The sequence below is a fragment of the Ambystoma mexicanum genome, chromosome 1q (assembly GCF_040938575.1).
Source record: "Ambystoma mexicanum isolate Mex_15411 chromosome 1q, UKY_AmexF1_1, whole genome shotgun sequence".
Taxonomy (NCBI): Eukaryota; Metazoa; Chordata; class Amphibia; order Caudata; family Ambystomatidae; genus Ambystoma; species Ambystoma mexicanum.
In genome coordinates, this window is record NC_090922.1 from 1,170,476,776 (window position 1) to 1,170,620,954 (window position 144,179).

Sequence of the window (144,179 nt, forward strand, 5' to 3'; positions counted from 1 at the left end):
AGCGCTCATATAGTGTTCACATGTAGTGACTTTCAAATAACCAAATAGTCTTACCATCAGACCTTGGTTCATATAGTGTGGACGCTAAATCCATTAACATCCTTCCACCAGTGGACAGACACCGTAATCTCATGTTTTTTTAATGTGCTGGAGCACAGGCAGCAGTCATCTTAGGTGTGGAAACCACTAGACAATTCATTCTAATGTGCCATCTGACTAATGCAGCACAGTACTTCAGACTAATTAATCATTGGAAATGAGCAATCGGACACAGATATAGTACCATTGCATTAATTAAAATAAATGAGCCCAAAGGTTGCATATGAGGAAGTAAATATATTATAATCCTGAAGATTCTCAATGACGGAAGCCCTACACTAAACCAATTGAAACGCTTTCCTGATTTGAAGCAAAGCATTATGCAGTGTTTAAAGATGAATACACCCAAACATTGAGAATGAAACTTTGTAACAGGCATCAAAATGCTAAGAAGGCAAACAATACTTATCTGAATTAAAGAGCATCACTTGAATGCTAACCAAACCATTGTAAAAACTAAAACATGTCAATTCTTAAACACAGTATATTCTTGAATTTGTGCTGTAAGTTTACTTTATAAAAATCATTCCAGTTTATCTTTAAGACCAGCAATATGATTCTTTGTTCCTGTTTTTTACAATACTGACTCTGCTTCTGCACTGTCTTGAATAATCTTCCGGACAGTTTAAACATATTTTCATTGTGTTCCAAGTCAAATTTGAGGACATCAAGAGACACATCTTTGTTTTTAGTTGATGATCTGGATCTGCAGATCTAGAATGAAATTCAAGGAAAGTTTTGAGTGGTTGAGAATTTTTATAATGATTTGTATCATGAGAAAGTATTGGTTGAAATGCGAATGGAAGAATTGTTGAGGTAAGTATATAATGCTTAGTTTTTGGATTAACAGAATTACTTACATACTGAAGTCTTCTACTATGGTCCTATGGTAGAGCCTAACAAGCTGTTCAATTTGTGTGCAGGTTTAAAAAACAATAGGTGAGGATGGCTTGTTACAAAATTCTGTGTACGCTTTTGACCAGTACTACAGTTAAATAGGAAAGCGTGTTTTCAAGGACTACAAATATTGGCCATTTTCCTTAAAATTTGTGGCATGGGGTCATAACCATATAGGAAGTGTGCTAACAGGAGTTCTTTCTATTTTTCTTTGTTTAGTAAGTGCTTCCATGTTAGGTGAGAAATTCCCCTGTGATGTTTGTTTGCACCCCCACCCTCCCTCGTCCCCCGTGATGTCTGTGATCCTCCACCCTCCTTCATCCCCTCTGATGTCAGTTGCTCCCCCCCCACCCTCCCTCATCCCCCTTGATGTCTGTTTGCACCTGTCAATCCTCCCCCCTCCGTTCTGCCACCTCATGATGGCACTCCCCTCTCTCCCAGCTTCCTGCTTCCCCCCTTTTTCACTCCTCATCCCTGCTGCAGGGATTGCCTTGATTCACCATTGGTTCCGCCTTCACCGAACTTTGCAAATGTTTGGATTTGTCTGTAGACACTTGTCTCTTGTGCCTCACCTTCCAAATCGTACGCATGGCGACCTTGCTTATTGACTTCTGGACACTCTGACCCCTGTGCATTGCCTTCTGAACTAGTATGCATGGTGGCCCAGTTTCATGCTATGCTTCTTTGCCATCTTGAATCCTTGCTTACATTTCTTTCTCTGTAACATTGTGTCTTACTGACTTCTGCAACTGTTGTCTCTCTCACTCTGCTCTCCCCTCACTGTTTTTATTTTACTCTCTGCTCCACCCCCCTCTTTTTTCTATGCACTTATGTTTCAGATTTGTCCCTGGACCTAGTATGATAATAACAACTGTCTGTCTCCTCCACCTTCCCTTACTCATTTCCACCCCCCGCCCCCAGCACTATCTTAAATGTCATCAGGCCTAGTACGATAGTTGCTTGTTTTTGTACCTCTCCCCCTTCAGTCCCCCTCCCGTCATTTATTTTACGGCTCTATCAGAAATGTTGTCAGGCCTAGTACGGTAGTTGCCTGTCTGTTTCCTTTTCCCCCTCCCTACTCCATTCCCTCCTTACCTGTCTTAGCACTTGCACTATCTGAAATGTTACGAGGCTGAGTATGATAGTTAATTTCACAATCTTGTTGTTCATGGCCATGTTAGAATGTAATTGTATTTTTTCCCTTGTTCCCTCCCTTGCTGTGAATCGCTTAGAAACACATTGTGTATAGGTGCTATATAAATAAACTATCATATCATATCATAATTTGAATCCTTTAACTTTGTTCAATACACATTATATAAATTGTACACCAATATGTTGGCTGAAAGGTTACAGGATTGAAGTGGGAGAATGGAAGACCAGGCTCCCGTCCTTCACCTCTCGCGCTTGGCCTAGAGGGTCATGGCCCAGACACCCGCCGCGGGAAGAGTTTGTTCATTTACCAGACGACCAGGTACCCTGGTACAGGAACATACGGATGTGTCCACCTGCCTGCCCAGCAGCCCGCACTGGCCATGCCGGCACCTGCGGCTCGGATCAGCTAGACTAAAAACCACACGTCGTTAGAGATGCCATGACGACCTAGACAACGGGAAGCACATCTGTACAAGTATACACACTTAACATTTCCACACCAATTTACACGAAGAACATACTCAGTGCTCTGACGTAGGCGACAGGCATATTCACGGACGTGCATCTTTATTATTTTTACATAGGCTTTCAGAATGCAGAAACGCAAGATGCATCATGAGCTCATCTATAACGCTTGCTCACGCTTCCCTTGAAACCCGTTACCACCATGAGAGGTATAATGGAAACACGATACTTGTCATGGAAATGTATGCTACTATAATCTAAAGCACCTATGCACCAAACAGACTACTTAAGCACCAGGCCCGAGTAGGCCTCAAACAAGAGCTCCCGTGGACATTAACAAAGCAAGAGTCAGGTTGCTGATCCTGCAGAAAGAACCCGATGGAGCAACCAGCCAAGGTCGCAATGTTGCAAGCCCACATCCAAGAACAAATCATCAAAGGCACGATGTTGCAACCTCGTACTCCACGTACCAACGTTAAAGTCATATCTACAAATTAAACCAGACACACAGTGGAAAAGCAATATTAATTGTGCAGAATTCTGCCTCAAACACGGTCCCGCCTCACGTGACCAAGCCGAATCTGACGAGATGCCAAAACCCAGGAGAGAAAAGGCGTCTGGGTCCCTCACTATGAGACACAGGCCGAGACACTTGAAAGGCTCAATGGACACCTGCTACAGTGGGAGCGGTCAGCGGGAGCGATCAGCCTTCCACCTATGAATAAATCCTCACATTGTCTGCACGTACCCATATTGAAACATTGTTGCAAACACAGGTACACCGAGAGCTGGGAATAACGGTGGTCCCAGGCTGGGGAGCTCACGGATGCACCAATCAGAACATGGGGCTCTTATCTCAGACGTCAGTAACATTAGCCAATCCTCAGGAGCCTTCATGTAACAATTCTTATGTATCTAATTGTAGGGACAACCCAGATATACCACCTGACTACACCTTGTCCACTAATATCATTCTCTATATGTGTACTATACTAACCCTACCACTCGAGCAACCAATTAAGAGTGGCGATAGGTTTTTTGTTAACTTTCTGAAGTGACGCAAGTAGCGCGTCATAATGCAGTAAAAAGGGCCTGCGAGCCCCACGATTATGTGTGTGTCAGGACGGACGCGTACGCTCCTTGACCCATCCCTGCCGTTTTGTATAAATAAACAGCAGAGTCGCCTTGCTCCTTGTGTGCGTCTCATACTCTATCTCATCTGGGATATACGGGAGGAGTTGGGGCCTCCCTGCCCGGAGGTCTGCGGACGGCCCGGCCGACCCCGGCAGAATTTCCCCCCCGACAAGTTGGAGGCACTGCTGAGATCTGTTTAAGATCAACTTTTATTTTTAGTTTTTCCAGGCACTCCCGTTGCGAGGAGGCCCGGCGGCGCGGCCCCCTCTGCCGTTGCCCCCTTCTGAGGACTACAGGACCATCGCGGAGCCGCGAGAAGACCGGACAGCGCAATCCGGATATTGGCCCTCGGGAGCCGGTTGAGAAGTATCCCGCCCGCGGTCGGCGAGTGTCCAGACGTGGTCCAGACGAGGGGAGGTGGCGAGCCGCTTGGAGGGTGCACGCAGTCGAGCGGCCCTGCATCGAGAGAACTTGGTGAGCATGACACGCACAACAAGCAATGCGAAATTGTGAGGGAGGGGGAGGAAGTAAATAAGGGAGGGGGGAGGTATTGTAGAGATGTGCGGCGAAGGTTTAACTGAGTGTTGCTAATGGAATGAATGATAGGAAAACGAGTGCGAGAACAGTCGGCTAACGTTACGCGAAAGAGGGGGGCGGGGCACGAAAACATCACGTGCAGCCGCTCGTAACAGTCAGCTAACGTTACGCGAAAGAGGGGGGCGGGGCACGAAAACATCACGTGCAGCCGCTCGTAAGACCCTGATGGTCTAAATTGCGACTAAGTGTGAGGGTGGGTGTGTGTGGTTTCCTACGACTTGACATTTATTGATCAATGAGTAGATGAGGTTCCCTATTGTTCGAGCAAGAAACTCGATAGGTAGATGACGTTTCCCTGTGGGCGGTAGCTAGTTACATAGTTGCCCAAAACGGAAGATAATTGGCTGGTTAAGCCCTCCTGTTAAGGGGCGTATCACACGCGAGGCGACGCAGCGTGCGCAGTCCGGTTATATTATTGATGAGATTACCTTGTTCCAGGAGAGACAGGAAGACAGCTGTAGGGTTAGCGGGGTAGATTGCAAGTGTATTTTGAACTTAAAAAAACATAACAAGAATATACCAGTAGCTCGAAGAAATCGGTGACGTCACCAGTAGGGATTTAATAGGATATCGCGAGCACAAGGAATTTTGGGTTTGAGAGTGGTGGGGAAGAGAAGCATGATAAAGGAGCTGGTACGGAGATAAACTATAAACCAGTGGATCGAAAACAAGGGGAAAGGGGCGTGGCTGCGCACGGAGAACGCCGGCCATGGCAAGTGTAAATGGGGGAGGAGAACGGAGAAACAGGACGACTGTATAAGATCATCGTAAGGGGTACGCAGCCGCAGGGGGCTGCGTGCGCTTCGGCCGCAGGGGGCCGTAGGGGAAGGAATATAATATAACATCATATTTATTATTATTGCATAATTTGTCAAAAGGATTGTCGAAAGTCCCCACATTTGCGGGGCGAGGTAAGCAATACAAGGTTGTATATCGTAAACTGCTAGTAAGGGGAAGGGTAAAAAGGGGAGTGAATTTATGTCATACGAGAGAGGGTCGGGAGGGTGGGGGAACACCCTCACTACCCCACTACAGCACATATGCACCACACTGCCACCACATAGGGAGAAGTTAATTAAGTACAGCATAGAGTGGACCCAGGGGACAGATAACAAAATGTTAACACCATGGCCGCCTAATGGTAGTTTCGATCCATATGCCCAACATTCACTACTGAACCATCTGCACAATACATACAAGGGGAAGACGTTGGCAAACCATGTGGAGGTGTTTAACTTATGGAGGATGTTCCAGGGGTCTCGACCAGGACCAAATGGAATGTTCACTATGGGGGAAACACCGGAAGAAAAGGAGATTAAGAAAGAAGGAACGGGTGGGGAAAAGGAGTGCGAAAGCACAAAGAATACGGGGAACGAAAGACAGGGAGGAGAAAAGATTGATAAATCAGACGACATAAAAAAGGAACCGAGCAATGGGATACCCATAACACCGGGAGTGAAAACAGAGGGAGGAGGGTTGTACCCTTTAAGAGAATTAGGAGAAATAGCAGGACAGTTAAGGGCGGCTGAAGGATACTCAAACCCGGCATACAGCCCTCCACCATATGTGGCTCATGGGAAGATACCAATGGGGGACAGGAGGATTAGAGAAGAGCAGACTGTAGAGATAGGAAACGATGAGTGGATAGCTGCACAGATATTGTTGAAATTACGAGGCTCACTAACTGGAGAAGAAAGGGAGGCGGTAAGGAGAACAAACGAGGATAGTGCCAGAGAGAGTGAAATGAGGGGAGAGGAGCTACTACGGCAGAAGGAAGAGATTTTGGAGGAAAGATTAGCAGAACTAAGGGATGAGCAGAATGAACTGATCAAACAACTTGAGCGGGAGGAAAGAGAGAGAGTGAGGAAAAGGAAAGAAGGTAAGGACGAATTGGAAAAATTAAGGGAACGAAGTGAGGAACAAAAGAGAGAAGCTGAAAGGGTAAAAGGAGCAGCAGATAGGGTATCAAGAGTAGTGCTGAGAGAGAAGAAGAAGGAAGAAGAAGAAAAGGAAAAAGAAATGGAAATATGGAGGAGGAGGATAATATCAGAGGCAACTAAGAAATATGAAGAGGGGAAGGTAATAGAGAGTATAGTAGAAAGAGAAAGGGTGAAATGGGAAAGGAAGAAAGAGGATGAAAGGATATTGGAACAGATGAGCAACGAAGTAATGGAGGAGTTGAAAAGGAAAAGGGAGGAAAATAGTAGGGAAATGGAGGAGAGGAGTGAAGGAGGAAGAGAAGAGAGGGGTTGGGAGAGTGAAAGATGGGGAGATGTATATAAAAGTAGAGAGGTAGCAACAACATCAGCACAAAGGGGAACAGTTGGTAACAACGGAAAGGGAGAAAGAGACCTAATAGACTTAAAAACAGTAACAATAAAAGGAAAAAAGGCAGAGTGGGGGGTGCCATTTATGAATGATTTTTGTAGTGAGGAGGAAGGAGGAGTGGAGAAGGATGGAAGGAAGAGTGAAAGGGAAAGCTTAGATAAACTATACCTTACTAGAACAAACATAGATTCGCCCTGGATGAGTAGAAGATGGGAGGAGCTGGAGAGAAGTAAGGAGGAAGTGAAAAGAATAGGGGAAACACAAACCAATGAAACCACGCCACCCACATCACCATCGCACCCTCCCACGTCACGCCCTACATGTTCAACTACCGCGCGCTCTCTGCACAGAATAAAGCTCGCGCCCTTCATGAATGAACTTACACCGTATGCATGTCGGCTTAGGGACCTCCCTAGTCGCAGGCAAGACAGACAAATAAACATACCCATATTGAACACAGGAAATGATGAAAAAAGGGGAAAGGAAGAAGAGGGAGGTAGGAGCAGAGGTAGTAAGGAAGAATTTGGAGTAGTAAAAGAAATGGGGGAAGAGGAGGGGTGTGAAGACTCAACATTATGGAGCGTAAAGGGTGACACAAGACAGAATTTAATGCCACTGCTGGAGAGAGGAGGGGTTAGACCACAGTATGTACCTTGGAAACATACGGATAAGGAAAATATAAAATGTAGGCTCCCATCACTAAGTGGAGGTGTGGGTAAGTGGATATATGAAATGGAAAAACACACCGCAGGACAGAAACTAGCAGTAGGAGATGTGAAGGGCCTGTTAATATCAATATTAGGGGATAGAGCGGATGACATTTGGAAAAGAGCGGGATTCCATGGGGTAACAATAACGAACACATCGCATGATGGGGCACCATTTGCAAACTGCAGACATGCGCTATGGCAGGCACTGAGAGTGCAGTACCCAGACACATCAGACATAGGAGCCATTACTTCCCGTAAGATGGGTGAAAATGAGGATCCTGTTGATTATATCCAGGATGTTCAAGAGAAGTGGCGCATGGAAACTAGAGAACAATGGGACAAAACACCAGCCATATTTTATCATATACTAGTACAAGGGCTCCCAGAAGGAGTTCAAAAACAACTAAAGAAAGTAGTGGGGATGGAAGCAAAACCATGGCCAGAAATACAACTGACTATAGTACATCACTGCAGAACATGGCAAGGAAAAATGAAACAAAAGGAAGAGGATAGGAAAACAGAAGAGGCCAAATTAGTACAGAAAAAACTTACTAAATACACAATGGAAGGGGCACTAATAACTACGCCCACACCAATGGCCCAAAGCCCAACGCAAGTAGTGGCTGCACAAGATCCCGCACAAATAACGCCTCCACAAGGTGTAATACAGCAAGTTCCGCCTCTGCAATTACACGCACCAAACATGGGAGGAGGGTACCCAATGCAAGGAACTGGGTATTATAGTTATAACCGAGGGAGAGGAGGGTTTATGAGGGGGAGAGGATATGGATATAATACCCAACAACAGGCTGGGGGACTAAGAAATAACTACCCCACAGGGCAACCCGTATACCAGGACAACACAGGGAGCTTCCCATGGCAAAACAGGGAACCACCCGTGTGTTGGAGCTGCGGACTATTGGGACACATGTCACGTACATGTAGGGTCAGGCCAGGAACACCAGCATGGAATGAACAAGCACAACCCAGGACATTACAAGAACAGCAGGGCATACAACAACAGCAGACGTCACAAAAGGGGAGTGACCCACAACAACAAACAACACAACAGCCACAAACCTATTCACTGCCACAACAACAAATAACACAGTACCTGCCACCGCCACAACAACAAGTAGCGTTAATACAACCACCACCCCAAAATGAACGAACACAATTGGGTGGGGTGACGGTGTTGGGACACAACCCTTACACAGGGAATGGCCAATCATTGTACCCCCAATAGGCCAGCCCACAGACGGCCTTGGTGTGTCCCATCCTGTCAGTAACACCTAATAGTGCGGAGGAACCACGCATAGAGGTAACGATAGGTGACAAAAAATTATCATTTCTTGTTGACACCGGGGCAACCCGGTCTTGCATAAGGGAAGGTAAATTTAAGATGTCAGGCGAAGCCATGAACACCCAAGGATTTTCTGGGGCTAAAGGGTTGGTTCCATTTACTGATAATGTTCCCTTATCTATTGGAGATTATGATCTGTCAGTTCCACTCTTGTATTATAGTGCCTCACCAGTAAATATACTGGGGAGGGACATAATGAACAGGTTGAACATGACGATCTCCTTTACAGAGGATGGCATAATTTGCTCTACTCCAGGGATTAACATGCTCGCAGCACGACAGATTTTGCAAGCATACTGTGGACAGACAGCGATTAGGGCGGAGCCAGTAGATGGCGAGATATTCCAATATGGCACTGACATGGCATTTGCATGGATGCCAGGGATAGAAGGGAAAATATGGAGGAGACCAGCAGCCTATCTATTCTGACCAGAAACACCAGGTAATGAACTAGAAGGGAAGGTGTTTGTAGTGGACATTGAGAGCATTATTGCAACAGCTGATTATGTTGCTGTGCACGCCCAAGATAAAGAAGGGAGAGCATGGAGGGCGGTGATAGCACTAGCAGAAGGATGTAGGCTGACCCAGGTGTCAGATGAAGAGCTGTTCTCAGAAGAAAAGGAAGAAAATGAAATGGTGTTCATGATGAGTGTAGAAATATGGCTAAGAGTGGCTCACAAACAAGTAGCACAGAAAATTGCAATGGCACTTGAGGCACCCGCAGGCACCCCAGTCCCATTTTTTAAGGAGGATATGTCAAAGGTGCCCAAATCATTATGGACTATTAGCCCTTATGACGTGGGATGCATAAAAAGCATAGGGGGTGTAAGGATAAAATTGAAAAAAGGTGCGATACTACCGAGAGTTAAACAGTACCCATTGTCAAAAGAGGCAGATGAGGGCATATTTGAAACCATAACGGCCCTTATAAACAATGGCATATTGGTCCCCTCAGAATCACCATGTAACACAGCTGTGTACCCGGTGCGCAAGGCTAAAGGGGGGTCTTGGCGCTTCATACAGGACCTCAGACCCTTGAACAACATAGTAGAAGCAGAGTATCCAGTAACAGCAAACCCGGCCACAATATTGTGTGGCATTCCAGCAGAAGCATCACGATTTACAGTGATTGACCTTAAAAATGCTTTCTTCTCAATACCATTACACCCAGACTCACAAGATTTGACAAGCTTCACTTACCGAAATACAAAGTGGAAACATACCAGATTACCACAGGGGTATTGTGAATCACCCTCAATTTTCAATAGAGTAATACAGATGGATTTGGGTAACGTTGAGGTGGAAAGCACAGTGTTACAGTATGTGGATGACATAATAATTTGCAGTACAAACGAAAGTAAATGTAGAGAGGACTCCTTAAAAATGTTGACGATATTGGCAGAAAAGGGGTACAAGGTAGACATGGAAAAGATACAATACTGTCAGGAACAGGTACTTTACATTGGTCAACTGATATCCCAACATGGAAGAAGGATTGCACCACAAAGAGCACAGGCCATCTCAAGCACTCCCGTGCCACAGACTGTGAGAGAACTGCAGCAATTTCTGGGGCTGTGCAACTACTGTAGAGCATGGGTATTTGATTACAGCTCATACATAGGACCCCTGCTTGAGGGTTTGAAGGAAGCAAATAAAGGGGAGAAAAAGTTGGGATGGACTATGGAAATGAGGGAGGCATTTGACGAACTAAAAGACGCGATATCAACTGCTCCAGTACTTGCATCCCCAGACTATGAGCGGCGCTTCTTTATATTTTCACATTGCGACTCAGCAGTGATGAAAGCAGTATTGGCCCAAAAAACTAGCATGGGCTATAAACCAGTAGCATTTTACAGCGGTCACTTAGACCCTATAATGTTAGGCCACTTCTCTTGCGAACAAGGTCTTGCTGCAGCTGCTTTTGCAGTAGAAAAAGCATCAGCAATAACTATGGGGTGTCCAACTACACTATTTGTGGAACATGCACTATTTGCGATATTGAATAAACCTAAGTCCACGTTAACGACACAGAGGGCATCAGGTTATGAGATTATTTTGTCTAAAGCTGAACTGGCAATTGTTAGATGTAGCACGGTTAACCCTGCAAGGTTCCTAGCAGAAGTAATTGAAGAGGGAGATTACGCCCACGACTGCACCCAAGTAACTGAAATATACTCATGTACTAGGAAAGTTGAAGAAAACACACTAGAGGGAGGTGAGCTTTTGTTTATTGATGGGTCATCAACTATTGATCAAGGAGATGGGATACGAAGGACTGGGGCAGCAGTAGTAAAAATGATGGAGGCGCCGGTGTGTGTGGCTATGAAGTGTGTACAATTACCACAGCACTACTCTGCTCAAGCGGCGGAACTCGTTGCACTAATATTGGCATTAAAGGAAAGTTTTAATAAAAGAGTAACTATATATTCCGACAGTGCATATGTTACATCCACTGTCCACTCAGGGCTATCAAAATGGAGAAGGAGAGGGTTTAGGAGAGCTGATGGCACTCCAGTACAACATGCCCTCTTGTTGGCTGAACTAATTGAAGTAATAAACGACCCCCAAGAACTAGCCCTAGTAAAATGCACCGCACACACCAATGGAGAAGACTACGTTTCAAAAGGAAATGCAGCAGCAGACGCACATGCGAAATATGCTGCATATTTTGGTGAGATATGGAACCCCACCGACTCACAGAGAGGGAGAGGGAGGGGAATAGCGAGGGAAATGTTAATAAGAGAAGGGTACACCCATCTCCCAGCAACACAGATTATGGAGCTACAAGCGGCTGCACCAATGGCCGAAAAAGAAGTATGGGTGAAAAGAGGATGCACAATGTCACCAACCGACGCACTATGGCGCCAGGGTGGCACTGGGAAAGTTGTAATACCGTTGGCACTGTTAAATACCGCCTTGAGCCAATTACATCACCCTGCCCATACAGGCAAGGAAATAATTGCAGCACGAATTAGAGAAGATTGGTTTTGTCCCGAGTTAACCTCCCATGTGTCAAATTTTATCAGCAATTGCCTCACATGTCAACAGTTTACGGCCGGTCATACTCTAAAAGTGATAAGAGGTACAATACCCCGGCCAGAAGGACCTTTTCGGCACCTTCACATTGACTATGTTGATATGATCAACATCTGTCAAGGCAATAGGTATATGATTGTAGTAGTATGTCCATTTTCTAGGTGGATTGAAGCAGGGCCCTGTTCACACCCTGATGCGTTTAGAGCAGCCAAATTCATAGTAAGGGAGGTCTTCCCCAGGTGGGGAGTGTGCGAAGTGTTAAGATCAGACAACGGCCCCCATTTCGCAAATGAAATGTTCCAGCATATTACATCCCTGCTGAACATTAAATACAAATTTGCATGTGCATACCACCCACAGGCTAATGGTGTATGTGAACGCCTGAATGGCCTGTTGAAGGAGGCAATTGCTAAAATACAACAAACAACAAAGAAAAGTTGGTTGTATTGCCTTCCGTTAGCATTGTTTGAACTTAGAAACAGGCCAGGGTCCGACCACCACCTCACCCCTCACGAAGTGGTTACTGGACGTCAAATGCGCCTTCCCCTAACACCAACGTCAAGGGCATTCACCGATAACGAAAGTTCAGCGAATGTGTTAGGAGATGAAATGTATCAATATGTGTCTTCTTTGATTACTAGTGTCGTGTTTGTGTCTCAACAGCTCGAGCGCACACGGGGCGGGTCTACCAGCAATCAAGAAAAAGACGAAAGTACGGAATTGGGAAAGGAGAACTCGTGCAAACTTGCCAAAGGTGACCACGTACTACTTCGCAATTTCAATAGAAGGTGGCACGAGAAGAGGTTCACTGGCCCCCATCTGGTAGAGGACGTATCAACAAGAGCAGTAAAACTAAAGGATAAGCGTGCCTGGAACCACCTACATGACGTAAAGATCTACAAACTGCAGACCCGCCCCAGCGCCGACGACAGGTCCGTTGGACGAACAGCAACAACATCGCCGACAGCGGAAGAAAGTTCCACCACAGACAACGACCCAATTGTTCCCTCGGAGACGATAACTGACGAAGAAAGGGGTGATCCCCATACTGCCCACCCCATGGTCACGCGCTCAAAGAGTAAAAATACTTCCGCCATCTGAGCGCAAACCCCCCCCCCATTGACTCCTAAGTACAGTTGTAACTAAAACTAAAGGACATTGCTTGCACCAATACACATGTAAACACGCGAATGTTCTCTTTTTCTCTCGCACATACAGGAACTGCGTAATATTGTATTGTTAAGAAAAGCTAATTAACAAGCTCAGTGTACAGGCGTAGATGGTGCTGCCAGACGATAACTACCCAGAAGAATTGTCACACCAATTTGTATACGAAATAAAGAGGCCAACATACCTAAAAAGGAGAAGGGTACGTGTGTACTACACAGCCTTCCTCCTGGCCATAGAATATTACATGCCCCACCTCCGCCCATACTTGCCGGTCCTAAGAGACCCATCACTTAGAGTAGCGTGGGAGCAGCTCTTCGCCTGGGCACTGAATGACCACTTGATAGGGAGAGCTTAAAGGAAACAAAACTAACATTTAATAACGAGCACTTTTGAGAATTTTTAGGCGGGCAACTGTAACGTCGCAAGAATAAGCTGCCAGGACCGCAGCAAGGTAAGAGCAAAATGCCGGTGAAATTAGCATATGTAATAAAAATAATAGGGATTTTTATGATCACCGGGTTCTTGGCTGCCTCTGTCTGGCAGTACAGCTATGCTATTGATTTTATTGCTGCACCCAAACTTAATATACCCCCGTCCCCTGCTGCAACAGGTGTTACGTCAGGTGGTAATCGTAATTTTGCACCCAAGCAAAATAGAGTTAAACGCAGCACGTACTCAGACAATAAAGGTATTGATAATTATGTACAAGATTCAGCACACGTCACAAACAACATATGGTACCAACACATGACCCGCATTGGTAAGCAGACAACTGAGGATAGCTGTTACGTTTGCTCATTAATACCATACGCCATGAGCGCTTCACGAACATTTGTTGCCACAGAAATAGATGAAAAAACAGCACAGTGCATAATATATTTGGCCCTGTTCCAAACGAAAGGAAGATTTCAAGGAACAGTAGTGCACATGACATGGAAAACACGAGACTCATACCCATATGAAAACAACTTCCTCAAGACCTATCCGAGTTATCACAAGACCAGTTTACATGCTGAAGCATTCAGGTACATAACAAGTGGCCCTGCAAAAGGAGAAACAAAGAAGGTAACACTGCAGTACCTACCATGTGATTGGTACGCAACTGAAGTTCTGGGTAAACAAGGATGCTGGGAGAGGCCGCTACTGACGATAACAGGAAAGGTGTTCCTGGGCAACAGCTGGGAGATAGGAGTGATTGGCAGCAACATGGTAACAAAAGAAACTATCTCAACTATCGAGACACACAATCATCGATGTTGGACGACGTGGATCAAGTATGTACCAATGCTCACGTGGGTAGAAGAAGATGAAGACCCGATAACTATACTACCATTGACTGCGCCTAAAGTATGCTACCAGCATAAAGGAGAGGTGGACGTAGGATATAACACCAATTGTGCAAGCGTGATGGAGTTGCCTGAGGGGGGAGCGGGAACAGCAGTAATAATGGACCATTATTGGGCCTGTGGGGAAAAGGCATATCATACACTGCCTCCCCTGTGGAATGGTGTGTGCACAATGGTACACGTCAATGTACCATCACTAGTGGTACCTAAGAAGCATGTCGATGTGGCGAAATTTCCTAAAATGGATGAAGGGGATAAGAGAAGAAAGAGATCTGCACCACTTCAGAAGGAGCAAGGAAACAGGACCAACAGCAATGATACTGTCCTAAACAGGAGAAAAAAACAAGGAGAGCCATTGACAGGAAATTACCTGTGGGGAAGGTCGGAAACGGAACTAACATCAATACCGCCAGAACATAGACTATTCAGCAGAGCAGCAATGTTCTTCTCCTCAATAATACATCCGGGACTGCAGGCATACGCAAACGCAAAATGGCTCCAAATAACAAGGTGGGAACTAATGATGACCATCAATTCAACAGTAAATGGGTTCAACGCAATTAAAGAGGAGCTGCGAGCTGTAAGGATGGTTGCACTCCAGAACAGATATGTATTGGACCTTCTCACAGCAATGGAAGGAGGAGTCTGTGCAAAAATAGGACAATCTTGCTGCACGTTCATACCTGCCAACGATGCTGACAATGGTACACTGACAGAAGCAGTTTCACAATTGGCCCAGATGCACTCCAAAATGATGGACGAAAGTAACGGTGTAAACAAGGATAAGAGCTGGTTTTCACTATTATGGTCATGGATGCCATCTTGGCTGTCAGATGGACTGAAAATAATAGTGGGATGTGCTATTTTGGCTGGAGCTACCCTGATCATAATTAGATTTTGGAAGGCCCGGAAAGCACGCACGACTGACGAGTTGCTGGAAATGGTGGGAATGCACCCCTTAATGCCAGCAGATGACGGCCAGCATACAGGTGTGATAATACAAGAAAGGGAGAACTTGCGCACCCAAATCATCACCAATCATCTAGACCCACCATCAGTGAAGATTGAGAACCCAAGGAACCCCAGGAGCTACATAGGAAGATGGGTATACTGTACTCCTGGAGGAACATGTGAATACATGTATTGGTCATTTGAAGATCATGTAAACCATTATGGACATCTCGGAGGGATAACTAAGATATGGAGGGTAAGAGGAGATAACGAGAAGGATATGTTTGTGGTCGACAAGTCGACCAGAGGGGGGACTGAAGTGGGAGAATGGAAGACCAGGCTCCCGTCCTTCACCTCTCGCGCTTGGCCTAGAGGGTCACGGCCCAGACACCCGCCGCGGGAAGAGTTTGTTCATTTACCAGACGACCAGGTACCCTGGTACAGGAACATACGGATGTGTCCACCTGCCTGCCCAGCAGCCCGCACTGGCCATGCCGGCACCTGCGGCTCGGATCAGCTAGACTAAAAACCACACGTCGTTAGAGATGCCATGACGACCTAGACAACGGGAAGCACATCTGTACAAGTATACACACTTAACATTTCCACACCAATTTACACGAAGAACATACTCAGTGCTCTGACGTAGGCGACAGGCATATTCACGGACGTGCATCTTTATTATTTTTACATAGGCTTTCAGAATGCAGAAACGCAAGATGCATCATGAGCTCATCTATAACGCTTGCTCACGCTTCCCTTGAAACCCGTTACCACCATGAGAGGTATAATGGAAACACGATACTTGTCATGGAAATGTATGCTACTATAATCTAAAGCACCTATGCACCAAACAGACTACTTAAGCACCAGGCCCGAGTAGGCCTCAAACAAGAGCTCCCGTGGACATTAACAAAGCAAGAGTCAGGTTGCTGATCCTGCAGAAAGAACCCGATGGAGCAACCAGCCAAGGTCGCAATGTTGCAAGCCCACATCCAAGAACAAATCATCAAAGGCACGATGTTGCAACCTCGTACTCCACGTACCAACGTTAAAGTCATATCTACAAATTAAACCAGACACACAGTGGAAAAGCAATATTAATTGTGCAGAATTCTGCCTCAAACACGGTCCCGCCTCACGTGACCAAGCCGAATCTGACGAGATGCCAAAACCCAGGAGAGAAAAGGCGTCTGGGTCCCTCACTACGAGACACAGGCCGAGACACTTGAAAGGCTCAATGGACACCTGCTACAGTGGGAGCGGTCAGCGGGAGCGATCAGCCTTCCACCTATGAATAAATCCTCACATTGTCTGCACGTACCCATATTGAAACATTGTTGCAAACACAGGTACACCGAGAGCTGGGAATAACGGTGGTCCCAGGCTGGGGAGCTCACGGATGCACCAATCAGAACATGGGGCTCTTATCTCAGACGTCAGTAACATTAGCCAATCCTCAGGAGCCTTCATGTAACAATTCTTATGTATCTAATTGTAGGGACAACCCAGATATACCACCTGACTACACCTTGTCCACTAATATCATTCTCTATATGTGTACTATACTATCCCTACCACTCGAGCAACCAATTAAGAGTGGCAATAGGTTTTTTGTTAACTTTCTGAAGTGACGCAAGTAGCGCGTCATAATGCAGTAAAAAGGGCCTGCGAGCCCCACGATTATGTGTGTGTCAGGACGGACGCGTACGCTCCTTGACCCATCCCTGCCGTTTTGTATAAATAAACAGCAGAGTCGCCTTGCTCCTTGTGTGCGTCTCATACTCTATCTCATCTGGGATATACGGGAGGAGTTGGGGCCTCCCTGCCCGGAGGTCTGCGGACGGCCCGGCCGACCCCGGCAGAATTTCCCCCCCGACAGGATGTAATGTCAAGTATAATTTATCTGGACACAGTCTTTGACATGCCATGGAGAACATTAAGGAAGAAAAAGATGAGAGTTTTAATTTTAGCTAGGGGTGCTATTTGTTAACGAAGCATGAAGTTTCCCATTGAATGTTGATTTTGAAAATGTTAATCATGTATTATTAATGTTAGACTATATAGGAATACAGAAGATGTTCATAGAATTGTATTACTAAAAAGTATATATGATCAAATCTTTTATCTGTTCTTTAGAATGTTGACGTGAACTGATCACAGAACATGGACATTCTGAAGCATTGCTGATTTCTGGAAGCACAAAACAAGTACACAGTGGGGGTCATTACGACCTGGGCGCAAAGGGATAACGGGCACTGGTAAGGACACCAGTGCCGGTAATCCCTTTGCGCCCTATTCCGAGGTCCCTTTGCGGGTCCTTCCCTTAACGCCTGGTTTTAGCAGGCGTTAAGGACGGGACCCGCAAAGGGATACCGGGGTCAATAACGGTACCATAATTTACGGTACCATTATTGCTGCCTTCCCCCTTCCCATTGAGCCCTATGGAGGCTCAAATGTGAATGGGGATTGACATTTTCAATGGGGACTTACCGGTCCCCCAAAGGTCGGACTAGACCCGTAAATCACCATTGAACCAGGGCAGACACGGTACTGTAATTGTGCTAGTCATGGCGCTAACAGCGCCATGACTAGCACCAACCTCGGAATGAGGCCCAGTGTGTATATGGACAATTTGAATCCCTTTTGCAGGACGAAATATGTTACTAGAAAGAGTATTATGATGCAGAAAGAAATGTTATGAAATGTTCTTCTCAGGATGGCTGCAAAACTGAAAAACATAAGGATGTATGTGGCATTAAATTTAAGAAATATATGGGAAATGTATGAAGAGCAGATCATTTGTTTTAATATTGTTTTTTTGTGATTCATTCACATTTGTTTTACTGCCACGGATATTATTTTGGGGATGTACTGAGAACTTTGAAAATGTAGCAAGTTAAGTTATTGAATCCTATGTGTTTAAACATTTCACAATTATATGCCTTAGTGAATACTGTGTTGTAAGGAATTGCATGCGTTATATTGATGTTTATATTTACTTGTCAATGTTTTAAGATAGTTTTTTCTTTTCTACTTTATAGTGCCAGTATGATCCTTATGTGAAATATGTTACAAATGGAAGTTGAAAGTTGATGGGTAGCTCTCTTCCTTCCCACTTTACGAGAGCATCACCAAGAACTGTGTTGGCAAACTGTACAATAATATTATCATTAAGAAGAACAACGTTTAGAAGGTTACTTGCAAAGCATGCATCCTGTCCACAGGAAGGGTGTGATGAAGAGTGTTAGGCAGAATCATATGCAGTACCCTTTGGGAACACCACACACAATTAAGACTACAAATGACAGTACAAATTCACCTTTGGTACAAGCATGTACTACACAGTAAAGTGGTAGCAATGGCTGAGCAGCCAGACATAACTCAAGGGTAAAGTGACCAGTATCAATAGTTACACAAAGGACAGCAATTACTATGGTTCAAACAAACACTAACTCAAGCTTTCTGAGTAAAAGAATATACATTTATTTACACATCAGTTGTAAAACAATTCACCAAAGTAAAGCAGTAGAAAAATCACAATTTTAATACACTACACCACACCCAACAGATTCTGTACAAGTTAAGCTTAAAATGAAGTGTGAGCAAAATGGTACTCCAGCAATTTAAAAGGGAGGGAAAGACAAGGTTAGACAAAAGTTGAGCAGCACCAACAAGTAAGTAAGCAGGGCAATCTACAAAAAGTGACTACAGTGAGGAAATCAAATCAAGAGGCCTGGGCCAAAGTCAATGGACCAGAGTCTTTGCAGAGGATCACACAGTTCAGAGTAGTTCACGGTTAAGTCTTTGCCAAGAGTTCAGAATGAAGTTGATCAGACGAAAAGTTACTTTAAAGAATAGAAAAGGATAAGCCCTCGGATTGCCGAACGATTTCAAACACTTTCACCGTGGTCGGGCAGAACGAACAACCATGTTTGAACAGTACCTTAAATTAAGAAGAAGGATGTAGCTGAGGCAGACCTTCCTGGCAGTTCCTGCAGGCTCATGGTTCCTGAAGCGACTGTCAGACTGACATGAAGTAGGAAGACTGGATGGTCCTGCACTGCCCAGTGAAGAAATCAGAAGCAGAGCAAAGCAACAAATAAAAGGTGTGCTCCTTAAAACCCAAGCAGGGTCCGGTCCTTCTGGCTATCCGCTTCACTGTAGCTGTGCACAGCAAATTCGACCAGACGAGGGAGGCCTGGCTTGCAGTTTGGTGAACTGGTTGGTCCCACCAGCTCAAGGGGAGAAGATTCCTTGCAGATCTTCCCTGTCGTCGAAGTTTGGAGATTCAGACCTGCAGCAGGGCTTCACCGGGTGGTTCAGTCGTGGTAGAGGTCCTCTTCTGTCAGCTTCTCTTCGGTTCTCTCGATCCAGTAGCGACACTGCCGTCTCAGTCCCAGAGACCTGCTTTTTATGCAGTTTTCTCCATTAACACAGCCTGGCTGTCAATTACACAGCAAGGTACCTGTCCCGGCGGGACAGTCACCATAGCCAATCACACAGAGTGCGACATGGGTCTCCAAGGAGACCCTGTGCAGGGAGTCTCAAGCCCCTCCCTCACATCCTGTCCCCCTCAGACATTAAGGCACCTAAGGAGGGCTTCTATGCAGAAGCCCGCCAAAGGACGGTCGAACAAAGCTGGTTTGGCACGCAGAGTAAAACAGGAGTAAGACCTTTACAAAAAGAAATGACGAATAAACCCAGCTGGAACCAAATAAAAGTAAATGGGGTCCAGCAGGTTTAAATTTGAGGCTATTAACTTAGCCTAAAACAGTACCAATGCTATTTAAATACACTGCTGTAGGAAAAATAGGACAGATGCCGCTGCCAACAGCCAAATCTTAAAGAAAGGGGAACGAAATAATGTTCCACGAGAAACAGACAAAAAGGGATAACTATTAACCCTTTCCAGAACTTTATGTAAGATAGTTTGTACTGGGTCTGTGAATTTAAAAAGACTAATAAAGTCAACAGCAACTTTACATGTTCTGGGAGACAGTAGCTAGTCCCAGAAAATGGAGTTTAAAGTGGGAAGTCTGAAAAAGACAACCCTGTGTCACTGCACCAAAGGTGCTGTGTAACACACAGTAAAATGATGGTGCTTATGGAGTAGGTGAATCTCCACAGTCTATGAACACAAACATGTTAAACACACACAACAAAACACATTTAAGAGTGGGAGAAAAGGGCTCACACTTTTACCAGGTGAAAAAAATAAACCCTTGAAATCCAGCAAACCTGCTGAGGGACTCAGTAGGTAAGGGAAATTAGACATTCTGGAGAATGAGGGATTGGTGATCCTCATGTTGTGGGATTGTTCATTTGCGAAGGTGGTTTAGATAGAAGCCTGTGTTTACCAACATAAACATTTTGGCTTATGGAAACTGAAAAACGGTTTTGTAATCTGCAATCTGCATGAATAGTCTTCACCAAAAGAAATACAGATTATGATATGAATGTGTTAAAATGAGAATTTGGAAAGCATTGAGTCTTCTCATATATCCCAACGTGTTACAGTCAACAAGAGAAGTGTGGAAGGTAGAAAAAGCTGGAATGCAAACTATGTTACTACAGATGTGAAGCTGCATGATTGCTCATGGTTAAGAACTAAATGGAAAATGAAAATTGTATGATAATGTGTATACTGTATGGTTGTATATTTTGGATGTACAGCTGTTATATGAAATAACCAGAATGTAAAATTGGAGTAAAGACTTTGAAGGAACCACTTTAACCACTTACATAGACCAGATCATGATGTATTTTCCCAGGTGAAGGATGCCATGCCTCAATTTACAGTCATCAGAGGGATAACACGTATAATTGCAGTATTGTGTTCCTGATGGGTCATGATGAAGATGCAGTGGTCTTATACATGGAGATGTAATGTGCTTTTTAAAAGGTAATTTTAGTTAAAGACTGAGATAGTTGTTTGATTTAGAGCATATTTATTGTTTAAGATGCCTTTTAATTTAGTTTTAAGTCAATGCTGTATATAAAGGTTTATGTTGAACCTTCTATTCAATAACACACAGACCAATACAATAGCTTGAATTCTTGAATTCCTCTGCTACATTATTATATAGTAATTCATACATAACATGATTCAAACATATATGATATCTAGTAGTTATTTTATGTAGTGAGATAACAAATACATCCTAAATTAAATATCAGCCCTAAACAAAGATGGTTCCTATCTTCTCATTTCTTTTCTATATACACAACCAACACAAGTCCTGCTGTAACACAGCCATACACCGAACTAGGTAGAGTATTAAAATGTCCATGAGATTGCAACAGTTTTCAAAATACAGATACCATTAAGTCTTCATTGACACACACTTAAACAAAAGATGCCAAACTGTTGCAATCCCGTCTGTTTCTCTACAAATGTCACAAATCCATTCCGTAAAGGGTGCTTTCTGCCATCAACAGATCACCTCATAGGTCTCAAATTGATTGTTTCCAAGTTTAAAATATAGTGATCTAATTTGGTTTGAGGAAAATATGTAGTATGAGCCTAGTTTTGATTCATAAAAGAATGCTTTGAAATATGATTGATACCTGTTTTTGTTTTGTACTTTCTCATGGTTTGTTTTTATATGTCTTCACTCTCACAGGATGCTGTATTTCATTTGTATAACTACAATGATGGAATTCATCCAGTGTGAGGGTATTTTTTAACTGGAGGCTACCTACCAGATAGTTCATGGCATTTAGGTTTGCTTGTGTCAGCAGCCTCCTAAGCCTCAACCTTCAGCATATCAAGCCAACTCATGTGTGGCAGCTTAACCCTTGGTAAAAAATAAGAAAGATACCTACTTCTGGCTTGCACCATCATGGAAAAGAAGGTCCAACTCTAGTGCATACCTTTGGTGAAGCGTAAGGTTCATCTCCAGATATTAACCTCATGTCTTTACAGCAAGCTTGTATAATTCAGGGGACACTATTCCACCCCCCATACCAAAAAGTATGAACCAGTGTTGTTTTGTGTGATTGAATTATTGGTTTCGCTGTTAACCCCTTTAACTTTTGTCAAACTTGATAATAAATGTTAAAAATTGGTGAACCTTGCCCATTTTTTGGGCCTTATGATTTTCCCACTTCAGATCATCGTGCATAGTTTACCCATTCATTTGAATTTTCAACTGCTTCAAGTTTGAAATGAATCAAATACAAATTGAATTTGGTACTTAGATTCATCAGCCACACAGAGAAAAAATAATATTCAGGTGTTTACGCATTTTTGTTTGAATTCTCTACTGCTTGGGATTTCTCCAGTGACTCTACCCTACCTATTGAACATGACTAAAATGGTTTTCTAAGGAGATCAACTATCAAATATCATAAATATTCTCCAATGCCATAGTTTCTCGCATTGATTTATCCTGTTCATTGTAGAAAAAGTGGCAGTGCAATCAAGGGTGTCTACAAACCCAGGCTGCAGTGTGGGAAGCACAGCTTTGATATGACTGTCACTGTCAATGTATTGGTTCTGGTATCATGCCCCTGCCTTAATCCTGTTTGGCAACGTGGAAAGCATGCCCCCCCACCCTTTCCCAGGCCACAGTTAACCATGTTCTGACAATCCTGAAGGTGCCTTCTTTGGCTCAGTGAAAATGTACCTACATGGTTCCTACTCACTTGTTTTATATTTGTTGTGAAATGAATGACCTGCAAGTACCAGAATTTCTGTAACTAATGTCCCCTTAACAAAAGCATCAACTACACTGTACAAATCAATTGTCAGCTCAGGTCTCTAAAACCGATTAACTGAGCAGACAACTTTGGTATGTCACCTCATCCTAACGGTTCCTCTTGTACATATTTCTCCAGAATGGCTAATTTCCCTTACCTGTTGAGTCCCTCAGCAGCTTTGCTGGATTTCTAGGATTTTTCTTTAGTAAGGCACACTTGGTAAGAGTGTGAGCTTTTTTCCCACTCTTACATGTGTTTTGCTGTGTGCTGTACATTTTGTGCTCATGGACTATGGAGTCTCACCTACTCCATAGGCATCATCTTTTTACTTTGTGTCACACAGCACCCTTAGTGCAGTGATACAGGGTTGTCTTTTTAGACTTCCCACTTCAAACTCCATTTTATGTGATTGACTACTGTCTCCCAGAACATGTAAAGTTGCCATTGACTTTACTAGTCTTTTTAAACTTACAGACCCAGTACAAACTATCTTCCCATAGAGTACTGGAAGCGTTAATAGTTATCCCTTTTTGCCTGGTGCTCATGGAACATTATTTTGTTCCCCTTTCTGTAAGATTTGGCTCTTGGCAGCGGTATCTACCATTTTTTTTGTACCGTGAGCTATGAAAATAGCCTCTAACGTTAGAGGCTATGGTGGTAGCCTCAAACTCTTATCCGCTGGACTGCTTTTAATTTTATTTGTTTCCGGTCGGGTTTATTCACCATTTCTTTTTGTAAAGGTCTTTCTCATGTTTTACTCTGTGGGCCAAACCCGGTTTGGTTCCTTTGTTCGCCGTCCTTTGACGGGCTTCTGCACCAAAGGCCTCCTTAGGCGCTGCGTGTCTGGGTGCACAGGAGGTGAGGGAGGGGGTTGAATCCCCTGCACAGGGTCTCCTTGGAGAACCAAGTCGCACTCTAGTTTGATTGGCTAGGTGGCTGTCCTGCCAGGACAGCCATCCTGCTGTGTGATTGACAGCCAGGCTGTGTGAATGGGGGAAAACTGCTTAAAAGCAGGTCTCTGAGACTTGGAAGGCAGACTCGCCACTGGAACGAGAGAACCAATGAGGAGCTGAAGGAAGACGACTGCTGCAACTACTGGACATCTCGGTGAAGCTCTGCTGCAGGTCTGAATCGCCCGAAACTCCGACGACAGAGAAGATGTGCAAGGAATCTTCTTCCCTTCATCTTGGTGGGACCAACCAGCTCGCCAAACACCAAACGCCGGCCTTCCACTCCTGGTCGAATTTGCTGTGCGTCGCTGCAGTGAACCAGATGGCCAGGAGGAACGGAACCTGTGTGGGTTTTAAGGAGCACACCTTTTATTTAATGCTTTGATCTGCTGCTGGCTTCTTCTCTGGGCAGTGCAGGACCGTCCACTCTTCCACATTCTTGTCAACACGACATTCGCTTCAGGAACCGTGAGCCTGCAGGAACTGCTAGGAACAACCGCCTCAGCTACAGCATTCTTCTTCATTTAAGGTACTGTGCAAATCCAGTTGTTGTTTCCGTCCGATTGCGGTGAAAGTGTTTGCCTCTCTGAAGGCTTGTCCTTCTCTTCTCCTTTGAATAACTTTTCTTCCGACTAACTTCGTTTTGAACTCTTGGCAAAGACTTGGCAAAGACTTAAACGCAAACTACTATTGACTTGAATCCTAGTTGTAGTAAGCCTTTTGTAGATTGCCCTGCCTATCACTTGTTGGTTTTGTTGATTTTGGATAATCTTGTCGTTTCCTCCTTTTTCAATTGCTGCAGTGCCATTTTGATCACACTTCATGTTGAGCTTAACTTGTCCAGAATTGATTGGGAGTTATTGTAGTGTAATAAGATTGTGATTATCTGATGCTTTATATTAGTGAACTGTTTTATAACTGATGGTGTAAATAAATGTATATTCTTTTACTCTTTGAATCAGTATTTGTTTGAACCATAGTAATTACTGTCCTTTGTGTAACTTCTGATACTGCTCATTTTACTCTTGAGATACGTCTGGCTGCTCAGCTATCGCTACCACTTTACTGTGTAGTACAGCCTTGAACCAAAAGTGAATTTCGACTTACACTTGCAGTCTTAATTGTGTGTGGTGTGCTTTTTTGCTCTTTGCCAGCTTGTACTAGTATACAGGCACTATGGCCTCTCAGTACTGGGATTCATCCTCTTTTTCGTCTTATTGTGCAATTTTGGGCCATTTCTGGTTTTGTGTGTTGTTTGCCACTGCGGGGCGTGCCCTCTCAGGTGCCCGATTGGGTTGACACTCGTGGACATGTTTGGGTGGAATGCCTTGCGGAGCGAGGGTGTGGATGCTGCCTCATTATGAGGTGCTTTTGCTTTCGCTGCCGTTGCTGAATTCAGGTGCTCGTTTTGTGCAGTTTGAAGCTCATTGAGCTGTCTAGTTCTGCATTGCTCTGCGTGACGTTTAGACTTTACACGTAATACATTCAGTACATGTATATAGGCTCAAGAGCATCGGAAAGACGGAAGCTCGGTACTTCCGGTCTTTTTGCGTCTGTGCATGGTTCATCATTGGAACTCCAGGTAAGTTTCAGGCATACTGAAGGCGGACTCTCCATGCCGATTTCAAGTCCCGTTTTACTTTACACTGAATATTGGAATTCTTTAGCAATTCTGGGGCAACTTTAGAGGGAAGCCTGATGCGATTTCATTTACCGTCTATTACTATGGATAGCTTTAGTTTATGTTTTTGTCCATTTTCGCCGACATCGTTTACACGTCTACCTCATTTCTGGGTCATGAGAGCTTTTACCACTGGCTCTATGTCACTGTCCCGAAGGGTACACTGTTCACCCTACAGGTCTTGCCAGTATGTTGTTTTTTAATCTATACAAATTTGGCAGAGGACTTTACTCCGTGCCTAAATCTGCCTTGGCTTGTCCAAAGACTACAGCCAGCTAGGGACTTGTCTTTGTACAAGCTCCTTGGCAACATTATAATTGCTAAGTATTTAGATTGCTAAGTATTTAGATTGGGCGACAGCAAGCAATTAAATGGCCACAATGCTACACCGTTTCTTCTGTTCTCTGTGTTTTCCATTAATAGAGGTTTATGGGTTCTTGTTTTTCACAGTTACCTACAAATCCCATTCTGGCCCCGGTGGAACACAGAGGCTCAATGTAGCTGGAACAAATTGATAAACTGTATAATTGTTCCAATCGCGGCATTATCAAGGGTAGCGCTACCACCTTACCATTCTATCATCACAGACAGACCACCATGTTGGAAATGACTTAAACACATGGGATTTACTAGTCGCCTCTAGCTGAGTTGCCTCCTAGGTCTCTATTTAGCTACTGGATATGTTGCTTTATACAAGAGGGACTTCATTGGTAAGGCTTTGTTATGCATGTTATCCTGTTTTCCTTAATTTTTTAATTAAGAAGAGAGGATAGTTTAACCGCTTTGGGCTCTCTTGCTTCACTTTAATTCTGGAGAAACTATCGACCATGTATTTCCATGGCCGTTTAATTTTCACACTTATCCTTGCATTTTAGATCTAATTCGTTGAGATCTTCTCTTGCAATGGCCCGATTATTATTCCATGGATTCATAGACAGGCCTCTGGGATTATGGTAAATACCTTTTCTCCCTCATTACACACCATGTCACATGACATGTCTGAACCGTAGGGAATGGGAGAAGGTCCCTGTGTATCACTCACAGATCATCACTTTTTAACCTGTTATTGATTACGTGTCCCCCTTCCCTTCTTCTTTTCTTTTCATTCCTTTTAGGTGTGATTTTTGGCCTTTTATATAATAAACTGTAATGTTCAGTTTTTTAAAACTGGGGATGTTTACAAAGACACAGGTGAATTACCAAGAACCATGACGTTTACGGGAATGCTACGTCCTAAAGAAGATGGACATCATCTGCATTTAAGTTAGATGTGTTATTTCCATCGAAACTACTATTTGCCAACAGTGTCAGGCCTATTGTATTGTTTGTTATTTTTTGCCTGACACTCGAGTAGTTGACGCATGGCATCCCATGGTCAATTTTAGTGTGTTTTTTCTTTTGTTTTGTTTTGTTTGTTTCAATCCTTATTGCTGCAATTAATTATTTTGTTTCATGATTAATATTTGTCCAGATTGCTTCATTGTTTCATTATTTGTTTTTGTATTTAGATTTGTCCAGGTGACCGAGGGCTCCCCACTCGAGTGATCTCCTTCACTCGCTTGGGGTATCCTACTCGGCACGTGTACATTGGCATATAGGACCATTATGATTGATCTCATTGTTTTCTTTATTTGCAGTCAACATTTGAAACAAACACTTTTCACTTTACATTATGCACTTTATCATTGATATACAGTTGTTCATTTTCGTATAGTGCATATGAGTTTTAGACGATTTAATACTCATTTTAATGTGAAAAAATTCAAATAAATATAGTATTTTAAATGATTCATTGCTTCTTGTAGGGTGATCTGTGTTGTGGAGTACGGGGGTTCTTCCCCTTCTCTGCGGTTGGACCATGTCCTTTTGAGTGAACATATTTACATTCCGCTGGTTTGACCTTTGTTTAATAGTGCCCAAAGGGTACTGCATATGATTCTGCCTAACACCCATTGTCTTATTTTATTTTTCCTAGGTGGTTTGAGTTTTTGGTATACACGCATTTCGCCAAACGAAATTTCATCGTGGGACATTTCATCGCAAAAACACTCACCGCCGAAAACCTGGGTTTTTGGCGATGAGTGTTCTGGCGATGAAATGTCCCACGATGAAATTTCGTTTCAGCGAAATAACATAGAACCAAATTTTTACCCCAAGATTTAGTTCATAATAAAACACCATGATACAATAAAGAAAAAAAAAGAAAAAAAAATATATATCCTATGTTGCTTATTCATCTATTACAGGTATTGCAAATATTTTGCCTGTGATGTCTTGCAATATTCTGATGAAATCTCTCATGAGCCCTTTAATTATAATCATTTTATTCATGAAGGCGGTGGCCTTCCTATCTGTACCTTGAACACTGGAGGCGAGCTGAAAACAAAACACATTGCACTCATTTATGGACACATGCTGGTTTCATAAACTGTCAGTTTCAACTTAAGAACACTTTCTGCTCTTTCACCCTAGACAAAATTTCTCTCTGTCTGCCCATTAAAACACTGCAGCTCTCTACCCATCTACTAAATTTGGAAGAAGTGACAGTGTGAACAACCTTGAGGAATAACTGATTGCTCTTAGCTCCTGTGAGCGGTAACCTCTCTTTTTATAAATATTTTATGGGAATCTACTCTCGCATTGAGAAATGCACTGCAGTTCAACACATGGAAGACAAATAGACTTTGAGATGCCTGATATGTTTATCTTTTCTCAGATACAAAACTCACCCAGCTTCATTCTATCGTACAATGCCTCACTTGGTACTGATATGCTCACCTAAAAATGCCTAAAGGACATTGCTTGCATTCCTGTAAAACATGCCCCTCCATAGCCTGGGCTGCTTGGCTGTCTCTTTCTCTCTCTCCCTTCTCCTATCGCAGCAGGAAAGGCTTCTTTTCCACGTACTTGGACACAGAAAACCCCTTCTTCTAAGCAATCTTTCTTCTCTCCCTTTTGTCAGGAAAATAACCAGCAAACAGCTAACTCCCCTTCAAGCTCTGCCATCTTTTTAAAGCCTCTATCCTACTTGCCCACTGCACGTATATGTTCATACACTTTGTGTAAAATCTACCTGCCCCTGACTGTGATGCCATCCCATCAACCAGCCACCCCCAACTGATAGTCAAACCTCCTGGAAGCTTCCAGAGTTAACATGTGTCTCTTTCCTTTCACCTTTTACACAGAATTTAGCTCAGTGAGCGGATGGCCTAATTGAAACAACATTCCTTTGGTTTCCTGCACTGCAAGATTTAAAGAATGGCCTGTTTCAAACAGAATGACTTCACAATTTCCTCACTGACGGCTCCATTGCAAAAGTAGTTTTAATCATCTATTTTCCAAGCAAAATTGAAAAGCCTGTATTTGCAGACTCGTGAAGAAGGACAGTTTGTACCAAATGGTTTGCACCAATACGCTATGGACTTAGCTGCCTCTAATGGTGTTAATGTATTAGACTTTAGTAGGTTTAAGGTGTTAGTAGTAAGTCATTGTTATTCCTACATTTCATTGTAACTCAGTCCATGATATACCGTGGTATGGTGCATTGTGATATGGTATCTGCCACTATGCAATGCTGAATCCAAACCTTGTTTTGTTTTGTTTTGTATGGATTCACAACACTGACTCACTGCAGACTCACACCAGAATCTACCATACACACTATCATAGTTATTTTGCAAAACTCTGGATTTTTGATAATATGCTACCCTTGTTGAAATTCAGAGTCTGTAACCCTTACATAATTCATACAGTCCCCATTTCCCAAACCTCCTGTAGTGCATAATGTGATTCTAAAAAAAGACAGCTAACGTCTGCTTCTGCTCATTCAGCACATGTTTGTGCAGTCTAGTATTTAAAAAGAGTATGGTTAACAGGTCTGTATATATTTTAGGAACAACTCAGAATTCTAGATTGCAATGCATCTGAGAGCACGTTTCATTCATATCTAATCACCAGGATGATATGTGTTCATGGTCTCATGACATTTTGACTAACATTTTCAATGGAAACTTAAGCAAAATACCTGTGTGGTTGCTTGCACTCTTATACGGAACACATGTGACTCAGCAGTTTGGTGTGGACCACCCCTTTGGGATAGGATCACTGGTCTTTCTGCCTTCATAATGCTATGGCAGACTGAAAAACGATGTTCCAGAGGGTTGCTCAGAGCAATGCCTGGGATTTTAAATGTATTCAAAAACATTCAGCCATTACACTTCATTTCTGTCATACTATAAGGTAAGTAACATGTGTAATGATGTGTAATGTTCGAATAAACTTTGTACAGTGCACCAACGAATCACTGGTAAAAGGTACACTATGTAGACCTCCTTAGATAATTTCCTGATATCAATTAGACGGTGTTCTGCAGAGTCTGCACATTGCATTCAATTATCTGTGATGCACTAGATCGGTACAACAATAATGCGGCCACATGTCATTTCACTGTGCTCAGGTTACATTTGCAGTCAGATTGTTATATGCATCTGAGAAGGGGCCTCACCAACTGTGTTATATTTCTATTGGCCTTCTGCCTGCAGAGCCATGCTGTGTAGGAAGGAGAATGAGATGGAACATTCACTTACAAAAATGCTTGCACCCACTTTGTACAGCAGGGGACTATTTAAGTAATAAGCCCCGAGCAGGGCGGGGGGGCATTACCATTTCAAGTCATTCCCCTGGGCACCAGGCCTGAGCGAAGCGAGGGCCTTAATAAAGGCCCCCTGCTCAGGGCTTTTTTATTTTATTAGTACCCTTTAGACCGGAACACTAAAAGCATTTTATTTTCTTCAGTAACGCTCAGGCATTTCGTAACGGAAACAAAATGTCAAAAACATTTCCAAATGGCAGTGAATAGTTTCACAATGTTCTGTTTGCATACACTCATCTCTGTCCCTATTAGCAGTTCCCAGCCTTGCTCACCAACAATTGTTAGGGCTCCCATAATGGAGGTGACTAGTGGACTTCGTCACAGAAGACCACTAAATTCATTATAGTGGGGCTTTTCCTCTGTATTGGGGGGGGTGGTTGTAGTACTGCAAATTCTGTGAATTGCAATAAATAGTACAATGTGGTATATCATACTGGTATAATGACTATGTAATAATATGTTTCAGTGAATTATACTTAATTTCCCTATGCGGTCTGATTGCAGCACGCTCACGAGATGAGAACTTGAACTATTTGTGGTGTTCTTGCTGGATTTATTTCCAACATTAGCAAGGGAGGAGTTGGTGGTGGTCTCATGGGGAAATGGAAAAGCATCCCCTGTGATCCAATGGGTATGACCGCTCCACCAGTTTAAAGTGATTTACAGTGATTTCCTAATTTTAATCTGCATAGTCCTGATGCTGTCATATGACCATGTGTCATTGTGGCTGTGAGTGGAGCAAGAGGAGGTCAGTGACAATTACTGTACTTGAGAAAAAAAATTGGCCATATCACTCAATCGTTTTCAATCAATCCATTTTGGTTTCAGCACCAATCCACAAAAGACATCTAAAGAACCAAGATAATAAAGGAAGAGCCCGATTCATAGAATGGTTTGCATGCTGAAAAGTGACTTTGCACACTTTTCAGCTAGCACAACTCCATTTACTGATTCATGGATCAAGCATGCAGCTTCTTCTCAATGAAGAGGGATCGACAAATGACCCTCAGTTCCCCTCCCATTAGATACATGGCCCGAAGAAGAACAGGAGATAATATGATCAACCATACCATTTTGGACCAATTCCTAGTGCTCCTATGATAGATAAGTATGATATGATATGATATGGCATTTGTAACGCGCCTATAAACAAGTGTTTCAAGAGGTATGTTGAGAGTTACCCACTCAGCCAACCCTTCAGCCCAGGAGCAGTACAAACATTGCCCAGAGTGGTTGAGGGGCCTAAGGAGGCAACTAAGGAGACTTCAATTGACAGTATCGACTAAAGCACCGAGATGCCAAAGCCACTGATGTCGTTAGAGAGACCACGACATAGCAGCGTTAGACAGGAAGCACACCTGCAATCTGCACATCGGGACACAAACACACACCCAAATACATGAAGAACAACGGCATAACAGTTCTATAAGTTAGAGGACAGATACATATACATACTGTCTTTGCTTTTATTATTTTGTCATTAGCTAAAGCAGCAACGCAGAAACCGCAAGAGCAAGAGCTCCTGAACAAGCTTGCAGATGCTCATATGCAATTAATCCTATGGCGCTGCAGGAGCACCTATTGGACCTGACAGAGTAATGTACGACTAACATATGGAAGGATATAGAATAGTAAAATATGAAGGAGCCATGTTATGGCTTAGGAAAATTCCAGCAGGGCACAGACCCTCAGCAGGAGCGGAAAATTCAGGTCGATCAGAAGAACAAACATGTGGGACAGGGCCTGCTGCCAAGGCCACTGAGATATGAGTGGCTTTCCGTTCCCTGAATGGCAGTAACACCAGCTGCAGTAAATATTCCAAGAATTTCAGAGCTAAGACGAAGCCCAGACACAGTCTCTAGACACATGAATTGGCAAGCTTGGATGATGAATAGAAACTGATGCTGGGAAAGAGGAATTATCTCAAACCGCCAGAAAGAAGCTTGCAACAAAGTCGTTACAGCGAGAAGACAAGAGTGGCATGATGTGAATGGGCACTCTCATAGATTATGGTTGTGCACACAAGTTACAATGCAGACGCATAGTTATACTTATTACTTTGAGAAGGTACACTTTGAGCTGAGAATCATTTTGGGTTCCAGGCCTGGGGACGTCAGCTCTAGCCAACCACAGTTCAGTATCCTAGAGGTGGGTAGCAATTGGCATGAACCAATTGTAAGACTATCACACTGCAACCTTGTTTAGTACCAGCAATATTGTGATGGACCAGGCCTGACACTTGACATGGGAGAGCCAGTAGACTAACATGTATAGGGTCCATTATAGGTGCACTACCACTCAACACCCAATCCAGTCACACAATAGGTTTGCTGGAGAGGGGCCCAGATTGGGACGTCAGTGTGACACAATATTCCCACAAAACTGGCTTGCGAGCTAGGGAACTTCGAGATGTCCACAGATTTCTTCTGTCCTTGTACTGATCCCTGTTGGTTTTGGCTGTAAAAAACTGCAGTTTGGACTTGCTGTCTGTCTGGGCCTGCATTCCTTTTTGGGGAAAGGTGTTGGGTCTTCCATGGGTTCTGAGTCTGTGAACTCCAAGTAGCCCTTGAACGTACTTTCGAGTTTGTCCCAACAAGATGGTAGTCAGAGAGGGTTACCTACACGAGCCTGGCATTAAGCTGACTCCTTCGCCGCCGGACCTGAGAGGCTGTGGGACCCTTGCATATTTAGAGAGAGACAGGAATACGCGTGGCAGTTTAAAGGTCATCGGGAGCCATTTGGAAATCATCCTGCCCGAGATCAACAAGTTGTACAATCAGACCAGGATGGGGAAGCGAGCGCCTTGGCAGGGAGTCTGCAGCTGAGCAGTGTCAGCATAGCACGGAACATAAGTATTGGTCCAGACTGACAGCAATTGTGGGTCCGAGGAGGGTATTGAGTATTGTCGGGTATTGTTTTTAATATTGTCAAGCTTTGTCAAAGTATCATCTGGTAGTGTCATAGTATTGTTTAGTACTGTTGCAGTAAGTTGGGACTGAAGTAGAGGTAGACATCTTTTTTCTCTGACAAGAGTTTTGTGACAAAGTATTCCTGTGGTTTGGGCATTTTAGCTCGGGTCATAGATAATTGTATTCCTGTGAGGGTTAGCTGGAGCTATCCTATATTGCGGAAGGTGAATTAACTGGTCTAGTCTCCTGGAGAGAGAGGTTTCACAGGTTAGGCGATGCAACGGGTGCAGTTCGATCACATAAGAATTTTGGTATACTCTGCCTGGAGAGCAGGAAGACAGCTCTGGGGTTTTTGTGGGGGTTTGGGAGTAACCGGCTATTGTTGTGTGCGCACCATATTCACTCTACCTGTGTTGTGTTGATAGTTTAGTGACGTCACCCTTAGGTTTGCACATAGGACACAGAGAATTTTGTGATGGTGAGGAGCTAGTATTGTGAACTTGGGATTGGCAGACTAGTTCAACCAGTGGCGGTGCACTGAATGGGCATTCGCAGGATTGTTGTTGTGTGCCTGAGGAGGCAGTGATTGGGAAGGAGGGGCTGTGTGCGATTCACGCCTGGTAACGTGTAGAGCCAGAGAGGCTTGAATAAATTGGGACACATTATTATTGCATTGTGACCCTTTCTTTCCCTCAACAGTGGATTATTAGAAGCCTTGACTTGAGCTCAGGTAAAGAAGTATTGAAATGTGCCAGGGTATTAGTGGGGGAGTTACCCCATTCAGTATTTGTGTAAAACGTAAACACCTTACAAGGAGAACATTTGCAAGTATAGCATAGAGTGGTGCTAAGGGACAGAAGGTAAATTAACAACGCCATGGCCACCTTGTGGCAGTTTCTCCAAAAACATGTAGCAATCGCTATTGACACACATACAGGGTGCTTACAAGGGGAGGAAATTGATATGATATGATATGGCATTTGTAATGCGCCTATACACAAGTGTTTCAAGGCGCGACGAGGGAGGGAGGGGGGAACAAAGGGAAGACAGACAACGATCCTACTAAGCCATGTGTCATTCAGATCGTGCAAGTGCACGGGTAGAAGGGAAGGGAAAAGTGCAAGAGGAAAGGGAGAGGGGAAAGTGCATTACAGGGTTAGTAGAATACAAGATAAAAATTAAGGGCCAGCTGGTGGCAAGTGCAAGGTAAGTGCAAACAAGTGCTGGGAAGGGGGGCTGTAGGGATACAGAGACAGTCCCGCAGTGCAGGGGTTGCCAGGGAGACAGTGCAAGGGGAGAGTGGCTGGGCCAAGGACCGAGATCGGTGAGTGGCCCAGTTGCAGATTCAGTGGAGTTTCAGTCATTTAGCAGGGGAGAGGGGGAGAGAAAGCAGAAGCAAAGAGGAAGCTTTTGAGGTGCTTCCGGAACCGGAGATGGTTCTCCTCAAGTTTCAGGGAAGCAGGAAGGCTGTTCCAGAGGGAGGCCCCAGCCACGGAGAAAGATCTACCCCCAACTCGTTGCTTGGAGAAGCGGGTGACCCTGAGGGAGTTGGAGGCGGATGAGCGAAGAGCTCCAGAGGGAAGATATTTAGGAAGAGAGCGTTGAAGGTATTTTGGCCCCAGCCCCCGGAAGGCCTTGTGGACAATACAGAGGGTTTGAACTTAATCCTGGCAGCACTGGGAGCCAGTGCAGAGATTTCAGTCCTGGAGAGATACGGTCCCTGGGCTTGAGGCCAAGGACAAGTCTCGCAGTCCTGTTCTGGATGAGTTGCAGAGGGCGGAGAGTAGAGGCAGGCAGATTTAGATAGAGGCTTTTACAGTAGTCCAGCTTCGAGAGAAACAGGGCTCTGGAGACAGTGAGCTTCTGGGGGAAGGAGAGGAAAGGAAGGATACCTCTGAGGAGGTGCAGCTGGTAGTGTGACTTCTTATAGACGTCAGATATGTGAGGAGAGAAGGAGAGTGTTACAGTAGTCCAGCTTTGAGAGAACCAGGGCTCTGGAGACAGTGAGCTTCTGGGGGAAGGAGCGGAAAGGAAGGATACCTCTGAGGAGGTGCAGCTGGTAGTGTGACTTCTTAGAGACATCAGATATGTGAGGAGAGAAGGAGAGTGTGGAGTCGAAGATGAACCTGAGGTTTTTTGCCTTGCAGGTATGAGCAGGAAGAGGGCCAAGAGAGGCCGGCCAGAGAGCTGCAGGGAAGGAGGGAGTGGGTGTGCCGATGAGTAGAATCTCAGTCTTACTGGCATTAAGGCAGAGGTCATTGGCGGCACACCATTCCTGGATAGAATACAGACAGAGATGAGGGAAGGAGAAGAGGAGGCCGAGGGTAGCCTGGAAATGAGCTGGGTATCATCCGCATAGCACTGAAAGTTGGGGCAGAGAGCGGCATTGCGGTGGGCAAGAAGTGCCAGATACTGGTTGGACAGCCAGGGAGAGTGGTTAGATCCCTGGGGGACACCACAGGTAGAGAAAAAGATGTCAGAGAGGAAGGTCCCCAGTTGGACCTGGGAGGGTTGATTGGAGAGGAAAGAGGTCAGCCTCTAAAATGCATGCCCATATTCGAGTTTTGGTGCATTTCAAGGAGGGAGAGGGGGAAATGGTAAGGCGTCAGTGGATGCTGAGCCAGCATGAGGTGAAGGATGAAGGAATACACACTTCCGCCCCTCCCCCACCCCCTCTGAGTGTGATATCTGATGAAACAGATGATGAACAGAGAATGTATCCAATAAGAGAACTATGGGCAACAGAGGGATATTCAAACCCGACATATAAGCCACCACCATACACTAAAGAGGATAAGCTGAAGGGTGCAGGACAACCAGCTAGTAGCACAGGAGCAAGTGACGAGAGGTTGCAACACGAGAAGGAAGAGTTCGAGGGCATAAGCACAAGCGAGTGGATATCAGCACAGGAGCTCCTAAAACTGGGGACGACAACTGAGGAGGCAGAAGGGGTGATTGAGGCCATAGAAAGTCTGAAGCGGGAAAGTGAAATGACAGACTGGACAGAACTGATGGACGAGGAGGATAGAAGGGAGAAGGATAGGGAAAAGAGTTTAGAGCATGAGGACAGAGAAAGGAGAAACTGGAGCGGGAAGACAGAGAGTGAAGAAGGGAAGAAGAGAGAGAACTGTTGGAAAGGGAGCAAGAAGAGAGAATGTCTAAAGGATCTAAAGGAGAGGAAGAGAGCGCAGCAGAAGATGAGAGAGAAAAAGGAGAGAGAGATGGAGAAGGCAGAGTGGTGGAGGGGTATAGCAAAGCAAGAAAAACACAAGTTAGCAGAGAGGGAACAGAGGAAGTTGCAGTTGGATTGATTGGCAAGGGATGAGCATGTAAGGAGGAGGATGAACGAGCAATAAGGGCAGTAAATACACAGGTAGCGCTGGATAGGGAAACGATTAGGTCCGGGGAGTATGGAAGGGTAGAGCCAGATAGCACAAACTCACAGTGCAGGACCATGGCAGAAGGGAGCAGAACGGGCCTAGGAACATGGACAGGATTAAGTAGGTACAATTTGGTTGATATCACTCTTAGCATGAAGCCTAACACAGGCGTGACATTGAGGAGGCTAAGTTTCGCTGATGATTTCTATAGCAACATGGACACAGGATCTGACAATGATGGTAAACACAGTGGGGTTGAGATGGGATAGCGAAGCAGGCCACAGTCTATGGGAACAAATGTGTGGGTGTCATGGGAATGTAGGGCCGACAGACAAGGAGAAGGGGAGGCTGAGTCAGAAGGGCAAGCATAGCAGGGGAATGACATTTGAACCACACATATGTTAACAGACTAAGGGATCTCCCAGGACGAAGGAGGGAGGAGACAGCAATTGCTTGTTCAAGCGTGTGACTGTCTAGAGCTTATGACGGAAGCAAATGAGTGCCGAGACAGGAACCAGCAGACACTTGCACAGACATTGAGGATGAGAGAGGGCCTCAACAAATTAGATTATACCGACAAAGACCTGAAGAAAGGGCAACACATTTACAGATGCCCCTATTAGAGAGAGGGGGACAAGACCACGGTATGTGCCCTGGAGGCACACAGACACGTGAAGTGTAGGTTTCCATCATTGAGGGGGGTGCAGGGAAATGGATTTATGAGATGGAAAAACTGACAGCGGGTCACAGATTGGCAGTGAGTGACGTCAAGGGATTATTGGTATTGATACTAGGAGACGCACCTGATGAAGTATGGAAGAGAGCAAGGTTCCCAGGGGTGATGACACAGAACACAGCACAGGACAGGGCATAATTTGCAAATTGCAGAGCAGCATTATGGCAGGCACTACGAACACAATACCCAGACACGTCAGATATTGCGGCAATTGTGTCACGCAAGATGAGGGAGGATGAAAACCCTGTTCAATATATTCAGGAGATTCAAAGCTTTGGCACCTTGAAACTCAAGAGCCTTGGGACACATCTATAGCAATATTTTATTATATCTTAGTGTAGGGACTAGCAGAACCAGTACAGAAGAGTTTGACGAAATTGGTGGGGATGGAGGCAAAATCATGGCCAGAAATATAAGTCACAATAATGCACCATTGCAGATTGTGGCAGGAGAAGGTTAAGCAAAAGCCATAAGAAAAGAAGGCAGATGAAACCAAATAAGTGCAAAGGAGGTAAAGAAGTGCGTGATGGAAGGGGTGGTTATAAGTAGCCCCACCCTTCAAGCGCAGCAGCAGTACCAACAGCCACAGCAGTTTGCATTGCCCATGGGACGAGGATACATGGGACGAGGCAGGTTCCAGCAGGGGTTCCAAGGAAGGGGGGATTTCAAAGGGGGTGTGACTTTGGGCCACAGACGCATCATAATAATGGGTGGTTTCGGGGATTTGGACAACAAATGCAGCAGGGGAAAGTAGACTTCCCATGGGGTTTTCCAGGACAAGGAAGGGAGCAACCACAGTGTTGGACATACGGACAGCTATGACATATTTCACGGGCATGCTGATTTGGAGGGGCACAACAAAACTGGGGAGGGCATGACGAGCAGCAGCAGTACCAAGCCTTGCTAGGAATCAAGCACACATTTGCCTGTGACAAGCAAACTGGGTGTGTGAATGCCTGAATGAACTCCTGAAGGTGTGCATTGCCAAAACTCAGCAGAGCACCAAGAAAAACTGTCTTCTCTGTTTACCTCTGGCACTATTTGAGTTGCACAACAAGCGAGGGTCCGTCCACCATTTAACGCCCACGAGGTGGTGACAGGACAGCACATGCATCTTCCACTGGCTCCTCCCACAAGGGCATTGAAAGATTGTGAGAACAGTGCAGATGTGTTAGATCAAGAAATGTATGCATACATCATTTCCATGGTTTCTAGGAATTATTTTATCTCTTGCCAGATACAGCGGATCCAGGGCGGGCCTGAAGACAAGGAAGAGATTGACTGCGATGATATAGACTCTAATAGCAAAGTAAAACACTGAGTGAAGTTGGGAGACATAGTGTTCCTCTGGAATTTTGTAAGGCACTGGAACATGCCTCGATTTACTGGGCCACACGTAGTTGAAGCTGCGGCAGACCGAGCGGTCAGGATCATCCAAGCCTGCCAAGTCTCTTGTCTAGAGACCGTGTTTGGGCTTCGTTTTAACTCTGAATTACTCTGAATATTGGAGAATTATTCACATTTACTGCAGCCGGTGTTACTGCTGTTCAGGGAATGGAATTTCACTCGTAACTTATTGGCCTTGGCATCAGGCCCTGTGCAACACCATTTGCTGTTCTGCTCAGAAAGAATTTGCTCAGCTCAGCTCCTGCCGAGGGTCTGTAGCCTGCCGTAATTTTCCTCAGTCATAACACGGCTCCTACATGTTGCACTATTCTATATCCTTCCATATGTTAGTCGTCCATGGCTCTGCGAGGTCCCATAGGTGCTCCTGCTGCTCCATAGAGTTAATTGCGTATAAGCAACTGCAAGCTTGTTCACAATCTCTTTCTTTTGCGGTTTCTGCGTTGCTGTGTTAGCTAATGACAAAATAATAAAAGCAAAAACAGTATGTATATGTGTCTGTCCTTTTACTTATAGAACTGTTATGGAGGTGGTCTTCGTGTATTCGGGAGCGTGTTTGTGTCACGATGTGTGGATGGCATGTGTGCTTCCTGTCTAATGCTGCTATGTCATGGTGCCTCTAACGACGTCAGTGGCTTTGGCTTCTTGGTCCTTTAGTCGATACTGTTAATTGAAGCCTCCTTAGTTGCCTCCCTTCGCTCCGCATCGACTCTGGGTAATGTCTTTACTGCTCCAGGGCTGTAGGGTTGGCTGAGTGGGTACCTCTAGACTTACTTGTCAATCATAGGAGCACTAGGAATTGGTCCAAAATGACATGGGTGATCAGTATCTCCTGTTCTTCTTCTGGGCCATGTATTTTATGGGAGGGGAAGCAGGGGGTGGATTTGTCCATCACTCTTCATCTAGGCCGGCCACCATTTGCTGCTGATGTCCCTGAGAGGCCAGATGCTGTCTTCACGGTCAGCAGGTGTGCAGATGTTCCTGGTCATGCAATGCATGTCCCCTCCAATGCGATGCATTTCCCCAGAAATGTCCTGCAACTTGTCACTATGCCGGATGGCTGCACGCAACATCTGCTGGTCTCATACTGTCACTCCTGCATGCACATGTCCACCACATTTGCATGTCCAACAACGATGGGATGCTGGGGTCCAGGCCCGTAACAGTGGGACCCCTTTCATTGGCTGCAGGTCTATAACGCTCCATTGGACATCTGTTCCAAAATCTGACCCCAACAAAGGGGAGTGCGATCTTTCAGCCATAATCCCACGGATGTGACACACACCACTGACAGGAGCCATGAAGCCTGGTCCACCTCCGCAGACTCAAAGGCCCCATTCAAGCTGCCCATTGGGACATCCTCCTTGTCCCTCAATAAGTCATCCACACCTGGTTCTGCAATGTCAGAAGAGTCAAAAGACTCAGGAGCATGACTGGTGATTGGCTGAAGTACCATCACGGCCTCCAATGGTGGATGGACGTACAATGTCCTCATCTTCCTCCTCCTCTTCCTCTGCATTTGATGCATCATTACCTGCACATGGACAGACAACAACATTTTGAGGCATGAGTACCTTGACAAACATGCCCATGTGCATTACGATGCCAACAAATGTGTGTCCAGCCAACAGAATGGCTGGACACACATGTATCACACACCATGACTGTGCAGACTGAACCATACATTACAGATATATGGTATTAGCTGACATGTGCAGTCATGTATTCACTGATTCCCACATATGAGCTTTTCATGTCAGACTGGTGATTTGAATGTAGAACTCCATGATCACAGTTTAAATTACAGCATGCACATTCATGACATGCAAGCAGACAGGTAGACTCATTGTTGTCATTCATCCCCAAACCCTTTCTCTTGGGTTGTCTCCAGACAGTTCAATTGGAGAGTACATGACTGTCCACATTCGAATGATGACACCCCATCAGATTATTAAGCCTATGTTTCGACTGGTGTCGCCCCATGCAATATACAAGTAAAATGCATTCAACATAATGCCTACAACACATGGCAGTGGTCTGTGAGCACTCCAACCCTGGCAGGCTAGTAACAACACAGTGTGCCAGGACAGGTAGCTTGGAAATGCATCCTGAGCAAATGACAGAAGAAGCATGCACCTCAGCAGCAACTGCTGTGTTTCAATATCATATATCGCATGTGCCTGATGTACAATGGAAATTGCCTGGGCCCATTATTGTGGCAATGGCTCATTGAGGTTGAGGAGGAATGTTTGTAGGGTGACACAGAGGTGTGGCTTGGGGTGATATGTGCCTGCCAGAGGGGCACATCATGGGGTCTTGCCCAGTACACATATTTGGTTTGTGACAACCCTGCACACAAGTATTGGCACTACTGTGAAGCTCAGCAGACAGTGATGCGCACTGTCACACAACCATATGCCATGCATGGGAACCATAGAGCATTCTCTCTGAATGCAGGCCATGTGACAGAAGTCCCCCCTCCCGAGCTTGATCTCAACTATACACCTTCATGCACTTGCACTAGGAGAAATGTTGTCAGGCCTAGTATGTTAGTTTTTCTCTTTAGATCATTCGGAATCCTGAAGGCCTAAACATGATTACTGTATTCCCTTGTTACCTTACTGCCTTGAAACCCTTTGAAGCATTTCACCTGTGTATAAGCGCTATATAAATAAACAATAAATAAATAAACAAACAGAAGCAAACATGCATTGGCCATCGATGGCTGACAACTGCAGCCAGCTGTACTACTACAGATATATGGGTTGGTCAACCATAATTGTTCACACATATGGTGCACAATCTTTCCTCATAGGTCTCCAGGCCTCCCACGCCTTGCACCTGTTCACTGCTAATGAGTTGACTTGTAGCTTCTTCAATTGGAGTCAGCTGCTCCTCCTCTTCTGGCCCCACTCCAGTGGTCAGTGCAGAGGCCAGGTTGTCACTCAGCTTCTTCTTGGTCCTTCATGTGAGATCATTCATCCAGTTCTGGACCTCTTTAGCAGTGCACCTCTCCACATTACAGGTGTTAATGAGTCCAGTCACATGCCGCCAATGCCGGCAGTTGGGGTGGTGCCTCTTCCTGCTCTGCAGGGCATCCCCTCTTGGACCTAGTGCGGCTTGCTGTTGCTGGCTCATCTGCCGACCCCCGATAACCTCCATGTACAGGTTCCGGGACACCTGTGGGATGGGGTACACTACCCATGGTGCTGACAACATGAATGAATGATATGCACAATAAAATATTGCTCAGAGCAAAATAAGAAAGAGAACAGTCTACCTGAATTACTACATAGATGCATGCTCCATTAAGTCTCCAGTGCACCCCAAAAGCAGCAATTTGTGATAGGCAATATGCATAGGCACCCGAATCAAAAATATTGTGTATGCGATACCCGGAAAGCTTTCAAAAATGAAAAAAAGATGTACGTGATATGCAGTGACACTAGAAGAGCGAAATATTTGTGTGTGCGTTGCGTTTCTGAAATAATAAAAAAGCAGTATGTGATATTCAGTGGCACCCCTAAACAAATAAATGCTTCTGCGATACACCATAGGCCTCTAAATGGACAGTCACGCATGCCAGTATTCGCATAGGCAACCACCAAAAAGAAAAATGCAGTATGCGTTACTAGAAGGAAATGGCTTGGATAGCACCCCCAAATGTCTTCGTACCTTCTCGTACACAACCAGTGATGCATGTCTCATCCTTTAAATATTACTGTCATTGCTCTGAGCCACTTAGGCGTGCTGCATGCAGCGTGTGGCTCATAACCTATGCACTAAGGGCCTTTACTCTGTTCTCTGCTGCCTCAGATGGGAGATGTGCACTAAGGTTCCTCCTGTCTGCGTGAAATGGCTTTTGCCTTCTCCAGCCCTGCATTGCTTGAAGCAATCAACATCTGCTGCTACCTGATTGAGCTTAAGTGGCTGCTGCCTACTATAATGTTCTTGGAGTGCCATCTGTTCTGCAATTCCCTATTCTCCTGTGTTGGGCCTGTGACCACGTCATCTGGAATTTAGGACGTCCACCGCTCCCTACCAACTCCAACACAGCTCGACAGCACCTATCCAGGACCCAGCAAAACCAGACCTGCCTCAGGGGTTCCCATGTTGGGACCATCAACCACTTACGGAGAGAAGGGCACCTCCTTGTCAGTGAGGCAGAGGGCTGACAACTTCACCAGCACTGAAGTCGGCATCCTGGTGGCCATGGTCCTGGGAGCCTGTGATGCCCTCTTCAACCGTGCAATGTTGCTGGGTAACGGCAGGCATCACTAGATCTGGGAAGAGATCACAGCTGCCATCAGTGCAGAGAGGATGGCCGACTGTCCACTGAAAACCATGAAGAACCGATGGGAGGACCTTCAGACCCACAGCCATGTGTAGGCGGAGGCGACCCTCACAACGGAGCCCTCCATGAAGGTGTACCATGCAGCCTGTCACCAGTTGTCACAATACTAACTGCGGGTTCATGAAAGGTTCTACCCAGAACTTCATTTCCAGATCTGCGAGTGGAACCAACATCTGGAAGCTGCTAGTGAATACCCATATGGAGCACTGCTCTAAAGTGCATGTGTGGCATGCATGATTGCAGGCAGGTGCCCCATTCTGTATACAGCATGTGTGTTGCAATGAGTGGCAGTGGCATGCAGCCTCATGCCAATTCTGAGCGCATGTGGTGGCAGATATATGTTTCTGGTATTTGCGTTGGTATATGCACTATTTGTCCTTGATGACTTGATGAACTCGGGCAAATGCTATGTGAGATCATGGACCAAGTGCAGGGACAGTAAGGATGCCTGCTTACAATGGTGTGGTCATGTGAGGGACATGCATGCAGGGCACCTCTATGTGTAACACATCTGCAAGTAAGTCCATCCACACACATCTGCTGAGAGTGTCAATGGATGTCGGTGCATGTCATGTTGATGCAATGACCTCTCAGAGACAGGTATGTGATGTGTCATTGCACTGCATTTGAAGCCCACTTTAATGTGTGTTCATGCAATATGTATGTGCTGGGCCACACAACATAAGTAATTGTTCCTCAGAAATGTGTTCCCGTACATGTTGCATGTTTACAGGGCAAGCTGTCACGGATGCATGTTTCTAACTGGATAGCTTCCCAGGTGCACTTCCCATGACCCTGGCTGCATGTCATACTTCACACTTTGGCACTGGTATGGGGTATTGCATGTTTTTTGTAATGTGTTTGTGGACAAACGACAATGTGCTGTGTTGACATGTGCATGTGTTATGACTGTGAGTCATTGTACCTACACACATGTGTCAGTAGACATGCCAATTGCATTGGCATAGATGTGTGTATGTGTGTCCGTTGCTGGGTGGTGCATGATTGTTACTGTTGACGTTGTATATGCCACACGTGCATTGACACTGATGACTGATGTCAATGTTCTTTTTCCCATTTTCCAAGAAGAGGGCAGGGGCTTTGCTGTGGAGCAGAAGGGTAGGGACTGGGCCACCAGACCCAGCCACAATTGACGCCACCTCTCCTGAGGGAGAATTGTCTGGGGGAGCGCCAGTATCATCATCAAGGCTGCTGGGGGTAAGTCCCAGGAGGTGATTATGGTGGGGGACCTCAGGGCTTTTGGACAGGGTGCAGAGACAGAGGGGCCATCCATGGGTGGAAGAGTCTCTGGCGTTATCCAAGGTGCTGGAGGTAGAGGTAGAGGAGGGGCCAACTACAGGCCAGCACATGGGGTATGTTGGGGGCATCCATGAGGGTGTGCAGGCTGCACCCCTGGCACCAGGACATGAAGATGTCCAGTCCCCAGTGGAGGTTGCTGCACAACCTCCTAACTCTGGGCCATCTGCTGCAGCAGTGACCATCATTGTGGATGCCTCCACCCAGACCGAGCCCCTCCTTGTGACTGGGGAGCTCACCCAAGATGTGATGCAGGTCCTGCTGATTGGTGGACCTCTCTTCTGCTCAACCGTCTCCGTGATAACTTGGGTATCACTGGTCTGGCTCTGGCTTGGCTGACCTCTTTCCTCTCTAATCGACCCTCCCAGGTCCAACTGGGGTCTTTCCTGTCTGATATCTTTTTCTCTACCAGTGGTGTCCCCCAGGGTTCTAACCTCTCCCCCTGGCTGTTTAACCAGTATCTGGCACTTCTCGGCCACCGCATCGCTGCTCTCTGCCCCAACTTTCAGTGCTATGCGGATGATGATACCCAGCTCATTTTCAGGCTACCCTCGGCCTCATCTTCTCCTTCCCTCATCTCTGACTGTCTCTCTGCTATCCAGGAATGGTGTGCCGCCAACGACCTCTGCCTTAATGCCAGTAAGACTGAGATTCTACTCATCGGCATACCCACTCCCTCCTTCCCTGCAGCTCTCTGGCCGGCTTCTCTTGGCCCTCCTCCTGTTCCTACCTGCAAGGCAAAAAACCTCGGGGTCATCTTCGACTCCACACTCTCCTTCTCTCCTCACATTTCTGACGTTTCTAAGAAGTCACACTACCAGCTGCACCTCCTCAGAGGTATCCTTCCTTTCCTCTCCTTCCCCCAGAAGCTCACTGTCTCCAGAGCCCTGGTTCTCTCAAAGCTGGACTACTGTAACAGCCTCTATCTAAATTTGCCTGCCTCTACACTCTGCCCTCTGCAACTTATCCAGAACAGGACTGCAAGACTTGTCCTTGGCCTCAAGCCGAGGGACTGTATCTCTCCAGGACTGAAAGCGCTACACTGGCTCCCTGTTGCTGCGAGGATTAAGTTCAAAACCCTCTGCATTGTCCACAAGGCCTTCTGAGGCCTGGGGCTAAAACACCTTCAACTCTCCCTTCCTAAATATCTTCCTTCTCGAGCACTTCGCTCTTCCACCTCCAACTCCCTCAGGGTCAGCCGCTTCTCCAAGCAACGAGTTGGGGGAGTTCTCTCTCCGCAGCAGGGGCCTCCCTCTGGAACAGCCTTCCTGCCTCCCTGAAACTTGAGGAGAACCATCTCCGGTTCCGGAAGCACCTCAAAACCTTCCTCTTTGCTTCTGCTTTCTCTCCCCCTCTCCCCTGCTAAACCACTGATACTGTACTGAATCAGCAACTGGGCCACTCACTAACCCTGGTCCTTGGCCCAGCCACTCTCCCCTGCACTGCCTTCACTTGCTACCCGTGCACTGTGGGACTGTGTCTCCCAGCACTTGTTCTGCACTTATCTTGCACTTGCCACTAGCTGGCCCTCTTTCATTACTAACCCTGTATTGCACTTTCCCCTCTCCCTTCCCCTTGCACTTTTCCTGTCCCCCCCACCCATGCACTTGCGCGGTCTGAATGACACCTGGCCTAGTAGGATCGTTGTCTGTCTCCCCTTGTTCCTCCCTCCCTGCCTCGTCGCGCCTTGAATCACTTGTGTATAGGCGCGTTACAAATGCCATATCATATCATATCATAGATTTGTGATTCCGTGTCAGCTAGCTACTCATGAAGAACTGGCTCAGCATCACAAGTATATGCACCAATACCTGGGCCAGCTGGCAAGCACACTGCTCTTGGGTGGTCTCTATGCGCTGGTGCATTCAATTGCCTCTCTTCCACTTCCTCCTTTGGGCCCAAGTCCTCCTCTTGGGAGCCTTTCATGCCACATTCCACCACGGCTCCCATGTACTGATCCCATCCACAGCGCCCAGTCCGGTAGTGCCTATATCTGTGACTCTGGTGCAAGTCCTAAGTATGCCAAATTAGAGGGTCACTGTGCCTGCCCAGGCACCAACACAGGGACAGGCAGTGGTTGGACAGCTGGCACTTTAGGCCAGTGCAGGTGCTGTGCCCCCTGACAAGTGTCATCCAGAAGGTGGGGGTAACTGCACATCTTGCACTCTGCTAGGTAGCAGCATATAAGGAGTGTGCAGAGGTAGTCAATGCAGGGCCAATCAATATTGAGGAGGCAATTCAGACAGGACATGTTTAATATGTGGCAGGAGGAGTGGAGGCAGCTCCAGCAGCTGGTGTGCGTCCGGACACATTTTCACAGGCAGCTGATAATAGAGAGGCAGCGGGCTAGGGAGTCAAGGATTTCCAGTAATCAGGGTTGGCAGCCATCCAGGAGGAAGCTTGCAGGGCTGCAGAGGAGGATGATAGAGGGCCTGCAAGACCTCCAGCAAAGAACAGAGGCCCGCCTCCTTGTGGAATATGAGGAATATGTCTCTGCCCTGGAGGACTGAAGGACATATAAGTCTGCTGCCTCTGTATATAGTTCTTAGTGTACTCTTTCGTTTTGGATTTATATTTGTGTTTCTAGTTTCTGGATCATGATCACACAGTTGTTGCAGTCTCTTTTTGTCCATGTGTAAAATCACTTTTTCTAAGTTTTAGGGCTGCATTTCCACTATGACTGTCAAGAGCTGGGGCCTCACTTTGGATGTGTGGGATACACTCATCACATGTGCACTCGTCATTCGGTAGATATATCGCTCCCAAGGCATAGCCCCTCACCCGCACATATATGCAATCAGCCACAACCTGCTCTTGTATCATGCTGCACATATGCCACTGAAATGCAGAATTCTCTGTTTATTTATTTATCAGTCTGGCTGTACACATTTTCCATCTCCTTGACTCACACACTCTCTGACAGACTTCACATCACCTAGCCACATGCCAGTTCAACTTGTGTCACTTGCAGTGACTTTGCCACCCATGCCTACTTACCTGACTACCTTCCTTCATTCCGTTGTACTGGCTACTAGGCAAACACACATTACATATGACTCCATACTGTAGAGGAGCAGATGTATACATCCACTCCCCTACCTCCTTTGTATTGGGGACATGAGACAGTGCCTTGCCTGACACCAGCTATCGTGCCAATAGAGCAGTAAGTATTTGGAAGGAGATATCCATTGAGACAACCCTATCAAATGTACCATTCTGACCTACGAATCTGGAAGTACCACCACCATAAACCGCCACCGTGGAGTTAAGGCACCCGTAAACTTCATCGGCACGGAAACCCCCCGTTACCAGCAATATGTAACACAGTGCGCATTACGAGTATTAAGAGTATCACGGACATGGAAACACTGCCACAGAATTTGCGTAAAAACCATGAACACGATGGCGGTATCGCCACCACCGCGAACATGGCGTTAAACAGTGCCTGGTGAGCTAAATCAAGCCACAGGTGCACCAAATGAGCCCAGCTGGAACCAGCAGGCCACTGGGAGCTCACAAAAGGGCCACACCCAGGCCAACTCCAAACACAACTATGCAGGCAGCAGCTTTAGCAGCATTGGGACTGGGGTTATTGAACCAACAGGCAGCACTGCACATGGTGGCAGTAATGGTGCAGAGGAGGATGAGGCGGAGGCGGAGGAGGTGCAGGCGGCTGTTAGCAAACCCTGTACCCATGCCAAACCCATTTGTCCAGCCAGCATGAATCCGCAGGCAGCCTGCGAAACCCTGCATCAGGGCCTCACCCTAGAATCTAACCCCAGGACAGAACCACACATTATACCGGCTGGACCGTCCAACAATCATGTACATGACCACCATGATAGAGGACGACATCAGCAGCCACATTGACATTTCCACCGCCACCCCCCCTCCTGAAGATGGTGTCGGTACTGCATTTTCTTGGCACCGGAACTTATCAGCACACAGTTGGTGAGCTGCATGGGCTTTCACAACCCTGTTTTTCAAAAATATTGGGACAGGTATTGGATGCCCTGTTGCGCCATGTATCAGAACACATCGCCCTACCCCATACCCTTGCCCAGATCATTGCCACCAAGTTGGCCTTCCATGCTATTGCGGGCATGCCAAATTGCATAGGTGCAGTAGACTGCACCCACATAGAGCTGACAGTACCACGTGCAATTGAGATGGTGTACCGCAATAGGAAACTGTACCACTCACTGAATGTACAGATGGTATGTAATGCCGGACAAGTCATAACACATTGCTGCACACGTTTCCTGGGCTCAACACATGACTCAATGGTCCTGCAGAATTCAACATTGCCATGGTACATGGAACGCTACGCTGGACAAAGCACATGGCTATTGGGTGAGTGCAACTGCCAATGCACAGGCCCTGTGGAAGGGGGGTGTGTGTCCAGGGCAATGACCTATGTGAGTGGGCTGCTACAACAGCACATGCAACAACCCCCTTGCCCATGTAATGGACAGTCAGCACAACCCAAACACCACAAAGCTACACATGACATGTTGCCACAGTGTGCCCGAACACACCCTGCCAAATGAGATACACAACCAATACTACCACAAACCCATACAACTTGAGCCACTCAATGCATCCACCCACACTATGCACCACTGCCCCCAAATGCACATGATGCTTGCACATGAGACATCCTGCATCAACCACATCATCACAGTCAATGGCCCTGGACATCCGACGCACAGATGTAGTGTAACTCTCCCTCTGCAGCCTGGCCCCCTCCCACAGCAACCTGCACTCCTCCAGCTGTCTTTCAACTAGCTGGGTAAGGGTGGCCTGCTGATCCTCCATCCGCTGCATACTGGCATTCGGCTCAGTCATGGGGGGGGTGACCTCATGGGACTATGAAGTGATGGGGGGCTGAACTGGAGGTCTTGGAGGATGATATGTCATCCAGGTTGGGCTCCTCCCCCTGTGGCCCTACAACAGCCTGCAGGGCTGGGGCACTGTTGTCACTGCCTGCAGCCTCCTCTGCAGTGCAGATGTTCTCAGGGATGGGATCTGTGGGCAAGATGGGTGGGTGTGGCACTTGTGTGGCAGCAGGCAGCATAGGGATGGTGGTGTTGGCTGGTGCATCCGTGCCAGATGCATCTGGTGGCTGAGTTGCAGAGCAGCTTGCCTCATCCTCCTGGGCAGGGGTGCTGGGTGCTCCAATGCAGGTGCACATTGCCTCGCCTGTTGGGTGTTGTCGCTGTCACTTGAAATGGCTGTGGAGACACAGAGGGCATGCTATTAGTTGGGTGCTGCTACCTGATGGGTCCATCACATGCATCAGACAGGTCGATCAGTGAGCATTTGCATTAACATGCATATGACTGTTGATGGCCATGTATTGTGGGGGTGTTGCTTCTCGTCTGGGTCTTGAATGGGTCTTTTGGGGCACTCCTGTGGGGGGTTGTGAATGGGTCCTTCGGGGCACTCCTGGGGGGTGGTTGTGAATGGGTCCTTTGGGGCACTCCTGGGGAGGTTGTGAATGGGTCCTTTGGGGCACTCCTAGTGGGGTTGTGAATGGGTCCTTTGGGCCACTAATGGGGGGGGGTTGTGAATGCGTCCTTTGGGGCGCTCCTTGGGGGGGTTGTGATGGGTCATTTGCGGCACTCCTGGGGGGTTGTGAATGGGTCCTTTGGGGCACTCCTGAACTGACTGGGGGGGTTGTGAATGGGTCCTTTGGGGCACTCCTGGGCTCAACAAGTACTCATGGCATTGTAATGTGTGCACTTACCAGCATCTGCAGGTGGGCTCACTCCTGCCTCTCCATCGCCAATTCCATGTATTGCCTCAAGGTGGAGGACACTGCTGCAGCACTCCTCCCATATCTGCAGTCTTAGTGGTGAAGCAGGCCCTCCACCTGTGCCACTGTTGCAATGCCGGTGTGCAGCAATTAGGTTTTGCACCCTCAGTCTGAGGTCATCCCACCTCTTGTGGCTGTCCTTCATGCTGCGTGCGGAGACACCCACAGCTGTACACTTGTGTGCAGCTTCTGCCCACACCTCCTTTCTACGCTGCTGGGTTGCATGGCGTTGTTCAGCACTGAACAGCATTTCTGCATGCTGCACAATGTGGTCCACTAGTACAGTCAGCTCTGCCTAGCTGAAGCGTTGTTTCTGCTATCTCTGTGCAGGGATCCTGGCTGCCATGGTTTTGGTTATTTTTTCCTTCTCAGAGTGGTGATTTGGCCTGTGCTGACTCTGGATGGCAGTGGATTGTGGTTTATATAACGGCCGCCTCTCTCTTTCCAGTTTTCGCGGTCATGGTATTTCCGCTTCTGTGTCCGTGAGGACAGCGGCGGACACAATTTTTACACTGCTTTTGGGGGCGGTAAGTCCATTTTCGTGGCTGTTTACGTGGCGACAGTGACACAATTTCCGCATCGGCGTGGTGCGTGCGACTGACAGGCCGTAATCCGCTGCTCTTTCCGCAACCTTGCGGACGCGGCAACTTTATTACCGTAGTCACGGAATCATCGCATTCCAGACCGGCGGACTCGTAATGAGGCCCAATGTACGGGTCCTAGAGGACAAATGACGAAGTAAAGAATTGAGTGAACTATCAACGTGAAAAGAAGAAGATTACACTTTAACAAAGTGCTGCAGAAAACATACATTCATTAAATGTATACGCAAGGTAGATCACATCATTGTTTGAAGGCATATGTCTCGAGAGCAGAAGTGGGAGCTTTGCTTCTAGCTTCAGCTCAAGAAGAGAAAGAGAGTGAACCTCTACCTGACCTACTCAGAGGACAACCTTTGGATGAGAAAATAGAAGGAGTTAATGTCTCTTCTAATCTGACATCTGAACAACAGGAGGAGTGCAAGTTTCTGTTAAATCAGTTTGCCTACCTGTTTTCACTTTCACCAGGCTTGACCCCTTGAGGCCAGCATGAAATTCTAACTGGTGACTGTTTACCCTTGAAAAGCAGAGGTTACAGAATGTCAGAACATGTAAGAACCCACATAAAGGGAGAGGTCAACAAGATGCTTGATATCGGGGTTATAGAGCCATCTACAAGTCCATAGTCTAGTCCAGTTGTTCTAGTACCAAAGGAAGGATCCAAGGAGTTGAGATTCTGTGTGGACTATAGAGCTCTAAATGCAGTCACAAAGATTGATGCCCACCCGTTACCAAGGACAGATAAACTTGTTTATAAACTTGGTGCAGCCAAGTACTTCAGTACATTTGATCTGACTTCAGGCTATTGGCAAATAGCTCTGACAGACCATGCCAAGGAGAAAACTGCATTTTCAACCCCAGCAGGCCTCTAACAGTTTAAGTTTATGCCTTTTGGATTAAAGAATGCACTTGCTCCATTCCAAAGGATGGTCAATCAAGTTCTGAATGGGATGGAGGACCTCTGCATGGCATACTTGGATGACATTGCAGTGTTCTGCCCTACTTGGAAAGCACATGCTTATCACTTAGGCTATGTATTGCAGGCTCTTGAGCAGGCCCATCTGACCATGAAGGGAAACAAATGTCAAAATGGTCATAGCAAAGTGGTCTACCTCGGTCATGAGTTAGGAGAAGGTGAAATATGGCCATTGCCTAGCAAAGTACAAGCTGTACAAAACTGGGCCACCCCTACTACTCAAACCCCAGGTGAGAGCCTTCATAGGTCTTACTGGATACTACAGGAATTTCATAGAGAACTATGGGACCATAGCTTCCTCCTTGAATGTAGTCTCCTCTCTGAAATTCCCCAAAAAGGTTAGATGGAATGAGGAGTGCACGCATGCCTTTGAAAACCTGAAGAAAGCCCTTTGTCAAGTTCCAGTCCTAAGAGCTCCTGATTATCACCAACTCTTCATTGTGCAGACAGATGCATCCAATACAGGTATCGGTGCAGTCCTTAGTCAACTGGATGAGAATGGTAGGGAGCATCCCATTTGCTTCATCAGCAGGAACCTGAAGGAACCAGAAAGAAGGTGGGCAACCATAGAGCATGAATGCTTTGCTATTGTGTGGTCCCTGAAGAAGTTTAGAACATACTTGTATGGATCTACTTTTGTGATTCAGACTGACCACCAACCCTTGGGATGGTTAATGCAAATGAAAGTGGAGAACCCAAAACTACTAAGATGGTCAATCTGCCTGCAAGGGTTTGATTTCACCATTGAGCACAGGTCAGGATGTCACCACCAAAATGCTGATGGTCTCTCTAGGATGTTTATACCCGACTAGAGTGAAGACATCCAGGAGTGGATAACATCCTCCTGTCCCTTAGTCTGGAGGGGGCGAGTGTTACGGAGAATTCTCCAGAATGGCTAATTTCCCCTACCTACTGAGACCCTCAGCAGATTTGCTGGATTTCTAGGATTGATTTTTTTTCACCTGGTAAGAGTATGAGCCTTTTTTCCCACTCTTACATGTGTTTTGATGTGTGTTTTACATTTTCATGTTCATAGACTGTGGAGTGTCACCTACTCCATAGGCATCATCGTTTTACTGTGTGTCACACAGCACCTTTAGTGCAGTGACACAGGGTTGTCTTTTAGGCTTCCCACTTTAAACTCCATTTTCTGGGACTGACTACTGTCTCCCAGAACATGTAAAGTTGCCATTGACTTTACTAGTCTTTTTAATTTTACAGACCCAGTGCAAACTATCTTCCATAGAGTACTGGAAGGGTTAATAGTTATCCCTTTTGTCTGTTTTTCACTGAACATTATTTTGTTCCCCTTTCTCTAAGGTTTGGCTGGTGTCAGTGGTACCTACCATTTTTTCCCTACCACGGACTATGAAAATAGACTTGGTACTGTTAGAGGCTATGGTGGTAGCCTCAAATTTTTATCCGCTGGACCCCTTTTAATTTTATTTGGTTCCAGCTGGGTTTATTCGCCATTTCTTTGTGTAAAGGTCTTTCTCATGTTTTACTCTGCATGCCAAACCAGGTTTGGTTCCTTTGTTCACCATCCTTTGGCGAGCTTCTGCACAGAAGCCCTCCTTAGGCGCCTGAGTGTTTGGGTAGACAGGATGTGAGGTAGGGGTTTGAGGCCCTCTGCACAGGGTCTCCTTGGAGACCCAGGTCACACTGTAATTTGATTGGCTAAGTGGCTGTCCTGCCACCTGCCAGGACAGCCACCCTTCTGTGTGATTGTCAGCCAGGCTGTGTAAATGGGGGAAAACTGCTTAAAATCAGGTCTCTGGGACTTGGAAGGCAGAGTCACCACTGGATCAAGAGATCCAAAGAGAAGCTAAAGGAAGAGGACTACTGCAACTACTTTTTTTTTTCTTTTTTTTTATTGGTTTATATAAACCTTTAAAAAGAAGACAAGACAAAACAACAACATATACATATGTCCACAGTTCCATTTTCTTCATCGTCTGATCAGTTTGTTCTCAGTTTAATACACAGATTTCAGGTCTGACGTGCATGAATTAGTCCACGTTGAATTTTAACTATAGCTGGCCTTCGGAATTATGGGGACAGCATCTAACCCGTCCTTTAGCACACGAATAAACATCACTAAAGCGTATAGGGCAGGCCGTTTAGAGCTGTCAAATAGTACTCTCCACCAGTCATCCACCGTCAGGGTTTGATATTTGCAGATTATTGGACAAAAATATTTGTTCTTTGGTGAGCGAACCCAGAGCATGACATCGTCAAGTGTTTTAGAGTCTCGATTTCAGTGTAACAAAAGCGGCACTTTAAGTCCAGGTCGGCGTGTTGTGACCGCAAACTTAGAAGTTCCTTAGTTGCCAGAGTGTTGAGCCTAAAGTGCATATACAAGGCTCTGGTATGTTGGTCTGGGAAGCTGTTTAGATAATTTTGCGTCTGCCCATATGCTCTGTTTTCAACAGGGACATCCTTCATTGTTTTCGATTCGAATCTAGCAGTGCATGTGTTGATCCTGTCTAATCTCCACATCTTCTTTTTAGCCTGGTCTGGGTTGTCCATCAGGGTCTGTATCGCAATGTCGTACATTTCTAATACCTCGAGACATAATTTGTTCCATTGGAATAAAATTGTTTCAGAATTTTCTTTTCCCAATAGCTGTAATATGCAAACTTGAGGAAGAGGGTCCTTTTCCCTTGTTTTCCTGAACAGACTTACTAGATTCCAGGCAACGTGTGCTTGGATCGAGATGTAGCCAAGTTCTAATCTTATACAGGCCTTGGAAGTCCCCTTTGGTAGGCGTTACACTTTGGATCAGAAAATATTTTCCAATGAGTTCCACAACTCGTGTCCACATCCAAAGGCATTTTCTCCGCCGTATATGAGTGCAGGCACTACTTTTTGTTGAAAAAAGGTGACAGTTGGTTTCAGAGAAAATTTGCCAAATGTTCTATTAATCATGGAAGCCTGACAAGCCAACTGGCGACATTTGTTTTTAGTCACCTCGACCCAGGGTGAGTCATTTCTGTTCGCGTTAATTGTCATACCTAGATATCGGGTGTTCTTCACAATCTTGATCGGTTCTTTATCAAGGTACCAGCTGAATTTTTTCACTTTCCCATGGTTGCCCATTATTTTTGCAAGGACCAAGATCTCACATTTTTGTTTATTTATTAGTAAACCATTTGCTAATAAATATTTTTTGAGAATGGTAAGTTTACGCTGGAGACCTATTCGTGTAGATTCCATAAGGATCAGATCATCCGCGTAAGCAAGGTAGTCAATGTGCGTACCATTAATTTTCGGTGGTTAGATCATTGAAGATCTCCTTAATGTCCGATATGAATAAGTTAAAGATGATGGCTGCTAAAGGGCACCCTTGTTTAACCCCTCTATGTGTGTTTATAGGGGCTGATAGTGAACCTTTTAGATCCAATCTGATTTTAATAGTGGTGTCCGTGTGTAGCTCACGAATAGCCGCCAGCAGGCTAGGTGGACAGTTCCACGCGCTCAATTCTTTCCAAAGCAGGTCTCTGTTTATGCTGTCAAAAGCGTGGGATAGATCTATTAGGGCCAGATATACTTTTGCGGTGGATCGATGTGCTTCCATCTTCAACAAGTTTATCAGCAGAAGGTTCACTCCACACCCTACTCCCTTGACAAACCCTGTTTGTCTCGGATCCACCCGATTGGAGGCAATTGACCACTTTAGTAGTTTCTGTTGCAGGAGGGTGGCATAGATTTTTCCCAACATGTCCAAAAGCGCAATAGGTCTATAGTTTTTGGGATTGTGTCTGTCACCCTTTTTGAAAATTGGAACAATCACTGCAGACTTCCACGGTCTTTGTGTACTGCAACATTTGATGATCCTGTGGAACAAGATATTACAAAAGTCTGACCATTAATCCAGATGTTGTTTGATGGAGAAATTGGTCAGGCCGTCTGGGCCTGGAGCTCTTGAATCGTGCACATGCTTGATAACTTGGAAGATGTCTTCTCTGGGGAACGCAATCTCCCAGTGAGTAAGATTCAGCAACCCATTCTGTAACTATAAGATCCCTACAAAAAAGATCAATGTAAAAGGACGTCCACTCTGCTTCTGAGACCAAGTTTGCTTGGAGGGCATGTTGCGGAGCTAAATTGTTGTTTATTAGTCTCCAGTATTCTCTGCAATTGTTACTCACCATTTTGGACAGCATAAGCTCAGCGTCATTTTGTAACATAATCGCTTTGTGGGATATGAGCCAGTTCTTATATGCTTGTCTTATGATTCTTTTTTCTTTGTTAACATTGGCGTTGCTTTGTCTGTGTGCCATTCGTAGATCACGACGTAATGCTCTTTTACGTTGAAGAATTTCAAGATCGAAGCTATGTTTAGATGAAAATTCAGCATGTTTTAGTTTATTTTTTCGTTCCTCAAATTGCGACAACAGATGCAAGTATTCAATTGTCTCAGAGTGTTTTTGAAATTCGGCGGTGATATGAATTGGCTCTTCAGTTTCAAGATATAGCCGGATTCTACACACTCCAGTTCTCACTGCATGTGGCCACAACCTGTTGTTACACTGATTAGAATTATTAAAACTTTAAGTCACTATGGGTCATTTTGATAATCTCCAGGCGAATTGCCCTCATATCTAAATTTTCGGAAACAAATATGTAATCAAGAGTCGAGCTCAGGTCACATCTTCTCCAAGTTGGTTGTGCGGGAATATCACCGGCTGTTTGACCATTTAACATTGTTAGCCCTCGTAGATCCATTTCCGTGCACCATTGATTTGTTATCTTCTCTTCGCGGGTATTAGATGTGTTTTTGCCACCCGGTAGATTTAGATGTGTGATGCAGTCAATGTTAAGATCTCCACAGATGATTAGATCAATCAAGTTCTCCTTTTCTGTTAGGTCATCAATTATGGATGTAACTTGATCAATAAAAGTCTCTGAGCCATCGGCCAAATGGTTCCTATATAAATGTATGATGTATAGTTTGGGTACGAGAGCGTTTCCTCCCGCTGAAGGACCAATCACCACTACTTGAATAAAAGGAGAAGGGTTGAAGGATTTGTCAATCTTGAGACCAGACACTCTCTTTGCCACCACTAAAAGCCCAACCATAGGTCTGCCCTTGGGCTGATTGATGGCCGGATTTATCGCAATTTCGAAGCCTTCAAAGATGGGAGTTTCATTAAGCCAAGTTTCCTGCAAACAGATGAGATCTAGATCAAGGGCCCAAGGAGTATTAAACAAATGCATAAAGCCTCTTGTATTCCAAGACCCCATTGTGCACGGTTGAGGTTTCCCTTGGGCATGGCGTTACTTGTCCACTTCGCTTTTTAAGGTGCCAGCAAGCCAAGACCAATAGTTGTCTTTAGCGACCTAGTTGGCGACTTCTTCTCTCTCACCGCCGGTAGTTGGCGCACTTGCAGCCACTTGAATTGTTATCCTTATGAGATCATTCATAGGTATTTTATCCATCAAGTCGGATTGAGGGACCGAGGTCAAACACATTGCGGCAGGCATTTCCGAGAGGGACGACCCACCCATCTTTGTACAAACTTTCACGGTTATAGCTCGAGTTGTACACTTCGCATTGTTCATATCTAGTTCAGCAGAATTAACAAGCTCGTGAACTTCCGCATGTGTAACATTGGGCATGTTGTCACTTACTTGGAGCGAAGGCAGCAATGGAGGCACAGGCGTCAAAGCCGCAGACAAAACAGGTGATACAACTGGGAGCACACAGTGAACAACCGGATGGCTGAACCAAGCGGATTCCTGCTTCCATTGAGCACAAGTCTTCGCGAAGGAGGTGGGCTTCGTGTTCTCCCGCATGGCCCCAGTAGGGAATCACTGAATGGGCAAGCAGAGGAGGAGTTGGGGATAGTCCAGGCTTCCACGGACTTCCTCGGACTCCTCAGACTCTGCCAGACTCTGCGCCCGCTCCGCAGGGGAAAGCAGGTTTTGTTGTTTAGGACACTCCAAAAGGCAGTCGACACAGTAGAGCTACTAACACAGTAGCAGCAGGGAAAGCAGACTCACTCCTTCCACTCCTCAGACTCTGCCAGACTCCGCCAATTACTCTGCATCTGCCCATACACTGCAACTACTGAATCTCACGGTGAAGCCTTGCTGCGAGTCAGAATCGCCTAAAACTTCAACGACAGGGAAGATCTGCAAGAAATCTTCTCCCCTGGAGCTGGTGGGACCAACCAGTTTGCCAAACACCAAGCAAGGTCTGCCTCTCCTGGTCGAATTTGCTGTGCATCGCTGCAGTAAACCGGAAAGCCAGGAGGACCGGACCCTGTTTGGGTTTTAAGGAGCGCACCTTTTATTTGTCGCTTTGCTCTGCTGCTGGTTTCTTCCCTGGGCAGTGCAGGACCCTCCAGTCTTCCTCCTTCTTGTTAGTCCGACAGTCGCTTCAGGTACCGTGAGCCTGCAGGACCTGCCAGGAACTTCTGCCTCAGCTACAGCATTCTTCTTCTACTAAGGTACTGTTCAAATCCGGTTGTTCGTTCCGACCAACCGTGATGGAACTGTTTTAAATCTTTCGCTAATCCGAGGGCTTGTCCTTCTCTACTCTTTTAAATAACTTTTCTTCCGACCAACTACGCTTTGAACCCTTGGCAAAGACTTAACCATGAACTACTCTGAACTGTGTGATCCTCTGCAAAAACTCTGAACCATTTACATTAGCCCAGGCCTATTGATTTGAATCCTAGTTGTAGTAAGCCTGTTCTAGATTGCCTTGCTTATTACTCGTTGGTGCTGCCTGATTTTGAATAACCGGGTCTTTCCCTCCCTATTTAAATTGCTGGAGTGCCATTTTGCTCACACTTCATTTTGAGCATAACTTGTCCAGAATTGATTGCGTGGTGTGTAGTGTATTAAGATTGTGATTTTCTGCTGCTTTATATTAGTGACCTGTTTTATAAGTGATGGTGTAAATAAATGTAAATTCTTCTACTCAGAAACCTTGAATCAGTGTTTGCTTGAACCATAGTCATTGCTGTCCTTTGTGTTACTTCTGATACTGCTCACTTTACTCTTGAGATAGGTCTGGCTGCTCAGCCATCGCTACCACTTTACTGTGTAGTACAGGCCTGTACCAAAGGTGAATGTGTACTTGCATTGTAGTCTTAATTGTGTGTGGTGTTCCCAAAGGGTACTGCATATGATTCTGCCTAACATCTATTACCAATCTAGTACACAGTACATACTTGGAAGAATTTGATAAAATCTGCTATTTATCTTAAAATTGGCATCAGTTTTGCCATCCCTCCGCCCCAAGAGCCACCGCCACCACCAGCTGGAGGGCCCTCACAACAAAAAAAGCCCAGTACTTTCAAAGACAATGAAGACGACCAAGAAGATGAGGTAGAGGAAGTGCCTACTTCTAGCACCAAGATCAAAACATGGGTGTGCCAGTTGTTTGCTACTGTTGGGAGTGTACCAAAGGCTAAAGCTACCAAAGTGAAATTAACTGAGTGCAATTTTGTACTCAGTCGCAGACTACCAGGACAGTACCACCTATATGCACCGCCACACCAAATCCAATTACCGTAATGCTCTCAGAAAGGTTGTTCCTTTCTCAGCAAGTAGTAAGCTGTCTTCCTCCACCTAATCTTCCTCAGCAAATACTGTAACCATACAGCCTGATGTCTGCGGGCTTTGGCACGTTATAAATAAATGAATAAATAAGTAGGGCTATGGACCATTGTCGTCCATTGCAGCCCCTGAAATGCGGGATAAAAGCCATTAACACCCCTGGTTCCCAAAGCGGGAACCCAGGGTGCTAAAACATAGATTTGTCTTCCTATTGTGAGACGCCTGCTTCGTCCCGCTGTAAAAAGAAAGGATTATTCTTCCTACAGCGGAACGCCTGTGTCGTCCCGCTGCAGGAAGGAAAATCCGTTTCCAAGACAGCCAACATGGAAAGAGAAGACGGGACTCCATACACAGCCCCTCTTCCGTTGCCATGGCAGCCTGCAAAACCTATGAACATATTACCACAAGCACTTTTTTTCCCTTTCAAACCTATCCTACCTTCGAATAACTTTACCACATAGCCGGTCCCAGGTAGACATAGCCACTTTAACAGTATTCAACCGTCCCTAGCGGTCATGGCCAGTAGCCAGATTGTCCACGGCATGACCTTATGCCATGACCCAGACAATCTGGCTACTGCCCACAGCCACAGGCTATACCTCAGTCACCAAAGGAATATGACTATTTTTTGTACCTACATTATGACACTTGTCAAAAAATAAAACACAGGCATATATGCAAAACCATGCTTTAATGTCCTTGCCAATGCTCCTCACGAGTTTGCTTGAAATCTGCCCATTTTTTAAATGGATGTACATACAATAGTCATACAACTTAGCCCCCACTTGACAAAATCCATTCAGTCATTACACAAACATTGAAGGTTGGGTCTATAATCTTTTTCAAAACTTTTGTTCACATTCGTCAAATAGCAACAAAGTTATAAGCATATAAAAATGTTGAGACCCCCCTCTAATTTCGCTCCCTCTTGAGAAAATCCCACCAAACTTTAGAAAACCATTTATTTCTAGATCCAAAATCATTTTGCCAAATGTTGTGCAGATTCGTCAAATGACACCATATTTATATGCCTTTTACAATATTTTGGGACCCCCTCTAATTTTGCCCCATCTTGACAGAATCGCACAATACTTTGCAGAACCATTCAGGATTAGTTCTAGAATAAAATTCCAAAATTACATGCAGTTTCATTGAGTGGCGCAAAAGTTATAAGCCATCCAAAAACTGCTTTTCCCCAACCCTGTAATGCAGAAATTGGTACAGATGTCCTAGGACATCTCAAGTGTCCTCGAACACCACAGGACTGCCCCAGGACATCTGGAGTGTTCGCAGACTTTCGGAGGGTGAAACAACCCGTTTTTTGGCTTGTTATGGCCATATCCAATCCTCACCCCCCCACATCCCCAGAGATTGTTTGTTGAGTTTGACAAGTGCAATGCTGCATTTTATAATGTTTTCACCGAGCTGTCCGTGGACCCCAAAAAGTCTGCGACTCAAAGATGGCAGGCGTTTCAGGAAAACCAACACTTTTTACGGTTTCTCACCACCCAATCAGCGGCTGTGTCCTGATGCCTGCAGACCATGCTAAAGTCTGCACATTTTTCTGGCCAATTGGAGGCCAGTCTGTGGACCGAACAAAGAAGTGAGTCCGCAGAGCAGACATAGATATCATTAATTGTTTTGCCTTACATTTTGGTCATTTTAAAAAAAAACTACTGGATGGATTTACACCAAATTAACAAAAGCACACTTTCGCGACCAAGCCGCTGCTCCTGCCGCAAATTTGGTGAAAATCTGTCCAGCGGTTAGGCTTTAGGCATGACGGAAATTTTTTGCCATTATGTCTATGGGACAAAAAGAAATGTTGGGACCCCCCTATAACTTTGCTCCCCCTTGACAGAACGTAACCAAGCCTTGCAATCGTAGTGGGCCATATACTTTTCTTGCAAAGTTTGGTGAGGATTTGTCCAGGGGGAGCAAAGTTATAAGCCCCCCAAGCGTGTATGGGATGACAGCTTTTCAACTGATTGATGTGGACCCATTTTTCTTCTGTCTGTTCTCCTTTGGGGATGCAGATCTTATAGGCGACAGGTGAGATTTTGTCTACAATCTCAAAGGGGCCGCACCAGGAAGGGACGGATTTCCACACCTTGGTCTGGTTCCTTTGAAGATTGTACAAGTAGACCCTGTCTCCTACGTGATATTCTTTTTTAGAAGTCTTTATATTGTAGTGGGTTTTCATCCCCTCTGCTGATTTTCCAGATTCCACTGAGCGTATGCAAAAGAATTCTGCAGGTGTTTTCTCAGATTTTCAATATATTTGTGGGTCGTGGACGCATTAATTAGTGTCTGCTCTTGTGGTCTGCAGAACAGATGCTGGGGAAGCACCATTTTTCATCCAGTCATTATCTTGAATTGAGACATTTTGCTTGCAGAAGATGGTGTAGACCTGATGGCCAACAGCATAAGCAGTAGTTGGATGTCCCAACTAGGCACAGAGTCTGCCACAAACTTCTTAAGACTTAAGAATGCTCACAATCATGTTATTGTACTGCTGCTCAACTCCCCCACTAGAGGCTAGGGAATAGGCAATATGGAGTTTTTTCTTTACCCCAAGTATCTCCCACATCTTTGTCATCACCTCACTGGTGAAGTGACTTCCTCGGTCCAACTCAATCCTTTGGGGAAGGCCAAAATGCAAGAGGAAGTGGTTGATCATCACGGCAGCTGCTGTTTCTGCCTTGTAATTTGGGCCCAGGAGACATTCCTCCCATTTGGTAAACAAGCATGTTAGTGTTAACATGTGCTTGTTTCATCTAGAGGAGCGAACCACGGGCCCAATTAAATCTACTTGTAAATCTGACCAAGGCAGTGTCATCCCCCTTTTCTGGAAGGGAACTCGGTGTGTGAGTGAACTTTGCTGGATTTGCGCACACACAAGACACCCTTTCAAATGTTAGTCGTGGTCCTGACTCATGTGTGGCAAGTATGCAACTTCTCACAAGATTTCCAAAGTAGTATGAAACCCGCAATGATCAGCTCTGGCTGTGTCATGAGCAAGACTTAGCATCAGGCTTCGGAATGAGGTAGGGCCACCCTCTGGTCACATGAAGAGATAGATCTCCGTACCGACAAACTGCCTTGGATTCAGTACATTTTGGGAAACTTCATGGGTCTTCAATGTGTGAATAACATTTTCCAATAATCGGGTCCCCTTTTTGTGCTGTAATCAGATCAGCATCTGGGGTCTCCTTACTCCACTGGGCAGTTGAGAGTTCATTTTGCGCAAGTGTTTGGGACCTGGTGACAGCTGCAATCTGGATTTCCTCCAACAGGAGATCCCCATGGATGGCTCTGGTTTTGGCCAACTGGTCAGCATTGATCTTCTTCCAGTAGATGGTCATCTCATTAGAGGTGACCAGATCATCAATGGATTTTAATAGTTTGCCATGCTTGAGTGGTTTATTATTGTTTGCACACAGCATGCCTCTGGTTTTACAATTAAGCAGGTGCTCCACAAACCCATTCTGGACATAATCTGAATCAGTGATTATGACCAGTTTGTGCAGTCTGTGTTAAACGGCAGTGAGGATGGCCTGATGAACCGCCATCAACTCCACCACCTGACTACTTTGGTGACCGATTTTGTACCCATTGGAGAGCTCTGGGGCATCATTCACCCAGACATTCCCAATGCCGGCGACCCGTTCCTTTTCCCCATTATCACATGGTAGAAACACCCGTCCCCTAAACTGTAGGCTTCCCCTGGCACGTGTATTCTTCATGGACCTTGTGTGGGGAATTCAGGTAGGCCTCCATGTTGTCTTGTGTTTTGAGACTTTTGTCCTCAAGACAGTTTTCTCGAGCATAATCATGCAAGTCAGCCAAACCTTGCGCGAGGGGACTCTTGTTGTTTTGCCCAAATCTGACCTCCACAAGAAAGCCTTGTATGGACAGAATCTAGGAAATAATTCTGGAATTACTCACATTCCCTGCCTGGATTCTCTCACTTTGGAGGTATCGCAAAGGATGGTGAGGAGTCTCGACAAGGATGTGCTCCCCCTGGATGAACGGGAAGTTATTTTTCAATGGACACACTGTTGCCAGGAGTGCCTTCTCACAGTCATTCCATTTTTCCTCCACAGAGGATAAAGTCTTACTCGCATAGGAGATGAATGTATTGACCTTGTCATGCTTCTGGAAGAATACTGCTGATAAGCACGTATTTGAGAACCCTGTCTCCAAGAAGAACTCCTTGTTTTTGATGTGGGAAGCTAGACAAGGTGCTTGTGAGAGGCTTCTCTTCAGTTGTTTCACTGCCTCGGTTTGCTCTGGACCCCACTCCCACTTGACCCTGGCTTTTAATAAATGGACCAGAGGTCTCGTGACCTCTCCGTAGTCCTCTATGAACTTTCTACTGTAATTATTCAGTCCAAGAAGGCTCATTAGTTCACGCAGAGTTGTGGGGTCTTTCAATTTTAGTAGTGCTTCCACCTTTTTTGCCTGGGGACAGAGAACGTCAGGGGTGATTTCATGTCCTAACACGAGTCCTACACCACTGTAACTTTTGGACAGACAATTTTGCTCTGGCTTCCTTCAATTGGGTCAGAACATAGCAGATTTCCGCTATATGTTCCTCCACATTTGAGCTTTTAATTAGGACATCATCCACATAGGCCAGGTTTCCCCTTTCACCCAAGTTGGGAATGGCCTTGTGCAGAAAGATGTTAAATTAATTGCCAGAGTTTATGTATCCAAGGGAATTTGGGTCCATGTGTACTGCTGCCCCCGTAGGTAAAGGCCAGCTTGTACTGGTCTTCCCTACTCACAGGTAATGTCCAGTATCCATTAGAAAGGTCAATGGTGGTATACACCTTTGCCCCTGGATCTGGGCCAGTCCCTGGTCAATGTAGTGAAGAGGCCATCGGGACCTGTGGACCTGTTTGTTCAACTCCATAAGGTCTGTGTATAGTCTCCATTGGCTGTTTTAGTATCACCAGTACCGGATTGTTGAAGGTACCATGGACTGGACAAATTATCCCACGGGACTTTCGGTTCCTAATGATTTCAGTGAGTGACTCCTTAGATGCCAGAGGCAAGCAATATTGCTTCACGAATATGGGAGTCATCCCAGGGCCCATGGGTATGGATGTAGAATGTATCTCAGTGGGACCACAGTCGTACGAGTCCACAGCAAAGATTTCTTGAAAATCCAAAACATCTTCTTCAACATTTGCTTTTGCACCTCGGTCTCACAGGTATCAGCAAGGTTGGCCCATTCCTCAACCATCTGTCTGAAACCTGGAAAGACCTCAGGTTTTGCAATCTCTGCGGTATCTTCCAGCTGCGTGGAGAGATCTTTGGTTATGGTGTTGACCTCGACAGGAGGTTTCAGGTAGGAGAGGCAGTTACTGTGGATGTGGAATATCACCTAATTTTTCCTGATGTCACAGGTCACATCTTCCCACGTGTAAGGGCAGGAAGGGTAAACCAAGAAATTACCCCCTTTGCGGGTGATGTTCTTTTCTGGCGATTTGTCATAGTAACAGTCGTAGCAGTCATTGGGGATCAGTCCCATGATTTTATTCCCTAAGTCAATGGAGAAATGTTGGTCATCAACCGCCATTCCAATAAAGGTGTCTGCTCCCAGAGTGATACTCCTGGGGTCGCTGTTATCCACCAATATAGGAGTGGTGTTGTGTCCTAAGTCAACTAATGGTGTCATGTTCAAACCCAACCCCTGCTGTTGGAGATGATGATTTAAATGCTCATAAGCATCTGGGTTTTGGAGTTTCTGTCCCCTCTTAATTTTTAGGGTGATTGGGAAATGTCAGGTCCATCCTGGTATGGTGACCTCCTCTCCAATTTGAACTTCAACTATATACAGTATCAAATGAGCTGCCCAAAATGCTTTTTCAGGATTGTCAAAGTAAATTGGCTTACCAGCAGTTGGGACCATGCTTTGTGATTAATGAGGTCCAAATTAATAACGAACCAATTGAGAATGTCACTGCCTAAGCAGAAGGCAGTTGGGACATCTCGCACAACCCAACAATTATGTTCTATACTTTTATCACCAATGGACATTTTTAGCATGCACCTGTAGGCAGGAGAATTTTGGAATTGAGAGTTTCCAGGCCCATTTCCCACTTATCAATTAATTTAAATGTGAGAATGGTATGATCATTTCTGGGTTTCCAGAATAACGCTTTGCTGATGAAGCTTTTTCCATTTTTCAGGCATAGTCTGGCGAGAACAGCCCCCCCCCCTGCTTATTTACCTGAATGTGAAGGAACTGATGTTCACCATTTTTCTGAATATCAGCCAATCATTGAGCTGGTTTTTCATCACTTTTTATCATGGGATTTGGGTTTTTAAATTGTGCTTTAGCATAAAATTTCAGGGAATTTCCTTCCAGTGTGGAATGCTACTTGGAACTGTAAAGAAGGTCGATTTTCAGGAATGGAAAAAAGGGTCCCATTACCAGTTTGTTGTCCTACTGTAATTAGAGTGATTTTGGGGACTTGATTGTTCCTAAAATGGAACTCAGTTTTGTCAACCCACTGCTCAACCATGTGGCATGTGCCACTTAGACTTACATAGCTGGTGCTCTGTTTTTATTTTATTGGCTGGTTAGTCTGGGTCCAGAGGATCTTGTTCACACAGTCTATTAAGAGTGACAATCTCCGAAGGAGATAATTCCCTAAGAGACAGAGTGTTCCCTCTGGAGTAACAACTATAACCGGGTGTTTCACCTTGTGTCGCCCAATTTTGATCTCCAGATCCGCAGTCCCCTCGACGGGAATGTCATTCCCGTCGAAGTTCTGGAGCTGTCCAGGAAAAAGTGTGGGGGGAATTTGGTGGCTCTCCCCCCTTCCTGAATTGATTTGCTCAAATGCCTTTTTAGACAGGAAGGTGGCTTGGAATCCGGTATCCACCAGTGCTGGATATGCACACTGCCCTTGAATCCAGACGGGGGCATAAAACCTACCTTCTTTCTCCTCCAGGAGGCAAAGGAAATGGGCATTTTGGAGTAGCTGGGCAGTTAACTTCTTTATTTTGGACTTTGACATCATGGGTTCCTGGGCAGTTTCCTGTGTCGGAGTTCGGGAATCTGTAAATAAAAATTGGCATCCTGATATTTGGGGAGTTTTGGAATCCCCTTTTTCCCCTGATTCTCTGCGAGCCCCCTTTTCCTGGAGACAGTCACTTGAATTGGTTTTGGGGATTTAGGAATCCCCTTTTCCGCTGATTCTATGCTGTTCTCTTTTTCCTGGAGATAGTCACTTGAACAGGTTTGGAAAGCGGATCCCTCAGGAGTTCTCAGGATGACATTTCTGGGGTTCAGGGATAGGCAGTTCTAGGTCAGTCCCCATCCCTACCCAGTCTGAGTTATGGTCTTTTGGGACCGATTTTTCTTTGGGAGGAATCCCCCCATCCTTGAAAGAGGAGGCTTTCTTTCCAGAATCCTCCAGGGATTCTTCCCAATCAAACTGTAGGATGCAGACTTCCTCCAGAAAATGGGTCTTCCTTGTCCCTTGGTTTCTCCTACATACCCTCTGTTCCCTATGTTGCAGATTTTCGGGGGTAGGAGATTTGGGATCAGGTTCAGAGGTTTCTAGGGGCTTTTTATGGGCAAGGAAGGAAGCTTTCTCTAGAGCTTTGCATCCCCGTACCTCCCGAGCCTTCTCCTCTGGAACCTGCTTGCTGTTGGGGTTCTCTCACTGTCATTGTTCCAGGGTGCCAGACCCTGGTTAGAGCTGTTCTGAGCAGCCATGTTCATCTGAGGGTTCTGCTGACCTCTCAACATGCGTCTCAGTTCTTGGGTCAAACTCTGGACCTGGCACTCCAGTTTGATACCCTCTTTGGCAGATACAGGGGTCTTGAGTCAAAACTTTGCTGCTCTCGGGAAGGGTAACTGTCCATTCTCCCAGAGTAACTTAGATATGGAAGGTTTCCCTAGTAGCCCTCCATTCTTATTCTCCCTTCTCCCTGATTTGGTGGTCTAGACTCCTGAAAGCGTGCAGAGACAATGGATGGTTGTTCTGTATGTTGGGGATTGGAGGGTATCTGGAAAGAAACTTAAACTAGAGTGTGGAAGATTACTGTCCTGCTGGAGTTGTACTCACCGGTTGGATCCAACCCCTTGAGACGGGAGTGTCCATACGTACCCCAAGATGGGTCGGTTCCCCCTGTACCTCAGGCTTAGGTAGGTGGCAAAGTCAAGTGACACGCTTATGGGGTACACTGGCTGGTTACCAACCTGCTTGGGACTGGTGAGAGGGTCTTCTTTGCCTCCGGTTTGATTGGTTAGCGGGAGGTGTATTTTAGGCCCCCTCCCTCTCTAGGTCCAAAATGGGGGTAATCTTCACATCCGCCATCTTGGCAGCAGCAGGGGTGTTGGTTGGTTTGTGGTTTTTGGGGGAATTGTTGTTTTCAACTGGCTTTTGGACCTCATAGATCCGGGTAGCTTGCTCTGTTACCCAATCCAGAGTCCTTTCTTCATGGAAGTCCTTAACCAACTGTGTCCTAATGTACTTAGGAAGAGCATGGAAATAGGTATTGATGAACTCCCTACTGTTCCTGTGCACCCGCCTAGTAGTTTGGACAAATGCCTGCTTCAATTCTTGGACAAATTCCCTCGGGCCTGATCCTCTATGCACTGCAGGTTGCAGGCTGCCTTGTGAGCCTCCTGGGGTTTCGGTGCAATGAGAAGTGCTTCAAGATGGCCACCTTATGGGTAGACCACCTCGAATGATTCTGAACCTCCAGCCTAGAAAAGAAGCTGGAGTATTCTGGGGAGAATGTCCATTTGGCAAACTCCATAGAATTCTGATCATTTTTAATGTCAAATAACGTCATCATCTGGTCATACAGCTCCAGATGCTCCCAGATTGTGTACTTGGCATTTTTATGGTACAAAGTCATGAAGTTTCTAATGGCTTTTATTTGTCTAATGGGGTCTTTTACCAAAGTTTTTCTTTGTTTGGCAGCCTTCTTTTTCCACTGCACCCGAGTCCATTCACCCTCAGACACAGAGCTGCTGCTATTTGAAATCCTATCCCTATCCTCAAGTCGGTCCCTGGTTATTGGAGACTAAAAGTATCTCCCAGAATGATGTGGCCTAGTCTCTTCTCCCCTGTTATATTGTGGGATCTCTGGGTCACTTCCATTGGACTCTCTCTTTCGCACAGGGGAGTACTCATCTGACTCCTTCCTTCTTCCGGGGTTGGTGGAGAACTCCTCCCACCTCCCTGATTGTTGTAGGATTTCAAGGTGCTCTTTTGAGGCCTAAACTCAGACTCCTTTTTTTCTGCAAAGTGGACGAGGTGGTTCCTTTGTAGCTGATGGTTATGCCAGTCTAACTCCAAGATTTTCTCTTCATAGGAGTCTTCCTGGTCAGATACATTGCCACAATATTCTTCAACCTAAAGGGATGCACACTTATCAATCTCTGATGGCCGCTGGCCTGTCGGCTCAATCATTTTGGGCCTAATTGAGTCTGGCTGCACCATGATTCCTGGTTCTTGTGAACCTGTGGACATGAAGTTAGCAGCAATTTGCAAATATAGAGTGATAAGGTGGCTTGAGGCCCTTGGTACAGAGGGCATCACACTGTGATTAAGGGTTGCCCTGCCACTCTTTAACTGTTCAAATCCTTATTAAATCTAGCACACTCTTTTTCTAACCTCTCAAATTTATCTTTCTCAGCCCCTATTTCTTGATAGTATGCAAAGGCCTGAGCCCTGTGCTCTGCTATCAGGGCTTGACTGACTTCTATGACCTTCCCTTGTGCTACTACGTGGTTCTGGAGTACCCTGTTCCCATCAAAAAGGGCCTCATTTTCTTTCTGTGCTTCTTGTATTGTCTGGGATTACTCAGACCATTTCTGTTGCAGGAGGTGCATCTCCTCACTCTGCACATTGTTGAACTGTATTGTCTGTTCTAGATCACATTCTATTTGCTTTATATGCCCCATTATTTTTTCATACTCTGCTTTTAGGTCAGTCAGTTCCTGAAGACCAGACTCTCCTTTCTCCAGGTTTGCCTTCAACTGGCACACTTCCTGGCAGGGGACATCTTTTTCCTGACACAGCCTACTATTCTGTTCACTGAGGGGATCTCTCTGCTGTTTCATGGTGTCCAACTTCTGGCTTTCCTGGTCAAACTCTGCTTGGGAATGGACCTCTTTAATGTTTAACTTGCTATTCTCCTCTTCCAATTGCTTGATCTGATTTTGTAACGTGCACATATTGTCTAAGCAGGCTCTATTGTACATCAGTTGTTGACTCAATTTTAGTTCTTTCAGGGAATCAACCCTTTCTTGGCACTCTTCATTTAGTGCAGATAATTGGGTTCTCCTGCTCTGAATTATGTTGTTGCTGGATTGCCAACTCCTCCTTTAGCTGTTTGATGAGGTTTCCTTATTCTAACTCAGAATTGTGTCTCTTTCGCTTTTTCTCCTCTACCTGCCTTAATTCACTTTGTATTTGATTTCAAAGCTCAGACTTTTTCCCAGAGGTTACACTTTCCTGGTACCTTTCTTCTATGACTATCATGTGGAAGTACAAGTATGCAGTGAGTTGGACCATTAACATGTGTTCATCTTTTACATTCTGCATCACGTAGAAGTGAGTTAGGGACTGATGTAACAGGCCAACGTCCTGCCACACATCCTTATTTATAGGGGTCACCTCTTCCATCATTCTATATTGCCAGGCTTCATTTATTTGTTCTGCCCATTCCCCGTTAATGAACAATTCGGATAGGGGGTGCTGTCTAGCCATATTGATTTCCACGGTGCACATTATGGAAAGTCTTATTCCTTTGGTTATCTATGCAAGGCTAACATCTACACCCACTCCTGCCTAGTTTATGGTTACCATATTTTATTTTGAGACACAGGCCTGATGCCTAGGGTACATGTTTTTGGATGGCACCTTTACAATGCAACCCAGCTTTCTAGCCACTAAAAGTAACACTACCTTCAACAGGTTTGTCTGCTGTGTTGCACTGTCAAGGGTGAAAACTCTTATCTCAATACGGCACAAGCCCGCACTTTGTCACATTTTTGTAACACAGCACACTCCAGCCAGGGACTCCTTCCCCGACAATGAATGTGGCATACAATAAAGCACTTTTTCATTTTTTATAAACCATGGGTACTTTTTCTTTGAGTAGGCCTCCAACCCGTCACGCACCCAACCTCCACAAGCACCCTGTGTGGAAATGGACCAGGAATCAGGCCGGTGTGTATCAATAAGATATGTATTACTTTATTATTTAATTCAAAAGGAAAAATCAAACAATTTCACCACCACCAATGTTGTGGTAACACAAATGTACCAATCGCTACAAAACAAAATTAGGTTCCAATATCCTGTTACAATTCACAAAATCTTAAATGGCAACACAGAAAAAGAATGATTTTATGAAGAGATAACACCAATCGTTCAGCACTACCCCCTGAAACATTCACCCCCAAACATCATCTAACTTGATTCATTTGAATGGAAGGCAGTAGCAAGGAGTAGGGATAGAGAGAGAAAATTGGATTTGGGGTAAAGCCCACCACCCCAAGATAGGAAGACAGCAAAGAAAGTAAAAAAACTATTTTTGCAGCAAAACAGCATAATGGGATTTTGATTATTACTCAAAGCTGATAGGGGACATGATGGAAGGACATTTGTATTGCTTACACTTGTGGAGATAAGGACGCTTAGAGACTACTAATCAACACACCAGGGCAACAATAGAAATAATGTAGGAACATCGGTTTTGGGAGCAAATAAATGCAAAAAGGAAAAACACAATGGCAAATTAAAATTCGTTTTACATCAGATTTACAATGACAGGCAGCTCAGAAAAGGGGTTTAGCTCAGAATAGGAAAATCGATTTTCACTGACAAGGACCGAGACACATAAGAGATAGACTTGTAGGCAAAAGTGTTTGCTCTCAATGGGACTACAGTGTGGGTTTTTACTAGGACAGATGCAAATAGGAGTTTGTGAGGTGATGCACACTTACTAGGACAGATGCAAATAGGAGTTTGTGGGGTGATGCACACAGTACACGGACAAACTTGGTTTTCACTTACAAGGAGACTAATTCTTTTGAAGCAACACTTTAATGATTATAATAATTAAAGAAAGGCACAAGGGACAAGGATGTTCATTTTGAATTTCAATGGGGAATGAATTGATTTACTTCAAAATAGTCTAAGGATTTACACAGCCACTGAGAGCTTTACCAAAGGGAATATGCTAAGATACACAGGCTAAACACAGGTTCCTCTGTGGGAAGGTGACTGAATTACACTAGCAATGTGGGGTTTTCAATGGGGGAATTATTGGGTGCAATGCTACCAAAGGAAGGGCTTATGCAAGTTAGGGCTGGGGTTATTTGCTACTTACAAAGTAAGCCTTAATTTGGGATTCTGGGAAGCCAGCTGGATCTTAGGACATTCTGGACAGCTAGCCAAGGGGTCTGGTCACTGCACTCTGCCTTGTTTTGGGATTCTGAAATGCCAGTTGATACTCAGCAAACTCTAGACAGCTAGGCAAGGGGTCTGGTCACTGTACTATGACTTGGTTAGTTTCAGTCACCTTCTCTCTGTCCTCCTTCTCCTGTCTCCCAAGATTTTTGTGTCACCTCACCTAGTCCAGTCCCCCTTATATAGCACAAATGACATCACTCACTTTTCAATGTAGGGGGAGTACTCTGTAATTACCCCTACCGCTCGGATAGGGCAGTTTACCGTTTCTCTCTCCCCCCCTGGCATGATTGGTTCAAGGGAAGAGAGCACCATCTGTCTGTTGGCATTTATTACTATGTCCTCTTGGCCACTTGTTGACCAAAACCAGTTATGTCTCATAACTTCATATTTGTACTATCCCCTGACATATGAACTAGATATGTGGTTTCAGTTGGTCATAGGGAATTAGGTAAGCCAATCACCATCTCAGTATGATGTAGCATGGGCAGGTGGCACATGTTTGTCCTTTTCACAAAATGTATAACAGTTATAACTCTACAAATGATCAAGCTTGTTCATAATTTCATTTTCCATCTTTCCACCAATTGTCATATTTGTCCCATTTTTAGAGCAGCCAAAAAACCTTTCTAAATGGCCATACCAGTTTCCAGAGTCCTACAAAAATTAACTTTATCTCTTTAAAACTGCCTGGAAATTACATAAAAACATAGCATAAAACATAGCATAAAACACAATTATTTCTCATTTTAATTGCTGCAAAAAAAGTCTAAAAATTAAATCAGTACTTTAAAGTCACATTCCCCATAGCCGGTGACCAGAGATTTTTATGACCCCCTTTGAAGTTGCTCTTGGTAGTGGGTGCAGGAAGGAGATCACATTTCCTAGTCAAGTTTTAGCCACACTTGCTTTCTTTGAAATCCCTGAACCCCTGCCTTCAAGTCTGGCATAGCAGGGAATTATGACACCCTAAGTAACAACACATTTGACTGTGCGATAGTTCACTGGTAGGTGCGATATCCAGTGGGAAGCAGGGATTTTAATTGAGAAGTTTCCTGCCTAAGCACAACTGTTTTTTCTGGTATTCTATGCCTCTGCAAAGTGACTGAAGTCTTGTGAGTGGAAACATAAAGTACATTGCTTTAGTCAACCCCCCACAGCATATGTCCCTGACATTTCTGTGCGAGCAGTGCTATCTTTTAACTGTGGCCTTTTAAAGTCATTTTTATTTTTCACATGTGTGCAAGCCGTTTTTTCCGTCTAATGTTTGAAATCCTGTCTTGTATGTAACGGGATTCTTTAATTTCTCCTTTCTAAGCAAGTTTGCATTTGCTGTTGGTCCATTGACAATGAGGGGTAGGCCCCCTTTCACATGGTTTTCTGATTTTACATAAATAAAATAAAAAGCCAAGCTGTTTTTCGTTTGCAGTGTTTCAAGGGCTGCTGTTCAAGGGAAATGGAAAGCAAAAGCTGTGCCTGGTGATGGTGTTGAAATTCTTGCTTTTCATGTGAATTAAAAGTAAAACAAGGCCATTCTTTTGATGCAATGTATCCTTTCTTGTCATTCAGATGAAATAAAAGCAACGTAGGGCCATTTTTGGATGCAGTGAATAACTTTTTGTCATTTAGGTGAAATACAAGCAACACAGGGCCACTTTTGGATGCAGTGCATAGTTCTTGTTATTTAGCTGAAATAAAAGCAATGCAGGGCCGTTTTTGTGTTACAGTGTTCAACTGCCTGCCACTCATATGACAGGTTAAGCAGAGCAGAGCCATTTTTGGTGGCAGTGTTTAAATGCGGTTTTTCAGGCGAAAGGGATTTCTGTTTAGGGCCTTTAAATGCACCCTACAGATCTGCCCAATAAGCACCAGAATTGCCATTGTTAGAGGACAAATGCACATTTGCTCTGCTCACAATGCACCAGTGAGAGCACTGTAAAACAGTGTCATGATGGCTGTGATTAATATATGCTGTATTGCTATTATTAGCTATTTGTATACTTGTTTTAACCAATAAACACAAGTATCCCACTGAAATAGCTCAATATCATGCTGACTTCCATAAATGTGTGGCAGTATTGCCACCAAAAACAATGTTCTAGCTTGCTTTTCCTGAAGCATGACAGTATTGCCAATGTGAGCACACCCTCTCAATTAGGCTCTGGCCGAAATCCACCACTATTTCCAACATAAAATATGTTCATGCTAGGTGTTCCAATACACTCCAGTATTGCCACAGTACAATATTTTCAGAGTTGCTTTGCCCAATACATTTCGGTACTGCCACTTGTAAAACCCAGGTTCATGCTTTCTCTGTCCAAAATGCACCAGTATGTCCTCTGAAAAATATTGTCATGCTAGCTAGTTAATGCTGGTATTGCCACTCTAAGCAATTGCTATGCTACCTGTAATCAATAAATGTACTACTATAAAAACAATTATTGTTGGTTGTGCCCAATGTATATTCCAAAATATCATCGTACACATATTTGTCATGCTGGCTGTGCTCAATTTCTGTCAACATTGTCTGTGAACACATGTTTGGTGCTGCCTGTGCAGTATCTACAGTGCATGCCAGAATTCCTCTATAGCATCCAACCAAACATGCACATGCACACATTATACAAACAATGTCACTCACACTAGCTTGCACAAGCATGTACTTAATCCAAACACACACAATCTATACTTTAAATTTGCAAAAGGCACACATGCACACAACTCCTTTTTTCATTTACCTTTTACTTCAGACTTGCCTTTCCACGTGTTTCACCAGCTCTTAGGCACCTTTGTCACTGTCTCTCTCCTTCCAGCTCAGAACTCATCCAACTCCTGCCTTAAAACTCACTGAGCTTTTACTGCACTCTGCATGCTCCTTGTGGCTTAGACCATAGCATGCTAGTTATATCATGAGGATGATGTGTTACAGCATTGATACTAGCCACCAGTGACGTGAGGCAGAGTTCCAGCTTCATTCACCTCACAGAGTGACCAAGCAAGAGAGTTGGTCTTGGATGCAGAACAGGGCATGGGGGACTAATATCACCCCCACGTTCCCCTTAGCTCTGCCACTATTTAAAAAAAATCCCAACACTCAAGTGGGTGATCAAATGTTTTAAAATGATCGCCATGAACGCTCATCTTGTATCCAGAGGCCTCTCTGAGCACACAGGGAAGTCCCTTCCTCATGGCCATGTTCCTTTCACCCCGCACCCCGAGGACCACACTGCGCGCACTTCTCTCCCCGACCAGCCTTACAATTGTGCCCACTTGGAGCACCTACCATTAGACACAGGTCACGGTCCTTCCCCTTCCCACATCATTGTGTCTCCCCATGCCGCTCCACTAGTTGTGAGCGTCATGCACACCTTCGCGCTTGGCCGAAGTGCACCCAACCACTCCGAACAAGAGATGCCATCCCTTGCATATCCTATTACTAAAACTTAGCGCCCTCCTCTCCAATCCGTCAGACCCTGCAGGTAACCATTCCTGACCACTACTGCTCCTACAGGGACCTCTTCTAATAGGGCACAATCTCCCCCTCTCCCCTGGCACCCCCACATTACACTCTGTGCCACCATCTACAGGCCCCTTACCGGTACACACTCACTCCAATTGACCACGCCCACTCGGGAACTACCAAAATGCCATCAACTGAACATTGCCCCACAGGGCACACCACACCCCCCTAGCTCTGCGCTATGTGCCAGGCACTCAGCACATCCTATATGGTACCTCCACCATACCGTGCCATGTTCACATTCCAGCTGCTAACCAGCCCCCACTGTCTAGAACTTCACTGCTGCTATAGCACTGTTTCCACCAACGGTTCATTCTCCTTCTCTTTAGTTGCTATCCAGATTCATTATCCAAGGACCATAACCTACAATACCAAACAGGTAAGAACCTCCACACCCAATAACTTTGACTTGGGGCACTGATCCCACCCCATCTAACCAATTCTTTCTCCTTTTCGCTCTTGGTGCAATCACTGTTTACTGTAACATGTACCCAACTGAGCCATCTATAAACTGAATTATTGTCAATGTTTAACTGTACATGTATATATCTGTCACACCACATTCACTTCACATCACCATACTGTTCATATGCCAAATGTATGTCCCTATGTCACTTGACAATGTACTTTTTTAATTATCATATCACTATTTGCGGCAACTCACCATTTTACCAAAATGGCACTCTCACCTTGCCACAACATCACCGCCTTCTTAAAGACCCCTTGGTCGAAACACATGTTGGCTTTTCTCCATGTGAATGGAATTAAAGGTGCTCCCAAGACTGCGGCAATCATTTGCCCATTACAATCAAGACTATGCCTACAATCTAGTCTCAAAACTGGTCATTTACCCATACCACTACCGTATTTAGTGAAAACTGTTTGAATCCAGTTCCATCACAGACGGGGCTTCCATCCTTTCCTCATACCTCAACATACGGGACTTTGGGAGCACTGTCCCGCAGGAACCCTGGAACTGGCAGCAGGAGGCACTATAGAATTTGGAACTAGATGAGCGCAGGGATCCGTTTTTTCCTTTAGGCTCTCACGATCAATTTCTACACGGTTTAAAAAGACAATGTGCCTCATTATAAGTTTGTTGGTATACCGGCAGTAATTCCAGTGGGATACCTGCAAGCGAACCTACCATTACCATTACCATTACTGATGCCTGATATGCCAGTATTACCTACCGGTGCCGGCAATGGTGGTCCTTCTCCATTCAATGGGAATTGCCGTTATTATCTTTTAGTGTGGCGGTATGGGAAAAGTGGTGGAAAAAGAATGACTGACATTATTATCACCTCATTTCCTGCACCGCCAAACTTATAATGAGGTCCAATGTATATCTTTCCCTGTTTAGGCAAAAAAAAAAAATGAAAGTAGGTCTCACTTTACTAATGCCTGCTTTGTCTCAAGTTGAAAACAACAAATGGAAGGTTAAACAATAACCCCTTCTATATCCCACTGCACCTGTTCTAAGAAGTTGTCAGCACGTCTAGTGTTTTTTCATTCTGGATTTGTGAAATTGCGCAGAAGCATTCAGAAAGGGGATGGTCAGAGGAGTAATAGAGCTGCAGACATTCACGCCATCATTAAAGGGATGGTCTAGTAAAAAACCGCAGCGTTTTCCAACACAACCGCGTTGTTTCTGCCTGAATCTGCTTTACCATTTTGGGCTCTCGGGCTCAGCCCGAGAGCCCAAAATGGTAAAGCAGATTCAGGCAGAAACAACGCGGCATTGCGGAAAACAACTGCGTTGTTTCTGCCTGAATCTGCTTTTCCATATAGGGCCCTCGGGCTCCCCGGGGGGAGCCCGAGAGCCCCAAATGGGAAAGCAGATTTAGACAGACAACGCAGCATTTAGCATTTCCCATTTGGGTCTCTCGGGCTCCCTACGGGGAGCCCGAGAGCCCTAAATGGGAAATCAGCTGCAGGTAGAAACACTACGCGGCATGTAAACATAACCGCGTGTGCTTCTGCCTGCTGTGGCTATCACTTTGGGTCTCCGGTGCTCCCCTGGTAGCACCGGAGACCCAAAGTGATAGCCACAGCAGGCAGAAACACACGCGGTTGTGTTGGAAAACGCTGCGGTTTTCTTTCCAAGTTTCTCAGGCTTATCCGAGCCGGAGGAGCCTGAGAAACTTGGAAAGAAAAACTGCAGCGTTTTCCAACACAACGTTGTATTTATGTTTGCGGTCGCTTCAAAAGCGACCGCAAACATAAATACAACGTTTTTAAAGCTGCGGTTTTGTTTCTAAGTTTTCCGGGCTCCTCCAGCCCGGAAAACTTAGAAAAAAAACCGCAGCTAGTGCTTATTTTTTTTTTTAAAATATAACGCTTACCGAGATTCAGTTGCAGCTTTCCTGCTCTGGTCTCCGGTCCCCGTCCTCCGCCTACAGCACTAATGAAGGGAAAGCCACCCAGCTGTAGCCTTTGTTTACTACAGCTGGCTGGCTTTTCCTTCAGTAGTGCCGCAAAAGCAAAAGCCAGCACAGGAGGACCTCCATTTCACAAAATGGATGCGCCCATGTGCTTGCTTTTGCGAATTTTGAGCTTGAATAGCTCAAAATTTTACATCGGAAGTTTTAAAACGGAGAATGCTAGTATTTTTTTTTATGTTGCCTATCTATTTTTTAAATAAAATGTTTTACTACACCATCCCTTTAAGAACAGCTTACGATATTTTTCACACAAGTGAAGGATATGTTCTTTACAGTGAAATACAAACATTCCAAAACGTGTTTTCTTCTCCTTCGGAATGGATGTCTGTCGGTACAGATGTGTTTCACTCATTGCTTGAATATCTTACTGCAATATAAAAACATTCTTGAGCTGCCCATTTTTGGTAATGTTTGCTGGATGAAAGGTAAACGCTTGGTCAAAGAGTTGTGGCTAATTTACCAAAGTCGATATCCTTCTATAGCCAGCATGATATGCATATCAAATTCTTGATTTGTTTTATCCTAGACGGCTAATGGGGAGCTTGCACCGAATGCAACCGGTCCTGGCATGTTTTATGTCACGTGCCAGAAGGCCATTGCCTATACAGGGGTGGAAAGTCAACAAGAACATTTTCTATCACTATAGCAGCCTAACATGTATCACCATTCCAGCCACTGCAGCCCTGAATCACTTTTTCATTTATTAGTCCATTTTTATGCCACTCAACAACCTTTTTTCACGTAATATCTTTGCATAGATGTATTTTTACCACCAACATATTTGCACTAATACCATTAATGTGTTCCTGCATATCATGGAACTGATTACACATGTTGCTCCAGCTCAGAGCTGGCATTGGCATTTACTCTGACAAGTGACAATGGCCCGAATATGTAATGTTTGTTCAGCGAAATGTATTTGTTGAACTGGTCGATCAGTGCAACTGTCAATGCAAATATTCCCTGCAATGGCACCAGATTTCCTTGCACTGTAAACATCTGTGCAGTTTATGCTCCCATCTTGAAATGGAAGGCACAGCAAAGCGCCTCAACATTAAAAGGATTCATTGCACACACACCATCAAGCAACATTTTCGATATTTTCATGTTTAATGGGCCCAATGTGAGAGGTTTGATCCTCAATCGGTCAAAAGAGCCTTGTCGATTGATTACCAAAACGCTGCTTTTCCATGCATTAGTGTCTGTTCAAATAGTATTATATTCACTTTCAATATGTTATTTTCATATCATTGTCCTGTAAAAGTGGAAAAATGCGAACTCCTATAAACATAATAAAAAAAAAACAATACAAAAAAGATCTTTTAAGATGTGTTGAAAAATTATTTTATCCCGTTTGCGAGGATTTCATGTTGCAGAACTTTTGTTTAGTAATACTATTTACTAGTGTGTGCATTTCAGTGCGTATATTTGTTTTTTGGTGTATTTTTGTTGGAATCGGTTCTGTTTTCTGTGGTGCTGAAATGTTCAATACTTGCTATTCCTCCGCATTGTCCCAAATTAGTCTTGTACACATGTCTGAAAGAAGAATAAGCTACTCATAAAAGCAATTGTCCTGCTTCCTCTATTAACTGGTCTCTTACTGGAACTCTTCTAAGATAGATGTACTGTTTTGATGGCCCTGTTCTAGGCAGTTGAATTATAGCAAGTATTGATTTCTCAATTTCGTGTTCCAAATGTATTGCCAGAGAACTGATATTATCTGAATATCTGTGCTATTTATGAACCCTCTATAACGTTGCTGTTGTGCATTCACGTGGCTATTGAAATAACCACCTTAAAATGTTATTGTATTGTTACTGAGTGATGTGCATACTGCATAGAAGGTTAAAGGGAAGGAGAGCTCTATTGCACTCAGTAACATGAATTTACTAAGTGATGAAGTTAGAGTATTACCCTTTCCTGGACAATAACGACCACTTAAGAGGTTATTTGCACATTAGTACAATGAACCAGATTCGCATCTGTGTGAAGTATAACCTTTGCAGAACCTTTATGATGCAGCCCCAGGTGGTATCATGAGAGATTCACAACGCGTACTGGCAGAAGGCTGCACCCATACAAGGAGCTGAGGATGTCCACCGGACAAATTGCACTGAAAAAGTACAGTTTGCACCATGCTAAAAAAGAGTTGGGATTCACAGATCGTACATTCTATTGGTGCCTCCCACTTTGTGCTCTGCAAGAGTGTTTATTTCATCCTTGAAATCAGTGCACGGGAAGGGCCAGTGCAAAGAAGGGGGGGGGCATGAAAAACAATGGGGAAATACATGGAATGTGGAGGGAGTAACCTGCAAGCTACAAACATGCTCCATCAATCACTAGGTAAACCGTATTCACAGAATTAATAGTGCTTTCGCGCTGGCTGGAAAGGAGAATGATCGTCCCACCCCTGTCAGCCTTTGCAAAGCTCAAAGGTGCAATAAAACCCCACACATAAAAAGTGCAAATCGATTCCACTGAATAACCGATTCCCACAATGCCAGATCCTGCATTGCTAGAGCTAACATTACTACATGGAGGAGGACGAGGATGAGGAGAAGGAGTAGGGTCAGAATCTTCCATACACAAAAATACTTGGGATGCCCAATGAGGAGGTGAGTGGAACATACCACTTCGCTCCTTGTCCTCCTAGACCTTTTCAGGGAGGGGGAGAATGACCTGGGAACACCCACTATCTGTTCACAGGCTATGACACCTCTGCTAAAAGTGCTACCGGCCTTACACTTCCTGACCAATGGATCAATCCAGTGTACAAAAGACATTGTTGGGGTATATCATAGCCCACATAATCAAGATATTGTGCTGCATTTTAGTTCGTGTGAATAGGCACATTGTTATGCCACATACTCTGGAGGCATGGCAAACAGGATGCCAGGAATGTTATGCAGGCATCCTCTTTCCCGTTTCCTGGGAGCCATCGTTTGCACCCATGTGGCTCTGCAACCCCCTTGAGAATCTGAGTGCATCTATCAGAACAGGAACAATTGGCATTGTCTAAATGTGCAGGTGAACTGTGAAGCCAAAAGACACATCATGCATGTGAATGTGAATTACTCAGGATGCTGGCATGATAGTTACAGCTGATGAACCAGACCCTGGCATCAGGAACCTTTGCAAACACGTGGCTCATTGGTGAGTATCAATCATCACCCACACACTCAAGCCCACACAAGCACTGACATGCCATATAGAAGCACAAGAAATGATAAAACATGTTATAAAATAACCATTTTGGTAATTTGAATTTGTAAATGTAAACCATTGTGGTAGCTCTACGTTTGATATAGCCACCATTGTTCTCTCTGAGATAGCCTCACAGAGGTACTAAGTCACAGGAAGACTGTGTAATCCGGCGGTGACGGATCTAAACACACACATTCACTGAGAGGTTAGTGTTTATGGCTGTATGTCGCTGTGGTGTAGTGTGTATGTAGCTTTACAACAAAAGCAAGTAAGAGGTTGATTCCCATGTCCTGTTGCTTACTTTGCAGATACGTTTGATCCATTCTGCATTCATAGCTGCGGATGAAGTATAGCTTCTCCGCCTGGCTACTAAAGTTGAACAAGAAATCGGTAAATGTTCCTCCCAATTTAAAATATATAGGATCTCAACGGACAATGTGAAGATTTAAGTGTCAGTGTTTGATTTTAATGTGTTGTTTTATATTTAGTGTTATCAAGATCCACAATGGGATGGTGAGAACAAAAACAAGAGAGAACAAGAGAGAAGAACAGCTCACAATTTGTTCAAGTCCTGAGGAAGACGGACATCAGTTCCCGTTTGGGTCTTAGATGTTGATTCTGTCTAAACTATTGTTAAGGGAGATGTAGAAATCCCAGATAGAAGGATTTGTTCATATCTATACTCCTCTTTAATATCTTTAGTTGACAATCACTTGAATTCCCCATGCACTGTGCACCCTAAAATGGCATGTAAACTTTCTCAGAGTTGAATGTATTATACTTGCTGAATGAATGTGATAATTGTATGCATATTTGCACATGTGAACTTTGCACTTTTTCAGGAGACTATTTCGTGCACATTAAAATGAACAAAATGAACAAATTTGATGAGACAATTTTTGTACATTAAATCCAGAAGTGGTTTAATTATGAGTCCCATTAATATAACAATTTTCCTCCTGTCTTTCCTAAAAAAAAGATGTACTTTTTTTGGATAGTTTCTTGAGCTTCATTTTGGTGTGGTACATTGTGATATCTTCCACATTTAAGTTCAGTGTGCTTTAACTGTCTTAGCCAAGGGCTGAACACTGAGTTGATCCAAAATAAAACACCAAGTCAATACCTTAATTAGCCATTCAGACCTTGCAGACAGCAATGTGTGTGTGTGTGTGTGTGTGTGTGTGTGTGTGTGTGTGTGTGTGTGTGTGTGTGTGTGTGTGTGTGTGTGTGTGTGTGTGTGTGTGTGTGTGTGTGTGTGTGTGTGTGTGTGTGTGTGTGTGTGTGTGTACGTGTGTGTGTCTGTGTGTGTACGTGTGTGTGTCTGTGTGTGTGTGCGATGGGTCAACATCTAAAGCAGCATTTATTTTTATTTTTTAAATGGAGAGTAAAAATAGCAAGTAAAGACAATTGTATCGGTTGTACTCTTCACTTATAACATCTGTTTTGTAAATATTTACAGAAGGTAAGAAGCGGGCCTAGTTGATGAACAGACCGAACAAGCATTTGCTACCAGGTCTGTAATACACAGCCACAGTTCCATCAAAGAAACAAGAGTTGACCACACAGACCCCTCTTTAAACCACATGAGGACCCCAACCGGGCCACTACACCAATTGTAACCTAGCCTTGATAAAGACTCACAAGGTTGATACACATGTCGGCTGACCACCACTAGGACTATTAGTCCACAATGAAATAAAACCTATGCTGTACCAACTGCAATTAGCATGGATATCACTTTTTTCAAAACACACTTTTGCAAGGTAGCCAGGACTTCTTCTTTGTAAATATTTACAATTGCAAGGAGGTAACACAACATCATGTACATTCTAATGCTGGTGGTTCTTTAATGGAATCATTGATGCTTTTTTTTTGCGAAAGAGCTGGTGGTGTTCTCAAATTCATTTTAAATTGAGTTTTCAGGAGTCCCCCTTTTGTTCTCCTGTAGATCTAAACTGTGACTTTAGCACAAAATGAATGTTAAAATGGCTTGCATTGATTAAAAAACAAGATGGCATTTTTTTGCATTTCCTGAAAGCCAGGTTTACATCATCAGTGCAAGTATTCCGAGCAGGGGGGCACGCCCCTCTTCATCTAATATTTTTAAAATGACTTAATGAATTTACACTGAACAAACAAACGCCACGCCTGGCATGCAATTTTTATCTATTGGAAAATGAATAGTACTAGGCTAAAAACAGAATGTTTTCTTCCATATTACCATTAACTGAATATTCCCCCACATTTTCCAATTTGGAGGTGCTCTGGACAACATATTTTGGGGAAAATGTCATCGAAATGTGTCCATTGAATAACATTTTTTAGCAATAGAACTTTAGGAAAAATCTATGCAAACAAGTTTAGACTTAGCTATAAGGCAGTGCCCACTGCCCTATGATTATAGATATGATATCATATGATATGATATTTTATTTATATCGCGCTCGTACACTAGTGTTTTAGAGTGCAACCAGGCGAAGGGAGGGGAACAAAAAAAATATATAACAGCGATCTTACTAGGCCCCGTGACATCTAAGAAAGCGCAAGTGCATGGAGAAGGAAAAAGGGGGAAGTGCCGAGGAGAGAAAAACAGAAATAAATATTAAATAACATAAATAAATAAATTAAGGGCGATCAAAACCCTGGTAGTGAAATCAGGAAGTGGTATCTGATAAGTGCGGACGTATGGCTACAGATACAGAACCCTAGTGCTGGAGGTGGGCTGCAGGCAGTGCAGGAGGGTGACAGGGTGAGCAGATACCTGGGTCCGGATGACAGAGGGTGGACAGGTGCACGATGACAACAGAAGAAACAGATCAACAGGGGACAATGCTTGTTGCCGTATAGTCAAGGCAAAACCTATTATCCGTGGGAAATGGGAACATTCTATGTGTAATAACTTTGGACTCGTAGAAATGTATGGCATTTCATTTTGCAAACATGGTGTCTGGCTCACCAGAAATTCTAACTGTTTTACTAATTCCTGTTACAGTTCAAAAGAGGGAAAATATCAAAAGTGTTACTCAAGTGGACAGGCAAACCAAGGACAAACCCTCCCAAATAAGAAGCAAGTTGGGCACAAAACACTGAAGAAAATAAAGTCTTGGTTTGGAATAAATCTTTCTGTTGTTTTTTTTTTTTTGACAGAGGGTGGGATGCACCCAGTATTCGAAATGTTTGCCATATCTCCCATGTTGCATTGCTGGACCCAAGGTTTTTGATTTCTGAAAATCCATAAGAATAGAGATGTTCTGGTGCAAAACAATCCAGTAATTTTTTTAAAGAATGGCCCTAAAATGATATAAGGGAAGCGAGGTGGGTAGTTTTGAGGATGGGGAGGATATGGGCATGCTAAGAGAGGAGTATTTGTGAAGGTGTGTGGTCTGGGGATAGTGTAGACCCTTTTTTTTGATGCATGCCCCAATATCTAAGATCTCAGTTCTTATCAAGTGGCAAGAAGAGAGAGGAACTACTTGCGTAATATAAAATGATGAAATGTAGCAAGCAATGTAAAGGCTAGTAAGGGGAGTAGTTTAAGTGAATTTCGAATGCGGAACTTGTCTTTATCATAACAAAATTCACAATTGTTTCCTAAGTGAAGGCGGTATTAGCAGAATATTGTGTTTGGGGATGTTGGTTAAGCTATGAACGCTTTGAAACCTTTCATTTGTTTTTTGAAACTGAAAAAATACAGTGTGCAACAGAAGCGCTAGTGCTGCCAACTTATGTTTTCAATAGCCTTTGTTTTGATTGTACAAGTGTTTCACGTGATTAGACAATGAAGATACCCATTTTCTCTGCATGCCAGCTGTGCAGATTGTAATTGTTTATTTGTACAGCACGTATACACAAGTGTAGTGCTTCAAAGCGCTTCAAGGCCAGAAGGTAGCAAAGGCATACAGTAATCATTGTTAGGCCTTGAAGTTTCCGAATGATACAAAAAAAGTAACTAGCATAGTAGGCCTGACACAATTTCTCCTAGTGTAAGTGCATGAGGTGTTTCAGGTGCAGCCAAACTAGGGTGGGGAGACAAGGGAAGACAAAGGGGGACAGGACAGATCTTATTAGCATAGTAAATTCACGTCAAGCAAGTGTACAGAAGGAAGTGTGGGGGAGGGGGACTAGTATGCCCAGTCCGGCAGTGGCCTGTGTTAAGTGCAGAGAGGTTACCCCTCTCATGGAACGTATGCTGAAAGTGCAGTAGTGCTGAACATAGTGCGCAGGCCGGGAGGCAAGTGCAAGGACAGGCGGGGGAGCCTGGGGACTGTGAGGCTCTGGAGGTGAACCAGGCGACCAGTCAGCAAAAACTGAGCAGAGTTATAGAAGAATAGGAGGAGTGAGGCAAGAGAGAAAAGAGAGGGGGTTAGCAGGGGAGAGGGAGAGAGATATCCAATCCATGTATTTAAATACATAGACAGAACAGCACATTTTGATTTAATGGATAAAGGGAACATGTAACGAGAGTTAGAGAAAGGTAGGGGTAAAGGCACATTGCAAATGGATACAGTGAGGAGGGAGGAGTGAGGAGGGAGAAAAGTATGCACAATGTTTTCAAAGATCTAGATTCTCATCTTTATTACACGGCCATCAGATTTTTCCTGCGTCACTGGCCATGGCTTTCGCATTTGGGCAGTGACCACAGCCTTAGGCCATGTCCACTGTATATTTTAGAACACTACCAGACCTTTAGCCATGGTCAGCAGCCATGGCTTTTGGCCATGTCCACTGAAAGTTTAAAACAATATTACCTTACTAGCCATGACCTTTGGCCATGACTAGTGTATATTTTAGAACACTACCAGACCACTACCCATGGCTTTTGGCCTTGGCAAGTGGGCACAGCCTTCGTCTATGGCCACTGTATATTTTAGAACACTACCCAACCTTTTGTTACACCCTAGCTTTTGTACACACCTTTGGCCATGGCTTTTGACCATGCCCACTGTATATGTTAGAACACTACCAGACCACTATCCATGGCCTTCGACATGGCCGTGCCTACTGTATTTTTAAAAAGGTATTTTTAAAACACGAATACGCCACTAGCCACAGCCTTTGGCCATGGGTGCTGTATATTTTAGAACACCACCAGACCACTAGCGATGGCTAGCACACAACATTAATAAGCCACAAGCAAAGCTGTGTCCATTGTATATTTCAGAACACTTCCAGACTATTACCCATGGGCTTTAGCCGTGGGCAGTGGCCATGGCTTTCACCTGTGCCCACTGTAAATTTAAAACACTAGCAGACCACTAGCCATGAATTTGTTTAAACACATTAACAGGCCTTTGACCATGCCCACTGCTTATATCGTGCACTCATCCATTCCCACATAGCCAGTGATCTTTCAACCCCGATCTCACTATATATGTCCCATTGACTTTTTTTTAAACATTTGTTTTACCATAGCCATGGTATACCCTAGCTTGTATGTCAGGTTGTACCCCAGGTTATACCTGTGATTATCGTGAAAAAATAAAATGCTTCTTTGCCCTCCCAGGCCCTCACCGAGTACCACCCTAATGTGTGCCAGCCCCACCAATTCCCGATGGCCTCCACCCCTCACTGCCTTCTTCCATTCCCCCACAACACCCATTGTTTTTGTGATGCAGCTTCAGTTTAAATGTTGAGTTGCTGTGATTATACACCAGGTTACAGCATATGCTATGCAAAGAATATTTGAGCTTCATGTTGCAAACCTGGTACCCAGCCTCCTTCCAACTCCCAAATTTCACTTGGTGTCCTATTGCCTCCCTTCCTCCTCTAGCCTGATGGCATGTGTATGGTTTTTGACCCGCAAATGACTTCTTTCTGCATTTTATTTTCTGTTACGCTGGGTTATATCCTGGGATATAACTTGGGGTATAACAGCGGCTATTACTTGCATCATGAACAAAAAAAGATAGTGGCTGTTTCATTAATAAACACCCCAAAACACCCAGATACTCAATGTTTTCAGGATAATATAGCTATTTATTGATAAGAAGGGAGCAGAATGTCAGACAAATCCATCACACAAGTCAAAAGGTATTAGCGATTGGTTTTTTTTTCCGATTTGTTATTTAATTCCAACTCACCTTAACTATAGAGTCATACTATGTTCATATAGTATATGTTTCAATACATCTATAAAACTATATTTCATACATACATATACACACACACATGCACACACACACATCGCATGCATCCTTCCTCATCCCATTACACCAATAGTAATCCATTCTATTACCGCCACCTCCCTCTTCCTTGTCCCAGTACCCCAGCAGTAATCCGTAGCAGTACCCCTGCTGATAATCCATTGCATTACCCTAACTTCCCTATCAATTGCTCAATGTACCCAATAGTAACCTTTACATTACCCCCACCCCTATTTTCCTGGTCCCTGAACCCCCTTTAGTAAGCCATTATATTACTGCCACCTCGCAATTGCTTGTCCCAGTACTCTATTACCCCTGCCTATCTCTTTCCCATCCCAGTACTCCATTACCCCAGGTCCCTCTTCTTCATACCAGTATCATATTCATAATCAATTTCACTGCCACCACCATCCTCTTCTCTAAACCCAATTAGTAATTAGTTACATTATCTCCACTGCCTGATCCTTGTACAGGTATACCATACCCCTACCTCCCTCCCAGTAACCCATTAGTAATCCATTGCAATAATCCACCTCACGTTTCCTTGTCCAAATACCCTCCCTCCAACACTATCTGAAAAGTTGTCAGGCCTAGTACGATAGTCACTTGTTTTGTTCCTCCCCTCCCTTTCTGCACCCCTCTCCCTCACCTTTTGTTTTTCTCCGGCTCTCCCAGAAATGTCGTCAGGCCTAGTACCGTAGTCACCTGTCTGTTTCCATTTCCTTCCCACTCTCCCCCTCCCTTCCTTATCTATGTCTTAGCACTTGCACTATCTGAAATGTCATCAGGCCGAGTACGATAGTTAATTTCACATCCTTACTGTTCATGACCTGTAAGAATGTTGTATTTTCCCTTGTTCCCTTCCTTGCCTTGAAGCGCTTTGAAGCACATTGTGTATAGGCGCTATATAAATAAACTATCATATCATATCATATCATTAGTAATCTGTTGAATTACCCTGCCTCCCTATTCCTCATCTTAGTACCCATACAGTATTTGTTGCATTACCCAGCCTCCCCTTCCTCATCCAATAACCCCAACATAAATGCATTGCATTTCCACTACCACCATCTTCCCCATCCCACCCCATTACCTCACCTCTTTCGCGTCATACTACTCCATTACCCCTATGATATTTGTCAATTTTTTAGTACTCTATTAATAATCTATTGCATTACCCCTCATCCCACTTCCTCGTCCCATTACCCCATTAGAAGTCTGCTATATTGCCGGTAACTCCCTCTTCCTCATCTCAGTACTCCATTTCCCCTCCACTCTCTTCATTGTCCCAGTGTTCAATTTTTCCCACTCCCTTTTCCTTGTCCCAATACACCATTAGTAATCTGTTGCATTACACCCACCTCCCTCCTCCTCATCCCGATACCCCATCAGTAATCAACCACATTACCACCATCTCCAGTGTTCCACTACACTCATCACTGTCTTCCTCGTACAAGTTCCCCATTACCCCACCTCTCTCTTCATAGCACCCACCAGTACTTCATTCATAATCTATTGCATTGCCCCTTTTTCCTCATCCCAGTACCCATTAGTAATCTGTTGCATAACGCCCCTTCCATGTTCCTCATCTCAGTACCCCATTAGAAATCACTTACATTATTTCCACCTCCTTCGCCGTACCAGTACTCCATTATTCCCACCTCCATTATCTGTGTTGCATTAACCCATAAATTATCCTTTGCATTACCCCACCTCACTATTCCTTGACCCACTTCCCATTCATTATCTGCTGCAACGATCCTGCCTCCCTCTTCTTCATCTAAGTACACCATTGAAAATCCATTGCATTTCTGCTACCACCATCTCCCTACATCTTCACTCCTTTTTCTCTCATCTTACTACTCTATTACCCCAGCCTCATTCCTCCACTTCCCACTACCTCACTAATAACACAGTACATTACCCCTCCTTCCTCTTCCGTGTCCTACTGCCCAAATAGTAATCTGTTGCATTTGTTCCACCTCCCTCTTCGATGTCCCAGAACCCCATTAGTAAACTTACAATACTGCTGCCACCCTCTTCAAAAACCCTACAGCCTGTAGTGCAATTCCCAACCCCACACAAGAGCTCTGCAACCAGATTACTACATATTTCAACCAAAAGATCCTAGACATCCAGGATCACCTTGTCAATAAAGAATGCTCCGAAATCTTACCAATACCTCCCATGAAAACTCAGAGAGTGCACTCATCTTGCTAGAAAACTCAGCAGCTTTTGAGAGCATCAATAAGAGATCCTCCTAAAAAGACCAGAAGATATTAGTATTAAAGAATCAGCCCCACACTCCTTCTTTATGGGTAGAGTGGAAACCCTCTATTATTCCCAACCTCGCACACTCACCTGCGCAGTACCCCAAAGACCCACATTCTCATCTCTACTTTTTAATATCTACATGGCACCCCTATTTAATTGTTGAGGATCCGCCGGCAGGCGGAAGCGCCGGCTTCACCAAAGGCCACCTAAGACCCTGTTTGCCCCACCTCCATCATTAGCAGCAGCCTGGTGGCGAGGGCAGGAGCCCCCACCGACCCCCAGCATTGAAGGAGCCAAGCCGCCTTATGCCCTGCTGCACCCGATGTCCCTCGTAGCAATTCCTTATCGCAGCTGATGGCCAGTATGCACCCCACTTCCTTACAGTGAGGCTAGCTGCTGCGCAGGGCTTGAAACACCCTCCAGCCTCTAAGATCGGTTTTCAACGACCCCTCGTTATACCCAGGCAGCCCACTCTCATGTTGCAAGCACGCCGACATTCAGGGACAAACAGGGACAAACAGAATGTCGGGCGCATTGCGGAGCCAGAGCGAGGCTGAGCATCATGCAGGTTGCTAAGCAACCACTTATTTAATTGTCGAGGATCTGCCGGCAGGTGGAAGCGCCGGCTTCACCAAAGGCCACCTAAGGCTCTGTTTGCCCCTTTTCGCTCCGGCGCTACGGGACAGGACACCCTTCTCTTTTCGCCTTACCGTTGAAAGGGCCCAGCCTATGAGTTGATGATGATGGCTCCTCCCATGCCACACCTCTGGTAAGATTCTCAAAGCGTACCTTCCTGCGTAATCTTCCCTGCGCAAGGTAACCTTCACTATCCTGCTCCCAGCCTCAAGTAACATTACTACCATTGTGATCCCTGCTCTGGTTTGTCACTTATATTTTAGTACCTTGGTTCATCAGCACTGCTGTTTCTACCGTATACCAGCCCACCATCGGCCTCCCTCAAAGACTCAAGGACTTACTTCACCAGTCTAGCACTGCACGGCATTACCCCCACCGCACTATCCGCATACCTCAAAATAGCCTCAATGTACCCGGCACCTGCAATTGCATTCACCTCCTGAGTGCCTCTGCATTGTTTAGCTAGATGCGCCCTGCACCTACCTTTGAATTTAGCCTGTGTGCCTTGCATTATTTCGCCTACATATGCCCTTCCTTCACCTACATTTGAATTTAACCTGTGTGCCTTGCATTGTTTAGCCTAGATATGCCCTTCACCCACATTTGAATTTAGCCTGTGTGCCTTGCATTGTTTAGCCTAGATATGCCCTGCACCTACATTTGGATTTAGCCTGTGTGCCTTGCATTGTTTCGCTTAGATATGCCCTGCACCTACCTCTGAATTTAGCCTGTGCCTTGCATTATTTTGCCTAGATATGCCCTGCACCCACATTTGAATTTAGCCTGTGTGCCTTGCATTGTTTAGCCTATATATGCCCTGCACCTACATTTGAATTTAGCCTGTGTACCTTGCATTGTTTAGCCTATATATGCCCTGCACCCACATTTGAATTTAGCCTGTGTGCTTGCACCTACATTTGAATTTAGCCTGTGTGCCTTGCATTGTTTCGCCTAGATATACCCTGCACCCACATTTGAATTGAGCCTGTGTGCCTTGCATTGACTAGCCTATTTGCGCCCTGGCCCTACAATTGAATTTAGCATTCTTGTGCGCTACATCATTTAGCCCTTTGGACCTTGCAGCTACAATTGAATTTGCCTTGTGTGTTCCGAATTGTCTAGCCTAGATATGCCCTGGCCTCACAATCGAATTTAACCCTTGTGTGCTCTACATCGTGTTAGCTGTATCCAGTATAGATGTTCCCAAATGACGTTAGCCTATCCATACTTTGCATTGTGTCTGCTGGACAACTTGCCTTCGCCTAACCACCTCTCTGAATCCTATGATTGATTGCAACACTAGTTAGCGACCATTACACCTGCTTGGTGCCTCACCATTATCGCAACACTGGTATCATGTTACCACACCCCCCTTCCCAAAGGCCTTCGCTCTCTCTATTGAGAGTACCCTTCTTACTGTGGGCATCTACCTATGCGCTCCACTTAACATCAGCCAGCTTAGCTACACCTAGCACCCTGTGCACTGGAACGATGGCCCCCACCTACAGACCTTCGGACACCTGCCTGAGCACTAAGCCTCAACATCCCAACATCTACCTTATTGCACCTGCCTTATGGCTTGACCATTTCACTAAAAAGACCTAAACCTAACCAACCCCGTTCTACCTTCCTAAGAAACAAAAGATTAGGCTCCAGATTCATGGGTATGAAGGGAACATCCTATGTACACTAGCGCATACCAGAAACCCCTGATGCCCAGTCTGTCCCCCCACACCCCCTTCTCACCAACTCCCCAGGGCCCCCAGACTAACCTTGCCTCACCAAGTAACGTCGGAGCGATTAAGGCCACTCTTGTCAACGCAAGGTCCCTAGCAGCCCACGCACTGGACATTACTGATCTCATCAAGACACAGGAGCTTGACCTCATCACCATCTCTGAGACCTGGCTGCACTCTGCCTCAGGCCCGGCACTCTCCTTGGTCATCCCCTCGGATTACTCCATTACCAGGTGCGACCGCACCTCTAGAGGCGGCGGAATTGCTTTCAACCACAAAAACTCACTAGGACTTAGAACCCTACCATGCACCAATCTGGAATCAGCTGAACTACTCTCTGTCAAACTTCCACTTTCGGCCAACCAAACGACCACCATCCACTTAATATACAGACCCCCGTGTCCTCCTACATCCTTTGTGGATGACATCAACTCCTTATTACTTGACAAAGCGAAAACCAACTCTCAAACCATTATCCTTGGAGACCTTAATCTAGGCCACCATGACCCTTAATGACCCTGCGGCTCTCGACCTTGCCAACACCCTAACGGATCTAGGTTTCTCACTTCATATACAAGAACCCACCCACATCAAAGGGCGGTCATTAGATTGGCTAAGCGACACTTACTGCAACATCAGCCTGCTCTCGAACACCCCTTGCGCCTGGTCTGATCACCATATCATCACCTTCAACATTAAAGCTGCTCTTCTTCCGACGCCTCCCGTCGCTCTAGCCACCCCTACTAGGAATAAAAAGAACATAACCCCTGAAAAGTTACTCCCCCTCATCCTTCCTACCCTCAATAACGCCACTGACTCTTGCTCGGACCCCACTATCTTAGCCGACACCTATAACCAGACAGTGCTTTCAGCCATTAACTTCATCGCCCCACTCAAACTCAGGAGTCCCAAACACCATGCGCACCTCAACTCGTGGCTCACACCACAGCTCAGATTACTACGCAAAGAGAAACGCAGCGCTGAGTCACGCTGGAAATGTCACCCTTCTGATGCCCACAAGGACAGCCTCTTCTTAGCCACTCTCAATTATAAAGAAGCTATACTCAGGCTAAAAGAGAATCCTACAATAACCGCGTTGTGTCTGCACAATCAAATACCAAGGAATTATTCAAAATCCTCAAGAAACTTGAGACACCTGCAGCCCCCCCTGACTCCTGCATTAAAGACAGTAATAGGTGCACTAATATACAGACAGCACTCTTGGGCAAAATTGCCACCCTCCAAACCAAAATCAGAGACAAACTAAAGTCCCTACACCCAGACCAACATCTGACTTCCCCCACATCTAATACCCGCCAAGCCAACCCGACCTACAAACCATTCGCCTTTTTCCCTCTCACTACCCTTGAAGTAGAAGGAATTATAAACAACCTCAAGCCTTCCAACTGCCAAGGCGACCCTTGCCCACCGCCCATCATCAAGGAAGCCTCTCACGACCTAGCCCCTTTCATCACAGCCTTCATAAACGCCTCCTTCAAAAGAGGTATAGACCCTGACAACCTCAAGGACGCCTGGGTGATCCCACTACTTAAGAAACCATCCCTTGACCCCAACATACCGACCAACTTCAGACCGATCACTACAGTGACGTTCCTGCTCAAGATCCTTGATCATGCAGCATACCTGCAGATCCAAGACTACTTTGAATCCAACAATCTCCTGCTAAAACAATCTGGCTTCTGCCCTAAACATGGCACTGAAACAGCCCTGATTGATCTAAAAACTCAGATGGAGAAACTATAGGACAACGGGAAATTAGCGTTACTCCTCCTGGACCTCTCCGCGGCATTCGACTTGGTTAACCGCCAAATACTTTGCCAACATCTTAAATCAGCGGCCCACTTCTTAGACTCTGCCAATGCCTGTATCCACTCCATCCTCAGCAACAGGTCCATGAGGGTCTTTTCACCCACTGCTTCGGCAGACCCTTCTCCTATTCACTGCAGAGTCCCTCAAGACTCGTGTGTATCGCCCACGCTTTACAACGTGTTCACCAAACCCCTTTTTGATGTGCTCGATTATCTGGGTGTCTCCTATACCAACTACGAAGATGACACCCAGATACTAATTCCCATCACTGGTGATTACAAAGCCGACACCATTTCCTTGAACGATGTCTATCTGGTCATTCAGGCGTGGATGGTGCAACATGAACTATGCCTCAATGACGACAAGACAGAGCTCCTACTACTAGGATCAACTCAACGTCTCAACAAATTAAACCAAGCCTACAAGTCTTTCATCATTGACGGTAATGACATCATGGTCTCTAAAGACACTAAAACTCTAGGCGTCTATCTGGACTCTACCCTCTCCCTGAACAGACAAACAAATGCAGTAAGGTTGGCATCGGCTTATACTTGCAAACTTATCACCGCCTGCAGACCTTTTCTGAACACTCATAACTGCATTGCTCTTGCAAGAACACTTGTTATGTCCAAAATCGACTACTGCAGTTCCCTCTACTTGGGGACTAGCCAGTCTAACCTCAATACATTGCAAACTATCCAAAATAATGCCATAAGGGCAGCTCTCAATATCCCCAGACGATCTCATATTTCTAACATCAGATCTGATTCACGATGGCTCCCGGTAAAACAAAGAATTGCCCTGAAAACACTAGCCTTGACTCATAAATGCTTGGACAACAATGCCCCTCCTTACCTCTCCTCTCGCCTTACACTCCACACCTCCTCTCGACCCACTAGATCAGCTCAAACTCACTGCCTAGATTTAAACTCCAAAAAGCGGGTGGTGTGAGCTTCCCTGTCCTAGCTTCAAAACTCTGGAACTCACTGTGACCTTCATCAGAACTGAGCCTTCATTCCTAACTTTCAAGAATAATACCAAATCTTGGCTATTCACGCAGAAACTATGAAGCTCCTTTCACTTAGATTTGCTACCGACTGGTAATATTTCTCACCTGTGTATATACGCTTTAATGTACTTGTATTATAACCTGTAAATTGTAATCTGCTTTATTGTATGTATGTAATTTGTTTATATTCGTATATATATCGTAACCTGTTTCCAAGAATATGTGCCCGTTTGCCCAGGGGCCTGGCTGCGCTTTACAAATAAACTAAACTTCAAACCTACTTGACATCATCAATAAATCTGGTATGTCCTGTTACACCTATGCCGATGACACACAAATCTACAAATGTGAGAAAAATCCATCACCAAATGCCTCAGACATTAAAAACTGCCTTGCACAGGTGGACATATGGATGACAGCAAACAAACTTAAACTAAACCCTAGCAAAACACAGCTGATTCGCTGTAATCCTACAGGTTCTAAAGCCACAACAATCCCACAGGCTCACAAGATGGAAACCCACCAACCATGGTAAGACATCTTGGAATAAAAATGGACAACACCCCCATTTGATCCACAGGTCAAATTCACTGTCAGAAGTTGTTTCTGTACATGCTACACCACATCTTACCTTACTTAATATTCACTGACAAATAACATATGGTGAAGTGGTGCTAAGTGGCAGTTGGCAGCAAATTATCTTGTTGGACTCTGCTGCTCCCTATGTGTTTGAGGCAATATTTCTTCTGAACGGAATTGAATTACATCAGAAAATGGCAACTGAAAGCTCAAAAAGGACGCCTTCACTATAATTCTGCTGGGCATGCTGTGCGGGTGGAAGTGCTCCACCCCCCTTGAACAAGGAGTTAAAACCTCTTCAGACCATGAAAAGAGAAAGCCAAGCTGGATGAAACGAGACCTTAAGTGGGTGAAAGGATTCAGGATGATATTTCCACCAAGCCAGACAGAAATTGTCTTATCAAAGTCCTCGTAATTACTAAAGAGGCAAACCCCCCAAGTGGAGGTAGATCCACCAGATTCCAAGTGAGAATGACTGTCTCCTTGTAAACAGACAGTTGAGTCCAACATTAAGATGGGAGAAAGTGCTAGTGAGTACTCAGAATTATCGCATCCTTATAAGAACTCAGATCTTGCTGCCTAATTAGTCAAAGACCTCACTGTTCTAACAGAAAAAATCTCTAAGCAAAAGAGGAGGAGTCTAGCCTCCATTCAAAATAGGCTCCTATAAATTGAGGCCAATATGTCATCAAAGGAGATGCCTATACATCTTCCCCGGATTGCAGAGAAAAGTGAGCCCACAGGTGAGCACAATAAGAAGAAGGATGAAGTCGCACAAAATGGAAATATTGACTTGATCTCATCAACAAGCCAATCACCTACATCGAGTCTTGAATACTCTGAGAACATACCATCTAATGATCCTGAGAATAATGACTTGATTAACTCCTCAGATTTGAGTGAAGAAGAGTCAGATTGGGAAACACATAGAGGGGAGGAGGCACCCCTATTAAAAAATAGGGAAGCATCATAATTACAAAGAACCATCTTGGCTTCTCTTTGAATCTCTTTATCCCCATTTACAAAACTATATGAGGCGATCAATGACACTATGAGGGACCAAGGTACCTTGACTGCAATGTTGCAGACCAAGCTAGTAGCATTGGAGAACCTAGCTATGAAAGTGGAATCTCATCTGGATAAAGAGGCAGAAACTTCTGCCCAATGGCAAAATTGCTTTTGAGATTTAGCACAAAGAGAATCCTCTGATAATTCTATTTTAATGGAAGCAACATTGGAAGACTGTAGGTGGATGAGGTCAATATGTAAAGGCCTCCAAAGGAAAGATCTCTCAATTCAAGTTAAAAAGATGCCTATTGTACCCCAAAAGCCAGAGGTGACTGCAGCAATAGTGGACCCAGTCCCTGAGGATCAAGGAAAGAAAATTGTGCCAAATATCGTCTCTATCTTTACGGAGAAAGATCTGCTGGGGCCGAAAAGAGACTGAGAGAAACTATCCATAAAGGAAAAAAGAAAACTAAAAATCAACCCCTACCAAAGAAAAATAAATCTAACGGTTCAAGGGCATTTCTTCACAATCTAAGGACCCCACCACCTCCGCTAGCGAACCAATCTCCCAACAGAGCTAGAAGACCAACAGAGCTAGAATAGTACTGGCAATAATGCTGGATGAATTTGTGTCAGGGGGTAAAAATAACTATGTTCCCAGAGGTACAGAGCCCCTCCTGAGAAGGCCCCTAGGAAATGGGGGATGCTACATGTTTCAGTGTTTTAGTGGAAATCGTCAAGCAAGACAGAGAGGATGCAAATTGGAACAATCTTTCCAACTTAGAATGGGTGGAAATCGAGTGCTTAGCCGCCCAGATCACAGATCAACCCTGTTTGGAGGAGGGGATTGGGAGAAGAAAATAGCCTCCATTAATTTAAGAAAAACGTGGAGGAGAAACAATTTCTTACTATGGACAGAACAGAGTGAAGCTGAACAAATTGAAACCACCCCAACAGACCTCCTCCAGTCGGATAACACAGAAAAGACCCCATGCCAATAGCGAGGGGCATAAAAAGGAAGTTCTGAAATTCCATCTAGAACAAATCGTGAGTATCACAATGCTCCCATCTTAAATAGGAAGAATGTAATGAAACTGTTTCAACATATACCAAGCTTGCGATTCATTTCCTCCGATGATATTAGAATTGTGGAATTTGTATCTGAACAGTCCACTGATTGAGTGGTTCTACATCTAGTCTCATTGGAGATAAAGGTGGCAATCTTAGAACAAAGCGAGAACATGTTGCCCCTGGGTTACGACTTGAGAGACTATCAAGGATCCAGCCTTCTATCTGATTCACCAGAAAGAAGGAACAACCACAGGGATCATCAAAGAAGAAAGTCCTCAAATAAAACAGCACCAAAACTAAATCTAGAAAGGCAACATCCTGATAGTCATTCAGAAAGTGTACAACATATTCCCAAGTCATTACCATCTCAACGGAGAATTAGGGGGAAATTTTAAAAGTTTGAAACTACGCCGCTACGAGGTGTGGAAAGAAAACTGGTTTATGCCCACTCCCAAAATAGAAAATCTGGAAAGCCGCTGGCAGTAAGAAAGATCAACCTGAGTAAAGTTTGCTTTACCGTGAGTAACAGCCGCCAAGAGGAAAAAAGAGGACTACTGGAGAAGTGTGATAATTGGGAGTGGCTGGCAAACACTCTGGTCTTGAGAAGTAAGAAATAGATTGACTGCAAGGAAGAGACCCAGTTGACCTGGTTTGCCTCCTGGAACACCAGGGTCTTCAAACCCCGTTTACGGATGACATGAAGGCCCTAAGCAAGTATGATATTATTTGTATGCAAGAAACTTGGCTCTGGAAAGGTCTGCATTGTGACAATTATGAAGCCTTCCTAAATCCAGCTATCAAGGGTCTCATGGAAAGACCATATTCGGGGTTATTAACACTGGTGAAGGTAGATTGAGAATATAAAGTAGCTGCTCACTCCACTCCAAATCCATATATACAAACCCTACAGCTGAAAAGGAAAGCCCAGAGTAAACAGGAAAATCTGCTTCTAATAAATGCATACTGGCGGGTGAACTAAGACAAAGAAATTAATTTTGTCCAAGCAGTATGCAAGGCTGCAGATCGAGTCCTGGCAAACTAGATGGAAGCAATTACGATCATTTGTGGAGATCTTAATGTATACTTATTAAATGAAGAAGGATTTCCAAAAAAAGAGAGAGACTTACAAGGTAGACCACTGATGTGGTGTAAAAAAAAAACTTGAGAGATCTCCTCATGTTATATAGCAATACGCTAGGTGATACTCCAGGGAGATGTACATGGAGAAGAGGAATCAACATATTTAGCTTAGACTATTATTTTGTCTCTGGGAAATTGAAGGACAGAATTAGGAAACTAGAAGTGAAAGATCAAAAGAGGGAGATCTTGAAGTTTAGTGGTCAATTCAAGGAAGCAGTGGAGGCTGATAACAAGCAGGAGGACTATTAATGGATTCTTAGAGATTTCTCTAAACCAAGGCAGAACAGTGTGAAGGCATGTTGAGCCCCAAGAATGCTTATTACCACTTAGTCTGTATATCAAAAGAAGTTCGCTGTGCAGACCTGCGAGCAATTAGAACCCAAAAATTGCCAGAGTGGGTGGAATTAATCCGGCAATCAAAACAGAGGTTTAAAAACTGGCTCATTGCCACAAGGTCTGGGTGACTGAAGTCTGAGGCAGAACAAATGCTAAAGATTTTATGTCAGAAAAACACAAGAGAACTCTGGGAACTCTTAAATAATGGGGGTTCCTTTAGAGCACAAAACATGTTGTGGCAGGTCAGTGAAGCAAGTTGGTTGGTACATTACTCAAGTCTCCCCTCTGACCCTGTAGATGTACCATCAATCGAATCCTCCAATCCCCAAGCTAGGTGGGGAATTGATATAGAAAGAGAAGACTTGGTAGCCAAGATTAAGGGGCTCAGCACTTCTAGAGCGGCTGGACCTGATGGGATCTCAAATTACCTTTTAAAAGAGAACCAAGAAGAATGATGCAGATTTATCAACATAACCTGCACACAAGGCAAGTGCTGGCTACATGGTGTGAGGTGATGATTGTCTCCATTTATAAAAAGGGCAATAAAGCGGATCCACGTAACTATTGCCCAATCGCCCTGTTGGATTCTATGGGAAAGCTGTTCGCCTCCATACTACTGAGAGACTTGACAAACTGGGCCACCAAGTCTGAAAGATTGGATCCCCATCAAACAGGATTCGTAAATGGCATGGGAACATCTCAAAACATTTTTTGTAATTGGGATCCTAAAGTTGAGAGCAGTTGAGTCAAGGACCTGCGTTCATATGGCCTTCTTGAAATTAGAGCACGCGTTTCACCATGTGAATAGAATAAAACTATGGGCAAAATTACAAATAAATAAATTGCCCATCATACCTGTTAGCAGCAATGTGTGTGCTTTACACCAACACCTCAGTACAAGTGAGACTGCCAGGTACAGGGGTGCTTTCGAGAAAAATCCTGATGTACAGGGGATTGAAGCAGGGTTGTGCCCTCGCTGCGTTCCTCTTTAGTTTGCATATTGCTGATCTGGGGGAATCGCAGGAACAGGTGAGGGCCTTCTCTCCAAAATCTGCACCTTGGATCCTGTATGTGTATGACATTGTATTTATGGACTTAACTCCGGTTGTTTTGCAGAGGAGAATTAATTACTTTCTCCGATTTTTAGAAACAACAATATGAAAATGAATGTCGGAAAATCCAAAATTAAACATGACATCTGCACATAGGCCCCAGTGACTCCATCAAGTCTAGTGGATAGGTGACGAGAGGGTAGAAGTTGGGACACGATTCTCTACCTGGGGGTTGTCATAAATAAGAACTGCGATGAAAATGCCCATCATCTTGCACTTAGATTAAAGACCAAGTGACTAGCAGCCCAAGGCATGGGAATTCTCAAAAAGTATGGTCAATTCTCCCTAACACCGCTTCTGGCATTCTACCACCAGAAGGTGGTTCCCATCTTATCATACAGTTCAGAGGGAATGTTGAGCATGCCCTGAAAAATCTTCACCCCATTAGAAGGTTTGTTTTGGCACAAGTGTCTACAGCTACCCAATGCCTTCTCACTCTCAGTGATACACCAATCCCTCAGACTACAGTCCCTAGAGAGTATTGTATTATGGAAGTCTGTGGCTTTGTATCAAAAAGCAGATTAGCAGAAGTTGGATCGCCTCTTTAAATCTTTGCATGCAAGGAAAAGACTAGTGATCAAGTTCTGCGGAAATGGTGGTAAAAGATCGAGAGAATAATAGCAGAACGAGAATTAGACGAAAAAGAACTACTCATCAACCCCATGATAATTAAAAACAAACTACAGGAGCAGGATTGGATCGAAACGTTCCCCCTTTGTACCTGCAGAAGTTCCCCTCAGCATACTACCAAGACCTGCTGCTGAGAGTGAGACTAAACATCCTTGACAGAAGAGAGGTGGAACTTGAGAGGAAGCTAATAACTCCGGAAGAAGCACACTGTCGATATTGCAATTTGGGGTTGTTTTACTGTGGCGCAAATGTCTGCAACGGAAATGACTGCATGAGAAATGTATGTTACACATAAATGTTAGAATCTCTCAATCACTCTGTAACCTCCTGTCTAGCCCTGTCAAACCTTTGAACTAAATATCTCAGGAAGCATCAAATGAACTGTAACATCGAATTAGACCAGCACTGGTGAGAGTGGTTGTTGATGGGGAGAGAATAAGCTTTTGTTTGAAAGTCCTAAAGTTCACAGAAGCTATTCTATCTAAGTCATAAGAACTGAAGTCTAGCCAACTGGTTTCTTTAATGGTATTAGGGGGAGATGTCCTCATGGATTAACAACAAAGGGCCTGAGGACACCATGGGCCCTCAAGAATTGAACCCTATTTTACCTTGGTATCTATTTCTTTCTTTTTTTTTGTTGATATTCTGTGTATGAAGGATTGACTTTAAAGGTTAACATTTTTTAGAATGATGTGGTAGCAGAGAATGGAGTAATGTAAATGGTTAGACTAACTTGTTCATATTATGTTTGTCAATATAAATAAGTTTAACCAATAAACATTTAAAAAATTCAAGAACAAATCAAAATATTCACTCACAGGGCCATGCCCAAGATGTCACTAATAGTATCCAAACTAGAAAATGCAAAAAGCCTCTACCTCAGACTCAGAATGAAGCAATTTGAACATATCACTCCAACCTTACGTACTCTCCACTGGCAACCCATACAAAAACACCATTTTTAAACCTTGTGTATAGTCCATCGTTCATACCACAAGTATGCCCTTCCTCCTTTAGAAACAAGTTTCAACACTGCCCACCTTCCAAAACACTTAGGTTCATCATTGCTGCACTAGTGCTAGCCCCTCACTTCAACAAGAAATGGCAAGGAGATTCCTCGTTTTTAGTTAGAGCCACAAACACAGAGCAACACCCTACCCAAACCTCTCCACCTGGAGGAGAACCACCTTACTTTCAAGAAACAGCTCAGGACTTGGTTTTTTTTAACCAACCACTGTGAAAGAAATGAAAAAAATAGCAACTGACTAAAAACTGTGCCCCAGAGCTTTTGTGCTAAATAATGATAAGCATTTTTTGCAACTCTCGGCACTACCGTCTGCTACAAACCAAGCTGATTCATGGAACCTTTCTTGCCTGATACTGCTCCTCACCTTTTATCACAGTGAATTCTAACATCAAGAGCAAGGAAGTAAGAACACCCTCACACCATCACGCTTCTACTAAAATCTTGCATCCTACACCTCCAACACTGCTACAGACGACTTCCAGGAATGGTGTACTTAACAGATGTAGACCCTATTCATCTTCTATCAACAACCATGCTCTTCATTTCTGCACTCCACAATCCAGGGGATCCACATGTGGCTAACCTGCCCAGTCAGAACCAACCACAAACAACTTAGAGGTATTCATATCAACACCCAGGTAATGTGTTCTTCCGACCTGCATCCATCAACACCAAAGCTTTCTGCATTTGCCGTCCTCCTATCCGACTAACACACCTTGCCCTCCGTTCTTACAGCTCCATACGTATTGAGGCCAACATTATTGGCTGAAGAATGCTATATAAGGCAACTTTACATTACATGTTCTTACTGCATCTTGCTGAGTGAAAATGTTGAGGTTGTCTCAGTTGTCCTCCCTATAACTCCCTTTGGGTTTCCCACTATATATTTTGTTCAGAAATCTGAAGAAATGCACTAGCTGGCGGGAAATTATTTTTAGGGCAATAGACAGTATTTTGATGATGAATTCAGCTTCATAATCTTGAAGCTTTATCCGCTGGTGGTGTTCCTGGAGTACACAAAAAATAAAAACTACACAGCTAATCAGGTAGTCTGTAAACACAGCACTTAAAAAACACATATTGTTACAAGTGCTGTCTAACTCTTCTAGACTAGTGTTTATTTTTGCTCATGCAAATATGTGGACAAAGACATATTTCAAAAGAATACACTGGTGAGACCATCTTTGTTTATTGTTGGACAAGGTGAAGGTATGCTAAAATGAGACATCGTTCAAAGGGATATATGAGTCCAACAATCATATCACGGGATTGGATGAGAGGAGAGCTCTAGAGCAATTCCAGTAATGACGAAGCAACACACTGCAGACTAAATAAATGGGGCCTGGGTCACCCATTGTTGTGGAACACCATTATCATAAACTATATCAGAAATAGCCTGATTCACAAAACATTTTTCAAATGAATTGCAGCATTATTAAACATTTTTTTAAATCAGGCACATTGGGCCTCCTCACGAGTTGGGCGGTAACGCCGGAGGTATTACCGCTGGTGGTATTAGCCCTACCGCCAACCCCCCCGGCGCTATTAGCGCCGGATCACGGGTTTGGCTGGAATGGAATTCCCCATTCCCCACTGAGCCCATTCGGGAATGCCCCATTCCCCATTGGGCTCAATGGGGAATTTTCGCACTCTTACCGCCGGCAGATTTCCCGCCGGCGGTAATAGCACGAATTTTCAACGGATGTCCGCCCAGCTAAGAGCTGGGGAGAAATCCGCCGAAGCCCTGATTTGGCGGACCCTTAAATCCGGCGGTAATAGCGCAACCGCCGGATTTAAGGGTTACCGCCAAAACTCGTGATGAGGCCCATAGTTGCAAAGCGTATTTCATTTTTCTTATTAAAGCATACTCTGTAGTTGTCACAACTGCATTTGCAATTATAGTCTCGCACGATGCATATTTTCATCGCATACCTTTTGCAGTGAATTCACAAAAGATGAAGGCGCACCTGGAAGCACTTTCCCCCACTTCTAATGTGTAATTTCCACATGAGCAAAATGCAACTGATTCATGAAGGTAGCAGAAGTGCAAATTACTAAAGCTTTTTGAATTGTTGCAAAGGGCCTGGGTTTTGTATGGATTATGCGCGTGTTTTTCCTTTTGTCAGCAGTTGCTTCGTAATTATGTGCACATTTCACAGATAAAAGGTGTATAGTTTCGATCCGATTTCCCGAGGAGATTAACCCCATGTGCTTTGACAAACATTAAACTCAAAATAATTTCATAAAAGCCTAGACTATTGTAGTTTGTATTCTTTCTTCTCTTTTACTTTTCAGTGAAGTGTAACGTGAACACCAATGTCGCACAGTACACGCAGACAGTATATATCAAATTGAAATGAGTCCCTTCAAACGTTCAATCCATGGAAATAAATTGACCCATGAGAAGACACTAGCCTATCAATCATCTTCTATTACTGAAATGTCATCTTTTGTAAGAATGTTTGAATTGTTCACGGCGCTGATGCCTTACCTATAGTTTCTGAAAACTGTCACTTTAGAGCAGGAGTTTCACTAACTGTAATGGAATCAGCAAGCGTGGGTCAGATGAGGGCAGCTTCCATCAGCAATTTCATTTGCTACGGCTTCTTTTAGGACAAAAAACAATAAGGCAACTGGGAAACAGGAAGTACTGTGGCTTGAATTAGTAAGAGCCAAGTAGATGACAATCAGAGTTCAGAAATGTTCTCAGTAAAAAGAGTTACCTTGTTTTGGTTTGCCCTTCCAAATACACAGGAAAGTGAAATACCTGGAAATTCAGATTTTCCATACATACGTTACAGAAAGTAATAATTCTATTAAAGACACAAAGAGAAGTATTATGCTTTCTCTCTACTTTACAATTTGAGTAGCATCATCAAAACAAGAATAATAACATACTGTCGGGGGGGAAATTCTGCCGGGGTCGGCCAGACCGTCCGCAGACCTCCGGGCAGGGAGGCCCCAACTCCTCCCGTATATCCCAAAAGAGATAGAGTATGAAACACACGCAAGAAGCAAGGTGACTCTGCTGTTTATTAGACAAAACGGCAGGGATGGGTCAAGGAACGTACGCGTCCGTCCTGACACACACACAATCGTGGAGTTCGCAGGCCCTTTTTACCTTAGTATGACGCGCTACTTGCGTCACTTGGAACGTTTTAGCAAAAACCTATCTCCACTCTGGATTGGTTACTCGAGTGGTAGGGTTAGTATAGCGCACATATAGAGAACGGTGTTATTGGCTGAGAGTTAGTCAGGTTGTATACCTGGGCTGTCCCTTCAATTTGATACATGAAAATTGTTACATGAAGACCTCTGAGGATTGGTTAATGTGAATGGCGTCAGTGATAAGAACCCCAAGTTCTAATTGGTCCGCTCGCGAGCCTCCCAGTCTGGGACTATCGCTGTTCCCAGCTCGCGGTGCACCTGTCATTTGCTACAATGTTTTAATATGGGTAGGTGTAAACAATGTGAGGATTTATTCATATGTTGGGAGGTCGAATACTCCCACTGCTGCAGATGTCCAAATGAGTCTTTTAATTGTATCTGCCTGTGTCTCGAAACGTGGGGTTCAGGCGTCTCCTTCCTTCTGGGCTTGGCATCTTGTCAGGTTTGGCTTTATCACGTGAGGTGGGACCGTGTTTGAGGCAAAATTCAACACAATTAATATTGTTTTTCCTACTGTGTGCCTGGTTTATCTTGCAGGTGCGACCTTGGCGTTGGCTTGCAGCGTGTGAGATTGCAACATCGTGCCCTTGGCGGTGTGCTTTCGCCGGGCTCATTTTGCAGGGTCAGCAACCCAGTTCTTGCTCATTCAATGTTCATGGAAGCTTTTGCCTGCGGCCTACTTGGGCCTGGTGCATAGGTGGGACCGTTTGATGCAGAGCGCTTTAGGTTACGGTATCATATTGCTTTGTCCTCAGTATCGTGTCCCCGTTATATTCTTCATTATGGTACATGGCTTTTTAGAAGAAGCGTGAGCAAGCCTTTTTTATATAAGTTCATGATGCGTCTTGCGTTTCTGCATTTTGAAAGCCTATGTGGAAAATAATAAAGATGTACGTCCGTGAGTATGTCTGTCGCCTACGTCATAGCACTGAGTATATTCTTCGTGTAGATTGATGCGGGAGTGTCCGGTGTGTAAATTTGCACAGGTGTGCTGACCGTTAGCTAAGTCGTCATGGCATCTCTAACGACATGTAGGTTTAGTCGAGTTGGTCCGTGCCGCAGGTGTCGGCATGGACAGGACGGGCTGTTGGGCAGGTAGATGGGCACATCCGTATGTTCCTGTACCAGGGTATTTGGTCGTCCGGTAGATAGGCAAACTCCTCTCGTGGCGGGTGTCTGGGCCGTGATCCTCTAGGCCAAGCACGAGAGGGGAAGGGCGGGAGCCTGTTCTTCCATTCTCCCACTTCAGTCCCCCCTCTGGTCGACTTGTCGACCACAAACATATCCTTTTCTTTATCTCCTCTTACTCTCCATATTTTAGTTATTCCTCCCAAATGTCCATAGTGGTTAACATGGTCTTCAAATGACCAATACATATATTCACAGGTTCCTCCAGGAGTGCAGTATACCCATTTCCCTATGTAGCTCCTTGGGTTTCTTGGGTTTTCGAGCTTCACAGATGGTGGGTCCAGGTGGTTGGTGATGATCTGGTTGCGCAACTTCTCCCTCTCTTTTATTATTGTACCTGTGTGTTGGCCATCATCTGTTGGCATCAAGAGGTGTATACAAACCATTTCGATCATCTCGTCTGTGGTGCGTGCCTTCCGGGCCTTCCAAAAACTTATTATGATCAGTGCAGCTCCAGCCAAAATAGTGCATCCAACTATAATCTTCAGTCCATCTGACAGCCAGGATGGCATCCATGACCATAATATTGAAAACCAGCTCTCATCCTTTTTCACACCTTTACTTTCATCCATCATTTTTGAGTGCATCTGGGCCAATTGTGACACAGCTTCCGTGAGGGTACCATTGTCAGCATCGTTAGCAGGAATGAATGTGCAGCATGATTGTCCTATCTTTGCGCAAACTCCTCCTTCCATTGCTGTGAGGAGGTCCAGTACATATCTGTTCTGTAGTGCAACCATTCTTACTGCTCGCAATTCCTCTTTTATTGCATTGAATCCATTTACTGTAGAGTTGATTGTCATCATTAGTTCCCACCTAGTTATCTGGAGCCATTTTGCGTTTGCGTAAGCCTGCAGTCCAGGATGTATTATTGAGGAGAAGAACATAGCTGCTCTGCTGAATAGTCTGTGTTCCGGCGGTATTGAGGTCAGTGCTGTTTCCGACCTTCCCCACAGGTAATTTCCTGTCAGAGGTTCTCCTTGTCTTTTCCTTCTGTTGAGGACAGTGTCGTTGCCGTTGCGTCTGTTCTCTGATCCATTTCGAGGCTGTGCAGATCTCTTCTTCCTTTTGTTTCCTTCATCCATCTTGGGGAAATTCACCATGTTCACATGCTTCTGGGGTACCACTAGTGATGGTACATTAACGTGTACTATAGTGCATACACCATTCCACGAAGGGGGCAGTGTGTGATACGCCTTTTCTCCACAGGCCCAGTAATGGTCCATTACCACTGCTGTTCCTGCTCCCCCCTCAGGTAACTCCATCACGCTTTCACAGTTGGTGTTGTATCCTACATCCACCTCTCCTTTATGTTGGTAGCATACCTTAGGCGCAGTTAACGGCAATATTGTTATTGGGTCTTCATCCTTCTCTATCCACGTGAGCATGGGTACGTACTTGATCCAAGTCGTCCAACATCTGTGGTTGTGTGCATCGATAGTTGAAATAGTTTCTTTTGTTACCATGTTGCTGCCAACCACTCCTATCTCCCATTTGTTGTCCCTGTACACCTTCCCCGTTATAGTCACCAGTGGCCTCTCCCAACATCCTGTTTTACCAGGAACTTCAGTGGCGTACCAATCACATGGTAAATACTGCAGTGTTACTTTCTTTGTTTCCCCTTTTTCAGGACCACTTGTTATGTATCTGAATGCTTCAGTATTTAAACTGCTCTTGTGGTAACTCAAATAAGTCTTGAGGAAGTTGTTTTCATATGGATATGTGTCTCGTGTTTTCCACACCAGTTGCACCACTGTCCCTTGAAATCTTCTGTTCATTTGGAACAGTGCCAAGTATATTATGCATCGTGCTGTCTTTTCATCTATTTCTGTGGCAACGAATGTTCGAGAAGCGCTCATGGCGTATGGTATTAATGAGCAAACGTAGCAGCTGTCTTCTGTTGTCTGCTTACCGATTTTGGTCATGTGTTGGTACCACATGTTGTTAGAGACGTGTGCTGAATCTTGTACATAGTTGTCAATGCCTTTATTATCTGAGTATGTGCTGAGTTTAACTCTATTTTCCTGGTGTGGGGTTTTACTAGTACCACCTGACGTAACACCTGTTGCAGCTGGGGGTGGGGGTATGTTAGGTTTGGGTACAGCAATAATTTCAATAGCATAGCTGTACTGCCATACAGAGGCAGCCAAGAACCCGGTGATCATTAAAATCCCTATCAATTTTATTACAAATGCTAATTTCACCGGCATTGTGCTCTTACCTTGCTGCAGTCCGGCAGCTTATTTTTGCGATGTTACAGTTGCCTGCCTGAAAATTCTTAATATGCTAGTTATTAAGGTTAGTTATTGTTATTAAGCTCTCCCTATCAAGTAGTCATTCAGTGCCCAGGCGAAGAGCTGTTCCCACGCCAATCTAAGCGATCTATCTCTTATGGCAGGCAAGTATGGTTGGAGGTGGGGCATTGAATGTTCTATGGCCAAGAGGAATGCTGTGTAGTAGACACGTACCCTCCTTCCTTTCAGGTACGTTGGCCGTTTTATTTCATATACAAATTGGTGTGACAATTCTTCCAGGTAATTATCGTCTGAGGGTACCATATACTCCTGGGCAGTGAATTAGTTAGTTATCTACTTTCTTAACAGTACAATAATACGCTTTACCTGCATGTGCGAGAGAAAAGAAAGAGAACATTCAGGTGTTTACATGTGTATATGTGCAAAAACAATGTCCTTCAGTTCAGTTATTACTACAGTGGTAGGGGTCAATGGGCAGAGGGTTTGGGGCTCAGGCTGGCGGGAGTCTCTTTACCCTTTGATCCTGTAACCATGGGGTGGGCGGTATGGGGATCACCCCTTTCTTTTCTAATAGTTGTCTCTGGGGAATCTGGGGGGTGGCAGGGTATGGGGACACTTAGGCTGTTAGTTGTGGGAGAAGTCTCTTCCTCCGTTGGTGACGCTGTTGTTCTTCCTGTGGCCCTGTCGGTGGCGCTGGGGCGGGTCTGCAGTTTGTAGATCTTTACGTCGTGTAGATGGTTCCAAGCACGTTTGTCCTGTAACTTTACTGCTCTCGTTGATACCTCTTCTACCAGATGGGGGCCAGTGAATCGTGGACTGTTCCACTTTCTGTTGAAATTGCGAAGTAGTACGTGGTCACCTTTAGCAACTTTGCACAGTCTTTCCTTTTCCAATTCTTTATCCACGTCTTCTTGTTGGTCGCTGTTAGATCCGCCCCGCGTGCGCTCGAGCTGTTGAGACACAAACACTACACTAGTAATCAAAGAAGACACATATTGGTACATTTCATCACCAAGAACACTCGCAGTGCTCTCGTGGTCAGTAAATGCTCTTGATGTTGGCGTTAGGGGAACACGCATTTGACGTTCGGTAACCACCTCGTGAGGGGTGAGGTGCTGGTCGGACCCTGGTCTATTCCTTAGCTCAAATAGGGCTAATGGAAGGCAATATAACCAACTCTTCTTTGTTGTTTGCTGTATCTTTGCAATTGCCTCCTTTAATAGGCCATTCAGGCGTTCACATATACCGTTGGCCTGTGGGTGGTATGCACATGCAAATTTATGCTTGATGTTCAGCAAGGATGTGATGTGCTGGAACATTTCGTTTGCGAAATGTGGGCCATTGTCTGACCTTAACACCTTGCACACTCCCCACCTGGGGAAGACCTCCCTCACTAGGAATTTAGCTGCTCTAAATGCATCTGGGTGTGAACAGGGCCCTGCTTCAATCCACCTCGAGAATGGGCATACTACTACAATCATATACCTATTTCCTTGACATACGTTGATCATATCAATGTAGTCAATATGGAGATGTCGGAACGGTCCCTCTGGCCGGGGTATAGTACCTCTTATCACCTTCAGAGTGTGGCCGGCCGTAAACTGTTGGCATGTGAGACAGTTGCTGATAAAATTTGACACATGAGAATTTAACTCGGGGCAGAACCAGTCTTCGCTAATTCGTGCTGCAATTACTTCCTTACCTGTGTGGGCTGGGTAATGTAGTTGGCTCAGGGCGGTGTTCAAAAGGGCCAATGGTATTACAACCTTTCCAGTGTCACACTGGCCCCATAGTGCGTCGGTTGGTGACATTGTGCATCCTCTTTTTACCCATATTTCTTTTTCGGCCATTGGTGCAGCCGCTTGTAGCTCCATAATCTGTGTGGCTGGGAGATGGGTGTACCCTTCTCTTATCAACATCTCCTTAGCCATTCCCCTCCCTCTCCCTCTCTGTGACTCTGGGGGGTTCCATATCTCACCAAAGTATGCAGCATACTTCGCATGTGCGTCTGCTGCTGCATTCCCTTTTGAGATGTGGTCTTCACCATTGGTGTGTGCGGTGCATTTTACTAAAGCTAATTCTTGGGGGTCATTTATTACTTCAATTAGTTCAGCCAATAGGAGGGCATGTTGCACTGGAGTGCCATCAGCTCTCCTAAACCCTCTTCTTCTCCATTTCGACAGCCCTGAGTGGACAGTGGATGTAACATACGCGCTGTCGGAGTATATGGTCACTCGTTTGTCAAAGCTTTCCTTCAACGCCAAGATCAGTGCAACTAATTCCGCTGCTTGAGCGGAGTAATGCTGTGGTAATTGTACACATTTCATGGCCACACACACCGGTACCTCCATCATTTTTACCACTGCTGCCCCAGTCCTCCTTATACCATCCCTTTGGTCGATAGTTGATGACCCATCAATGAACAGGAGCTCACCTCCCTCTAGTGCGTTTTCTTCAACCGTTCTAGTACATGAGTACATTTCAGTTATTTGCGTACAATCGTGGGCATAATCTCCTTCCTCAAGTACTTCTGCCAGGAACCTTGCAGGGTTGACCGTGCTACATCTAACAATTGATAGTTCAGCTCTGGATAGGATGATCTCATAACCTGATGCCCTCTGCGTGGTTAGGGTGGACTTAGGTTTATTCAATATTGCAAATAGTGCATGCTCCACAAACAGTGTAGTTGGGCACCCCATGGTTATTGCTGATGCTTTTTCTACCGCAAAAGCAGCTGCGGCGAGACCTTGTTCGCAAGGGAAATGACCTAGCATCACAGGATCTAAGTGGCCGCTGTAGAATGCTACTGGCTTGTAGCCCATGCTTGTTTTTTGGGCCAACACTGCTTTCATTACTGCTGAGTCGCAATGTGAAAATATGAAAAATTGTCGCTCATAGTCTGGGGATGCCAGTACCGGAGCAGTTGATATCGCATCTTTCAACTCATCAAAAGCCTCTTTCATTTCCATTGTCCACCTCAGCTTTTGTTCCCCTTTATTAGCTTCCTTTAACGCCTCAAGCAGGGGTCCTATGTATGAACTGTAATCAAATACCCATGCTCTACAGTAGTTGCACAGCCCCAGGAACTGCTGCAGTTCCCTCACTGTTTGTGGCACTGGTGTGTTTGAAATGGCCTGTGCTTTTTGTGGTGCAATCTTTCTTCCATGTTGGGATATGAGCTGACCAATGTAAAGTACCTGTTCTTGACAGTACTGTAACTTTTCCATGTCTACCTTGTAACCTTTCTCAGCCAATATTGTCAACATCTTTAAGGAGTCCTCTCTGCATGTTCTTTCGTTTGTACTGCAAATTATTATATCATCGACATACTGCAACACTGTGCTTTCCACTTCAATGTTACCCAAATCCATCTGAATTACTCTGAAAATTGAGAGTGATTCGCAATACCCTTGTGGCAATCTAGTGTGTTTCCACTTTGTGTTTCTGTAAGTGAAGCTTGTCAGATCTTGTGAGTCTGGGTGCAATGGTATTGAAAAGAATGCATTTTTAAGGTGGATCACTGTAAATCGTGATGCTTCTGCTGGAATGCCACACAATATTGTGGCCGGGTTTGCTGCTATGGGATACTCTGCTTCTACTATGTTGTTCAAGGGCCTGAGATCCTGTATGAAGTGCCAAGAACCACCTTTAGCCTTGCGCACTGGGTATACAGCCGGGTTACATGGTGATTCTGAGGGGACCAATATGCCATTATTTATAAGGGCCGTTATGGTTTCATATATGCCCTCATCTGCCTCTTTTGATAGTGGGTACTGTTTCACTCTGGGGAGTATTGCACCTTTTTTCAATTTTATCCTTACTCCCCCTATACTTTTTTTGCACCCCACGTCATAGGGGCTAGTAGTCCACAGTGATGTGGGTACCTTTGTCATATCCTCCTTAAAGAAGGGGACTGGGGTGCATGCGGGTGCCTCAAGCGCCATTGCAATTTTCTGTGCTACTTGTTTGTACGCCACTCTTATCCATATTTCCACACTCATCATAAACACCATTTCACCTTCCTCCTTTTCATCTGAGAACAGCTCCTCATCTGACACCTGGGTGAGTCTACATCCTTCCGCTAGTGCTATCACTGCCCTCCATGCCCTTCCTTCTCTGTCTTGGGCATGTACAGCAATGTAATCAGCTGTTGCTATAATGCTCTCAATGTCCACTGGAACCACCTTTCCTTCTGGCTCATTGACTGGTGTTTCTGGTCTGAACAGATAGGCTGCTGGCCTCCTCCACATTTTTCCCTCTATCCCTGGCATCCATGCAAATGCCATGTCTGTCCCGTACTGGAAGAGCTCGCCATCTACTGGCTCCGCCCTAATCGCTGTTTGTCTGCAGTATGCTTGCATAATCCTTCGTGCCGTGAGCATGTTAATCCCTGGAGTGGAGCAAATTATGCCGTCCTCAGTAAATGAGATCGTCATATTCAACCTGTTCATTATGTCTCTCCCAAGTATATTTACTGGTGAGGCACTATAATATAGAAGTGGGACTGACAGGTCATAATCTCCTATAGATAAGGGAATGTTATCAGTAAAAGGAACCAACCCTTTAGCCCCAGAGAATCCTTGGGTGTTCATGGCTTCGCTTGACATCTTAAAATTACCTTCCCTTATGCAAGACCGGGTCGCCCCGGTGTCAACAAGGAATGATAACCTTTTGTCACCTATCGTTACCTCTATGCGTGGATCCTCCGCACTATTAGGTGTTACTGACAGGATGGGACACACCAAGGCCGTCTGTGGGCTGTCCTATTGAGGGTACAACGATTGACCATTTCCTGTGTAAGGGTTGTGTCCCAGGACCGTCACCCTACCCAGTTGTGTTTGTTGTACTTGGGGTTGTTGTGTTATCGCTACCTGTTGTTGTGGCAGTGAATGTGTCTGTGGCTGTTGTTGTGTTATTAGTTGTTGCTGTTCATTTCCCTGTTGCAACGTCTGCTGTTGCTGTATGCCCTGCTGTTCCTGTGTGGGCCTTGGTTGTCCCTGTTCACTCCATGATGGTGTTCCTGGTCTTACTCTACACATGCGTTAGATGTGCCCTAATAATCCACAACTCCAACACACCGGTGGTTCCCTACTCTACCATGGAAAGCTCCCTGTGTTGTCCTGGTATACTGGTTGCCCTGTGGGATAGGAACTTCTAAGTCCTCCTACCTGCTGTTGGGTATTATATCCGTATCCTCTCCCTCTCATAATTCCTCCTCTCCCCCTGTTGTAATTATAATACCCAGCTCCTGGCATTGGGTATCCTCCTCCCATGTTGGTCGTGTATGGTTGTAGTGGCGGCACCTGTTGTGTTATAGTCTGTGAAGGTGGTATTTGGGAGGGATCTTGTGCAGCCACTACTTGTGTGGGGCTTTGGGTCATTGTTGTAGGCGTAGTTATTAGTGCCCCTTCCATTGTGTATTTAGTAAGCTTTTTCTGTACTAGTTTAGCCTCTTCCGTTTTCCTGTCCTCTTCCTTTTGTTTCATTTTTCCTTGCCATGTCCTGCAATGATGCACTATAGTCAGTTGTATTTCTGGCCATGCTTTTGCTTCCATTCCCACTACTTTCTTCAGTTGTTTCTGAACTCCTTCCGGGAGCCCTTGTACTAGTATATGATAAAATATTGCGGGTGTTTTGTCCCATTGTTCTCTAGTTTCCATGCGCCACTTCTCTTGGATTTCCTGGATATAATCAACAGGATCTTCGTTCTCACGCATCTTGCGGGAGGTAATTGCTCCTATGTCTGATGTGTCTGGGTACTGTACCCTCAGTGCCTGCCATAGTGCATGTCTGCAGTTTGCGAATGGTGCCCCATCATGCAATGTGTTTGTTATTGTTACCCCAGGGAATCCCGCTCTCTTCCAAATGTCATCCGCTGCATCCCCTAATATCGATATTAGAAGGCCCTTCACATCTCCTACTGCCAGTTTCTGTCCTGCGGTGTGTTTTTCCATTTCATATATCCACTTACCCGCACCTCCACTTAATGATGGGAGCCTGCATTTTATATTTTCTTTGTCTGTATGCTTCCAAGGGACATACTGTGGCCTAACCCCTCCCCTCTCCAGAAGTGGCATTAAGTTATGTCTCGTTTTACCCTTTGTGTTCCATAAAATCGAGTCCTCACACCCTTCTTCTTCCTCCCTTTCTTCTACATCAATTTCATCCATATTTCCCCTGCTCGTAACTCTTTCTTCTCCATCTTTTCCCCTTCTTCCGTCATTTCCTGTATTTAATGTGGGCATGTGTATTCGCCTTTCCTGCCTGCGTCTAGGGAGGTCCCTAAGCCGACATGCATAGGGCGTTAGTTCGTCTGTGAAGGGTGCAAGTTTTATTGTGCGTAACGAGCGTGAGGTGGTTGAGCATGTAGGGTGCGATGGGAGAGGGCGTGATGGGGACGGTGCGGCCTCATGTGTCTGTCTTTCCGCTATTCCTTGCTCATCCTCCTCACTTCTCTCCAGCTCATCCTTTCACCTACGGATCCATGGTGAGTCTGTGTTGGTCCGGGTGATGTATAGTTTATCTAGGCTTTCCCTTTCACTGTTTCTTCCTTCCTTCTCCACTCCTTCTTCTTCCTCACTACAAAAGTCAGTCATAAACGGCACCCCCCACTCGGTCTTTTTCCCCTTGATTGTTACTGTTTGTAAGTCTATTAGGTCCAGTTCTCCTTTTTCTCCTTTATCAACCACTCCCCTATGTGCTGATGTTGTTGCTACATCTGTGTCTCTGTATACATCCCCCCATACTTCACTCTCCCTTCTCCTATCTTCTCATTCTCCTTCATTTCTCTCCTCCATCTCCCTACCATTTTCCTCCGTTTTCCTTTTTAATTCCTCCATTACTTCACTACTCATCTATTCCAATATTCTTTCATCCTCTTTCTTCCTTTCCCATTTCACCCTTTCCCTTTCCAATATGCTCTCTATCACCCTCCCTTCTTTGTATTTCTTAGTCGTTTCTGATAGTAATCTCCTCTTCCACATTGCCATTTCTTTTTCTTTCTCTTCTTCTTCCCTTTTCTTTTCTCGCAGCACTGCTCTTGATAGCCTTTCTGCTGCTGCTTTTACCCTTTTAGCTTCTCTCCTTTGCTCCTCAGTTCGTTCCCTTATTTTTTCCAATTCGTTCTTACCTTCTTTCCTTTTCCTCGCTCTCTCTCTTTCCTCCCTCTCGAGCTGTTTGATCAATTCATTCTGCTCATCCCTTAATTCTGCTAGTCGTTCCTCCAAAATCTCTTCCTTTTGCCGTAACAGCTCTTCCCCTCTCATTCCACTCTCCCTGGTATTATCCTCGTCTGTTTTCCTTACTACCTCCTTCTCTTCCCCTGTTAATGAACCTCGTAATTTTAATAGTATCTGTGCAGCTACCCACTCATCATTTCCTATTTCCACAGTTTGTTCTTCTCCAGTCCTCCCCTCCCCTGCTGGCATCTTCCTATGAGCCACCTATGGTGGAGGGCTGTATGCCGGGTTTGAGTACCCCTCAGCCGCCCTTAACTGACCTCTTTCTATTTCTCCTAACTCCCTTAAAGGGTACAACCCCCCTCCCTCTGTTTTCACTCCCTTTGCTAGGGGTATATCGTTGCTCGGTTCCTTTTTTATTTCATTTGATGTATTATTCTTTTCTCCTCCCTCTTGTCCGTTCCCCGTGTTCTTTGGGTCTTCACTCCCCTTTTTCCCATCCTCTCCTTCCTCCTTAATCTCTTTTTCTTCCGGTATTTCCCCCACAGTGAACATTCCATTTGGTCCTGGTCGGGACCCTTGGAACATCCTCCATAAGTTAAACACCTCCACGTGGTTTGCCAATTTCTTCCCTTTGTATGTATTATGCAGATGGTTTAGTAGTGAATGTTGGGCATATGGATCGAAGCTACCATTAGGCGGCCACGGTGTTATCATTTTGTTGTCCGTCCCCTGGGTCCATTCTATACTATACTTAATCAGTTTCTCCCTATGGGGTGACAGTGTTGTACATATGTGTTGTAGTGGGGTAGTGAGGGTGTTCCCCCACCCTCCCGATCCTGTCCCGTATGACATAGTAGCGCTCCACTTGTTACCCTTCCCCTATTTGGTAGCGGTTATCTCACTAGCAGTTTACAATATGCAGCCTTATATCGTTACCTGGCCCCGAAAGTTTGGGGACTTGCGATAGTCCGCTAAGGAAAATTATAAAAATATAGTATTTACATTTATATATTTTCTTCTGTCTTTCTTCCTTTACGCGATACCCTTACGGCCCCCTGCGGCCGAGGCGCACGTAGCCCCCTGCGGCTTCGTACCCCTTATGACGTTCTTATACAGTCGTCCTATTTTCACTTGCTCCTCCTCCTTCTTCTACACTTGCCGTGGCCGGCGTTCTCCGTGCGCAGCCACGTCCCCCGTTTCACCTTTCCCCGATCAACTCATTACCGTTTATCTCCGCTTTCACTCCCTTACCACAGTTCTCTTCCCCACCACTCTCAGAAAGAAAAGATGCCTTGTGCTCGGGATATTCCTATGGAAGCCCTACTGGTGACGCTCACCGATCTCTTCGAGCTACTGGTAAGTTCTTCATATATTCTTTAAGTTCAAAATACACTTGCAATCTACCCCCGTTAACCTCACAGCTGTCTTCCTGTCACTCCTGGAACACGGTAATCAATAATATAATCGGACTGCGCACGCTGCGTCGCCTCGCGTGTGATACGCCCCTCGACAGGAGGGCTTAACCAGCCAATTATCTTCCGTATTGGGCAACTAACTAGCTACCGCCTACAGGGAAGCGTCATCTACCTATCGAGTTTCTTGCTCGAACAATAGGGATCCTCATCTACTCATTGATCAATAAATGCCAAATCGTAGGAAACCACACACACACACACACCCTTACACGTAGTCGCGACCTAGGCCAATCAGTGTCTACGAGCGGCCGCACATGATGTTTTCGTGCTCCGCCCTCCCCCCTTCGCGTAACGTAGCTGACTGCTCTCACACTCGTTCGGCTACCATTCATTCCATTGCCAACACTAAATTGTCAAACCTTCGCCGCGCACCTGTGCAACACCTCCCACCTCCCGTATTTAATTCCTCCCCCCTCCCTCACAATTTCACATTGCTTGTTGTGCGTGGTATGCTTACCAAGTTCTCTTGATGCGGGGCCGCTCGACTGCGTGCACCCCTCCAAGCGGCTCGCCACCTCCCCTCGTCTGGACCACATCTGGACACTCGCCAACCGCGGGCGGGATACTTCTCAACCGGCTCCCGAGGGCCAATATCCGGATTGCGCTGTCCGGTCTTCTCGCAGCTCCGCGATGGTCCTGTAGTCCTCAGAAGGGGGCAACGGCAGAGGGGGCCACGCCGCCGGGCCTCCTCGCAACGCGATTACCTGGAAAAAAGTAAAAATAAAAAGCAGATCTTAAACAGATGTCAGCGGTGCCTCCAACTTGTCGGGGGGGAAATTCTGCCGGGGTCGGCCGGACCGTCCGCAGACCTCCGGGCAGGGAGGCCCCAACTCCTCCCGTATATCCCAAAAGAGATAGAGTATGAGATACACGCAAGAAGCAAGGTGACTCTGCTGTTTATTAGACAAAACGGCAGGGATGGGTCAAGGAACGTACGCGTCCGTCCTGACACACACACAATCGTGGAGCTCGCAGGCCCTTTTTACCTTAGTATGACGCGCTACTTGCGTCACTTGGAAAGTTTTAGCAAAAACCTATCTCCACTCTGGATTGGTTACTCGAGTGGTAGGGTTAGTATAGCGCACATATAGAGAACGGTGTTATTGGCTGAGAGTTAGTCAGGTGGTATACCTGGGCTGTCCCTTCAATTTGATACATGAAAATTGTTACATGAAGACCTCTGAGGATTGGTTAATGTGAATGGCGTCAGTGATAAGAACCCCAAGTTCTAATTGGTCCGCTCGCGAGCCTCCCAGTCTGGGACTATCGCTGTTCCCAGCTCGCGGTGCACCTGTCATTTGCAACAATGTTTTAATATGGGTAGGTGTAAACAATGTGTGGATTTATTCATATGTTGGGAGGTCGAATACTCCCACTGCTGCAGATGTCCAAATGAGTCTTTTAATTGTATCTGCCTGTGTCTCGAAACGTGGGGTTCAGGCGTCTCCTTCCTCCTGGGCTTGGCATCTTGTCAGGTTTGGCTTTGTCACGTGAGGTGGGACCGTGTTTGAGGCATAATTCAACACAATTAATATTGGTTTTCCTACTGTGTGCCTGGTTTATCTTGCAGGTGCGACCTTGGCGTTGGCTTGCAGCGTGTGAGATTGCAACATCGTGCCCTTGGCGGTGTGCTTTCGCTGGGCTCATTTTGCAGGGTCAGCAACCCAGTTCTTGCTCATTCAATGTTCATGGAAGCTTTTGCCTGCGGCCTACTTGGGCCTGGTGCATAGGTGGGACCGTTTGATGCAGAGCGCTTTAGGTTACGGTATCATATTGCTTTGTCCTCAGTATCGTGTCCCCGTTATATTCTTCATTATGGTGCATGGCTTTTCGGAAGAAGCGTGAGCAACCCTTTATTATATAAGTTCATGATGCGTCTTGCGTTTCTGCATTTTGAAAGCCTATGTGGAAAATAATAAAGATGTACGTCCGTGAGTATGTCTGTCGCCTACGTCATAGCACTGAGTATATTCTTCGTGTAGATTGGTGCGGGAGTGTCCGGTGTGTATATTTGCACAGGTGTGCTGACCGTTGGCTAAGTCGTCATGGCATCTCTAACGACATGTAGGTTTAGTCGAGTTGGTCCGTGCCGCAGGTGTCGGCATGGACAGGGCGGGCTGTTGGGCAGGTAGATGGGCACATACGTATGTTCCTGTACCAGGGTATTTGGTCGTCCGGTAGATAGGCAAACTCCTCTCGTGGCGGGTGTCTGGGCCGTGATCCTCTAGGCCAAGCGCGAGAGGGGAAGGGCGGGAGCCTGTTCTTCCATTCTCCCACTTCAATACAAATGCAAAAAACTACAATCCCCAAATGTTTAGAGTCTTTTGTAGTTCATAATATTATTGGTATTTCCAACATGGTTGCTTAAACCACCGATAGTCTCTGCCCATCCCTATAAATCCAATCCTGTCCAGCATTTTATGTAATCCTCTTTCTTTGGCTAATCCTTTCAAAACTATGGCATCCTAACCGGTCAATGCTTTGGAACTGTTCTCTTAAAACAACTTCATGATCCTGTTGTTTTATTATCCACCATAGAACCAGAAACACAAACCATATTTCAGTCTTCTGGCCCAAGGACGGGTAATCGACATGAGCAAGAACATCCGAAGATTTATCCTTTTGTAAACATATCATCATAACATCATTATCATCATATTAAAACATCTCATTAACAATACATGACATTGATTACTGGGTGGGATGATCCTTTGCCTCCGTGTCTTTAATAGAATTCTGACTTTCTGTAACGTATGTATGGAAAATCTGATTTCTATGTGAAGACACAGAGGCTTGGAGTTTGCTTGTTCAAAGCTAATTTAACACCAACTTTGCTACTTTTTCCACTGACTTAAAATAAAACGTTTTAATAGTCGATTCTTTTGACAAGTCTGCTGCCTTAATAATGTCTTGCAGTCTGGCCGTGCCTGAAAAGCCTTAGAGGCCATTTCCCCTCTCACTGAAAATGCTCCATAGCAATCTGTATCTGCTCCCGCTTGGGCCAAAACCCACCTGATCCATCTAGCCAGCGTAGCTGACACTACTGCCCGAAAGGTAACCTTATGGCTATGAATAGTTGATTCACCCCTGGGGGTCGCAATTCGCTAGTCATGGACTCGCAAGATGAAATGCAACTCACTGCTTAGTTTATGTTCATCTGGGAATGCTTCACATGATATTTATCGCAACCAAGTTTTCGTTCTTTTCACAACATCGAAAGTCAAACCCTGTGGAGATAATGTTTTCCTATTTATCAATAGCGCCCTGATGACCGATGCCCTCTTACATGACAGTAAGCATAGAAGCATGGCTAATTTGACTGATAAGGCTTCCCTTGTCAGTTCATTGTTATCTGACCATGATGTGAACATTTTTAGGACTTTATTCACATCCGATACAGGTCTTGGGGGTCTAATTTTTCGAAATCCTTTCAAAAGTCTGCTAATCAGAGGATGTTCTTCCACTGGTATCCCTTTTATTTTCGGGTGCCCCGCTGAAATAGCTGATTGAGCTGTGTTGATCATCCTATATGCTTTGCCTTGAGCTGTTAACTGAACCAGAAAATTGGGTACGTGTACCACATTTGTTCCAGTGGAATGCGCGTTCCTTTGCACACACCAATTGTGCCATCATGACCAGGCTGTTCTGTCTTTGCCCTGTCCACTTGTGGCCATGCAGGTTGTCCCTGGCCCATCGTGGGACAGAGCCTGTAGCTTCTACAGCAACAGAGTTCCAACCTCAGAACTTCTTTAAGATAGCCACCACCTTTTTCCCTCTACAAGCTGCCTGTGGTGCCTGGAGGCTTCTGCTTCATCCTGTTACCTGATTGGCTACTGCATCCAGCAAATTCTGATGCCTGGCAGAGCCGTAAGGTGAAGCCGGGCCCGGCATCAAAGGCATGACATTCAAGGCTTCCTGTCTTTACCCTGTCCACGTCTGGCTATGCAGATTCTCCCTTTCCCATTGTGGGACAGAGCCTGCAGCTTCTATAGCAACAGAGTTCTGACCTTGGAACGTCTTTAAGATGGCCGCCACCTTTTTATCTCAACCAGCTGCCTGTGGTGCCTGGAAGCACCCTGCTTTAGCCTGTAACCGGATTGGCTACTACCTCCAGCAAATGCAGAGGCCCGGCCGAGCCGTGAGGCGAAGCCGGGCCCGGCATCAAAGGCACAGCATTCAAGACTTCCTGTCTTTGCCTTGTCCTTGCCCAGGAGTTGCCACAGATCCTTATGGCTGCCCGTGGCCCACCCAACTCTTTTGTCCTAGGGTCGCCCATGATAACTTATCAGGTAAGATGGGAGTCATTTTCCTCGATCTATGTTCTCTACTCCCTCCTTTATTCACCACTACCTGCTTTCTGCCCGTCTTCTTGACAAGCGTTCTCTCCTTAGCCATACGCTGCTCCCTCACCAAACCCCTCACTCCGCCCAATGCACACTCACCAAGCGACTCTCTACTGATCCTGCCTGCAACAAGTTGGTCTACTCTCTGTAAAAATCTGAGCTATCTCCATGTGTTGCATAGATTGTATTGGTGTTATTTCATTGGGATGCCACATCATGACCCTGTACACGGTAGACGTCTGTCCCTCATTCTAACGCTATCACCTTGCAATGGCCAGCTTCTATGGTCATCAGTGCCTCTGTGAGTGTACCCCCAACCCCTGGTCACTTGTGTTTTAGCATGTGTATCCCCTTCCCCTTGGTCGCATGTGTGGCATTGAATGTACCTCTTTGGTTGCATGTGTGGCAGTGTGCGTATCCCCCCCGGTCGTATGCGTTGCAGTGAATGTACCCCCATCCCTTGGTCGCATTTGTAGCAGTGTGTGTACCCCCGTCCCCTTGTTCATATGTGAAGCAGTGAATGTAGCTCCTCCCTTCAGTCATGTTTGTGGCAGTGTGTGTACCCTCTTCCCTTTGGTCACATGTGTGTAGTGTGTTTACCCATTCTTATGGTTGTGCATATTATAGCTTGTGTGCCCGATTCTGGTCCCCAGTGTTGCCTGCTACCACCCCCTGATTGCCTGTATTGTAGTGTTTGTCCCCCTACCCACCTCCCACCAGCCCTAGCATTTGCATGTAGCTGCCACCCTGCATCATGGGGCAGGCACCATGTATCTGCATGCCTACCTTGACTCTGAATTTGTATGTAGCAGCCACCTTGCAACATGGGGCCGGCACCATGTAACTGTTCACCTATGTCGACTCTACATTTATAATGACCAAATATGTACTATGATGTAGCTCCCTGTAACTAGAGGTGAGTGTTCCGTAGTATGTTTTTCTTGCACTTCCAGGCACTGTGTTTGCCTGTTTTGTAACTCTGTACTTACATGCACTTCTTGTAACCATTTCCTTAAGGGAAAGCGCCTTGGCACCTGCGGGTTTTGGGCGCTATACAAGAACAATAAATAAATAATCAATGTATGCTTTCCTTGTCCCAGGTGTCTAGGCTTCTTTGATAATCTGTTCTGCCTCGTCCAATAATCCTGGCGTAGCCCAGGATCCCCTGAAATGCCCACGCAATGTAATTGTGGCTGCCTGTCTTCAACAGAGGATGACCTCTCCCTGGAGTGTCCCTCACTATTAGATCAAACCTTGGTAGTGCTATTGGGTTGTCCTGGGACACTCCTAGCAGATCCGGGAACCATGCTTGACCCCTGCAGTCTGGCGTAATCAGCAGCATGGATACTTGTTGTTTTCTCACCTGCGCCAGTGCCCTCACAATCGGAGGAAATGCATATTCTTTGCTCAGACCCCATTGTTGCAGGAATGCATCTATCGCTTCCGCTTCTGCATCTGGTCTCCAACTGAAGAACCAAGCAATTTGCCTGTTCAATCTCGATGCAAAAAGGTCTGTTCTGCATGGACCCCATCTCGTCATCAGCATCTGAAAGACTCTTTCGTCCAACTTCAAATCGCTGGCGTCCCTAAGCAATCTGGAGTTCTAGTCGGCAACCTCGTTCTGACATCCTGGTAGGTTTTCTGCCATCACTGATGTCTCTCTCTGCGCAGACACAGGTGCCAGAATTAATTTGCTAGCAATGCTAATATACTTGACTTTGTGCCTACCAGTCTCTTTATATATCAGAATGCTGACATGTTGTCCATCTTTAGGAGCACATAACATTGTGCCCTCTCTTGTGTCCAACATTTCACCACAAATGAGCCTGCTATGAGTTACAGTTTATGTGGAGGTTCAGTTCTTCTGAGAATCTTCCCCCTGTCGACAGATTTCTGCATCTGGCTCCCCATCCCCACCTGCTGTCATCAGATTCTATCATTAGGTCCGGGCATGAGCCGAATATTACCCTTCCATTCCAGGCATTCATGTGCTGTAGCCACCACTCCAGCTCCTCCTTTGCTTCTAGAGAAAGGTGTATTCTTTGCTCATAGCATGCACCCCTCCTTAGATGTTGGATCTTTAATCTCTGGAATGTCCTGTAGTGGTGTGGAACCGGGAAGATGGCCTGAATCGACGATGCCAGTCCGACTAGTCTTGCTAACTCTCTCAGTGATATTGTCTCTGCCGCTAGCCTGCTCGCTATCTCTTTCTTGATATTGTTTACTATGTTCAGAGCAAAGTTTAATGTTCCCCACACTGTATCTATCCTGAGACCCAGGAACTCCATGTTCTGTTCCACCTGCAGGTTTGATTTCTCCAAGTCTATTATAAACCCTGGTTGCTGCATGAGGTCTAAGGTGTTGTCCACCTGTTCCTTGATCAGTAGTTTGTCTTGACACATTACACAAATGACGTCCAAAAGAATAATCAGTGAAACGCCATTGGGCTGATGCTATCCCAAACAGTAGGCATGTAAACTCCCATATTTGACCTCACCAAATCTCAGAAATGTTTGCTGTTCTTCTTCCGTAGGTATGGTCAGGTAAGCATCTTTGAGATCTATCCTGGCTAGACAGTCCCCATGCTGTAAGATGTCCCACAGAAGATGTATGCCTGCCATCTTGAATTGTCTGTATGTTATAAAGACGTTCAGTTCTCTTAAATTTATTATTTTTCTCATCATGTGGTGACCCCTCAAACATGTTGCTTATAAAGCTGCGCTTTGTATCTGCATCCTGTATTTTGGCAGCTTTTGGCGCTAGCTCTCCTATCACTGTGTCTAACAGCTCCTCATCTGCCGTGCTGCACACTAACTTCTTTGGCCATTTCCCTTGCCATGGCATACTTTGCCAGTCTATGTGAAAACTTTGTATAGTGTCTAAAACACAAGCCTCTGAAGAAAGAGATCATACACCATTGTTCTAAAAACTTTGCTACTCTCCTCCCTAATGCAGGAGTTTGTGCATTTGAAGTTTGTGTCTGTGCTTTCATTCTCACCTGAGTTAGATTGATGTTGATTCACTGCATGTCTCCACCTTCTCCCTCTTCTTCTTCCTCTTGAAGGGAAGAATGACTTGGGATTCCTTTCACCCTGCCTCCAATGATATCTGTCGGTATGGAACCTGTTGCTTTTGCAGCGGCTAGCGGAGCAGGCCCTGCTTCTTCCATCCCAGCCAAAAACCTGCCTGCCAAATACCCTTTTTAAGGAAGCCTGTGCAATATCAATTACCATGTATGAATTTGCAAATTTAGTAAATTCTTTTATGAATGTGTCTTTGGTGGAAGCATACGCCTCTGACGTGGGCAGCCTTCTGAGTTTGGGAATAATCTTAACTAAAATCTATCTCCTTCTTTCTGCCATAATAGTGCTATTGGTGTTGCCCAGTCAACATATCGTTCTCTGGGCCCATCCAGAGGGTATAGCTGGGTCTATAGCTTCAGTTTTTTCTTTTGCTTCATCCTCCATCTCCATGGTTTTCATCAGGGACCAAATCACGTCCAGCATTTTGTCCTGGCATGAGTGCCAGGACCTGTCCAGACCTTTTTTAATGTCCTTAACGTATCTCCCCATAAATGTGACCATGCGGTTGTCAACATCTGGGGTCTCCACTGTGCTTTCCAGCAGATTTTGGGCACTCTGCCCTCAATGTATTTCTGGCTTATTTCTGGCTTATTTTGCCAATGGGGTCCTGCGTTTTCTCTTTATGTATGTCCTATCTGAGTCAGCAGTTCCCATTCTAAGGAACATGGATGTATCAAGGCGTCCGGGCCAAACTCAATTTCTTCCTCTGATGATTTACTCCCCCCAATTGTCCTCATCATATCCCTCTGAACTGTCTGAGGTTGCATCTTACCATTTGTGCTCTTTATTATTTTGGGCTTACTGCCTTTCTCTTTCCAATCAGTGGCGAGCCCAGGGGTTCTTGGCCTTTTTGACCTTACAGACTTTCTTTCTTCCTCCTTTTTCCATTCTTTGTCCACTTGTCTCTCTAAGTTCCTCCACACCTTTGGAGAACTTTAGCCAGTCCTGCATCATTGCCAGCTATTGTGAGCTGTGCCCCAGACTCTGTCCCATGGCTTGGTGCAATATTTCACCCAGACCGGGTTGTATTCTTTTTTGGCTTATTTGGGCTCTTCACTGGAGTTGGACATCACTCTACTTAACTGGGGACAAATGTGCCACTGTTTGACACAATAACAGTTATCTTGGGCCTGCACCTCTACAAAATATGTATTGTTAGGGCAGATTAATTTCAAATAGCGCTCTTGAAGACTTACATTTCTTTGCTAATCCCTTTTAGAATGAGTTTCTTTCTCTGGCCACTAGGTGCGTTTGCCCTCTGATCCATGCTATACACACTGGCCCTCATTACGACCCTGGCGGAAATCGAAAAACGATGGCGGAAATGCAACACCGCCATCGAATAGCGCTCGGTGCGATTATGACCCGTCACCGCAAAGTACGATGCCATTAGCGACACCGCAGTGAACGCCAACGCTAACTGCACCAAGTACGCGCGCGCGCGCCATGCCAAACCGCAATTACCACCATGGCGCAACGGTACGCGAATTCTGACCCCAGCGGACATGCACCTAACGCCATCAAGCACGGCGGAAAGTACCATTCCGCCATGGCGAGAAGTACGGCATCGCGAACCAACCGTAAACGGCCCTACTGAGTGCCTGTACACCGCTCCCTGGCCACATTGCACAACTCCCCGTAGGTGCAATGAAGTCACACAATGCAACCAGTGAAATGTACAAGTCATCCATGCCTGCCAACGAACAAATGAATCTCAAGAGGGGCCAATGGGAGCTGCAGGGCACAGATGGCACGAATACAGAAGCCACACAAATGGACATGACCTCAGTCTCCCTCCAAGAAACGCATGCAAACACAGGCACCTGTGACCAGCCATATTCTGATAATCACATCATACCACCAATCCAACTGGCTGACCGGCATCTGTTACACAAAAGCCATTCCCCCGCCCCTGAGCATCACATCATCAAAACAGTCACATTGGAAGGCCTCATCCCTGACCTCACTGGGCTTCGTAGGCAAACGCGCCCAGCACAGTACCACGCAACTATACTCCGAAGCTGGAACCCAATGCAGATCTTCTCACAATACATCGCTCCCCAAATAGGAATATGACACATCACCTGCAAAGAAGAACGCTACACGGTTCATATCAGAATAGGAATTTAATGCACAACAAATTCACCAAGCCCATACAGCCATCAGGCCATGAACTCCAAAATACATTTCACCATTGTGGGCTGCATCCGCAAGAAATGACCAGCTACTTCTCGTGTGACGCCCTGTACCCTCATGGCACACAGGGGCTACATTCTCGTACGAAAAGGCAACATGGAAGTGCCTCGACCTGCAGGGCCGTCCCAATAGGGAGGCACTAGTCCAGCTGAAAGGCCGAAATGTTGCTCCTAGCCACCAGTACTGCGTAAGGGCATGTGGCCCATTGGCGATCGTCCCATAAGATCGTAATGCTGCTCCACTGATTAACACGAAGCAGCAGGTGTCGGGAGTAAAATCCATCTGCAGGAGTGGCATACAGATGGCAGTGGCAAAAAGGGAGGAGATACCTCTCACCCAAACGAAATGAAAAAGAATAGTATGGCCATCAGAACTACATTTGAATTACTCACTTCACTGATCACACCAAATCCACAGCCATATGCATGCTAGCCCACTCCAAAGGATCATCACCAACCAAAAACCACTAGCGAATCATAACTATCTATATCGAGGTGAAAACACCATCACAAACGCCTGCTTCCATACTCACATGACATGTGAAACTTCCATTGAGTCTGTGCGTAATGCAGCCTGCAAAATCCACTGTGCCCCAGCCCGTAATTCCAGTGTTGTGAAGCAACATGTAATTGGGAACGTCCGGCCTTATGGCCCACTTCGCTATTGCGCATCCCATACTATTCATATCAATCATTGCATCCTCGCCATGGCCCCTGTCCCAAGGACATTGAACAATAGAACGTTATATTTGCAGTCAGACCTGTGGGCATCTCCTCGCCGCTAGCTGAAAACCGAAAGCGCCGTCCTTCGAATTCCTCATTTGCAACATCACGTCGAAAAGGCATCTGTGGCCGCTTGAAATCACAAATTCATCCATCTAGTGCGGCTGTGTGTGAAAATGGCAACTGCCTTCACTCACAAATGGGACGCCCCGCCCGTCGGTGAACCTCGGTGCAGTGTTGCATGAGGGTCCACCGTTACTCGAGTACTACGTTCCACTGACCCTTCACAAGTCTGTTCGCGACTGCAAAGATAGTATGTGAAACAATGGGACCTAAGCAGAATGAACATATCAACCAATGTTACACTGCCATCGGGTACAAATACATGATTGTAATGGCAAGATGCCATTCGTCGAATTGCAGCGTTGTGTGCGGGACGTGCTCGCCCAAAGGGGAGAGCAGCTTGCACAGGTGGAATGAATCACCACAGGTGGAGGCTATACAGCCTGGAAACACATAAATTGCACACCCAACCCCCTCCCACAACCACACCCACTCCGAAATGCTACCGGCAGGACTAGCCATGTTGGCCCTGGGGGACCTGATAGCACTGCAAGTACTCCAACTTCAAGAAGAAGACGAATACCGACTACAACCGGCCGCACGGAGGAGACGCAGGAGGAGGAGGAGGGGGAGGGCAAGGCAGGGCCAGCAAGGGCCGCCAGCACAGCCACTACCACCACGCAGGCAGCCCGCAATCCCACGCCTCCGAGCACATCCGTTCGACCTCACTGATGAGCAGATCCACACCCTCTACCGTTTGGACCGGGACACCATAACCGCCATTGTGGACATGACACAGGCTGACCTTGCCAGCATGATAGACAGCCCAACCGCCATCCCACCCCTACTGAAGGTGGTGTCTGTACTCCACTTCCTGGCCACAGGCACCTACCAGCACACAGTCGGACAGTTGCATGGCATTTCACAGCCACTGTTCTCACGGACACTATTGCAAGTGCTCGATGCCCTCCTGCAGCACGCAGACGACTACATCTCTCTACCACGCTCGGAGCAGGAAATTACAAACACAAAAGTGGGATTCCATGCACTTGCCGGCATACCGGGTTGCATTGGTGCCATCGACTGCACCCATGTGGAATTGGTCGTCCCACATGCCATGGAGGCCCAGTACCGCAACCGAAAACAATTTCATTCTCTGAATGTACAAATGGTATGTGACTCCAACAGGATCATTACACATTGTTGTGCCCGATTCCCAGGATCAACCCATGATTCTATGGTCTTGAGGAACTCTACAATACCACGCTACATGGAGCGACACGCAGGGAACAGATCCTGGCTACTCGGTGAGTCTCATTTCAAGCATGATAATGTGGGGTATGTGATGCGGCAATGACCTAGCAGGAAGGGGGGGGGTGCGTACGTAGCAATGGCATTCCTCAAACATCCTTTATTGTCCACATACAGGTGATGCCGGGTATCCACTGAAGAGATGGCTCCTTACACCACTCCGGAACCCACGGGACCAGCATGAGGAGGACTACAACCATGCCCACTCACGTACCCGTGTAGTCATAGAACAGGCATTCGGCCTACTGAAGACTCGTTTCCGCTGCCTCAGCAGGTCTGGCGGGGCACTCCTGTACCGCCATGAGAAGGTTGCAAAGATGGTCATGGCATGTGTCATGCTCCACAACATGTGCGTACGTAGAAATGTGCCCATGCCCCCTGACGCAGAACTGCAAGCACCTGAAGATGGTCATGATGAGGGTGGGGATGTGGCAGCACCTCAAGGAGTCCCCGAGGCACAGGAGGGCCGTGACATTCGTCAGCATATCATAGATGCATGCTTCTAGCACTCACGCCTGGTGGCTGATACATGGACACGGAACTTGTGGCACTGTGTGTGTCCGGAACATGCACAATAGGGACTGTACGCCTATAATGGCCTCGTACACAAAGATCAATGTCCACACATCTCATTGGATAATCGTGCATTGTTTATGGCATATGTGAAATCATGTTACACACCCCATCGACCCGCCACCCAAGTGAGCCCAACACACCCCCTCCACCCTCCTACCTCCCCCCCGAACACCAGTGTCCATAGATGCTCATTGTCAGTGGGCAGTCGCTATTGCAAGCCCCCTCTCCGGGTATCAGGGGCACCCCTGGCTGTGGAGCGCAGGTTCCTCCCTGATCTACGTTGGGGGCTGCCCTGGACGGAACTTGCAACGGATGATGTCTCTGCCTGCTCACGTCCATGCATGTCCCTAAGGGTTTGTGAGAGCTCAGTGAGCACACGGCGCACAGCGGCAAGTTCGGCACATACGTCTTTGGACGTCGCATGCAGTTCCCCCCTCAGGCTCTCGGTGCTTCTCTCCATTTTTACTCTCAGGCTCTCGGTGCTTCTCTCCATTTCTACTCTCAGGCTCTCGGTGCTACTCTCCATTTGTGCCCTTAGTGTCTCTGTACTTCTCTCCATTTCTGCCCTAAGTGTCTCAGTTGATGTTTCTATGTCTGCCTTAGTGCCCCCACATTCATCGGCATGGTCCTTGAGGAGCGTGGCCAGTTGCTGCTGTTGCACGATTACCTGGTCGAGGGACTGTTGCCTCTGCTGGGCCATGGCCATTTGCGGTGGTGTCACAGAGGGGCTGGTCACCTCATGTTGCCTTGCCACAGGGCTTGTGGGGGATGGCCAGTCGTCGTCTTGTGGGTGCCCCTGCGTGGTATCCTCATGGTGTACGGGATGGAACAGACAGGGGGATTGAGACAGGTCATGGATGGATCTGACTTCGACATCCCCGTTTTCTGTGTCGGAGCATGCTGCCATTAATGCAGTGTCACCTATGGTGCTGCTGCCACCAGGAGCAGTGCCTTCTGTGGCATCCATTGGGGGGACCTGTGGTGGTGCTGTTGTGGGCATGCTGGGTGCTGGGGTGCCTGTTGGAGTTCCCTCCTGTGTGCTGCCACTTGATTTGTCCTGCTGCCGTGTCTTGATGCGTGCAGCTGAGGTGGAGGGTCTTTGGCCGTTGGTCTTGGCCCTCTTTGCAGGTGTGCTGGTAGGGGTGTCCTGGAGCTCGTCGTTTGAATCGGACCCTGTGGTGGAGTAGAAGAGGGCGAGCGTTATTGATGGGTCTGTGGGAATTGGAATGGCAATGTATCACATGCATTGGGGTGGTACCTGAGGGTGATTTGGGTTGGGGCCTTGGAGGTGGTTTCTTTTTTGTGTGGAGTGAGGGTGCAGTTGTTTTGCAGCCTGCAGTTAGGGTGTGCCTGCTGCACGTGTAGAGGGTGTTTTTAGGATTTTTAATTATTTATGTATTTAATGTGAGTTTTAAAGTGTGCTATCGGGCCTATGTATGTGGCCGTTCTCCTGGACATGTGTTACTGTTGCACTATGTGGACACGTGGTACTTCACATGATTGGACATTGTGGTTTTAGCATTGTTTTATTTGGGACACCTACCTGATTCTTCGGATGTCTGCACTCCTTTCTCCATCCCTCCGACTCCCTCGATACTCTCCATTCCAATGGTGGAGGCACAGATTTCTTCCCAGGGGGTCAGCTTGATGGGTGATTCCGATCCTCCCCCGGTAGCTGTGGCAATGTTGCGGTTGGCAGAAAGTATGCTACGGACGCGGATCCCCAGGTCGTCCCATCGCTTTCTGCATTGCTGTGGGTTGCGGGGTGCGGTCCCCACCGCACTTACCCGCTGTGCCACCAGGGCCCATATGGCCTTCTTGTTCGCAAGTGCCGTCCTGGTCATTTGCGTGGAGAAGACGACGGCGGCATTCTCCTGGAGGGTCTCTGTGAGCACGGTGAGTTCCTCACGGGAGAAGTGGACCTGCCGCTTGCGGTCGCACGCTTTCTTCGCTACTTTTCCCATTTTTCTTGGTTTCACTAGGGTGGATTTCGGGTTGGGATGTGTCTCAGGGTAGTATTTTTAATGGCTGTGTGGAAATAGTGTTTTTATAGGTGTACGGCGTGATGTTTCCCGTTCCGGGACCATGTTTTTACTTCCGTTTCCGTATATTTACGGTCACTGTACTTTACGATTGCCGCTCATTGCGGTGACCGCTAAGAGGGGTGGCGGAATTGCACCTAGGGTGCCGTACGGCGGCGGTGTGGGCCGTTTTGGGGTCATTTCCGCCATCGCAGACTTTGCACTTCCGCCATGGCGTGGTGCTCGTGCCCGATGGGTCGGAATGAGCCGCACTTTGCTCCGTCGTGCAATGGCGGAAACGCTATTTACGCTTTGGCGGTCCGGTCGGTTGATTTCCGCCAGGGTCGTAATGAGGGCCACTGTCTTTATCCCTCACACTTGCTTCGTGTCATCCAAGGGAAAGTATTCTGCTCGCCGAAAACAAACAGCAAAGTAAACAGAACACTCTGTTTCATGAAAGCTTCTGTCTTGCTGTGGTTTTGCACTATGCAACGGTCATGGAAGTGCTATTGAGGAACGCTGGAAGTCTAATAAGTCCTGTTGTGCTCCTCGCACTACCGTGACTAAAGTGCCTCCTTAACAATTCTGTAGTGTTGTGGTCATGGGAACCGTTGCGTTCCGCTCTGATTTATATACATATATCACTAAACCTTGCGGATATGTTCTACCACGTGTGCCTAACGCTGCGCACTACGTATGCTCGCATTAGAACATTCTAACACTACATTCAAATAAGTACTTCAATGCGATACCACATTAAAATCTGTGAAGTAATGACAAAGGTACTTTACTGGCTGCCTGAGCAGCAAGGAAAGAGGATTACATAAATGTCACGCTCACCTGATTCCCACGGAGGCGCAGGTCTGGCTTTGAGTGCTGATGCTTCTTCAATGGTGAAGCGCAGGACTCTGATGATGGACAGGAAGGGCCCCTCTACTCTGGCTTTTCTGGCTCGCAGGAATATTCCCCTGTGCGTGAAAAGGGAGTATTACCTACTGACGGAATAATGCTCAAGCCTCCGACTCCCTTCCAACCCTCCTCGATACCCTTCCACGATTCCCCGTGAAGTCTCACCTTAGGGTCTGGAAGGATGAGTTATCCATCCTGCTTCTGATGCAGGGGCGCGTTGAAACCCAGTTACGTCACTGGATTGAGGTTTGATGGGAGTTCAAAATAAGCTTGACTATTCAGGTTAGGCGCTGTAAGAGTTCTGTTGCAAGTTCAAAAGTTCAAGCTTAATAATAATGTTCATTGTCTTATTGCAGCAAGCGCTAATGCTTATGTCTTTTTCCCCTTAGGGGCCGGGGTTCGGAATGCCGGAGATATGGCGCCGACCCGAAGTGTAAGTTCTGGATGAGCGTTCAGGTAATGTCTTTGCATTCGCTCATTCAATGTCTTTGTCTTTTTTCCCCTTTGGGGCCGGAGTCCAGAATGCCAGGAAGCAGCAGGACCCGAAATGAAATGGGAATGACCCAACAGGTAAGTCTTAGAAGGAAACTGAGCTTTTCTTATTTCCCTTCCTTCTCTCACCTTGTTTTCTTGTCTTTTCTCTCTAGGCTCTGGGAAGTGGGTGCGGATCCGGATGATCGCTGCTGAAGATGGAGGCGCCTAGGAAAAGTGAGTGAAATGCAGCGCTGCAGCGATCGAAGCGAAATGCTTTTAAAATGATGTCTTCCCTTTCAGGATCATCGGTGTGATGTCCCCGTGATGCAGCTTTAGCAGGTAAGGTCTTCTTTCTCTCCAATTCTCTCTTGCAAGCGACCCAGGATGCTGACAGGCGTGGCTGAAGTCCAGATGCAGGAGCTGACACAGTGAGGGTCCAGCTGCGAGGAGCAGAACAACGCGAAGCGTGAGTTGCTGATCGGGCGTGGTTTAAATAGCTTTGGAAGAAGTTCCAGGCATGTATCCTTCCACCGATCAGGTATGTATCCTTCCCCGACCACACCCAGGTGGAAAGTAGTCCCACAGGTAAAGTAGTTCCATTCAGGCCTCAAGAGGGCCTGGATGTAGCAGCATGGTTTGCATCAGGTAAGTGCACATTAAAACACTTGAACACATGTCTAGCTTTATGAGCCTGGCGCCTAAGGCGCCAGGACAGGGGTCCAACATGAGCCTGGCGCCTAAGGCGCCAGGACTGTGTCCAAAGGGCCCCAGCTTGGGCCCGCTGGCACTTCCCTGGGGGGAATGATGCCTGCCTCTGGGGTTGCTGGGTAGGACCTGGCTCCTTGGAGGTAGGCATCATGACAGTACCCCCCCTCAAGGCCCCTCCCAAGGTTGTTCCCTCCGGGGGTTTTGGTTTGTTCGGAAATCTCCGGTGGAACCTTTGTATTAATCGAGGTGCGTGAACATGGTTACTAGGCTCCCACGATCTCTCCTGAGGTCCATATCCCTTCCAGTCAACAAGATAGAAGAGTTTTGACTTTAACACCTTGGAGTCTAAAATGTATTTAACTTCGAATTCTAATTCACCTTCAATTTGAACTGGGTCTGGAGGCTTGGACAGTCGGGTCCCTGGTTGTACTGGCTTCAAAAGTGATGCATGAAAAACTGGATGAATACGCATGTTAGACGGTAAATCCAGTTTAAAGGCCACAGTATTGATTGTAGCCTTGATGGATAAGGTCCTATGAATCTGGGATTGAAGGTTCGCAGGCCCTTGAGGGCTAAATGTTTCGTTGCTAGCCATACCTGGTCTCCTACTTGGTAAGGAGGAGTTTTACTTCGGTGCAAATCAGCATTTTCTTTATACTTTTTCTTGGCTTGCTGTAAATGAGTTGCAGCTTCCTTGAAGGCTCGGGTTATTGTGGAATGCAGATGATTTACTGCGGGCATTTCCAGGGTCAGAGGTGGATCTAGGTCAGAGGTCTGAGGATGGTGACCATACAAAGTATAAAAAGGAGTTTGTCCGGTTCCAGAATGCACTGAATCGTTGCATGCATATTCTGCGATCCAAAGGATGTCTTTCCAATTTAACTCGGATTGGTGTAACATGCACCGAAGATATTGCTCGAGAGTCTGATTGGTTCTCTCGGTTTGTCCGTCGGTCTGGGGGTGGTGGCTGGTGGATAACCGCACATCTATTTGTGCTAGTTGGCAACATTTCTTCCAAAAATGGGAGATAAATTGACTTCCACGATCCGAGACTAATATGGAAGGAAAACCATGCATGCAAACTATATTCTCCAGAAATTCCTTGGCCAAGGTGGAAGCTGAAGGCAAACCTTTTAAAGGGATAAAGTGGGCCATTTTGGAGAATAGATCCACAATTACAAGGATAGTGTTGTAACCAGCACAAGGAGGCAGGTCAGTTATAAAGTCCATTGACAAGGTGTGCCATGGTGCCGGTGGAATATCCAAGGGTTGAAGTAGGCCGGCTGGCCTTTTCTTTTGACCCTTGTTTTGGGCGCAAATTCCGCAAGACAATACAAAAGACTTTATGTCTTTTCTCCAAGAAGGCCACCAGAAGTGGCGTTTGATTTTTTCCTCCGTTTTAGCGATACCAGGGTGTCCTTCCATTAATGATTCATGATGATGGGCAATAACAAGTTCTTGCAATTCTTTACTTGGCAGAAACAACCTCTCCTGGAAGTAGGGTAAATCATCCTTAACGGTGTAATGAGGACCCTTTTGACTCCATTCCAGTAAGGCTGAAGAGTCTAGAAGTTGTTTTACTTGCGTTTGGATGTCCTCAATAGTTTGCAATGAAGTTAGGCCTAAGATTCTTTGTTCAGGTATGATTGGCACAGGTTCTAAACTCGAATTGGGTTCTTCCATGCCAATCCGGGATAAGGCGTCCGCTTTACCATTCTTGCAGCCAAGGCGATAGGTAATTACGAAATCAAATTCCGCAAAGAATAGAGCCCATCGGAGTTGTCGTGTAGATTGAGCTTTGGCCGTCTTTAAATATTGTAAATTTCTGTGGTCCGTAATTACGGTGATGGTGTGTCTTGCCCTGAGAAGGTAGTGACGCCAAGCCTTGAAAGCAGATTTAATAGCCAGTAACTCCTTGTCGGTAATTGCGTAGTTGATTTCAGGAGGAGAACATTTCCTGGACCAAAAGGCCACAGGGTGTAGTTGGTTAGTTTCTGGGTCTCTTTGCGACAGGACAGCTCCCATGGCCGAACTGGATGCGTCGGTTTCCACAATGTAAGGGAGATCTGGGTGCAGGTGCTTCAATACAGGTGCAGAGGTGAATTTGGTTTTCAGGTCCTGAAAGGCTTGTTCGGCCTCAAGAGTCCATTCAAAGCGTTTATTTTTATTTAGGAGAGCTGTGATGGGTTGGACTGTTCGGGAAAATTCCGGAATGAATCTTCGATAGAAATTGGCGAAGCCGAGCATGCTCTGAACTCCCTTCACCGAGCTAGGAGATGGCCATTTGAGGATGTCGTCCACCTTTTGCGAGTCCATTCGGACTCCTTGAGGTGTCAGGATGAATCCGAGAAACTCAACTTCTGTGGTATGAAAAACGCATTTTTCGAGCTTTGCAAATAGTCTGTGCTGGCGGAATTTCTCAAGAACTGCCCTAACATGTTTTCTGTGATCGGATTCTGAAGAAGAGTACACCAGGATGTCGTCAATATAAACAATGACACAGACATCGATAAGTTCCCGAAGAACATCATTCATAAAGTACTGAAAGGCGGCAGGTGCATTGCACAAACCGAAGGGCATCACCTGATATTCGAAGAGCCCAAATTTGGTGCGGAATGCAGTCTTCCATTCGTCGCCTTTTTTTATACGCACCAGGTGATAAGCTCCTCGGAGATCTAACTTGGTGTACACACAAGCGTCTTTCACCTGGTCGATAAGCTCAGGGATCAGGGGCAGAGGATAACGATTCTTAATCGTTATTTGATTTAGGGCGCGATAGTCTATACATGTTCTAAGGTCGCCCTCTTTTTTCGGCACGAAGAACAGAGCTGAGGAGACAGGAGACTTGGACGGGCGAATAAAACCATTGGCTAGGAACTGATCTAAATACTGACGCAAATGCAGGTTCTCAGGTTCAAAAAGAGCATAAATCCTACTACAAGGTAGTTGAGCATTGGGTACCCGATCGATTTGGCAATCATAAGACCGATGGGGAGGTAACGTGTTAGCCTGTTCCTTCTGAAAAACGTCTTGGAATTCTTGGTATTCTGACGGTAGCTGTACAGGGGTGGAAGTTGCTGAGGCTAGACCCATAACTGGATTTCTTGGATAATAAGTTGGTTCACAATCAGGAAAACTTATCTTCTTTGCTTGCCAGTCGATTCTGGGATTATGTGTTTCCAACCAAGAAATTCCAAGAATTACTTGAAATTGTGGGGCCTTGATCATATCAAACACGATTGCTTCCCGATGTCTATCCTGACCCACCAGTGTCATTTCAAAAGTGGAATGCGTTACAGGCCCTGAGGCTATTTCGGTTCCATCTACTGTAGTAATGACATCTTGGGTTACTTTCGGGTGGAGAGGGAGCTTAATCCTGGAAGCCAATTCACGGTCTATGTAGTTTCCAATAGCTCCACTGTCGATGAATGCTTTTACAGCATGCAACTGCTGAGGCTGTTTTGGGTCCACGAGCACCATTGGCATGACAAAATGCGAGGTCAAAGAGTTTGTTTTCAAGCTCGGCAAGCGGACCCCTACGCTTGTCGGGCTAGGTCGTTTCCCGAATCAGGTGTCAATAAATCGTTATCAGTGGCTCCAACCACCTTCTTAGGTGGTTTAACCGGACAATTTCGAAGAAAGTGACCGGAAGTCCCGCAATACAGACAAAGTTACATTTGCCGCCTTCTCTCTCGTTCCTTCTGCGTTAATGGTCCTTTAACACCGCCGATTTGCATAGGTTCGGATACGTCGGTACTCTTGGAGTTAGCGTGGGTTTTGATCGGTACTCGGGTTTCGTACTTGAACCGATCTGCTTTTCTATTTTGAAGTCTGTGATCAAGTTGAACCACCAAGTCTATGTAGTCTGCGCAGACCTGGGGTGGATCCTTAACCTCTCCGCGCAGGCCTCGATGAAACAATGTGATCCTTTTGTTTTCTGGCCATCCAGTTTCCACAACCAGTCTATTAAAGGTGGCAACGTAGGACAGGAGATCCTGATTACCTTGTCTTAAGGATAGCAGTTCGTTATCAAGGGCCTGTCCTTGAGAGTGTCGAGCAAACAATCTTTCCATGCTGGCCTGGAAGCCCTGAAAATCCTGGAGAATGGGATCATCCTGATTAACCAATGGAATAGACCAATCGGCAGTACTGCCACTGAGGTAAGATAGTATAAAGGCTACCTTGGTCTGGTCGTTAGGGAAGGCCCTGGGTCTGCATAGAAAGTGTAAACGACATTGGTTCATAAAGACGGCATATTTCTTGGGATCCCCCGCAAAACGTTCAGACGGGGCCAAAGGCATGTGTCCAGGTAGATTGATTTGTACCGGGCTATTCAAACCCATTGATGTGGAAGTACCTCTGGAATTAGGTAAAGGAGTGTGCCCTGCCTTGGCCTGCAATAACCTTTTGGCCAGGTCATCAGTTCTTTCCTTGGATAGGATCAGTTCTCTTTTGAGAGCGTTAGTCTCCTGGCGGGCTGAGTGCACTTCTGCCCGTAATTTCCCCAAAAGCTGGGCCAGCTGATCTGTCTCGGAAGTCTCCATAGCGCCCGGGTGGGAAATTGTGGGTAGGCTTCGCGTTCTGTCACGCTCACCTGATTCCCACGGAGGCGCAGGTATGGCTTCGAGTGCTGATGCTTCTTCAATGGTTAAGCGCAGGACTCTGATGATGGACAGGAAGGGCCCCTCTACTCTGGCTTTTCTGGCTCGCAGGAATATTCCCCTGTGTGTGAAAAGGGAGTATTACCTACTGACGGAATAATGCTCAAGCCTACCACTCCCTTCCAACCCTCCTCGATACCCTTCCACGATTCCCCGTGAAGTCTCACCTTAGGGTCTGGAAGGATGAGTTCTCCATCCTGCTTCTGATGCAGGGGCGCGTTGAAACCCAGTTACTTCACTGGATTGAGGTTTGATGGGAGTTCAAAATAAGTTTGACTATTCAGGTTAGGCGCTGTAAGAGTTCTGTTGCAAGTTCAAAAGTTCAAGCTTAATAATAATGTTCATTGTCTTATTGCAGCAAGCGCTAATGCTTATGTCTTTTTCCCCTTAGGGGCCGGGGTTCGGAATGCCGGAGATATGGCGCCGACCCGAAGTGTAAGTTCTGAATGAGCGTTGAGGTAATGTCTTTGCATTCGCTCATTCAATGTCTTTGTCTTTTTCCCCATTGGGGCCGGGGTCCGGAATGCCAGGAAGCGGCAGGACCCGAAATGAAATTGGAATGACCCAACAGAATAGTCTGCGCAGACCTGGGGTGGATCCTTAACCTCTCCGCGCAGGCCTCGATGAAACAATGTGATCCTTTTGTTTTCTGGCCATCCAGTTTCCACAACCAGTCTATTAAAGGTGGCAACGTAGGACAGGAGATCCTGATTACCTTGTCTTAAGGATAGCAGTTCGTTATCAAGGGCCTGTCCTTGAGAGTGTCGAGCAAACAATCTTTCCATGCTGGCCTGGAAGCCCTGAAAATCCTGGAGAATGGGATCATCCTGATTAACCAATGGAATAGACCAATCGGCAGTACTGCCACTGAGGTAAGATAGTATAAAGGCTACCTTGGTCTGGTCGTTAGGGAAGGCCCTGGGTCTGCATAGAAAGTGTAAACGACATTGGTTCATAAAGACGGCATATTTCTTGGGATCCCCGCAAAACGTTCAGGCGGGGCCAAAGGCATGTGTCCAGGTAGATTGATTTGTACCGGGCTATTCAAACCCATTGATGTGGAAGTACCTCTGGAATTAGGTAAAGGAGTGTGCCCTGCCTTGGCCTGCAATAACCTTTTGGCCAGGTCATCAGTTCTTTCCTTGGATAGGATCAGTTCTCTTTTGAGAGCGTTAGTCTCCTGGCGGGCTGAGTGCACTTCTGCCCGTAATTTCCCCAAAAGCTGGGCCAGCTGATCTGTCTCGGAAGTCTCCATGGCGCCCGGGTGGGAAATTGTGGGTAGGCTTCGCGTTCTGTCACGCTCACCTGATTCCCACGGAGGCGCAGGTCTGGCTTCGAGTGCTGATGCTTCTTCAATGGTTAAGCGCAGGACTCTGATGATGGACAGGAAGGGCCCCTCTACTCTGGCTTTTCTGGCTCGCAGGAATATTCCCCTGTGTGTGAAAAGGGAGTATTACCTACTGACGGAATAATGCTCAAGCCTACCACTCCCTTCCAACCCTCCTCGATACCCTTCCACGATTCCCCGTGAAGTCTCACCTTAGGGTCTGGAAGGATGAGTTCTCCATCCTGCTTCTGATGCAGGGGCGCGTTGAAACCCAGTTACTTCACTGGATTGAGGTTTGATGGGAGTTCAAAATAAGTTTGACTATTCAGGTTAGGCGCTGTAAGAGTTCTGTTGCAAGTTCAAAAGTTCAAGCTTAATAATATTGTTCATTGTCTTATTGCAGCAAGCGCTAATGCTTATGTCTTTTTCCCCTTAGGGGCCGGGGTTCGGAATGCCGGAGATATGGCGCCGACCCGAAGTGTAAGTTCTGAATGAGCGTTCAGTTAATGTCTTTGCATTCGCTCATTCAATGTCTTTGTCTTTTTCCCCATTGGGGCCGGGGTCCGGAATGCCAGGAAGCGGCAGGACCCGAAATGAAATTGGAATGACCCAACAGAATAGTCTTAGAAGGAAACTGAGCTTTTCCTATTTCCCTTCCTTCTCTCACCTTGTTTTCCTTTCTTTTCTCTCTAGGCTCTGGGAAGTGGGTGCGGATCCGGATGATCGCTGCTGAAGATGGAGGCGCCTAGGAAAAGTGAGTGAAATGCAGCGCTGCAGCGATCGAAGCGAAATGCTTTTAAAATGATGTCTTCCCTTTCAGGGTCGTCGGTGTGATGTCCCCGTGATACAGCTTTAGCAGGTAAGGTCTTCTTTCTCTCCAATTCTCTCTTGCAGGCGACCCAGGATGCTGACAGGAGTGTGTGAAGTCCAGATGCAGGAGCAGACACGGTGAGCGTCCAGCTGCGAGGAGCAGAACACCGTGAAGCGTGAGTTGCTGATCGGGCGTGGTTTAAATAGCTTTGGAAGAAGTTCCAGGCATGTATCCTTCCACCGATCAGGTATGTATCCTTCCCCGACCACACCCAGGTGGAAAGTAGTCCCACAGGTAAAGTAGTTCTATTCAGGCCTCAAGAGGGCCTGGATGTAGCAGCATGGTCTGCATCAGGTAAGTGCACATTAAAACACTTGAACACATGTCTAGCTTTATGAGCCTGGCGCCTAAGGCGCCAGGACAGGGTTCCAACATGAACCTGGCGCCTAAGGCGCCAGGACTGTGTCCAAAGGGACCCAGCTTGGGCCCGCTGGCACTTCCCTGGGGGGAATGATGCCTGCCTCTGGGGTTGCTGGGTAGACCTGGCTCCTTGGAGGTAGGCATAATGGCAATAAAATGGAGGACATGATTTATAGGAATGGAGAGAGTATTGGTGGTTTAAGGTCACATGTTGGCAATACCAATACGATTATGAACTACATAAAACTCTAAACATATGGGGATTGTAGTTTTTCACATGTGTATGTTATTGTTATTGTTTTGATGATGCTGCTTGAATAGTAAAGTTGAGAGAAAGCATAATCTGAGCCTATGTGTCTTGACATAGAATTGTGATTACTTTATAGAAAACTACAATATCCAAATGGAGGTACTTCTGGACATTGTTTCTTTAACATGTTCATTTTTCAAGGCTCTACACACAACCTTTCTAACGAACTGAACTGAGCATGCTCTCATAAAGCAAGGTTTTAATTCTACAATATTAACTATGTATGGATATTGAAAGTAAAAATGAATTGCTCTCGTTGTTAGGCTTTTAGCATGTATGACATTTGTGTCCATGCATGTGATCATAATTGTATGGTGATGGGGGAAACCTGAATGTGTCTCCCTAACTAGCCCCTGGGAATCTGTCATCCAGCTGGCCAGGACACAGCCATCACTATTGGATCCAGTTCCTGGGGGTGGACAAGTGAGGGAGGATCACCTGGATGGGGGGTCCTCTGGGAATGGAAGTGGGACACCAATGTGTGCGATGCAGTATCCCCCGTTTTCCAACACCTTTTCTCCATCCTACCAAGTCGGCTAGTCAGAAACTCTACACCCTCCTTTTCCAACACAAACACTTTTGCAGATGATGAAAGACAATGGACTTCACCAAAGCCGTTTACCTGACATGTCCCAACACAAGGGTCAGGCAAAGTCAGGCAATTGACCACAATCATACACACCTGACGGCCCTTTCCCTTCCCCACAGGTATAAAAGGTGGAGCACTTGAGCACACTATGACCAAGGCAGACCGCACAACGAGACAGCTATCCCAGTAGGTAATTCAAGAAGAGGGAAAGGTGGACAGAACCAAAGGCGTAATAAGGAGAGAAGCAACCTTGCCCTTTCCAATCCAGACCTGTGAGGCCTCCATGAAATGAATCATAAGACCGCAGACAATAGCCAGCATGTGTTGCAGCAGAGGTCAACGGTACACAAAGCCCTCCTACACTGATAATCAGGAAAGGGAGAGAATACCGTGGTGCCATCCTTATCTCCAGAGAAGAGAAAAGCCAAGCGGTTAATCACAGCCGGTGAGTCGAGGGGAGAACCAATAAGAAACCGAACTGTTTAGAACAAAAGTAGCAAATAAAAATTAAGGGAACATCAAAGAACTGTTAACTCCTAATGGGAAAACTAGCTGCATAGGGGTCCAGCACCACTTGAGTGCTCACTCGAGTGACTCTGGTTAATTTCCCCCTTGTTGATACAACAGATACCAGTAGGCCTTGGGAAAGTTGCAAGGAAAAGTTCAAAGTGGTTACATAGGAGTCCATCAGAATCCCCTGTACAGTCCAAAGTCTTTGACCGACAAACCATTGGAAAACCAAGGGAAGTGAATTATGCATAGTAAAAAAGTAGAAGAAACTGAGAGGCTGGCAAATGTGAACCCGACGGAGGGATGCCTGCAGCACGGAGCGAAGCATAATGCCCTGATGATCATTGAGTTCAAAAGAGTGTACCCGACAGAGAGATGTCCACAGTGGATTGTCGAAAAGGACATTAAAACTTGTGAGTGCAACAGGTGAAAGTGTTTTGAGAAAAGCCGTAGTGAACCTAACAAAGGAAGGCTAACATTCAAGAATGTTCTGAACCCAGAAAAGGGGATCCAGGGGTGAAAAGTCATCAGCCAAATGTACAGGCGAAAAATAACTTTTTGTTTGTTATTTTGAACAAATCAGATCCTCAGAGGCAAGAGACTCTTTGCAGAAAAGAGACTTAACCACTGAAGGCCTTCATAGCTGAGAACGGAACTGTCATCTCATGTTGGGAAAGCTCGAGAGTGTGCTGTGCTCAGGAGTCCAGCCTTGTCCTGTGCACAGAATGTGGGGAAGGGAGACCCCAGCTAACACATCATGACTTATCATTTGCGAACACTTCTTCCTTTCTTGTGAATCCAATCCCACACTCTCTTTGTATTTAGTTGTAAGGATTGGCAATATTCTTTTTTTTAGTATAGACCCTTTTATTTGACAAGACGCCACTAGGACTCCCTTATTAATATTTGATGGTCGTCGCTTGTTCCCACCTTAGATATAGGTTCAGTTTAGCTGTTTTTCCAACCTGCATTTATAGTTTAATAAACACCATTGAACTGTGATCACTTGTCTCTGGCTTTACTGTTACCACCATGAGTTCCTTACATATCGTGTCAGGAGTGGGATGTGACTCAATTGAAACTAATTGGGAACCCTACAATTTCAAAAACTTAGTCAGATAGCCTCAAGCCCTTCCATCACCACTAAGGAACGAATAGGGTTTGATATCTGTAGTAGTAGGGAAGCTATTATCCCCCCTGGCAAAAGAGGAATGATTCATACGGACTTGGTTTTGGTACCTGTAGGATTATGTTGGATAATGTGGTACATGACATAACATTGCTTTCAATGCAATCAGCAAAATGGATGCAAAGACAGCATATTAAATGCACTGAGCATGTGTAAAAAAGGCTTCATGTTATAAGTGAATTTGCCATCTGTGTAGTTGCATTGAACAAACTAACCGAGATTAATCCATTAACAAGTACCTATTAAATAACATTGAACCGTATTCAATAAGTGCCCCTTCTAACATTGAAATGCAAAGAGACTCAGCGGGAAAATACTGTTTTTCATTCGGCAGAAGTAAAACGTGCAAGAGGATGCATTTGCTGTTTCATTCATTTTGAAAGCATTATTGTCTTTGCAGGAAGCAAAGTTGATACATGTAGGCCCTCGCTTGGTGATTGGACAGAGAAATGCTATGGTTCTAGAAGCTTACTGGGGTGATAGAAGATGCCAAGAAAAGGGCAAGAGATAGTTCTGACTGACAGGGCTGATCTATAAATGAAGGAGGCAGAAAAAGGTGGGGCAGTCTGTTTCTTGCAGGTCTGGGGAAGAAGAGGAGAGCAGCAGACAGAGGGAAGAGCCGAGCTGTCCAGGCCGTTAGATCACCTGGGGCTGTGAGCTGACCTTCGGTGGTGGTGAAAGCAGAGCAGAATCTGTAATACTTCCTTTTTCTGATAACCCACGGCAGAGAGACGATTGCATGTGCGTTTCCCATCAGATAGTCAGGACAATTGTTTACTGTTTTTCTCTCACATGTTTAATGGTGACTTACAAAAGCCGAGGAAAGAATACGTTTCCATGTATTGTGCTGTTCTTCATATCTCTTCTCTTAGATAACCGCGTTGGTAAGAACACAAACATGTTTTCATTGTGAACTGAAATAAGATGTATTATTGTAACTAGGTGTTACGAACTTGATTGTTGCAAGGATTACAGAAACCTCCGTCCCCAAGTAACGAACAGAGAATAAGTAATACACTCTCTGTTCAGTCTTTGAGGCCACAGGAGGTGGTTAGGACAGGAACGCAGGAGATCCCAGGCAATCACTGCAAAGGAAACAAGCAATTACACATACAACAATGCAGAACATATGTGACAGGCAACACAGGAATGGACAAGAATAGACCTTACTAGGGTGAAGGTAGAGGATGCCTTGAAGGACAGTAATGGATAATGAATGTGAGCAATGTTCCC